Raw genomic sequence first — 137,157 nt, 5'->3', positions numbered from 1 at the left:
GCAGCCATAGCACTTAACCACTACGCCACCGCCACCAGGGTTTCCAGAATTTAAACATATGTAAGTAAATTGGGATGACCCCCCCTCCCCTAGTCTAGCCAAGAATTGATGAATTCATTCACAAAAATGCTAAAGAGTTTTGGTGTTTACTGGGTAGATAGCCTTTCAAAATGCCTAGATCTTATGTAAATGAATCAGAATGGCCTAATCTTGTCTTCTACCATGAGTCAACAATAGAGAGGGTGCGACAACATCAGGGTTCCCCAGCCCCTGGTCTCCAAGGTCATATAGCTCCAGCGAAGCTTTTTGAAAGAAGCTTTCCAACTAGGTGGAGACCCTTTTAAGACAAAAAGAAGATAAGAAAAATTACTGCTTTACTATAGTTATCAGAAATTGGGTGGATCCCAATCATAAAAGAACTGTGAACAAGCTCTCTGTTGTAGAGAAACTTTAAGAAGCAAAAAAAAAAGAAAGAAATCACAAGACACAACTGAATGGCCTGGGAAAACAACCCTGGCTAGACACTTCAAGATTATACACATATCAACGAATTGGTCAGTTGAGTAGAGACTTTGTGATTTCCAAAGCTAGTTGATAAAATCTTTAAAGACTAAAACTAGATTGGGAAAATATGGGAAATAGTAAAAGTTGAATGAAAACTTAGAATGTTTAAACAGATATTCTTTCAACAACAGTTACGTTTTATGGTATCCAAGCTTAAAATAATTTCTAAGACCTTTTAGGTAACTTACTGATGTTAAACTGATTTAATAGATATTTGTCATAATTTAAGCTTATATGCTTTTGCTTTTCATGCCACAAGAGAAAGGATATATATATATGTATGTGTGTGTGTGTGTATTTGGGTCTGCCAATGAGTGAGTTCATTTTTGCCATTTAAAGGCATGCACTATAAGAAGTATGTAACAAAGACAACATCTAAAAAGTTTATTAAAAAGAAATTTATTTGATATGGTCAAAAGTTTTATCTGTAAGCTAGAAATACCATACGATCCAGCAATCCCACTCCTAGGAATATATCCTAGAGAAATAAGAGTCGTCACATGAATAGACGTGTGCACACCCATGTTCATTACAGCATTGTTCACAAATAGCAAAAAGATGGAAAGACTTAGATGCTCATCAACAGATGAATGGATAAACAAACTATGGTACATACACACAATGGAGTATTATGCAGGGACAGAACAATGATGAATCTGCAAAGCATCTCATAACATGGATGAATCTGGAGGACATCATGCTGAGCAAAATAAGTCAGTCGCAAAAGGACAAATCTTGTATGAGATCACTACTGTAAAAACTCATGAAAAGGTTTACACACAAAAAGAAACAATCCTTGATGGTTACGAGGGAGGGGGAAGGTGGGGATGGGAAAACACTAAATAGACAATAGATAAGTGGTAACTTTGGTGAAGGGTAAGATAGTACACAATACTGGGGAAGCCAGCATAACTTGTACAAGGCAAGGTCATGGAAGCTCAATAGAAACATCCAAACTCCCTCAGGGATGGAATTGCTGGGTTGAGGGCAGTCCATGGTCTCAGGGAACATCTAACTCAACTGGCATATCATAGTTTTGGATTCTGCTAAGGCTTGCTTTATGACCTAATATGTGGTCTATTCTAGAGACTGTTCCACGTGCACTCGAAAAGAAAGTGTATTTCGCTGCTGTTGGGTGGAGTATTCTGTATATGTCTATGAGGTCAAGTTGGTTGATTGTGGCATTTAGATCTTCCATGTCTTTATCGAGCTTCTTTCTGGATGTTCTGCCCTTCACTGAAAGTGACTTGTTGAAGTCTCCTACAATAATTGTAGAGCTGTCTATCTCACTTTTCAATGCTGATAGAGTTTGTTTTATGTATTTTGCAGCCCTGTCATTGGGTGCATAAATATTTAATATGGTTATATCCTCCTGGTATATTGTCCCTTTAATCATTACATAGTGTCCCTTCTTATCCTTTGTGGTGGATTTAACTTTAAAGTCTACATTGCCAGAAATTAATATTGCCACTCCTGCTTTTTTTGGATTGTTGTGTGCTTGATATATTTTTTTCCATCCTTTGAGTTTTAGTTTGTTTGTGTCTCTAAGTCTAAGGTGTGTCTCTTGTACGCCGCATATAGACAGTTTTTTTTTATCCATTCAGCCACTCTCTGTCTCTTTATTAGTGCATTTAGTCCATTTACATTCAGCATAATTATGAATAGATATGAGTTTAGTCGTTTTGATGTCTTTTTTTGTGTGTTGTTGACAGTTTCTTTTTCCCACTTAATTTTTTGTGCTGAGTAGTTTATCTTAATATATTGTCTTTTCCTCTGATTGTTGTTGATTTTCTTTCTGCTGAGTCTCTATTTTTTTCTGGTGTTTTATTTTCATGAGTAGGATTGTTAATCTCTTTTGTGGTTACCTTAATGTTTACCCCTGTTTTTCTAAGTTTAAACCTAACTTTCATTTCTTTACATCACCTTGTCTTCCTCTCCATATGAAAGATCTATGACTACATTTCTTAGTCCCTCTTTATTGTTTTAATGTTGTCTTCTTTTACATAATGACATCTGTTTCCCTGTTTTTAGCATTTTTTTATCTTGATTTATTTTTGTGATTTCCCTATCTGAGTTGACATCTGGCTGCTCTGTCCTGTGTTCTAGTCTTGGGTTGATATCTGATATTATTGATTTTCTAACCAGAGAACTCCCTTTAGTATTTCTTGTAGTTTTAGTTTGGTTTTTACGAATTCCCTAAACTTCTGTTTATCTGGAAATGTCCTAATTTTGCCTTCATATTTGAGAGACATTTTTGCTGGATCTATGATTCATGGATGGCAATTTTTATCCTTCAATGCTTTATATAAGTTGTTCCATTGCCTTCTTGCCTGCATGGTTTCTGCCAAGTAGTTCGAGCTTATTCTTATTGTCTCTCCTTTGTAGGAGACTTTTCGTTTATCCCTAGCTGCTCTTAAAATTCTCTCTTAATCTTTGGTTTTGGTGAGTTTGATTATAATATGTCTTGGTGACTTCCTTTTAAGGTCTGCCTCATGTGGAGTTTGATGAGCATCTTGAATAGATATCTTCTTATCTTTCACAATATCAGGGAAGTTTTCTGCCAACAAATCTTCAACAATTCTCTTTGTATTTTCTGTTATCCCTTCCTGTTCTGGTACTCCAATCACTTGTAGGTTATTTCTCTTGATAGAGTCCCACATGATTCTTAGCATTGCTTCATTTTTTAAAATTCTTTTTATCTGCTTTTTCTTCAAATATATTGGTGCCAAGTGTTTTATCTTCAATCTCACAAATTCTGCCTTCCACTTCCACAATTCTGCTCCTCTGACTTTCTTTTGTCTAATTCTGTAATTTTATCATTAATCTTCTGAATTTCCGATTGCTCTCTATGGATTCTTGCAGCTTACTAAGTTTTTCATTATGTTCTTGAATAACCTTTTTAATTTCTTCAACTGCTTTATCTGTGTTTCTTGGCTGTTTTGCGTATTGCCTGATCTCCCTATTGATCTTGTTCCTGATTCCTTGAAGAGTTCTGTATATTAATCTTTTGTATTCTGCATCTGGTAATTCCAGGAAAACACCTTCATCCAGAAGATCCCTTGATTCTTTGTTTTGAGAGCTTGTTGAAGTGATCATGGCCTGCTTCTTTATGTGATTTGATACTGACTGTCGTCTCTGAGCCATCTATAAGTTATTGTATTAGTTTATTTTATGTTTGATTACTGTATTCTAGCTTCTTACTTTGTTTTGTTTTGATATGCCAAAATAGGCTGCTTGAGTGAGCTAGCTTGATTATTTTTGCCTTTGAAGCTCTGTCACCAGATGGCTAGAGCTGTTATCAGGTATATTAGCTTATGACTTTGTTCACTTTTCTTGTATGGATTCAGCTCAGATGTCCAGGTAGTTGGTCATCAAGTGTGTGGTACAGGCTCTGTCCTACAGTCTTAGAGGGGCAGGGGTGATTGGTGTAGGTACAGATATCTGGTTGCAGCAGGGGATCATGCTCTGAACAAGGCAGGGGGCTGACAACTGCCTCCCAAGTGCCTGTGAGGAAAGTGCGTCCCTGTTCCCCGGAATGCTCAGGTGGGTGGGTTCTGCAGACAGGCCATGGGATTTTGATTGTAAGGACTGGGAGGTACCAGTTATCCTTTGACCCTATTGCACGTGGCTGGGTGATGTGACTGGAGCCACCAGTCCTTAGCCCCCTGATGTGGGTACATGAGGACCCTGTTTAATAGGCAAAGCAGTGTCAAACATCAAACACCCACCTCTCCACCGCACAGCTGAAACAGTTGCAGTCTGCCAACGAGGGCCTATTCTCCTGAAATAGGCCCACACAGGTCCATGCAGGGGGGAAAGGTATTCAAAGCCCATGGACCCTTTATGCCTGGACAGGAGCTGCTTCTGTCTTGAGCTCTCCAGGTTGGTGGTGCTGGCAGATTATCTTTTCCCCACTTGTGAATTTATTCCTTCTCCAAGGCCGGGAGAATGGCTCAGAGTGCTCAGCAGGCCCTATCTCAGGCCCAGGGAAATGGACAGCCACTGAAGCTGGCTTGGGGTCTGGGGGCTGGGGGCGTGGTAAAATATACACAAGTACTTAGCTTTTGCCAAGAGCGCTGTTCTTCTCTGGCTCCAGAGGTGTTAGTAGGCTGTGCGGCTGGCTGTTTCTCCCTGTGGAAATTACAGCCAAAAGCTACCATCAGCCCTCTGCAGTCGCTCCCAGGAATGGTACCTTAGAGTTCCCAGTGATTCAGGTCCAGGAACTCCTCTCTGCTTCTGAGCCATCTCTTCCTCCCCCTGCCGCTCAGTCCTTTTTCTAACTTTGCCTTTGATGTTCAGGGCTCCTAGCTTGTCATAAATATAATCGTTTCACTTGTTTTTTTCGGGTCTTTGTTGTAAGAGGGATCTCTGGAAGCATCTGACTACTCTGTCATCTTGGGCATACCATAGTTTATAGAGAAAATCTTCTACATTCGACATCGGTGAGTAGTGACTGGGGCCGTAAAACCCTGTGAGCAGCCATCTAAAATACCCCCCTGGTCTCACCCCTTCAGGAGCAAGGGAGAATGAAGAAAACTAAAGACACAAGGGAAAGATTAGTCCAAAGGACTAATGGACCACAACGACCATGGCCTCCACCAGACTGAGTCCAGTACAACTAGATGGTGCCTGGGTACTACCAGTGACTGCCCTGATGGGGATCACAATAGAGGGTCCCAGACAGAGATGGAGAAAATGTAGAACAAAATTCAAACTCACAAAAAAAGACCAGACTTACTGGCCTGACAGAGACTGGAGAAACCCCAAGGGTATGGCCTCCGGGAACCCTGATAGCTCAGTAATGATGTCACTACTGAGGTTCACCCTTCAGCCAAAGATTGGACAGGCCCATAAAACAAAACGAGACTAAAGGGGCACACCACCCCAGGGGCAAGGACTAGGAGCCAAGAGGGAACAGGAAAGCTGGTAGTAGGGAACCCAAGGTTGAGAAGAGAGAGTGTTGACATGTTGTGGGGTTGTTAACCAATGTCATAAAACAATACGTGTACTAACTGTTCAATGTGAAACCAGTTGGTTCTGTAAACCTTCATCTAAAGTACAATTAAAAAAAAAAAGGTTTTACCTATCTGACTAAAGTTTAACGGTTTAATTTATGAGATTTTAGGAATTTTAATGTTAAAATATAAAACAAAGAATCGGATTTCTTGTTGTTAAAATAACAAAATTTTCTTCTATTTCTGAGTTGAAGGGTTGATTTAATCTTCTTGTAATCTGCATAGAAGACAAAGGTTCATTCTCTCATTAGAATAAGATTCCTGAGTTGAAAACCAAGCTACATGGCTTTAGGAAAAAAAGAAAAAAAGAAAAAAAAAAAGCTAAGGTTTTTACTTTAAGATCTTTGGTTAAATAACTTAAGTATTGTTTCATAGTGACCTATAAGAAACTCCTGACAACTCTGAACTTCATGGAAAGGCACAAAAAACTTTTATAAAGGAAAAGTACTAAAAAATTTTGTTTAATAAATTACATGGAACATGTCAAAATCAAGAGAAATATCTGATTCTCTGGGAGTTAAAATTTATGTTAGTATTTCCTTTTGTGTTTTTGCCTAATGTTAGACAGCAAATGCATAATATTATGTCATAATTTTCTTATTATTTCTTAATTGCTGACTTGGTCAAAACTTTATCAAAGCCAATGGTTTGATTGGGAAATTCACATCATTTACCCATGAAGTTTTTTTTTTTTTTTTTAATAATCAGGTATTTAGAGACTTGATAATCATGGTATATTCTTGGTATATCCTGGCTGTATGGTACTATGCCTCAAGATTATTATGTATTATATCTGAAGCTCTTTAAAAATACGGTTAATTGTTATATTTAGAAATATTTTTACCTTACTTTTTTTCTTTAACTGATTTTATTTGGCCTTTATGTTATGCTTACAATTAACTTCTATCAGGTACATCACTATAAGAGTGTTATTTTTATAAGTTAATCATGGCCATATTAAGTTTTGTCATCTGCAGTTAACGTCTTCTTTGCTGATTTGCTGAAAACGTTTGACCAAAATATCTCAACAAAAAGATGGACTATATTGAGCTTGCAAAAAAGACTGTGACTATATTGAATAAAATTTCCAGAACTCCTGTGCAGAAGCTGACGGGTTCACAAACTGTGACTGATCCAGAATCATGTGGAACAGAAATTAACTACATAAGACTGAGTAAACAAAAGGAAACTACTGGTTTTATGTGGGAATATTGCCAATGTTTTAAGGTCCCAATTTCTAGATATAAGAAACCATTTTCCTTTCTCCTAAATTATTTAACTAGTGGGTTTAGATATTGTAACTCGTAGACATTTTTCTCTCAGAAAAACAGTTTTGTGACACTTCTGCTTCTGAGAAAGTGACTGTTATATGTAGACAAAGGAGGGACAGCTTGCCCTCCAGAAGAATAGTCAGTATGTTTTAAACAGATTAACTAAAGACCTCCAACAGGAGAGGTCCATCCTATATCATCTTGTTAATCATGTGTTCTCTAATGAAAATCTCGTTGTCACATGTGAATTTTTCTATACCTTCTGTTTCCTGTAGACAAACTTTGTTTGTGGTGGATCCAACTATACTGGTTTTAAATGATCACTTTCCAAATGACAGTGAGTTTATGCAGACAATCTCTTGTTTAGACTCCTGGTAAATACATGGGCAACGCACTTCGAGAATGTTAAGATTACCTTTAGATATTCGTAGTAATAATACTAGTAAATATTGAAAAAAAAACAAAGACCCAAACCTGTTGCCATCGAGTCGATTCCGACTCATAGCGACCGTATAGGACAGAGTAGAACTGCCCCATAGGGTTAATTGCACACTGTAAAATGAGAGTCAAAAAGAAACCCATTGGTCTAACGCTAAGGGTATGGTTGGTAGCTTTAATTCCTAGTTATGGTATGGTTGAATTGGAGAAATTTTTAAGAAGTTTATCAATCATTATGGGACAAATAACAGATGAAGTTGCTAATGAGATAAAAACAGCAGAAATCTTTGATCTCATTAGCCAAGGTGACATGAGATAACAAAATAGCCTTAAGATTTTTTTATTAGTCCAAGAAAGTGTAGTCTGTGCTGTAGCAAATACCTCTTGTTGCATTTGGATAAATACTACAGAAGAAGCAGAACAGAATATACATAGAATTAGACAGCAAACTACTTAGTTACACACTGTAGTGTTACCAGAATAAAGTTCTTGCCTCTCACTGGTCAAGAATGAGCAGGTAAGGCAAGCAGAGTTTTCCACCCGATCAAGGCTTTATTGATGAGGCTTGCAAGTGGAGACAAGGAGGGCCTAAGCAATGCATACCTCTGTCTCACAGAACAAAAGACAGGCCTGGGTTTTTAAAAGTTCTTGGACAGGATAAAATTCTGTTTATTCATAGGCACAGGCAGGGATATGTTAACTATGGTGCACTTGCAGCAGCTTTCCAAGATGGCTCCTGTCCCGGAGGCCTTTGGGATTGGTAACAGGACTTATTTTGGGGGGGTCGTGCCTGCCCAGTCTCTTGGCTGCTGCTGCAGCCCCTCACTGCCCCTGGTGGAAGGTCACACAGCGGTCACAGGTAGATGTTCTGCACATGTCCTTGCGGCTGGTTTTCTCCAGCTGTTCCTAAAAGACAACTTTAAAGAAGTTTGAGGGCTATTTTCTGATATCTTGCTCCATCGTTCTGGAGAATGGCTTTGTTTCTGTGCCCTGGCCTATTTCTTGTTACTTTGTTTGCAGATTTGGGGGGCCCTCTGTTCCCTGTCTTAGTAGAACCCTTACAAACACTAGATTTATTTGGTTGGTTACCATTAGGAATAAGTACATGGGCTAGATCACTACTGAGGGATAGTAACATTCTTAGTCTGCATCCTGATAGTATTAGGCATAATAGAACTTATCTTCAATAGTCTTACACACCTAAAAGGGCAAAAGGAGGCCTCAGGCTAAAATGCTGATGTACATTGTGTCTGCTCACTATGGCAGTGCTATTGACATCGCTCTTACTTAAAATCCTGGTGAAGAACCAGGTGGTATCTGGTGGGAAACCAGCACCGTGAGTTTAAAGAGTCTACCATGGCTGCCATCTAAGGGCTTGGCTAAGTCCTGGTATTAATATCTCTATCTCCAATCAAAAGAAAAGAATGATTTAGGAGATAATATTGGAGCCATTGTTCCCAGTCCTTGAGCATAAAGTACGTGACCCATCTGGAAGTGGACTCACAAAGACTCATAAAGACACATCAACTGGGCCCTGAGGTATGAAGACAATCTGAAAAAAAAAAAACCAGAAACTTTTAGGGAGAAATATTCACATGAACTGGGCATAAAAGCCACTCTTTTTTTTTTTTTTTTTAATATTTAGTAAATAGTTATAAAACAACAAGAGGTCAGTAGCCACAATGAAAGGCCTAGGTCCAATATTTGCTCCTCCATGAAAATATGCCAAACAATTCTGAGCCAGGCTATAGTTCAAAATGGACGCTGGTCTTAAATGACCAATGTCGAAAAAGAAATGGAAGGAGTGAGACAGAGGCCCCGCAGTGCTGTGTTCTTTACCTGGTTTCCTTCTCTACAGTATTGTACTGAAAAAAGCATTTTCTTTTCTCCCCCACCGCTCCCCTCCCCCGCTTTGCATTTGAATACCGCTTTTGCTTAGAGGTTTTATATAAACCTCATTGCACGTGCATAGTATGATTAAGACTGTTGCTGACATAACTTGTGTGACCTACCTACTTGTAAGCCCCTTTAAAAGTAACTCACCCACCCACCCTTGGCAAGCAGTCCTGGCAGCAGCAGCTATGAATGACTCCATTTCCTTGTACAAGGAAATAAAGGTGCCTTTCCTGTTCTCCCACCTTGGTCTCTTCTTTATTGGCCAATATGAATCATGCTGAGCACGAACCTAGGGTTTCCACCCGGTAACATCTACACACGCATTTTCTTATTCTGTCTTCGATGAGCCTTTTCCAAAATACCCCTCATATCTCTGTTACAAGAATACAAGCATCTGTCACAAGCTCTTTTCTCGATAAAGAAGACTATAAAATGAAAGGGAGATAGAGAAAAGAATCAGGGTCTGATTCCGTTCTTTATTATACCTGTGTTCTTTTGTTCACAGTAGATTTCCCTTAGGGGGCCCTGTTATGGATTGAATTGTGTTCCCCAAAAATATGCGTTGTACATCCTAACCTCTATGCCATGGTTATAATCCCATTTGGGAATGGGTTGTCTTTGTTATGTTAATGAGTTAGGATTAGTGTAGGGTGCCTCTTAAATCAATCTCTTTTGAGATATAAAAGAGATTAAACAAGCAAGAGAAAGAAGCAGAAATGGTGGAACAGAGATCCCAAGCCACTTGAAGATTGCCCAGGAGCAGAAGCTCAGAAAAGACAAGGACCTTCCTCCAGATCTGAGAAAGGTTTGCCCTAGAGCCGGTGCTCTTAATTTGGACTTCTAGCCTTTTGAACTGTGAGAAAACAAATTTCTGTTTGTTAAAGCCACCACTTGTGATATTTCTGTTATAGCAGCGCTAGATAATTAAGACAGCCCCCATTTATTTTAGGATCCTCTACCCAATCATGCAACAAATGGTACATATTATTGAATAAACAGGGGAAATGCAAGAGGGGGAAAAAAAGGAGTTAACAATTTGTAATAGGAAAATAATAAGCCAGGTGGAAAGAACTGCGTTCCGTGAAGGAGATACCGGTAAAGTATTATGAGAGTCCAATGAGAAAAATGAAGCTCATGGAGGCGAACTAACCTGCCCAAGTTCACGCACCTTATAACTGTTAGAGCCAAGATTTATTCCTCTTACGTTTGATATCAGATAGGATAAATGGGGGCACTGGCACTGGGTTAGCATAAATGGAGGGATTCAAATGGAGCCAAACTGGCTGGGTTTGAATCCTGCTGTGCCATTTACTAGCTGAGTGACCACAAATTATTGTGCCTCAATTTCATCATCTGTTAAATGGGGATAATATTAGTATCTGCCTCTTAGGGCTGCTGTGAGGACTAAATGAGTTCATATTTACAAAGTCCTTACAAAAGTGCCTGGCTCATAGTAAGTATTAACTTTTGCACTCATCCCCCTCTCATAATTATTGGAACTTTATTTCTCACTGTGTATTCCTTCTTCATTTGATGCTTCCTGTGTTGTTCAATATTTTGCCCATAGAATCGTTCAATATTGCAACTCGATGCTTGAATTTTTTCTTCAGGTCTTTCAGCTTGAGAAACGCCAAGCGTGTTCTCCCCTTTTGGTTTTTTAACTCCAGGTTTTTGCACATAATCATACTTTACTGTGTCTTCTCAAGCTGCCCTTTGAAATCTTCTGTTCACTTCTTCCATTCACGTTAGCTACTCTGTGTTCAAGAGCAATACTGAACAAGGTAGGAAGCATCAAAAGAAGATGGAAGGATTACACAGAGTCACTATACCAAATAAGAATCGATCGACATTCAACCATTTCAGGAGGTAGCTTATGGTCAAGAGCCAGTGGTACTGAAGGAAGAAGTTCAAGCTGCACTGAAAGCATTGGTGAAAACAAGGCTCCAGGAATTGATGGAATACCAATTGAGATGTTTCAACAAATAGATGAAATGCTGGAAGCACTCACTTGTCTATGCCAAGAAATTTGGAAGACAGCTACTTGGCCAATTGACTGGAAGAGATCCATATTCGTGCACATTCCAAAGAAAGGTGATCCAAAAGAATGCGGAAATTATCTAAAAATATCATTAATATGACATGCAAGTGAAATTTTGTTGAAGATCATTCAAAAACGATTGCAGCAGTACATCGACAGGGAACTGCCAGAAATTCAAGCCAGATTCAAAAGTGTATATGAAATGAGGGATAATCATTGCTGATGCCAGATGGATCTTGGCTGAAAGCAGAGAATACCAGAAAGATGTTTACCTGTGTCTTATTGACTGTGCAAATGCATCTGACTGTGTGGGTTATAACAAATTATGGATAACATTGTGAAGAATGGGAATTCCAGAACACTTAATTGTGCTCATGTGGAACCTGCACATAGACCAAGAGGCAGTCATTTGAACAGAACAAGGGGATGCTAGTGGTTTAAAATCAGGAAAAATGTGCATCAGGGTTGTATCCTTTCCATACTTATTCAATCTATACGCTGAGCGATAATCCAAGAAGGTAGACTATGTGAAGAAGAACACAGCATCAAAATTGGAGGAAACCTCATTAACAACCTGCGATATGTGATGAATCTGTAAAACATTTCATAACATGGAGGAATCTGGAAGGCATTATGCTGAGTGAAATTAGTCAGTTGCAAAAGGACAAATATCGTATAAGGTCACTATTATAAGAACTTGAGAAATAGTTTAAACAGATATGAAAATATTTTTTTATGGTTACGAGAGGGGTGAAGGAGGGAGGGTGGGAGAGGGGTATTCACTAATTAGACAGCAGATAAGAAGCTACTTTAGGTGAGGGGAACGACAACACATAATACAGGAAAAGTCAGCACAACTCGACTAAACCAAAAGCAAAGAAGTTTCCTGAATAAACTGAATGTTTTGAGGGCCAGCGTAGCAGGAGCAGGGGTTTGGGGACCATGGTTTCAGGGGACATCTAAGTCAATTGGCATAATAAATCTATTAAGAAAACATTCTGCATCCCACTTTGGAGAGCAGCGTCTGGGGTCTTAAACACTAGCAAGCGGCCATCTAAGATGCATCAATTGGTCTCAACCTACCCGGACCAAAGGAGAATGAAGAACACCAAAGACACAAGGTAGTTATGAGCCCAAGAGACAGAAAGGGCCACATAAACCAGAAACTACATCAGCCTGAGACCAGAAGAACTAGATGGTGCCTGGCTACAACCGATGACTACCCTGACAGGGAACACAACAGAGAACCCCTGAGGGAGCAGGAGAGCAGTGGGATAAAGTGGGATGCAGGCCCCAAATTCTCGTAAAAAGACCAGGCTTAATGGTCTGAGACTGGAAGGACCCCGGTGGTCATGGTCCCCAGACCTTCTGTTGGCCCAGGACAGGAACCATTCCCAAAGCCAACTCTTCAGACAGGGATTGGACTGGACAATGGGATCTAGAGGGATGCTGGTGAGGAGTGAGCTTCTTGGATCAGGTGGACACTTAAGACTATGTTGCCATCTCCTGCCTGGAGGGGAGATGAGAGGGTGGAAGGGATTAGAAGCTGGCAAAATGGACATGAAAAGAGAGAGTGGAGGGAAGGAGCGGGCTGTCTCATTAGGGGGAGGGCAATTGGGAGTATGTAGCAAGGTGTGTATAAGTTTTTGTGTCAGAGACTGACTTGATTTGTAAACTTTCACTTAAAGCACAATAAAAATTAAAAAAAAAAACAAAACCCTGCGATATGTAGATGACACTTTTCTTGCTGAAAGTGAAGAGGACTCAAAGCAGTTACTGATGAAGATCAAAGACTAAAGCCTTCCGTATGGATTACACTTCAACATAAAGAAAACAAAAAAATCATCACAACGAGACCAATGAACAACATCATGATAAACGGAATAAATATTAAAGTTGTCAAGGGCTTCATTTTGCTTGGATCCACAATCAATGCCCACGGAAGTAGCAGTAAAGAAATCAAACTTATTGCATTGGGCAAATATGCTGCAAAAGACCACTTTAAAGCGTTAAAGAAAAAGATGTCACTTTGAGGACTACGGTGTGCCTGGCCCAAGCCACAGTGTTTTCAATCACCCCATAAGCATGTGAAAGCTGGACAGTGAATAAGGAAGACCGAAGAAGAATTGATGAATTTGACTTGTGGTGTTGGCGAAGAATATTGAATATGTCATGGACTGCTAGAAGAATGGACAAATCTGACTTGGAAGAAGTACAGCCAGAATGTTCCTTAGAAGGGTGGATGGCAAGACTTTGTCTCATGTGTTTTGGACATGTTGTCAAAGGAGACCAGTCCCTGGAGAAGGATATCATGCTTGGTAAAGTTAGTGAAGAAAAAGAAGACCCTCAATGACATAGACTGACACAGTGGCTGCAAACACAGCAATGATTATGAGAATGGTGCAGGACTGGGCAGTGTTTTGTTCTGTTGTACATAGGGTCTCTCTGAGTCAGAACCAACGCGGAGGCACCTAACAACCTCAGCATTTCTCACTTAACTATGAACTCTTCTAGGATAGGAAGCATGTCCATTTTATTTTCCTATCCCTAGCACCAATCCACCAGGCGTTCCTTGGAAACTCTATGGGGCAGTTCTACTCTGTGCTGTAAGGTCACTATGAGTAGAATGGGTTCGACAGCAACAGGTTTGGTTTGGTTTGATTTTAGCACCTAGCACCATGTCTGGCACATATGGGGCCCTCAACAAGCATTTGTTTTCTGAATGGCATTATTTAGCAGGCAGTTTAAATTCCATCTTTGAGCCTTGGAGAAGAGAGGTGGATGGAAAAATAGATGTTGAGTCCCACACAAACATTTAAGCCTGGCAATAGATAAGACTGTCAAGCAAGAAAGCACTGAGGGAAATGAAATAAACAAGGGGGAAAGACTGAGGGCAGGAGAGAGAAGGTGACAGAAAAAGAGCTTCGAAAGAAAAGGAGCTCAAGAAGGCCATGAAAAACGAGAGTTCAAGGGAATCAAGTTGAGTTCAGAGGAAAGGCTATCTCAATGGACTATGAAAATTTTGTGGTTAGGAAGCAGCAGACTCTGAGGTTAATTTTTTTTTTAAGTCTCAAAGGAAGGAAATGACAGGAATTGTGTAACAGTTTTCTAAAACTTTGCAAGCTTTCAAATGTGGGTCCCTATCTGCCTTCCCCAGAAAGTTGGGAGAGCTAAAGAACTTTTAAAAACACAGGGAAAAGGGGGGCCTGGGTCTCCCAACTGCTCAGGAAAATCATAATGAAGTCAAGTTATATCTTCACTCACAATAAAAAAAAAAGAGAGATAGAAAATTAAAACAAAACGTCCATTTTCACCCTTCATTATTTCTTAGGCTGCTACAGCAGGATTGATGATATTTCTGTCACATAGACAAAATTATCAGCACCAGGCTCTTATCTGAAATATTTCCCCCATTACACTTGAATTTTTAATTCACACTTGAATCTCAATAGGGTTCCACCACCCACGGAGACTGAATAACCGGTTTTCCAAGATTTTCCAGATAGAGTTCTGGTTATTAGGAAGGACCTGGGATTCCTACTCCTCCTTCAAAGAGAAGCAAGAGAATCATTACCAATATTTGAGGAAGGTGTTTTTGAGAATACCCAGTCATCACTTTTCGTTAAAAAAAAAAAATCTCGTTTTTAATTTGAGGAACGAAAACCCCTAAGTGGTCAAATGACCCCACAGGAATCCACCAAACAAGATGAAAATTCACTTTCACAACATACGGTTTTATGTTTTTTTTTTTCCCCACTGTTAACTGCAGAAAAATAAACCCTGACCAGTTGCTGGAGGAAATGAATCAAGTACTCTTTTTAGGAGGGTTTTCCATACTTAAGTAAACGAGACCCTGGTTAAGGCTCTACTACAATCTCTAACTCCTTAAGTAAGTCACTATCCACTTTGGGTCTCAAGTCTTCTCATCTGTAAAACAAGGAAATAACCGGTGCGTGTGTGTCTGTGTGGGATTTATCCCTTTTCTTCATACTATTTTCCTCGAGGAGATAAAGCTGTGAATTAATTGTTCAGATACGGAAACGAGAGCAGATAGTCCTGCCTCGAAGACAAGGGTGAGGGAAAGGAGTTCCGAAGGGCTCGGGAACCGGAGACCCCAGCACCCGCACGGCGAGCGCCACTCACTACCCTTCCCAAACCCTTAGTCGCAGCAGCAACAACAATATGGCGTCAGCGCGCAGACTCTCGCCCGCCCCCCTCTCCGCGACGCCGCACTGCGGCAGCCGGGGCGAGGCCGCACCCCATTGGCCGGATGCGATGAGGTCATCGTGGGGGCGGGGGGCGGGGGCGGCGCGGGGGCGGGGCTTTGAGGACGCACGCGCGTCGAGGCTCAGCTGCCCCGAGCCGCGGAGTCTCCGGGCTTCGTCTGCTGCGGCTGCTGTGGAGGCGGTGGGGCCGGCAGCGGGAGGTGAGCGGGGGCTGCAGGTACAGCGCAGGCTGAGCGGCCTCCGAGGGGCGGAGGAACTCCTTCTCATGACCTCCCTGCTTGTCAAAGGAATTAGCAGGAAATTTGGGTCTGTGAGAGGAAATGGCGTTCAGCCCCTCTTTGGGCACCTCTCCTGTGAGCGGAGAAACCGAAGGTTCACTTCCCTTTGGAGGACCTGAATGCCTTCCCCCATTTAAGGGGTAGGCGAAGGAACTGAATTTAGAGGACTTCTTAAGGCTCTCTCAATTTGGGGATTGCCCCGCTTTTATTCCCCACCCCAGGAGGTAGGTGTGTCAGGGCTCCAAGATTCCTGCTTTCTCACTGGGTAGGCAGGAAATGGAGCAGGTGAATACCGTGTTCGGAGGGGAGGACTGGGTGACAGTAATGAGATCCCTGAGGCAGGGTGCGGGGGCTGCTGTATTTGGACTCATTATGTAGAATTGGCGTTGCTTACCATTTTGTTTTGTGACCCCAGAACCGCATTGGCCTATCTAGTATTTGATTGGCTCCTTGGGATAGAGATGTCCTGGGGAGACCTGTAATCATTAAAGAACAGAGGGAAGGAGGGACCTCATTGGAGGCTATTGCTGGTCAGGCATAATTTTATGTGATTAAAGAGTGTGGAATCTGTCCTTTTTTTTTTTTTTTTTTTAGTTTTGTTTTTTGGGTGGGGCTAGTGACAGCTGTTTTGGAGGATCCAAGTATAGACAGTCTTGAAGTCAAGCTACATAATCTCTTGACAAGTTCATGCTTATATTTGAGTGTGTTGTCTTGCCACCTTCAACATCAAATGCACAAAGGTCTTGTCACTCAAATTCCTGAAAATATCTCCCAGCTTTCCAGAAGAGTGCATCTTCTTTTGATGCCAGTCTCACTTGATCAGTTCTGAATGTGAATGCCCTCATGACACTAAAATACCGTACGTTATGCTGAGTTTAGGTACTGTACAGACTGTGCCTTTCCTAGGCTGAGAAGAAATAATTGCCGTTTCAGGACCACTGATAGCGCCCATTTTCTTTTTTACCCAGCAACAGTAAGGCAGTCCTTAAAGGAAATCTTTATTGGCTGAAGCAGGACAGACTTGACAGATGGAGGAGTACAATTAATCTTGAAGGTGGGGATAAGAAACAGAAAGCTGCAGGGGTGGAAAGCTTATTCTCTGTGTCTTGGTAAAACTGCTTTGTCATTACCAATGTATTCCTGTTATGCTTAATTTGAAACTGAACTTAATATGAAGTTGGTTTTCATCTCTTTTTTTTTTTTTTTTTTTTGATAATGGTTATACATTTGAATTCCTTAGGGGGCAAAACTGTGTTTCCTGAGGCGTTTGGAAGATTAAACCCTTTAGTGTAGCCTTAGCTTTAGAGTAATGCTGGGGCTTTGGCTGTTAGAGAAGGGCATTGCCAGTAAAGGGTGGAAAACTAGTTACAGCAGAGACAACAGAGTCATCAAGGTCGGCGTCATCAAGGTATCTTACGTTTGTTTCCTGCACGAGCAAAAAAAAGATAGGGCATCGTGAATGTCCAGGGTATTTAAAGAGCTGTTTGGGATTCCCAGTTCCTGTCTTTAATCTGGATACATTCTCATGTATTGAGTTGTCCCGAAACATTGTCACTTGATCCTGATGTTGACTGCAAAAGAAGTGACTTTTCATCTTGCGCTCTGTGGAACGGGATTTAGTAACTGCCTATGCAATTTCTCCTTTCCGTCTTTCTAAGCAGGATATCAAAACAGTTGTTAAAGACCTGTCAGCGTGGGGTGGAAGAAATGAAAATGCAAAACAGAAGAACTTTGCTGGGGTGTTGTTTGCTTTTGGCCCACTTGGAAATTTCCAAGGTCATGTAATTTTCTTTTTGCCTTAGGTGGAGAGAAATCTAGGCGCTCTGTTGACTGGTACTTTCTGCCACCATGGGGGAACTTTTCCGGAGTGAGGAGATGACGCTGGCCCAGCTTTTTCTACAGTCAGAAGCTGCTTATTGTTGCGTCAGTGAATTAGGAGAACTTGGAAAGGTTCAGTTTCGTGATGTAAGTAGTTGTAGAACTGCTTCTTGATTACTGCTGAACTCATTTCTCTCGTCATGGTTAATTGCCTTATGATGAATGTTTTGTTTTTTTGAATTTTGATTGTGGTAAAAAGTACATTTAAAAATTTTTGCCTGTATAATTTAATGATATTGGTTACATTCATCATGTAGTGCAACCATTATCACTGTCCCTTTCCAAATTATTCCACCACCATTAATAGAAACTTAGTCCCTAAGCAATAACTCCTTCTCCCTCGCTCCCACCCCTGGGAACCACAAATAATCTTTGGTTTCTATGTATTTGCTTGTTTCATTTAAGTGAGATCATATAGTATTTTTCGTTTTGTGACTGACGTATTTCCCTCAGCATAATGTTTTCAAGGTTCATTCATGTTGTGGCATATATCAGGACTTCATTTCTCTTAATGGCTGAGTAACATTCAATTATATGAATATACCACATTTCGTTTGTCCATTCATTTGTGATGGACAGGTAGGTTGTTTCCACCATTTGGCTATTGTGAATAGTGCTGTAATGATCATTGGTATACAGGTGGATGTTCTGTTTATTTGTAAAAATAACATTATAGCACTGGCTTACTATTGGTAGAGCATACACTTTGAGTCATCTTTCTACTGGTGAGAATGTTTGTGTCACTCCTTCCATGCTTTTGCTAGCTCCCCCTTTGATAACAATCCTCTGCATTCTCAAGGTAATTGCTTGGGATGCAGTAGAGGACATCAAACTAACCTGTTCAAGGCTTTCATCTTGCCTTTGGGCTCCTTAACACTTCCCATAGCAGGATATTAAAAAAAAAAAAAAAAAAAAATTGGCTTAGCTCTTCCATAAAATAAGATGCGTTTATTGCAAAACCTGAGGCATCTAGCCACAGATATATTAGTATGTAAGTAATAGCTACAGATAGTATAGTATATAAGTAAGTGCGTACTGAATATTCATTATTTTGGAGCATTATACCGGACACTTGGAGAAGGTATCAGAAGAAAATGAATAGTCTAAAATATTATGTCCTATGGGGCTTACAATCTGATCAAGAAGGCACAATGTACATGCTGAAAGAAAGGGGAGTTTGCAATTCAGTAACCCATCGTCGGTCAGATCCCCCTATTATGCATTCTCAAAGCCCCATGTACCTCTTTTTCATCGCTGTCGTTGTAGCTGTAATTGTACATTCATCAGTGTGAGTCGTCGATTAAAGTCTTCTCCACTATGAAGAGGGGGATGGGTCTGTTTTTGCTTATATTGTATCATTAGTGCCTAGTACATATAAGGTAATCAATATTTGTTGGAATGAATGGATGAATGAAAAGAGGAGTGGCCAGAGAGGTGAGATTAATCAATATAGGCTTCTGCATTGGTAAACTTTCAGGAAGTTCTCAGTCTTTGAACTGAAATTGCACAAACAATAATTCAGTGATATGGCCTTATTCCTCCTCCTCTTTGAACCATTTTATACCACCTCTCTTCAAATGTTCTCATCCCTGACTCTGATTTGTTTTCTTATCTTTCTGAGGACTCATTTTGTTTTCCACTAGACTCTTATTTTCCCCACATAGGTGTGGGTGTTTCCCATGCTCTCTCTTTGGATAAGTTCCTCTACACCCACATCTTCCTTTATCATCTTTTTGGTGATTTCATCTACTCTGAAATCTTCCCTCTTTATTCACTGACTCCCCAAACTGCATCTCTGGCTTTGACCTCCCAAGCTCCATTCCTCTATTTACGGCTCTCTGAGATTATTGTCACCTGGTGATTCTCTCAAGCTCAGTATGTCTAAATCCCAACACTACCTTTTAACAACCTGTTTCCTCATCCTGACTTAACATGAGCTAATACATCAATGTTTTTCATTTTCTAGGCTTCAAACCTAAGTCACCCCTAACTTTGCAGTCTTTCATCTGGTCCTGTGGTGTCTCTCTTCTTAACACGTATTATATCTAGACTTCTTTCTTTTTACTTAGTATGTATTTGAGTCATACAAAAAAAAGTATAGGAATAATATAATGAACACCTATATTCTTACTCCCTACTTAAGAAATAAATATTCCACATAAAATTGAAGCTACCTATGTATCCTTCCTCCATGCCATTCCTCCCCTGAGATAACCTCTACGATGATTTTTGCCTTTATCATTTCCATGTTTTGCTTTGCTTTACTTTTGCTACATATGTATATATCACTAAATAATAATACATAGTGTAGTTTTATATGTTTTAAAACGTTATACATGGGATACTGTATGTATCCTTTACCACTGGATTTTTTTAAAATTCAACATTGTTTCTGAGATTTGACCATGTTGATACAGGTAGTTCTAATTCATTCATTTTAATTGCTATGTAGTTATTGTAAGAATATACATAGTTTATCCATCAGTTTTTCCTGCTAATGAACATTTAGGTTGATTCCAGTTCTTTGCTATTACGGTGTTGCAGTGAAGATTCTTGTACATGTCTCCTGGTATACTTAGGTGGTATTTTCTCTAAGGTAGTAGTTCCCAAACTTTTTGGTCTCAGGACCTTTTTACACTTTCAAAAATTATTGAGGCCCCTAAAGATCTTCTGTTTATGTGAGCTGTAGCTGTCGATATTTACTGTATTAAAAATTAAAACCAAGAAATGTTCAAAACGTTTATTTGTTAAATCGTTTTTAAATTACAGTAGTAAACCCACTACATGTTATAAATAACATTTTTATGAAAAATAGATATGTTTTCCAAAACAAAAAAATAAAGAGAAGAGTGGTATTATCTTTACATTTTTACAAATGTCTTCAATGTCTCTTTGAAGTAATAGCTGACAGATTCTCATATCTGCTTCTGTAATCAATCTTTTGTGATATTATATGTCGTAAGCCTCTAGAAAACTCCACTGTACACTTCATGAGAGAATGAGAGTGAACAAGGCAAATGATCTCTTGGCGTTATTATGAAATAGTTTTGATCTCACGGACCTGCTGTGTTCTAACGACATAACTGGCACTGTGTGCATCTTTAACTTTGTTAGATGTTGTCAAAGTATACTTAACAAGGAACATACCTGTTTAGGCTCCCGTCAGTGTTTGACGGTTCCTGTTGTTCTGCAGTGTGTCAACACTTCCATGCTGAGACTTAAAGAATTTTGCCAATCTAATGAGTGTGAAATGGTATCTTACTGTTTTAATTTGCCTCTCCTTGATTATTAGTGAAATTTGGCATTTTGTCTGTTTATTGGACATACGGGCTTCCCCTTCTATTAAATGCCTGTCCATGTCATCTGCCTGTTTGTCTACTGGGTTGCTTGTCTTTTGCTTGTTGACTTGTGTGATTTGTAAAAGTTCTTAATGTATTCTAGAAGCTAATCTTTTTCTAATCCTTTACTGATAACTTCTTCCAGGCTGTGACTTGCTTTTTCTCTTGGATTATGATATATCTTGACATTCATAAATTTTATTGTGTATTTTTTTGCTTACCAATATTTTCCTTTTTTCCAAAATTTATATTTTGAAAAATTTCAAGCCCAGATGTCCTTTATAGAGTCACCAATTGTTAACATTTTGCCCCTTTTGATATAATTTTTTTTACTGCATCGTTAGTAATTTATAGCCACTGTGACATTTCATCCCTAAATATTTCATACTTCAGCATGTATCACCTAAGAACAGAGATTTTTCTTCATAGGAAAGAAATTTAACGTTATTTAATACAGTTATCTAATATATAGTCACATTCTGATTTTTCCAGTTGTTCCAGTAGTGCCCGTTATAGCTGTTTGGTTGGTTGGTTTTTTTTCTTTTTTTTGAGGGGGGCAGGAAAGGGAGGCTGAGGGAAGGCATGAGAAAGGCAAAGTGGAATTATCAGTGAAGAACCAACGAAAGGAGTCTTGTGGAGTAGCCAAGGAGAAATCCAGCCCACTTCTCATGTTCTGCAAAAATACAGCTTTTGTTTGTTTAGTCTTTCACGAACGACATTGATATTTTGAGGAGTTCAGGTCAGTTGTTTTGCAGGTCACCCAATTTGGATTTGTCTGATAAATTCATCGTAATTGAATTTAGGTCGAACATTTTTGGCAAGAAGACTGCATACGTGATAGTGTCCTTTTCGATATGTTACAGCTGAAGGCACATGATGCCATTTGTCCTGTTATTGGTGATAATAAGTTTGATCACTTGATTAAGGTGTTGTTTGCTAGATTTCTCCATTGTAAAGGTATCTTTCCCCTTTGCAATTAATAAGTAACGTGGAGTGATACTTTGAGACTGTGTGAATATCTCATTTCCCAGTAGCTTTTTATCCAGTAGTTTTGACATCATTCAACTGAGCATTGCCTATATCAATTAATTATTCAGTAGGCAAGTGCTTGCAAAAATGATTTTCCAATTCTATTATTCTTTCTACATTTATTAGTTATCGTTTTTCTTTAATAAAGAATTTTTCCCTCCCCCATCCTATTTTCGTTTTCCTGAGACTCATGGGGAATCCATGGATATTTTTATTAAGTACGTTATAATCTTTTATTGTCGCCATTCTTTTTGATGTTTAAATTGTTCCGTATTTGGCCAGTGGACATATATACCATTTTAAATTTTAATGTAGGTAAATGTATCCATCTTTTCCTTAATGGCTGTGCTTTTTGTGTCTTATATAAGAAATCCTTCCTAGATGCTCTTTATCACCACTGCTATGTAAGATTGTGCTAGAAGTCCTAGCTAGAGCAATAAGGCAAGAAAAAGAAATAAAGGGCATCCAGATTGGTAATGAAGAAGTTAAACCGTCCCTATATGATACTGTACATAGAAAACCCAAAAGACTCCGTGAGACAACTATTGGAGCTAATAGAAAGATTCAGCAGAGTAGCAGATTACAAAATAAACATATAAAAATCAGTTGGATTCCTATACACCAGTAAAGAGAACAATGAAAAGGAAATCAGGAAAATACCATTTGTAATAGCCCCTAAAAAAGTAAAATACATAGAATAAATCTAACCAGGGATGTAAAAGACCTATACAAAGAAAACTACAAAACGCTACTGCAAGAAACCAAAAGAGATCTACATAAATGGGAAAACACAGCATGCTCACAGAGAGGTAGACTCGACATTGTGAAAATGACAATTTTACTCAAAGCAATTTACAAATACAATGCAGTCCCAATTCACATACCAACAACATTCTTTAAAGAGATGGAAAAACTAATCATTAACTTTAAATGGGAAGGGAAGAAGCCCTGGATAAGTAAAGGACTGTTGAAGAAGAAGAGTAAAGCAGGAGGACTCTCACTACCTGACTTCAGAACCTACTATCCAGCTACAGTAGTCGAAACAGCCTGGTACTGGTACAACGACAGATATATTGATCAATGGAACAGAATTGAGAACCCAGATGTAAATCCATCCACCTACAGTCACCTGATCTTCGACAAGGGCCCAAAGTTCATCAAATGGGGAAAAGACAGTCTTTTTAACAGATGATGTGGGCAAAACTGGATGTCCATCTGCAAAAAAATAAAACAAGACCCATACCTCACAAAAACTAATTCAAAATGGATCAAAGGTCTAAATATAAAGCCAAAAACTATAGAGTTCATAGAAGAAAAAATAGGATCAACGCCAGAAGTCCTAACAGCATTAACAGGATATAAACCATAACCAACAAAACATAAACTCCAGAAGACAAGCTAGATAAGTGGGATCGTCTAAAACTTAAGCACTTATGCACATTGAAAGACTTTACCAAAAGAAAAGAGAACCTACAGACTGAGAAAAAATTTTTGGCTATTACAAATCAGACAAAGGTCTAATCTCTAAATCTGCGAGAAAATCCAACACCTCTACGACAAAAAGACAAATAATCCAATTAAAAAATGGGGAGAGGAAATGAAGAGACACTTCACCAAAGAGGACATTCAAGTGACCAACAGACACATGAGGAAATGCTCAGGATCTCTAGCCATTAGGGAAATGCAAATCAAAACCACAATGAGATAGCATCTTACCCTGGCATTATTGGCACCAGTCAAAAAAATGGGAAATAGCAAATGTTGAAGAGGCTGCGGGGAGATCGGAACTCTTAGCACTGCTGGTGGGAATGCAAAATGATACAACCATTTTGGAAAACAATATGGCGCTTCCTTAGAAAGCCAGAAATAGAAATTCCATATGATCCAGCAGTCCCATTCCTTGGAATATATCCTAGAGAAATAAGAGTTGTCACACGAATAGACATATGCACACCCGTGTTCATTGCAGCATTGCTCACAATAGCAAAAAGATGGAAACAACCTAGATGCCCATCAATAGCTGAATGGATAAACTAACTGTGGTACATACACACAATGGAGTATTATGCAATGGTAAAGAACAATGATGAATCTTCGAAGCATCTCATTACATGGATGAATCTGGAGGGTATTATGCTGAGTGAAATAAGTCAATCACAAAAGGACAAATATCATATGAGACCACTACTGTAAAAACTCATGAAAAGGTTTACACGCAAAAAGAAACAATCTTTGATGGTTATGAGGGAGGTGAGGGGTAGAGATGGAAAAACACTAAATAGACAATAGGTAAGTGGTAATTTTGGTGAAGGGTAGGACAGTCCACAATACTGGGGAAGCCAGCACGACTTGTAAAAGGCAAGGTCACAAAAGCTCCATAGACACATCCAAACTCCCTGAGGGACCGAATTGCTGGCTGAGGGCTGTGGGAACCATGGTCTCAGGGAACATCTAGCTTAATCGGCATAATAGTTTATAAAGAAAATTTTCTACATTCTACTTTGATGAGTAGCATCTGGGGTCTTAAAAGTCTGCGAGTGGCTATCTAAGATGCCCCACTGGGCTCGCCCCTTCAGGAGCAAGGGAGAATGAAGAAAACTAAAGATACAAGGGAAAGATTAGTCCAAAGGAGTAATGGACCACATCTACCACAGCCTCCACCAGACTAAGTCCAATACAACTGGATGGTACCCGGCTACCACCACTGACTGCTCTGACAGGGATCACAATAGAGGGTTCTGGACAGAGCTGGAAAAAAATGTAGAGCAAAATTCTAACTCATAAAAAAAGGCCAGACTTACTGGCCTGACAGAGACTGGAGAAACCCCAAGAGCGTGGCCCCCAGACACCCTTTTAACTCAGTAATGAAGTCACTCCCGAGGTTCACCCTTCAGCCAAAGATTAGACAGGCCCATAAAACAAAAAGAGACTAAAGGGGCACACCAGCCCAGGGACAAGGACTAGGAGGCAGGAGGGAACAGGAAAGCTGGTAATAGGGAACCCAAGTTCAAGAAGGGAGAATGTTGAACTGTTGTGGGGTTGTTAACCAGTGTCATAAAAAAAAGTATACTATAATGAGAAACTAGTTTGCTCTGTAAACCTTCATCTAAAGTACAATTAAAAAAAAATGAAATCGCTTCCTCAAGATTATAAATATATTTTTCTACATTTGCTTATAAAATTAAAAAAAATTATTTTTCACACTTAAATTTAAATCTGCCTGGGATTTATTTTTGTAACAAGTGATGTAATTTATTTATTCCCCATATGAATAACCAGTTGTCCCAAAACAACTTTTTGAATAAATGTATTCTTTCTTCATAATTTATAATCCCATCTCTGTAAAACATTGAATTTGTACAAGTTGTCTCCAACTTATGACGTATTAGAGTTACGACCAACTGCGCTAACGATCATCCTTTGTTGGTTGGTACTTTTTATTAGTATGTGCAGCATGTTCAGTCTCAGATATTCAGTTTTAGGATTTACAGTTCAAAATACTTCTGGATTTATAAAGGTACTGATAATAAAAGGCAATAATAATGAAAACTAAAAAAAAAAAAAAAAATGAAGCATTCAGTTTACGTCAAAACTGACTTATGATGGCAGCGTCAGAACGTAACGCTGTCATGAGTCAGGGACTACCTGTAAATGTATAGGGGTCTGTTATGGATTCTCCTTTCTGGTCCATTAGCCTATTTGTTTATCCCAGTTCCCACTTGATGGCAATGGGTTTGGTGTTTTTGATTTGTACTAATACAATAGTAACTTAGTTGCCATAGCTTAATAATAAGGTTTGGTGTCTTATAGGGTAAGAGTTCCCTCACTTTGTTCATCAGAATTGTCTGGCTGTTCTAGCCCCTTTGCTCTTTCATATTAATATAGAATTGGACACATAACATTAATTTTTAGTCTTTTCTATTATTACTCTAAGAGCAGCCAATTTTCCTGGAGGGGTTCTTTTTTTTTTTTTTTAATTGAACTTTAGATGATGGTTTACAGAACAAACTGGTTTCTCATCAAAGAATACACACATTGTTGTATGACATTGGTTAACAACCTCATGACATGTCAGCACTCTCTTCTCAACCCTGGGTTCCCTGTTACCAGCTGTCCTGCTCACTCTTACCTTCCAGTCCTTGCCCCAGGGCTGGTGCCCTCTTTAGTCTTGTTTTGTTACATGGGACTGTTGAATCTTTGACTGAAGGGTGAATCTCAGGAGTGGCCTCATTACTGAGCTGAAAGGGTATCTGGGGGCCATACTCTCTGGATTTCTGCAGTCTCTGTCAGGCCAGCAAGTCTGGTCTTCCTTACTGAGTCGGAATTTTGTTCTACATTTTTTTCCAGCTCTGCCTGGGACCCTCTATTGTGGTACTTGTCAGAGCAGTCATTGGTGGTAGCCGGGCACCATCTCGTTGTACTGGACTCAGTGTGGTGGAGGCTGTGGTAGATGTGGTCCATTAGTCCTTTGGACTAATCTTTTCGGGAGGGGTTCTTAAGGAGGGGACTGTTGGCTCAGGCAGAAGGTGGGCCAAAGTTTGTAGACACAGGGAAGGAGAGAATCTTAAAGTGTGGTGAATCCAAAGTGTGGTTAACAAGCACTATGTTCAAGCAGTTCAGCTAATCATTTATGAGGCAAAGAATGGGAATTTGGAGGCTATCTGGCAGTGTCATAAGTAAACGAGACGTCAACCGTGGGTCCTATCTAAGTCATATGGAAGAAGGATTCTTTGCAGTAAGCTGTTTTCTGGAATTCAAAGTGTAGGGGGATTTCTTTAACCATTGTTGTGTTCCAGGATTACAGGGTTCCATAAAATTCAATATGGTCAATATTATTTGCATTATTATTCCATTCTAAATATTAAATTTTTTCGTTATGATCTCTTCTTTGAACCATGATTTAGAACTTTTTAAAATTACCAATTGTTGTTTGTTATTTTTTTATGTTGATTTCTAACTTAATTGCAGTGTAATCAGAGAACATGGGTGGTTATAGTATCAGATCTTTACCCGTTGAAACTTGCGTTATATGACCTGTTTTGTGGTCAGTTTTTAGAAATGAGTTCTTGAAGAAAGAATGAGATGCTGGGTTATTTATGTATGTGTGTGTGTCATGAATGTGTTAGATTAGGCTTGTTAATTGTGTTGTTCACATTTTTGTGTCCTTATTAATATTTGATCAACTTGATCAATCAGTAGTCAAAAAGATATTAAAATCTCCCACTACCTAGGTGTGGGGTAAGTAAAATACCTAGTAGTGGAATGCTCAGTCATGGCGTAGGGAGGAGTAGGCTTAACTTTATAAGAAACTGCCAACAGCTTTCAAAATCTTCTGCTTACTTTTAGTAGCATTTATCGCAACAGATTGTAACTATTGGTTTGTATCTGTCTCTCCTGTGTAACTGATAGTTCCTGAAAGCTAGGACATATCTTTGCATTTGCCCCAATGCCTACTACAGTGCCTGGCACATATTTTGATGCTCCATAAATGTTGAACAAGTAACCGTAGTTCTTTATTTGCATTACTTTTGTGAAATTTATGACATGCTGTTTTACTGGTTATGTTTATTTTTCTTCTCTACTAGATTGCAAGCTTCTTACTGTGTGGAACTTGTTTTATTCTTGTTTATATTTCTCAATGTCTGTCACATGGTTTTGAAAATTACTTGTGTGTCAACGAATGTCACCCTGAAGGTGAAGACCGTGGGACAGAAGAACAAGTTTGTCTTCTCTTTCTTCTGCTTGAGAAGAAGAAGAGAAAGAAAACCAGACAGAGTTTCTGTTACATCCATTGCCAAAATTTTAAGCGGTTTTGGGGGGTTGGGTCACTGGGACTTTTAGCCTGGGAGAAAACATTATGTACCACCATGCATTGCCTAGTTTGCCTCCTTTCCAATAATTGTTGCAGCAGTGGTTTTTATTTTTAGTTGGTGTGACTGGCCCCTATGGATCAGTAGGCAATTTGGTTAGTGTTGTATCCTACATGGACACGAAAATAGGTTTTCACTTTGCAGGATATGTTGTTTGCAAAACAGAGGGAATACATGCAGTATTTGAATGTTTGGCATTGTGTTCTTATTTTCCAGTTAAATCCAGATGTGAATGTTTTCCAGCGGAAATTTGTGAATGAAGTTAGAAGATGTGAAGAAATGGATCGAAAGCTTCGTATGTATATTTCAGTCTTGTATGATATTCCTGTAATGTGTCATTTGTCTTAGATGAGAGACGCTAGTCCTCTAAATAAATGAAGAAAGTACTATAAGAAATAAGAAAGGAGGGAAAATCTTGTGATCATACCGTTAGGATGAGTTTCTCGTATACAAGTAGAGTTTGTGGTTTTTGGGCTACGAAGTGCCTAGTGAAAACCTTGTTTGAGATGACAAGGCTGCAAGCTGAAATACTGTGGTGATTTTTTTCATGGGGAGGGCTTTATAGTAGGACTGTTTTAAAGAATTCTGAGAAGTAGGACCTGGACCACCATCAATTTTAGATGTTAGCTCAGCCGTCTTTTAGTTTGAGCTATTTATGAGGGGGAAACTAGTATTTATTAAGGGTCTTTTGAAGGCTAGTGTGTTCATATACCTTATTTCATTCATTCTCTGTAATATTCCTTCAAACTGGATGTTTCCTCATTTAGTAAATGAGGACACCAGAGATGAGAGAGGTGGAGGGACTTGCCCAAGAACATAAGCAGTTGTGATGGAATCAGTATATGAACTCAGGTTGTTCTCTCTGGCTCCAAAACCCATGATCTTGCCACTATACTGTGCCATCTTTTGGTTAGCTGGTAGATACGTCTGCACCTCGCCTCCCTCCCCTCAGAAAAAAGTCAATAGTTGTCACCTGAAACACTTTTCTGGTGTTTTGGAGAAGAAAGCCTTGTTCTGTATTTTGTTTTTCATTTTACTTAAAACTGACCCGATTGTTTCCAAATTTAACGAAACCTGTTTGATATGAAGTGTCAAATATCCTGTTGATTTGCATTCTTCTTCTTTAGTTCTGCGTTGCCAACAGTATATGTAGCCAGAACTATCATATTTTTAGGAAGCAGTTGTACAGGGTGGGCAGACAAAGTGAATAAGGGCCAGTTTTATGACCATAAGACACAAAGAAGGAAGTTGTGGGATGACCACCCTCTTTGGGGTAACTGCTTTAGAGAGCATGAGATAGTAGAAAGAGGACTGTGGAGAACAAGCTCTGCTTTTATGTAAAAATATTTTTCTGACGCTCTTCCTCAAATAATGGCAGCTCCAGGCATGTGCAGCATGCAGTCACATTTTGATTGTCATTTTAGGATTTGTTGAGAAAGAGATAAGAAAAGCTAACATCCCAATTATGGACACTGGCGAAAACCCAGAAGTGCCCTTCCCCCGGGATATGATTGACTTAGAGGTAAGCAGTTTTTCCTAGAGAACCAGATAAATTTCTTTCTAGTTATGTATAGGCATCACTTTCCCGAGTAGATAGAGTAGTTCTTGCTGGCCTTGTCACCCTTGTCTTTCGTTGTAAGTTTCTTATGGGTGGGATTGAAGTGAATTCCATTTTTAATAGTATCAAAAGGTATCTCCAACAGTGTCGTTTGCCACTAAATAAGTTTATGGTTTATTGAAACCTTATTGGATTAATGTCCATTTGTCTATCTTATTAATCTTATAGACGCTAAATGAACAGCCAATGGGCTTTTCCATAATTATCCAGTTGAAATCCCCTGAGAAATTTACCGAGTATATACTAGAATCTATAGACAAAGAAAAACTATTTTAAGCAAAAAATCTTCATAAATAAAATTTCCCTGGTAAAATCACAGTATCTGGTGTGTAGCTGTAAGATATCTTTCAACTGTCAGGATTGCAAGAGTTCTATAGTAGGAATTCATTAAATGTCTTTCAGAGCAAGCATATTGAGCTTAGTTTGAGTTAATAATTTGATTTTTTTTTTTCCTCTAGGCCAATTTTGAGAAGATTGAAAATGAACTGAAGGAAATCAACACCAATCAGGAAGCTCTGAAGAGAAACTTTCTGGAATTGACTGAATTAAAATTTATACTTCGAAAAACTCAACAGTTTTTTGATGAGGTCAGACTATTGTTTCTTTTAGTATTTGAGCCGCTGATATTCCACCTGTACAAGTGGGCCATATTTTTATTCCAGTAATTATTTTGATTTGTTAATTTAAAAGCAATACCATTTTTGCACCCTGCTTTAGTTGAAGAAATGTCAGATTATGTTCCATTTTTCATGCAGTGCATAGCCAACCATGGTTTTTGTATTTTTACATTTTCTGCAGTTTTTTGTCTCAAGATGGTGAAAGGAATCCTAATGTAATTGTATAAACATAGTTAATTGAGAGTTTTACATGTATATTTTAAGGTAAGTATTTGCTTAAGGTTAAAGTTGAAGAAACAAAATAAGTCTGGTTACTTGAAATTATAACAAATTTTAATCTCCAGACTTCTTGTCATCAAATTTTAATTTTATTCTCTATGCTTGCTTATCAGCCATTGAGCAAATTTTAAAGGGTATTTTCAAGAGTTTTTCATTGTGTTGTATGGAAGTATCGTTAGGATGCCTGTTTGAAACTCCTGGATTCTCACATAAACCCAGCTACGTTACCTTATAGGGGAAAAAGATTACATTCCTGATTTAAAAATGTGGATCAGTAAGTTGCCAATTAACCCCATGGAAGGCTTGGGAGCAAGGTTTTCAGAAGGCTACCCTCTCCTAATTAAACCTGGGAAAGATTGTAGCTTTCAGCCTGTGTTTTTTTATGATGGCCACCAGATTAGACGCTTGAGAGATTTCAGTGTGCCCTCCCATAAAGTTCTTTATTTCCTTTGTTGAATAGAAAGCTTGGCATTTTAGTTAGCATCTGATATGTTTCCAGTTTTACTTTAGATTTTTGTCTTTTGAGGAGAGACTAAGTTTCACTAGTTTTTCAGGCTGGAGTAGGAGTTCTCCAACCAGCAGCATCAGGCTCATCTGGGAAGTTATTAGAAATGCAAATTCCCAGGCCCAACCCCAGAACCAGAAACTTGAGTGCGGGGCCCAGGAATCTGTGTTTTAACAAGTCGATTTTGAGGCATGCTGTAGGTTGAGAATCACTGGGCTACAGCAGGGAAACCCTGGTGGCACAGTGGTTAAGAGTTCAGCTGCTGACCAAAAGGCCAGCAGTTCAAATCCACCATCTGCTCCTTGGAAACCCTGTGGGGCAGTTCTGCTCTGTCCTATAGGGTTGGAATTGACTCGATAGCAATGGATTTTTTTGGGGGGGGGGTTGGGGCTAGAGCAAGTCTGCTGAAGATGTGACATATTCCACAGTAACTAAGGATTTGACTTAGAGAAACCGCGCTAATTAAAAAGATCTTCTGGGCTGAGGAAAAGCTCATATGAATTTAATTGCCTGGTCCTCCCAAGAATCGGAATCTGGTTATCAATTGAGGTTTTGTGTGAATATTCAGCTGGCTCACTGAGTGGAGAATTTTTAGACTGGTGGTAACTTCTTTGAGTAGTCCCCAGTATCATTGCATTCGAGGCTGTGGGACAGTGTAATGAACTCTTTCCAAGTCTTTAAGGTCTTTTGCAACAGGCACGGCCACTTATGCCATATGGTTTTAGTGAACAAATAGTCTTGAATTCTAGTTTTCCCACTGCCTAACACTATGTGGAGCCCTGGTAGCACAGTGGTTAAGAGCTCGGCTGTGAACCAAAAGGTCAGCAGTTTGAATCCACTAGCGGCTCCTTGGAAACCCTTTGGGGTTCTACTCTGTCCTGTAGTGTCGCTGAGTTGGTATTGACTCAATGGCAATGGATTTGGGTTTGGTAAACAGTATGTTTATTTTCACTGAGCATTTAATGAGCACCCACTCTTTGTGAGGTACAAGATGAGTTAAGACATGGTCCCTCTGTTCATGGAATGTATCACTTAGTCATATCAGGAAATATCCCAGAACACAATGCCTCCATATGGTCATAGACGCATGGTTTTCTAAATGTGTCCGAGCTGTTGCCCACAGATCCCACGTAAACCTAGCCTCGAGGTCAAAGCCCAGCTGCTTTAAGCATCATTTGAGTCTTAATTCTCTTACCCCTTATTTTTCCCCCCTTGATGTAACCTTTAGTTCACTGCTGAGATATGTGAAAATGTCTTTCATAACATCCTGAGTTTAAGGGTTGGAGTGAGATTCCTAAACTCACTAATTCTGGGAGAAATTCTGAATAAAGATTGACAAATAGACTCCCTTAATAAGGGAAATAATTTAAACTATTAATTTTATAATTAAAAAAATACTAGAAATAAAGGGAACTGCTGAGAAAGATGACATAAAATTTTTCAAATCATTCAGTTACGGCTTTAAGAACTTTATTTTGTGATTAATAAGTCTGAACATGCCATCACGAGAAGCCAGGCTCTCAGTCTTCATGGCCTGTGTGTCCGTCTGTGATGGGTTGTTTTCCCCTCCTATTTATACAAAACATACTTAAAAAAAAAAAAAAATCTCTGGAAGTACTTGTGAGCAGGAGGCCTTAGCCATGTGAGGTTCTTCCTTTGCTTTCATCCTCAGCCCCACGTTGGTTCCTGGCATCTTCAGTAAAGTACAGGAAGTCCTCTGGTAGGAACCACTCTGCTTTCTGCCTCCAAGTGCACAGTCAGTGCTTTGTCTGCTCTTAGGTAGCTCGTAGTCTTGGCCAGCTCCCTTTCATCAGACCTTGCCCCGATGCTGCTGAACAGCAGTCTCAGGTGTCTTGGCTGTGACAAAAGACAAGGCCTTGCAGGGTAAGAGCATCTGTGCATGCGAGTGCACGCTCTCAGTAATGCAGAAGATAAGGAAACTCCAAATCACCCAGCTGGGGTTTTTCATGAGATTTTCTTCTATGCCTGAAATTGTAATGTTTGCAAATGGCCTAAAACACTACCAATTTTAAACCTCTTTTTTTTTAATTTGGTGAACACAGTCAATGATTCATAATAATGAATTAGCGGAGAATGCCAAATGAGAAAATGTTTCTTTCCACCTTTAGGCATAGGGGTTATGATTCGCAGGGTGTGTAAAAGGGGGAGAGTAAACATACACTGAATATTCTTATGATTTAAGATGATTACAAATTGGACTTAGCCATTTCTTATCCAGAGCATTTAAAATGACTTGTTAGTGATGACCCTTTTCTCAGTCTTCTTGCTTATGAAGAACTGTAAGAGCTGGAGAGATTTCTCTGCAGCTTTAGCATAAGCACCATGACATATGCGAACATAAAGAAGACTGGAAAAGTAATGGTTAATGGCATGCAGATCCTTGCTTTCCTTTCCTTTCCTTCTGAGTTTTCCATCCATCTGTTTTCTTTCTTTTTCTTTATCGTTTGTCATCGACTATGGAGTGTGGTGATGGGGCTTGGTGAATACCTTAAATGATGAAATGTCATTCCTTTCTCAATGTAGGTGAAATTAAAAGTGTTTGTTCTTGGTAATTGATGCAGCTTCAACTGGATGTGCTGCGTTATACATAAATGCTATAGAGACGGAGCTGCTGGAGGTTCTGCTTCTTCCCTTTTCACGGCATGGTTTTCAGTATTCTGATTGGGGAAAGAGGTAAACCAAAGGGCGTAGCAGGTAATTTTGCAAACATTTGCAGTGTTGTAATCAAGAACCGAGATTTTCAAGATTAGATTTAAATACTCCACCCATGGTTTTAGATATTGCTTTGAAGGTCCTCAGGGGATCTGGTCATCATAGTTTTCCATCAGGCACAATTATTTAAAAAAATTCTTTCTAAGATTTAGGTTTCTTAAGTGTGAAGTAGTGAAGTTAGTAATTAGAATGTTATTGCAAGTTGCTATTTAATTTTAATTCTGCTGCGTTTTTTTTTTTTTTTTTTCCCTAGAGAGTCCCAGATACGGTCTTTGGGTCAGTCTAGTTGCTGAACACTATTTCCTGTTCTATTAGTTGGCCCTTTGGGAGCACACGTGTTTGTATTGAGTCAGATCTTTAGGATTTCCTTAAGCCAGGTCCTGTGAATCATGCAGGGAAGTAGGGGAGAGTCCTCTAAGTAGTAATCAGTTTTGCTGGTTTTTGCCAAGAGACATTGCAAGAACAAGTTGAAATGTCGTAGTCATCTGGATCCTCAAAATAAGTTGCCTGTGGCTTTCAGTCAGCTGATTTGATTTCAAGCAGAAACAAAAAGAACCCCTTAATCTTCCATTTGGCAGCAAGTGGTAACCTGTGCCTCCCATTATCTTACAATAAGCATTTCCAATCTCAGGACAGTCTTTCTGTGCCTTTCTGCATACCCAGTGCCTGCCTGTCCTTTTTTTCTGTTTTTTATTCTGCTTCAGTAACTTATTTCCCAAAGCAGTTGCTTTCATTTTTTTAAGCCTTCAGACTTACCATCTGGCTTATACTTAGTCAGTCTTGTGTTACCTTATGGTCTTAGGACTTTATCACGTGAAGTTCCAATGTGGCATGTTTTGTTAGTGGGGTAGACAGGAGTGGAATCAACTTGAAATTTGGAATGAAAATGATAGAGAAAAATTACCTGACTTTTGTTTTGCTTTTGAAAAGGAGGATTGTTCTTATTTCTAGTCTTATGTTGCATGAGTAGTGTATCGATATTAAAGGTGGGTAGATCAGGCAGTAGAGATGTCAACTGGACTTTATTTTTAAGGGCAGTTTCTTCCTTCTGATGAGAGTAAAGGAAAAGGGTGGTAGGGTAAGTTGGCTAGAGAGAGGCTAGGAAATGTAGACCTACAGATGGGAAGGTCCCTATCCTCCTTCATTTCATTGTATAAATTGTCATGGTGGAAATCATTTTAAACCAAACCAATTAAACCAGTCCATGAGCTCTTTTGAGCTCTATATTGCTTTATTATCTGTTGCCTTTTCTTTACCTTACTTGATTTAGATTGTTGGCTTTGGCTATGTTCACAAGAATCCTTAAACTATAAAACCTAATGAGCTTTTTGATATTCCTACATTCTTTGCCTGCAAATAGGACATTGAGATACGTTTTTACTTTTTTTTCCCTTTATGGATAGAGTGGAGGCTCAGGCCTCCCGGGCTGTTGTGCTTCTTATCCTTTTGGGAAAAAAAAACACTCTTTAAATCACATGGATTGGAGTATTTAAATAAAGTAGCCATGCTGAAAGCTCTCCTATTCTGAATCTTTAAGTACATGGAAAGCCTAGATGTCTAGAGATGCCCCTTCCGTCTTTCTCCACACCAAACTGTGTTCAAGACAGTGATGGTGCCTTGCTTTCTTCCCTGGAAAGAGAGTCTCCATCTTTCACATTCCCACATGGGGCAATTTCCAGTTTGTAGCTCCCTGGAAATTAAATGTTGAGAATATCCGCAGAGCTGCCTTGTTTTTACCCAAAAGGGAGAGACACTTTAGCTTCCTATTCACTTGCAAAAGAAATTCTTGACACTTTCATAGCTCATCCAGGGAAACATAGGAAAGAGAGAAATGGCTTCCATCAAGTAACAGATTTATACATGTCACCACGTTTTAATGTTTTTTTCTTTGTTCATCATTTCTCTAACCATTTGCCCAGATGCTTTACTGGGACAATTATGTTTTCTTTGACTGTTGTTTCTTTTCCTTGTTTTCTGACCCCTATTCTTCTTTTTGTGGGCGTGTCTCCTCTTTCAGTGTTTTTTTTTTTCCCCATCTTTATTTTCTGAACTTATCTCCTGGTTCCTCGTTCCCTGCATGCCACTAACTATTTTCATTAGATATTAATTGATTTGTGAATTCAGGCTGAATTGCATCATCAGCAGATGGCGGATCCAGACCTGTTGGAAGAGTCCTCATCCCTCTTGGAGCCAAGTGAGATGGGAAGAGGCACACCTTTAAGACTTGGGTAAGTACCACTTCAGCCCTTCCCTACCCAGTGGGGTCATGTTCATCTTCGTTGTTCGAAAGAGGCTGGCGATTCCCTTGCTGAAATGACGCGCTGTCCTCTGAGCCTGTTGAGAAGTATTCTAAGTCAGTTTGGATTCAATTCCTCAGTCATTCTGTCCACCCTCTACTGGCTCCAGGAGTGCGATGAGGAATAAGACTTTGGTAGTCCTTTTGACATCATGATACATAGTCTCATGTGTATAGTCATTGCCTCTTTCCTTTCACTGCTCTTTGTCTTCTTAAAGCCACCTATCCCGTGATGTGGAACAGAGTTCCCAATCTGGCTCTTCTTCCCACAGCTTCGTGGCTGGTGTGATTAACCGGGAGCGCATCCCTACTTTTGAGCGCATGCTGTGGCGAGTGTGCCGGGGGAATGTGTTCCTGCGACAGGCTGAAATCGAGAACCCCCTGGAGGATCCTGTGACTGTAAGATAAGGAAATGGCATCAGGTGGAGTAGGTCTGGTAAAGGGAGCCCAGAGCAGTAACTCAGCATTGGTGCCACCTGATCTGACCCTCCTACAGAGTAGCCCTTAGATTTAGATTGATCTGAGAATTTGAAGGACTGCTCCTTTCCTCTAACTTCCGTCATATGTACACATCCAATGTATACATGACGTATGCACATACATTTCCAAGCTTCGTCTGTGTAGATATTATTTTGATTGGAAATACTTTTTTTTTTTTCCAATTATTTTAAACTTTAGCTTTATTTTTTGTTATTGATCTGGGACCCAAAGAAAATTAGCCTTTTATGAAAATTAACTTAAAGCAAGACATCTGGTTTCAAGTTTGGTAATATCTATCAGTAAAAGAGAGAAGGAGAGATTTCCTAAACTGCAATCTTTATAAGTTGATGAAATTTTAGTTGGTGGGGCTTTTTTGTCTACTTGTTTGTTGGGAGAATTAGAAATTTGGTTTAAATATATGTATTGTGCAAGATAGGATGATTGTTCTTCCTCACCCAGTGCTTTGGAAAGTAGAAACAGCGTAACATCTTGGATTTGACATAATGGGGCAGAGTTTAAAACATAAACCTAAGTAAGTATGGTTAAGTTCTGATTTGGAGGATTACAAGCAGAGATCACTAAATGTACTCCAGAAGTTTTACTTCACTTTTGTATTAGTATTATTTAGAAATCTGGAGGTGATTTTTCTGTTCTAAATTATCTCTTGGATTTCTTAGATTAGTATTCTTTGATCTACTTAAGAGAGAAAGTATTATGATACTCCTCAAATCGGGAGGGTTATGCGGCTAAAAATGATCCAGTTACGTGGCTTTTCTGCTCTATGCTGAGGAGCAGTGTGCTGATGCTGAAGTTCCAGTGAGTCCACTAACTTGGAGGAGCAGTTTTATAGTCTTACTGAAGGCTGTTCCTGGGTTGTGAAAACGTTGTAATCTGTAGTCACACCTAATGTGGAACTGTTCTCAGAATATTCTGCCAGGTTGCCTCTGGGCAAGAGAAAGATGTTTTTATCAACACATCAGGAAAGGACGTCTAGATATCTACAACAGAGCAGCTGTGTAGAGAATGTTCTCTGGCTTTTCCCTAGAGAATTTAGGGATTTAAGACTCCTGAGCCTTCCTTAGCTCTTACACATCTTATTTTCTTCACTCCTCGTCCCCTTGTTTTCCTTCTAAAGCTGCATTCTTTGTCTTATTATAAAAGCAATACATGTTCTATAGGTGTATCAGAGAATACAGAATCCAGAGACAATCCTGGTTAACACAGCATATATTATTTTTCTGACCTTACCTTCTAATCCTTGCTCAGACTCCAGGTGTAAACTTGGTATTGGAATGGCTTGCCTTCCTCCCTGTTCCATACGGTCAAAATTAGCACGAATCGTGAGATTTTGCATCAGCATCTGTAGTTCCTGGTAGTTATTCAGCCCCTTTTATCTGGGAATTTCTAAGCAGGTGAACAGACAGAAATGGCTTCCTTCTCTTTCCTCTTCTCTTATTTTTTTTTTTTTGTCATTCAGGCAATATAAGATTTAAAGTTGAATTGGTAAATAGTACTAAGAGGAACAGCCTCTTAGCTTCTGTGTCAAGCTCCTGGTTGAGTTGAAAAATAATTTTGTGAATTAGAGGTTACAGGACAAACATTCTTGTAGTGAAGCTTAAGATATGGAATGGGGTTTTGGTTGAAGTATAGAGTTTCCATATCATGGAAGGATTCCCATTGTTCCTTAATCATCAAAAAGTAAGTTATTTAAGAGGTTTTCATCTGAATTTAGATGTCTGAACTCTTGATTTTTGGTTTTGGGGCCCAGGGTGACTACGTGCACAAGTCCGTGTTTATCATTTTCTTCCAAGGCGATCAGTTGAAGAACAGAGTCAAGAAAATCTGTGAAGGGTAAGAGACACCTGCTTCTGCCCAAGAGGATACAGTCATGCCACTGAACTGTTAAATTTTAGAATAAAAAATAGTGAAACATAATCCTTTTTAGTTCACATTCACACGATGACTGTATCTTTTAATAACGTTAGGGCTATTTAAAACAATTAGAAATGGTCTAATTTCATTTTTAAAAAATATTATCAAAACTACAATTTCCTTTTCCTGTGAGAAATAATAAGATTCATGGTTTATAGATGCCCTGTTATGGTAGATCTACACGCCCAGCAGAGTGTTATGGACTCTGTGTTCTTAAATTTTTCTGAAATTCTGGCCATAAGATCTGTTTCCATGCCACTTTTTTCCAATAATTTATAATATAATTTGCTTTACTTTTTTTGTTTTGTTTTTAATATCAAGGGAATTTAATAGCTCCAGAGAATGTGAAAGTAGTTCAAAGTCTGTTTTTAGCCTCTTAATATAAACAATTTTTGTTGATTATCTTTTCAGTCTAAACTATTCCTCTTTTGGTTGTTTGAGTAAGTTAGGATTACTTTTAGAGATTGTTTGAATTGGATGGTTAAGAAACCTCAGTCTGCCTCAGTGGAAACAGAACAAACAATGGAAATAACAAGAATGCTGACACATTGTAAAAGATGTAACCAATGGTATGGGACAATTTGTGTAAAAATTGTTAAATGAGAACATAATTTGCTGTGTAAACTTTCACCTAAAACACAATAAAATATTATTTTAAAAAAGAAGAAAGAAAGAAACTTCAGTATTCCTCAGGCTGTGTCTGCACATTCCAGGTTCCGAGCCTCACTCTATCCCTGTCCTGAGACGCCACAGGAGAGGAAAGAAATGGCTTCTGGAGTTAATACCCGGATTGATGATCTCCAAATGGTACACACAGGGCTAGAGGGAGTTTGTTTTTGTGAAATAAAATAATAGCAAGCCATTTTCCTTCCTTGAAACACTAATAGTTAGTTTATCAGGCAGCCCAGGCTACCAAAACAAGAAATGTCCATGAGTAACATGTCCCCCTGGAAGCTGGGGAAAAGTCTCAGGGAGTGACTGTTAAAAATAGCATGAGTCATCTTCAAACGAGACAGGAATGCTATACGTCTGAAACTGTTGTTACGTAGAGTATTAATTCCCCTCCATCTCATGAGTCTGAGGTAAGTTTTACAATAAAAATAATAAGTATGCTTAGTTAAGGAAGACCAATAATACAGAATCACATATAAAGTAAGTTCTGCTCTGTTACGCACACACACTGACCCCAGAGGCAGCCGCTGTTAACAGCTTGGTGTATATGCTTCTGGTCATCTTAGATCTTAACTACACAGTTTAGCCAAAGAGTCCCGCTATGGCTCTTGTACCCAGAAAGAGAACGCATTACATTTTTAGCAAATCTCAGTGTGTGCAGCATACGTGCACAGTGGTTATCACAGGGTTTTGATGGAGGAGTCTTGGTTTATATACACATGGAAGGAAAAGGGCGGCAGGTTGGGACTTTGTTCCCTGTTGAAAGAATGAATGTATGACTGCCTCCTTGAAACATTTAAAAATATATTTAATCCCCAAGGCAATTCCTTCTAGCAGTGGCAACATTTCCACTTATGTAACTCCTATTTCAGTTCTCCCTTTGAGCCCCATTGTACATGACCCACTTACTTGACCTATTGCTGACTCCTTTGAGTTTTTTAAGATCTCCTGGTGGGTGATAGGCCATGTTAGAACATTCTGGGTTCTAGAGCTGTCTTATCATCTCCAGATTTATGGGTAGATTTAAAGTGCATGTGACATAGGGTAAATGACCAGAATTTGATATTTAAAAATCCAGCTTTGTAAACAAAACTTTAAAAGAGTATGCTGAGGAGTAGGATGTGAGGGGAGGGGATGGGGAAAGAGAAAAGCAAATAGAACATTGCTTGCAAATTTATCTAACATCTTTCCTAAAGAAGTTTTAATACTAATTGTGAAATACCAACGTAGAGAGAGAGGGTAGCTTTGCTCCTTTATTCTTAGGTGATACAAGCACTTCACCTGTGTGTCATGAGTGGTTACTACTTTGTTCTTTACTGACAAGTGCTTCAAGTGGAGAGGTATGCTTAAAATGGGCAAATATGGAGCTTTTTCCCTTCAGAGAGATAGACTCTAATGCAGAAATGTGATTGGTGGGTTGCTTGTCCAGTTCTTCTAATTGGAAGGAGGACTCTTAGCCTCCCCTTCTGCTATTGAAACCTTAAATAGTTGGCAGTAAACATGACATAGAAGGTAAGATGTCCTTGCCCCTTTCTCAGCCCTAGCCTTGATAATATGATTCCTCTGAGGAATATATACTAGTTTCCAAAGATCAAAAATTGAAACTTGTTTTTCCCCAAGAAATCTTAAGAGGGGTAAAGCCTGTCTGCTGCCTCCATGATGGCAGTGGTAGGTGGCAGTCTAGACTCCCTCTAAAGGCCCTGGATCCTCCTAGTCCCAGTTTCTTCTTTTACATGTCCCCCAGTAAGGCCTAGGTAGACAGTGTCTGCCTCTTTTCCCACCATCCCCTGATGCTGGCTTAGGTTCAGGATTTGTTGCCTTTGTCAGCTCCTGGGATTGTGGTGCTCATTCTTTGAGTCTGAGTTACAGGCTCGCTATGGAAACTCACTAGCTCTTTAATTATCCAAGTAAAAGCCAATGACCTACATTTGTTTTGCTGTTCCCTCTGGGTTGGTGGTAAGATTAAATATAGAAAGAAAAGCTAAAAACCATTCTGCCAGTTTCTCTTCGGCTTGAAGATAAATGAAAATCAGTATTAGTAACTAGAAACCTAACTCCTTGTGATTTGGCAAAAAAGAAGCCATTCTAGCCAGAAGAAGAAGAAAAAAAAAAAAAAAAACAGATACCCAGAAGGCTGTGCCTCTTTGCCGTGCATGTCCTGAGACCTAAGACTGGTGTTGGAGGGGTCCGTCCCTGGCTGTGCCTCTTTGCCGTGCATGTCCTGAGACCAAAGACTGGTGTTGGAGGGGTCCCTCCCTTGTTCCTTTGTCTCCGTAAAGGTTCTGAATCAAACAGAGGATCACCGCCAGAGGGTTCTGCAGGCAGCTGCTAAGAACATCCGAGTCTGGTTCATCAAGGTGCGGAAGATGAAGGCCATCTACCACACTCTGAACCTGTGCAACATAGATGTGACCCAGAAGTGCCTGATTGCGGAGGTGTGGTGCCCTGTCACAGACCTGGACTCCATCCAGTTTGCACTTAGAAGGGGCACGGTGAGTCCCTCACAGCTGGCAGGGCTCTTTGTGGCCGGGAAAAAAGGTTCTCATCGACAGTAACATTAATCAGTTTCATCTTTGTGGCAGTTTCACTTTCAGAGTTCTTTAACATATCCACCTGTATCCTGACAATACATTTTGTACAAAGCCCTAGAGTATTATCCTTATTTTACAAATGTGGAAGCTGCAGGTCAGAAATTAAATAACTTGGTCATATACCCATGATTCTTCAAGATAGCGCATGATCAGAACATAAATTTCCTGATTCACTCTCTGGACTACTTCTGTATAGAACCCAGACAGACCTCTTTAGTAGTTATTTAGAGTGACTGTCTGAGGCACTGACCTAGGGGCTGGAAGGGATAGACAGATGTAAAAAACATGCAGTCAAGCATCTTACAGCCTGTTAGGAGACGCTGACATGCATACAATACAAGACAATCTGTGCTAAGAGTGGTGTATGTGTGTGGAGGGAGGGTGCTAACTTTCCCAGCTAGGGTGATCAGAAAAGACTTCAGGAAGAAGGTGGCATTTGATCAGGACTTTGAAGAATGGATAGGATATTGATCAGTAATGACTAAAAAAAAAAAAAAATATTATGGTCAAAGGCAGGAAGTTCAGTGTAATGGTGGGTGGTTGGGCAAGAGCAGGAATTATAATGGGTTAGCTGAAAGAGTGGGAGGTAAACCTGGATAGGCAGATTTTTTAAACTACTTGTGAAGGGCTTTTAAATAACAGATAAGAGGATTTGAATTTTACTCCAGGGGAGATAGGCATAGAAAGTTATCAGGCAGTTAAAGGACATGATCTAGAGAGAGCTGTAAAAGAATAATCTGTTGATAGTGTCTAGGTTGGACTAGGGAATGGAGAGAGAGTCCATAGGTGAGGGTTAAGTTACGAGGTTGTTGTAGAAATGGAGTAGTAAGTCATAAAGACCCTTAGGGTAGGATTTGATAATGGGGGGAAAAAAAACCCAGTGGATTTGTGAGACATTCTGAAGGCAGAATCAACAGGTATACTTAGTTCCTAGCAAGGTGCAGGAGAAAGAATTTAAAGTTTTTTTCTGAGGCATCAAAGCTGAGTGGCTGGGGAAGTAATGATTCCATTAATGGAAATAAAAGTTCAGCAAGAGAAGCTTATTGATAAGGGAAAGTTTAGTTTCAATCACATTGGGGCGCTGGATGGAAATTCACATGGAAATGCCTAGCGGGCAGTGGGGCAGGATCTCAATAGCACAGAATGAGAGAAATGGGAGTCACGAGAGTGGAAGGGAGTGAGACCTCTGAGAGGGAGAAAATAAGGAAACTGAAGATAGACCCTTGGAGACCTGGTAGAGAAGGAAGAGCCAGCAAAGAGAGAAAAGGACTGGTTAATGAACCAAAGGGGAACGCCCAAAGAATTAAAACCTTCACCAAAGAAGAGGACGATATCTAGTGTCAGGGGCCTGCACAGGAGAGAGAAGACCTTTAGTTCTGGTGGTGAGCCCACCCACCTGTTGCCTTAGAGTCAATTCCGACTCATAGCAGCCCTGTAAGACAGAGTAGTACTGCCTCATAGGTTTTCCGTGGCTGTAAATCTTTACAGAAGCAGACTACCACATCTTTCTCCCACAGACCTGCTGGTACGTTTGAACTGCCAACCTTTTGGTTAGCAGCCAAGCGCTTAACCATGGTACCACCTGGCCTCCTTTTGGTGTTGAGCCAGGCACTTTGAATGAACATACTCAGCCAGACTACAAGAGATTAGGAGTTAAGAGAGGGTAGTGAAGAAGGAGAGACAGAGAATATACTTTGTTTTCTCCGTAGAAAGACGAGAGAAGGGTAATACTTCAAGAAAAGTAGATGAGGGTGTCTCCAGGGAAGGAGATTCTACCTTTTCTTTGGTTACATATTCTAGAGTTAAATTTTTTTCACAGTAAGGGTGGTCTTCTTGAGAATTTAAATCTTCCATTATACATCTTATACCTAGTCCTAGTTTCCCCAAAGGCTGGGGAAGATAACCAACAATTTTATTTTTTAGTTCATTTTGAGATAATTTACATAAAAGAAAAGGACATATTTTATGTGTATACTTTAATGAGTCTTGATAAACATGTTTACCTGTGTAACCACCACCACAATTAGAAGGATGACCTAATGTTGATACATGTGCTTCATGTTTCCCAGGAACACAGCGGTTCCACCGTGCCTTCCATTTTGAACAGGATGCAGACAAACCAGACTCCCCCAACCTATAACAAAACCAACAAGTTCACATATGGCTTTCAGAACATTGTAGATGCTTATGGAATTGGAACTTACCGAGAGATAAATCCAGGTAAAAAAGCTCAAATCTTTTCTGTTTTATTTTTAATGCCTTGCTTTAAACACTGTTGGACAATTGGCTTAAAGCTAAAGATGATGTCAGGACTTAATGTAATTCCATAAAGGGGTACCCATTTTGACATAAGGGCGGTACTCACTTAACACCAGTGCCGTCGAGTTGATTCCGACTCATAGCGACCCTATAGGAAGAGGTGGGAAATGAGCTCATTGGATTGGACTCTTTCAGGTACCCTCACAGCGGTAAAACACTTGCCCTTTCTCTAGCAAACCATTTGTAAGGGCTGCTTTAAGCAAAATGTCTTTTCTAAGATGTCTGATATATGACAATGCCTTCTTCCTGGTTTCTAGGTTGGAAAGAGATAATAGGATTCGTTTTCTGCAGGACCTGCCTTGCTGTGGGTTCTGGGGCTTCTCCCACTTCCTGGTAGCTTTGTCCAACTGGGAAGAAAACTGGCCTGCTCCAGGCGTAGCATCCCAGAGGTTAGAAAAAGGGAATCAAAGAACAAACCAAGCGGTTGCCAGGGCTAGCTAGAGACAAAGGGTTCATACCTTGTGCTTTTCCTTGTTTAAAATTTTAGCAGCAACTCAGGTTCCATGAGAGGTGCTTTGTGAGCTGTGTGGATCCTACCATGGAAGGTTATCCCTGACAGTCCACCAGCATGGCAGCTTGGGAATAAGTCACTTTACATCGATCTTAGGAATGGAGAGGATGTGATAACTGGGGAGTTGTTGCAGTTTTCTGTACTTTCTCTTTTTCCTTCTTTGGTTGTGTTATAGCTCCATATACCATCATCACTTTCCCTTTCCTATTTGCTGTGATGTTTGGAGACTTTGGCCATGGCGTTTTGATGACCCTTTTTGCTGTGTGGATGGTGTTAAGGGAGAGCCGGATCCTCTCCCAGAAGAACGAGAATGAGGTAATGTTTGTTAAATCTGCACTGGGCTTAAAATTGCTTAAGCAGTCATTATGAAAATTGTCGTCTGAAAGTCTTTTACCCGTGAATTTATCAAAGGGAATAGCAAAGCTGTGTTCATCTTAACATTAAAGAGGCCTTGTGCTGTGAAAGTCAGTTTCTGGTTAGCACTGTGTTTTGATCTTTACTTCAAGCTCTCTGACCCGTATGGTGTAAAGTGGTCTGAGAGGAGAGGACTGGTGTATTGTAAATAAAACTGTCACACATAAGCCGCTGCAAGTCCATCCTTGTTGACTTCTTCCTTCTGGTTCCCAGATGTTTAGCACTGTGTTCAGTGGCCGATACATTATTCTGTTGATGGGTGTTTTCTCCATCTATACTGGCCTCATCTACAATGACTGCTTTTCCAAGTCTCTTAATATCTTCGGATCGTCCTGGAGCGTCCGGCCGATGTTCATATCTAATTGGACGTAAGTTGCAGAAGAAACTAAAAGTCAAAGCTTATTCATTTCATGTTCAGCTCTGATTTTAAGACGAGTGGTGAACTAACACTTCTTCAAAAGGGGTTTGACAGTATCTCTGTTTCGGGAGAATTCAGAGTCTCTTTATTTACGCTCCACCTTGTGAGGTGCTTTGTGATTTGATCAGCAGTTTTTTTTTTATCAGGGAACTGAGACTATGATTTAAGCACTTTTTTTTTTTTTTGTAAATGAAAAGCAGATTCCCAGAATTTCCTACTTGGTTGTGTATGTGTGTTTAATGTTTTGTTTTTCTCACCTCTGGTAGCTTCTCGTTCTTGGCTGCTAGTCTCTCTGCTTTTATTGGAGAGACAAGATAGCTGTAGTTGTTTCTTTTGGGATCAATTTTTGGACCCCAGTGGCTTCCCTTTCTTAATAAAAAATGAATTTGACTTTCCTCCTAACATGGTAGGGAGGAGACACTTCGGGGGAACCCTGTTCTCCAGCTGGACCCAGCCGTCCCTGGAGTTTTTGGTGGACCATACCCTTTTGGCATCGATCCGGTAAGAGCACTTCTCTCCTACATCTGTAACCCCAAATTTGTTAACTCTGACCCTGAAGTGAGTGAATTAACATGAAGATAGGTACTTGGTTTTAGGTTGACATGTTTTCGGAAAACCTTGGTGGATTTGTCCAGAATACATGAAAGCTCCTTGGGGAACCAAACATTCCTTCCTGCACTACGTATTTCTGAGACACCTAATAATATTGACCCTGGGAAGACTTATTTTCAAGACTCCTTCCCAGTATGTAATTCATTTCTTAGTTTGGATTTTATTTTTAGCCAGATGTTTTAATAAAGCAGAAATAAGTTTTTCCTATGAATATCATATTTCTGTTCTTATCTTTACATATTTATGAATACTTATCCCAGAATATAATTTTTTTCAAATACTTAGGCAAATAAGGTATGATCAAATCTTTTGTATTATGTACTAAAAAAGAAAAGAAAAGGGAAAATTTTTAAAATAACCATTAGACAGTAGGGATCATAAAAATCCAAAGGAAAACCAGATTACTGTGGGCTGGGAAGATTAAGGCTTCTTGTAGAAAATGGGATTTAATCTGACGTTTAGAATTTTTTTTTAGATTGTTATAGTAGTTGATGCAAAGCATGTACAAAAATATAGAGATGGGAATGTACAAAGTTATTTTAAATATTACAGTAGCTAACGTTACTAAAATGCTTACACAGAGCCAGGCACTGTGCTGAGCCCTTGACGTATCTGATTTAATTCTGAAACAATTCTGTCACACAGATAAGAAAATTGAGTCTCAGAGAGTTTTGATAACATTTTACATGTTCATTTAACAATGTTTATTAAATCCCTATTGTCCATAAGGCCTGCTGGGGAAAAGTTTTCAGACATGGCTCCTACCCTCGAGTAGCTTGGAGTTTGATCATAGTAATATTACCTTACATTCATGTAGGTTTCTCTAGTTACAAGTTTGTTGTTTCGTTTTTTTTTACAGACTTCTCATTTGATGCCTCCAGGGTAGCTGTTGAGTTTGAGGTGTCTATGGACATGCAGGTGTGAATGTCCATTGGGCAGTGGAGTTGCAGAACTGAATTTCAGGAGAGACTGGGGCTGGAGAGGAGCAGTCACAAGTTGTCAGTCAGGATGAGTTCTCCATGGAGAGGCAGTTCAGAAAGAAAAGATACTTGGCTAGGTTGTGGAGGGTCTGGCTTATCAGGCTGCAGAGTTTGCACTTTAACCTAGAAATGACAGTGGGCCTTCAAGGGAGGTTTTGGCCCAGGGAAGTGTGTGGGTCAGAGTCATGATTTAGGGAAACTAATCTGGTGGCCAAGTGGAGGAAGAGAGAGCTGTCAGGAAAATATCACAGGCGTGCAGGCCTTAGGTGACAAGAGCTTACGGCAACTGATACTTAAAAATAGATGAACGACTGCACCACTGGGGTGCAGTCAGCAAAACACAGACTATGGGGAAATCTACAGGGTAAATGAGCCACCCAATTTGCTCAGATATTTTGTAAGGAATAAAAAGGAGAGATGGAAGAGGAACCTACAGAGGCTAAGAGCTGTATCAGCATTCACAACGTATGGACTTAATCTGGATCCTCGTTCAAATAGATAAATTAGTTTTTAAAAACTTTGGAGACGATCAGATAATTTTAAATATTGATTATATTCATGATGTTAAAGAATATTGTTAATATTTTTGGGTGTGTGATAACAGTGTTGAGCCATGTTTTTAAAATGAGCCCTTACCTTTTAGAGATCCATACTGAAGTATTTACAGGTAAAATGATATTTGGACTTTGCTTCAAAATAATATGGAGGTAGAGGGGGTTAGAAACTGGCAAAATGGTCACGAAAGGAGAGACTGGAAGGAGGGAGCCGGCTGACTCATTAGGGGGAGAGTAAGTCGGAGTATGTAGTAAGGTGTATATAAATTTATATGTGAGAGCCTGACTTGATTTGTAAACTTTCACTTAAAGCACAATAAAAATTATTAAAAAAAGAAATAATATGGAGATGGGAAGTGGGTGGGGGTATGATGAAACAAAATTGGCCATGAGTTGATAACTCAATAATAATTATCGAAACTGGATGATGGGTATATGAGAGTTTGTTACACCATTCTTCCTAATGAAGTTTATGCTTGGCATTTTCCATAATAAAAAAAACAACTACTTTTTAAGTGGATGAATAACGTTTTTCTACTTCAGACCCCTTTGCAGTACCTTTTTGTTTTCTTGTGTTGTGACAGATTTGGAACATTGCTACCAATAAACTGACCTTCCTGAATTCCTTCAAGATGAAGATGTCTGTTATCCTTGGTATTTTCCATATGATGTTTGGAGTCACCCTGAGCCTTTTCAACCATGTGTGAGTTGCTGTTTCTCTCTTAGGAATACTTGGTGTAGATAAGCTTTTAACTAAAGAAATCATAACATCTTTGGGGAGTGATTACTATTTCAGAACCCTGTTTCACGTTGTAGAAGTTATTTTATAAAACCTTGTGTTCTTCAGTGAGGCTTAATATTAGCCTCTTAATAATTAACAATTGCAGTGAAGATCTTTGAAAAAATTTTGAGCAATTTTCATCAAAATGAGTGCGTTATTTTTCTTCGACGTGTGACTCACATAAAATTATGAACTGTGTGTAAGAAGGTACGAGTCTTTCCAGTTCCTTTCTCCCGGTGAGGGTGGTACAGGGACGGTTCAAGGTCCCAAGGTTTGGCAGCGATAGTTAATCTGACAGTGTCTGTTGGCTCCAGTGCTTTTGACTGCTGCGTCTTAAAGGCATGAAGACAGACTTGGGGAAGCATTGGATAGAAAACTTTAGTACACCGTTCACGTTAGGAGTGGTCCTGTATCTGTTCAAGCTTAGCATTTTTTCTCTCTCTCTCAGCTATTTCAAGAAGCCCCTGAATATCTACTTTGGCTTTATTCCTGAAATAATTTTCATGACCTCCTTGTTTGGCTACTTGGTGATCCTCATCTTTTACAAGTGGACGGCCTATGATGCTCACACCTCGGAGAAGGCACCGAGCCTCCTGATCCATTTCATAAACATGTTTCTCTTCTCCTACTCCGACACTGGCAATGCGATGCTATACTCTGGGCAGGTGCGTCAGCCCAGAGGTGGGCTGTCCTAATTAGGTGGTTAGCCGAGTTCCAGAAGTCATGTGTGTCCCTGACCCCGAAAAAGCTGAGGAAAAAACTCTTTCTGGAGTGTTTGGTTTTCAGCCTGTGCTTCCCAAATCTAAACTTAGCCTATCCACCTTAGCTTGGGAGGGTCCTCTGTGATTTCTGTATCCCAGAAAGGTGAGAATTATAACTCCCCTCCTATCAGTCAGTTCCTGGGCTTTGCCAGAACATCTGCTAATTATTTTGAGCAACTAGATAATGTTATTCATGGGTTAATAAGAAAAAACGGTACCTGTTTTGGGGGAAATTGTGCTGGAGCTGGAAACCATATATTTGACTAATGGACTTTTTTTTTTTTTTTTAATTGTGCGTTAGGTGAAAGCTTCCAGCTCAGTTCTCACATGTACACATACTGTTTTGTGACATTAGTTGCAATCCTCATAATGTGACAGCACGCTCCTCCTTTCCCTCCCAGTTTCCCTGTGTCCATTCGAGCAGTTCCTGTCCCTTCCTGCCCTCTCATCCTGCTTTTGGACAGGAGCCGCCCATTTGGTCTTATGTATCTGATTGAACTAAGAAGCACACTCCTCATGTATATTATTTTTTGTTTTATAGTCCTGTCTGATTTTTGTCTGTAGAGTGAGCTTCGAGAATGGTTTCGGTTCTGGGTTAACAGCGTCCATGGGCAATAGTTTCAGGAGTTCCTCCAGTCTCTGTCAGACCATTAAAGTCTGGTCTTTCGATGTGAATTTGAGTTCTGCTCTACATTTTTCTCCTGCTCTGCCTGGGACTAATGAATTAATGAACTTTTATGTGATGTGTCTTATCCTTCTTTACAGAAAGGAATTCAGTGTTTCCTGGTTGTAGTTGCACTACTGTGTGTACCGTGGATGCTGCTGTTCAAACCACTGGTCCTTCGCCGTCAGTATTTGAGGAGGAAGCATCTGGTGGGTGTATTTTTGTTGCTGAAAACTACTAAACTTTTTTTTTTTTTTAAGATCAAGATAATTAAATTGATCTACCCATCGGAGGCTCTTAAGTGTACGCAAATCTGTATACCCTTATACTCCTAAAATGCGTTTGCACTGCGTACCCAAGTGTGAGCACTGGTCCCGTTGAGGTCAGAGAAACATGTATTTGCTGCGCAGACACCTGGATTCAGCTTTGAGTAGTTGGGGTAGAGACAACAAGTCACAAGTTTTTACCCTTCCTGGGTGTCATGCTGTGCTCAGCAAAACCCAGGCCTGTGCCTGTCTGGGTGCAGCATCAGCCAAAGCCAGGCCTCAGGAGCTGCAGGCAGGTGAACCTACTCATGTGGTTTGTCTGGGCAACCACAGGGCTGATGATGAAACATTTTCTTTTAAAATGAGACCATGATACTTTCACCAACCAAAACATCCAGGAAAAAGGCTTGGTTTAAAGCACATAAATTTTTTTTTTTTCTTTTTCAGAAGAAGCATATGCATATGTGTTTACTTAATGTATGTGTGCGTATGAGTTCTCTCCACACATACAGAGTTAAGTTGCCAAATGTTCAGTGTTGTGTGTGGTTTCTGGCTATCCAATAAGGCTTAGTTATTGCACTGTCTGGGAACACCTAGAAGATCTTATTGCATGACTCTCATACAGCTGTTAGCTTATTACCCCTGTTGGAGAGCAGCTGAGTTACAAGACCCTCCTTCTCCCTTTTCTGACCATTTTCATCCTTCCATGTACCCTCCATTTGTCTCCCCCCTTCGCTCCCTCTGTCTTTTGTTTTCTTCTCCCTTCCTCTTTTCTTCCATTCACTATCAGGAAGGGCAACCTGTGGAGGCCCAAGTCAGCCCAACCCCGAGCCAACAGGGACTAGAGGCAGCAGTGGCTGCAACAGTGAGTGAAATTCCAAGGAACAGATCATCACATTATGTTTAAAGAGGTGGCAAACAGTGCAGCAGCATTCTTTTTAACTGTGTGAGCACATGGGACATGTGTGCTCTCGGGAAGTATGCCCTCGTTACTCACTGAGACGATGACAGAAGAGATTTCCACCTCTTAAGCATAGATTCAGATGCTGCCTTTACCACTGGTCTGCTAAGTTTCTATTCAGATATGTAAGTACAGCCATGTTCCTGAAGACAAAGTGGCTGTTTTATCCTCTCGGAGTCCCATTATCTTAATCCGAGACGGCAGATATTGGACCCATCCTCTTTCACGTCTGTGTTTGTGATGATGTATTAGACGATTCTTCAGCATGGAAGTGAGAACATCTCTGTGATTCTTGCATTGCTTTCCCTGCACTTTAAGATCCTACTTCAGATTGATACTTTGACCTCTTGCCAGAGGAAGCTTAGTTGTGGCAAGTATTCTGGGAGAGCCTCGGAAGCCCTCATGTCCTCAGCTATTCCAAGGATACCTCCACTCTTCCATGTGTCTCGTTGTGTGTACTGCACGTCTGGTGTAACAACTAAAGCATCTTTTGTCTTGAGCTTTCCCTCTTTCACTACTACCTCATGACTCAAGTAACAGCACTTTGTACGTTAAGCTTTTGAATGTTTGTCCTTAAAAAAAAAAAAAAAACTCTTAACCAAAACCTTATCCTGTGCTAATATCCATAGCCCAGTATATTCTAGGTAATGAATCTATAAAATTTAAAAAATTTCAGCAGTAGTGATTACTTATGTACTTCTGTGTTCCAGCAGTATCATGCTCTTTTAAAGAAAACGAAATATTTAAATAGGTAAACATCTCCTTCATTAGGTGTTTCTGATCATTTTAAACTTGGAAAACTACTTGCAATCATTCTCCTAGAACTAGTATAAAAGGGCCAATATCTCAGGTCAGAAGATATTTAATGTTGCTGCTTAAAATTATTTTTACGTAGGGACTTACTCTCTCCTTCCCTACAAGGAAAAAAAAAAAAAAAAAACCATAAAGCACTTACTACTTATTCTTTGATGTTCTGTCTACATACTCTTCTTCCTCCGAGCCCAAGTATATATAAGGTGTGCTTCTAAGAAAGCGTGGATGCTTTTAAGTCGGCGTCCTCTTCTGTGATAATCTCCAAGTTGAAAGTCCCCACCCAGGCTGGAAGCCCACACCTTCACAGGGTCTCCTTAGCCCACATCTCTTTCTGGAGAGCAGCCTGAAGGTATAAGGATGGTCATTCCATAACAAGGGCCCTGGATTCTCAGCTCCAAAGGGCTGAGGATTTGAACACTGATCTGCTTTTCTTCTGTTCTGTGACCTCTTGATTGTCTGTAAGCAGTGTATATCAAAGTTTATTTATTTATTTATTTAATCTGCTGGTTGTCTCGCATCCCCCTTCCCGTACCGCTCATTCTTTGTGTTCAGAAGAGACACTTGTTAGTGTCAGGCTGGGAGGTTTCACCGGTCTGCTCCTCACGTTATCTGCTGGGTGGGGAAAGCTTTGGAAATGGCTTTCTGCTTTAGGAGACTTAAAGCCTGAGCCTGCCGCCTCTACCCTATAGCCCAGCCCAGGATGCACTGGAGTTCCTCCAGTCACCAGTGCCACTTAGCTGTACTTGGCAGTCTGTACCTTTTCAGGGTTGTCGGGTGTAACATGCGTGTGACCTGGAGACGTCTGAGGCTTCAGTGGTTCTCAAATCCAGCCACACATCAGAGTCACCTTGGGAACTTTTTTTTTTTTTCCCGTTTAGCGTGTTAAAACAGATAAGTGGAAGAAGAAATAAAAATAACACATAATTCTGTGGCCAGCAGTTCCAACTTGACATTAAAAATAAAATTAAAGCAAAGGTGTATTTGGTTACTAAAAGCCTCCCGTGCCCCACCAACTCTTTTCCTCAAGAGTCTTATTAGCAGCTGTTTTGTTTTTAACCTTCAAAATATTTTCTGCACATAACAGTGTTTATCTGTTTGTCATCTGTTGATATAAATGTGTATTTATGTGTATATGTGTGTTCACGTACACACATGCACACATATACATATAAATATTAGAAATTGTGTTTTAAACTGTAGTGCTCTTCTGCCCCTTGATTTATTAGCTTTTACAATTTAGTATATCTTGAGGATCTTTTCATTCTGATACATACAAAGCTACACTGTTCTTTTTTACGGCTGCATAACATTCCATAGAACATCCTGGTGAATGTACCAAAATTATGTAATCACTGTCTTGTTGATGAATGTGTTGGTTGTTCCTACCTCTTTGCTGTTGCAGATAGTGATACAGGGAACACACGTCACTGTAAAGTCTTCCAAGTATAATGTTCCTGGCAATGGGATTGCTGCGCCACAGGCTGCCTGCATTTTAAATTCTGCTAGACCCTCCCTAGTGATTATACAGTTTATACCTGGGAAAATATTTTTTTAAATACAAGTTTCCTGGGCCCCATCCCAGACCTACTAAATTTACAGCAGCTTCTAGGGGCAGTATTTGAGAATCTCCAAAACACAGTTTTCAAGGTGATTCTGATGCGCCCAGTTCTCCAGCAACATTTGAGAACAACTGTAGATGAAGTGGGAGAATTTGCCCAACGCTGAGATCTGAGCTGTTTGGTAAGTTTTGGTAAATGGTGCACACCAGGTGACGCCGAGAACTGGCAGCTCAGGGAAGCTGACCAAACCTGCTCACAAACATTGTTCTTGCAGCTGCCGGGAAGGCTGTTTTGCAGGAGAGCATTGCTCGAGCTCTTCCCTTGTGTGCCTCCCTGGCACATACAGAAACTGTATGAGGTGGTTCTGAGGGCTGTGCCTTCAGCTCTTTCACTCATGGCAGATTGACTCTAATTGGTGCCTGTTAGACTTAATCCCAAATTTACCTGTTTTTTGTGCCCAAAGAGTCCTTTTGCCTCAGTAAATTCAAGCTATTCCAAATCAAGTTTACTTTAAAGCTCTGCTTATGGACACCTGCTGAAAACTACCTGTGCGATGGAAAGGAGCAAACAGTGAATTCAGGGTCTGCCCACATGCCTATTAGAGTTGTTCTAACATTCCAGAATCTTCCATTTAAAGAAAAGAGCGTCTTTTTTTCTTGTTCTTTTTAGTATTCCTCTAGCTGCAAGCTAACATACATTGAGCTTTTTTTTCCTTCCCTGACCAGTGAAGTCCTTCGTTCCTGGGCAGAAACCCATTGTATTCCTGGGAGAGGTTGCTGGAACTCTTGGGCTCCTATTGAAATCTTATCAGACCAGGGTAGAATCACCATGTCATTTGGCACACCTCCCTCTTGCAAAGTCTAATCTTTGGTTCCAGAAGGACTTGGGCTGGTGCAGGCTCTATAGATAGAGCTACACTTATGAGAGTCTGTTCGTATTGAGTTTTCATTCAAGCAGGATTCTCAGTTAGCGTTAACTGAGGCGAGGCTGTTGTCTCTGTGCAGCAGACGGAACTGTGTATTTCCCCTGAAGCAGGAGGAGGTGGTAAACATAGGTTGGGGCTGGGGCTGGGACGGTGGTTGTTGGGGTGGGAACAGTGATTGGTTTTTACTTAGCTGTTTTGACGAGTAGTTTTTGTTGCTGTTATTAGAATTTATGCTTTCCTGAGCACTGTATTTACTAACCATCGCCCTTCCCCCACTTCACAGAATGTCACGTTAAAGCCCAGGCAAATTCTACTCTTTCTGTTCATCTGTGTAGGGAACTCTCAACTTTGGTGGGATCAGGGTGGGCAACGGACCGACAGAGGAGGATGCTGAGATTATTCAGCATGACCAGCTCTCCACCCATTCAGAGGACGCGGAAGAGGTAAGATCCAGTGGTGTGGGCCTTCTCTCCTTCCACCTCAGCCAGCCCTAGTCTTGAATACCTCAGAGGCCTCACTCCAGTCTTCTCCTTGAAAAATAAAAACTCTGACACTAATAATCAGCCTGCCTTCTTGACCTCTTGGGGCACCACGGCTTTTTCCATTGGGCCACTGCTCTAAACTCCAGGGCTGCCTCTAGAACCCACAGCAGTTTTGTTCTGTTGTTGCTTCTTCAGTTCCATGTCACGTGTAGTACTCTGCACGCAGACCTCAACGACCAGCTCTCCCCAGGACTCGGGCAGTGGAGGCCCCAGCATCCCAGTTCTTATTACCATAAACAGACCATTTATGAGAGCTGCTTCATCCCTTGCCCCTCTCAAGAACCGTTCTAATTATACAGCTATAATCCCTGGTGCTTTTGAAGTCCTAGCCCAGTGGTTCACTCTTGTTGCATATATTTTACTTAAGCTTTTTTTTTTTAAGTAAGCTATTTGCCTACTTTTTACAGCAAGAGTGAAAAATAGTAAAGCCAGGCTATACTTTTCTTAATATACCACCTCCAAGCTCGGTTTTTTAAAATCCAGTCTCCTTACCTGACCACTGGCAGCACAAAACCTTTGAATAGAACTTTTGAATCTCATCCATTTGTTATGTTCTTTTTAAAGCAGATAAGAGTTGAGACCCAGGTGACTGGACCTTTCAATCTGTCTGACCACTTTCATTATGTAGATGACTTTTTAACAAAGAAATTGCAAGGGTCGGGGGCCTTTTACAAATATATATCTTAATGCTTTATGTCGCTGCGGATCTCGCTGTCTGTGTATGCTGAGGAGTTCTTTCTCCAACATGTTAACCCCATGTTGCATTAACAGTCCTTCCCATGAAGCAATAACAGCCTTTTGCTTATGACTTGTAATTTTGTGTGTGGTGTGGCTTCCCACTAAGTGTAAATTTGTGTTTTCAAGCCTACCGAGGACGAAGTGGTAAGACGAAAGCCAGCTCTGCCTTCATGTTTATCTGGGCTTCTCTTCCCATCCTTGTGATCACTTTGCTGACCCTGTTGCACTGTGGGGCCCTACGTGACACTGTGTATCCTGCATCTCACTGGCCACTTGTAACCAGTGTGTGAGCCTGTGCTCTGAAAAAGCTCATCTCCATTAACTGCATCTCATGTCGGTCACCTCTGTCCTTGTGTCATTGACTCTGCTGATCTAATACCTCTGAGAATGGCTTTGAAAGGAGCCACAAGTAATGTCTGCATTGGCATTCTTGAAGTGACTCGCTTTGGGGGTTAAGTCCCATTGGCCTTGGCCATCCTCTCCTGTGATGTTGTGGTTGCTCTGCTACTGGGAGTAGCTGTGTTTCCTCCTACTCCTCTGAGTGTTTATGAGCAAAGCTCACCCTTCCTCCCAGTCTGAGATGCAGCCAGTCTCTTCCTGCTGCCCTCAGCAGCTTGATGCTCAGACCCTTGCTCGGGGTCAGCTGTACCTCCATGTGGCCCAGGCGTGGAAGGTAGACAGCTTTCAAAAGAAGGCTTTGCCTTTCAGATGCACCCCAGAAAAAACAATCCATCTGCATAACAGGAGCTCATATTACCAGCCACACAGAGAGAGTATAGTAGAGAGAGGAAAAAAGTTGGCCAAAATATTCGGGCCACATCTGGAACAGATGACCTTCTAGCCTAGCAGTAATTCATTTAGCAATACACAGGTTTTGGATTTGAGTTTTTTTAAGGCCTTGCTGCACTGTTTACATCTTCCCCCCAAATTTCTCTAAAATATCTAGACCCGAGAACTGCAACCTTCCCCTCCTGGCTCTCCTGGTCTAAGGGGGCAGTAGGATGGGAATGGGAAAACCTTTCTGTTCTGTGTGAAATCAGGGCTGGAGAGGTTCCTCTGCTAGCACTGAGGAGGCCCTGTGTTCCTCAGCTGCGCACAATCACTAGCTGAGCCACCTGAAAGGGCTGGTAGGAGTGTCCTCGTGTCAGCGAGGACTCCAGCTCCCTCCTGGTAACACCACCTCCATTGTGCTGCTTTGTAAATGTCTTTCTAGTGGAGCACCCATGCCATGGTCATGGTCAGAACGGGGTTGTTGTGTGCTAGCGTCCTCATTTGTAGCTACTTCCCAGGGAAGCTGAACATGCAAACAAGATGGACTGTAATTCAGTCTGCCCAGTTTCTGAGGGTTCAGCTTCTCTTGGCTTCGTAAGTAGTCATAACATTTTATCTTTTTCAGGCACACACAGTCTAGTTCTCTGCAGCCAAATTTAGATAACTGTGGCAGCTATCTAAAGATTTCAAACAAAACAGGTTTTTTTTTTAAAGTTCAGCCTACTTCTCGTAGAACTTCCCAGTTTTTCCCTGGCTGTGAAAACTTGTTTGCTTCGTACAGGGTGTTGCTCCAGCCCAGTGGAAGCAGCAGTCCCTCTCTATGGGGGGCACGCAGGCCAACTGCAAACCAGGCCAGTGTATTGTCTGCGAAATCTTTGCAGGCTGTAACCACTCAGCAAAGGTCAGCAGCGCCTCTCCCTGCCATCAGTTTCTTCTCATTCATCCCATGCACGTATTCATTCATCCCACCATCCGTTCATTCACTCCTCCCACCCATCCATTCACTCATCCACCCTCCATGTGCAAAGCACTATGTTTGGTGCTGCAGAAACTGAGAGAAAGAAAAAAAAACAAAAAACAATCCTACCCTTCAGTGACCTCCCAGACAAATTGAAGAGACAGCCCGGTGACAGGTGCTGTGCTAGAGGTGTGTCCAGGGTGCTGCCGGAGCACAGGGGAGGGTGCCTGACAAACCCTGGGGCGGGCTGGTGAAGAGGAGACCGGAAAAGGACTCCCTCCCAAAAGAAGGATGTTCCTAAGCTTAGTCTGGTCAAGCAGGAGTGTGTGGAGGGGAGATGGGAGGCAGACCCACCAGTATGTATACTGACCGACTGGTATATATAATTACTATAAAGGCACAGAGGCCTGTGGGTCCATTACATTTGGGGGATAAACAAGTATTCAGATTGGCTGGAGCACAGAGTCAGGAGTTGGGGGACAGTGAAAGGTGAGACTATTGGTTAGCAGATGTAAGCAATAGCAAGGTGTTGGAGCTGCAAGGAGCCATCAGAAGGTGGTGAAGCTGGAAGTGACCCGGTCACATGTACATTGCCAAAATACTCCTAGTGGCTGTGTTGTAGGGTATATTGGATTGGGGAAGGGGTACAGTCTCAAGACATGGAGACCAGTTAGTCTATGTGATTGAGGAAAGAGCTGGGGAGCCTGAAGAGAATGAAGGCATTTGCAGGGGGGGTTGCAAAGGAAGGGAACAGTGTGAGGTATTAAGGAGGTAAAAGCTAGAGGTTCTAGTGCCTTAATGGGTGTAGGGGGTGAGAGTGTGTGAAGATTCAAGATTGACTTCCAGGCTTAGGTGCCGGGGGGCAGTGGCAGTACGTCTTTGTTAGAGATGGGACATGGAATAGAAGCAGGTCTTGGTGGGGTCAGAGGAGAGCAATTAACTAGGTTAGTTTGGGTGGTGTTGAATTTGAAGCGCCTGTGGTGTGCCCAGGAGGAGATGTAGCACGGCCAGTTAGAAATAGGCAACGCAGAGTGGGCTCAACATGTGTATTTGAGAGTCACTCCTAGCAGTGGCCGTTGGAACCTGAGTGGTGATCTCCCAGGAAAGATGTAAGGGCTGAGGCTGGAGCTCCAGGAGACACCAGCATTTAAGGAAGACAAACCATGACAGACACTGGGAAGGAACATCCAGAGAAGCAGGAGGAAAACCAGGGGGGAGGCGTGCACCTCAAGAGGAAGGAAGAGACAACGGTGACAGATACTGCTGAGGCTCAGTGAGGACTGTAGACTGTCTGTTAGTTAACGACAGGGAGGTAAAGGTGACCTTGCTCAGATGGGCTGGTTTGTGGAGCAGAGAGGGTAGAAGCCAGGGTACAGGAGGGTAAGGAGTGGATGGCTGGTGAGGAAGCCAAGGTAGAGAGTGTAGACACGGAGTTCACAGAGATTCAAGGTCAGAGTCATAGCTGCCATAGATTGGGCACATAGTGAGTGGCAGACCCCTTCTCTGTGCCTGGCTGTATTTCTCATTTAATTCTCACCTCGGAGGTAGGTACCGTTACTCTCCCCATTGTGTAGATGAGACAGCTTGCTCAGAGTTACAAAGGTTAAGTTGGGAATGAGGGAGAGAAGAAAGTGAAGGTAATGCCTCAAAGGGAAGCTTCTTCCCTCCTCTCATTTCCTCTTTTTTAATGGGAGAAGCTTGAGGTAGAGTAAAATGCTGGAAGAGCCTGGTAGGATCAGCTGAGCAGCCAGTTTTCACTGAGCTCTTCACCGTAAAGGCTTCACTCCCTAGAGCTGGGGACTTTTCCTTCCTTGAGTAGAGACTTCGAGGTGGCAGCTAGCAGTGGTGGGAAAAGATTCTTAACAGCACTGTTGGGATTGAGGTTTTTCAGTGTAACTAGGAGATTTGAAGAGTCTATTCCAGGAGAAGAGTCAGAAGTACGCTGTGTGTGGATAGAGGCGAGGGAAAATGAGGTGTTGACCCAGAGATGGTGCATTGGAGCTGGCGCCTCTCTCCCCGGCCACACCCCTACAGCCCAGGCTGTCGTGGCCTCAGCGGTGCAGGCCCTTTCTCATGTCCTGCCCTTTTGGATTTCCCAAGGCATTTTTTTTGAGAGTCACGTGAGTCTTGAAAGAAACTGTGGTGGAAAATAGACTCTGCCCTTGGCCCTTTGAGGTCCTGACTGAGAAGGAGGGTTCAGGAGGATAGGGAGGCCAGCTGTGCCCACCCTGTGTGCACAAGCTTCCAGGATTCTGATCTAGCTCTGTGGGAAGGAGCCCCAAGGAATGGAGCCACCTGCTGTTCTTCAGTGGGCAATTGATTGTTCCACCCGGGATCTGGACCGTGACACCCCTGGAGAAGCACCTGGTGCTTCTATAGCTGCCGAGTTGCTTTCCATTCAGGCTAGTATTCACCCCTGACTCTGCTTGGAGCTGTCTTAAAAGCGAACTCCCGAGAGCTTATTCCTGCCCTACCCCTTTTCTCTGGAAATAATTGTTGGTGTTGAAAGGAATAAAGGGAGGGTGAGGAAAACAGAATCAGGAGATGCTGTATTTGACCTTAATGAAATATCCATGTAGGAAATTGTGAAACTTTTGCAAAAATTTCCTTGTCCAATCCTTTCAGAAGTCATAAAGAAAAAGGAGATGATGTTGCTCTCAAAAGCCTGTAAAAATAAAAAGTGGCCGTAGAGGTTTAGGGTTCCTCCAGGCACTTTCTAACCTGACGTCTGTCTCCTGAGGCGCAGTCTGGGTCAGTCCCTTCCCGCTTTCGATGGACTGTTCAGTGCAGGGGTGCTTCCTCGCCAGCACCCATAAGGTGGGAATCAGCTAGAGCAGGGTCCGCCAGCAAGTCCTTGTGGTACCAGGTCCAGACAGTCATTTTCTCTGCTGAGTGCTCTACCTCAGCAGGCAGTCCACAGCCTAACAGGGAGAAGAAACAAACGTGCTGAGAAAATCTAATCAAGATATAGTTCATTAAAATGAAGTATACTGAGGGAAGTGGGGGTGTCCAGGTTGGGGACTAATCCAGGCAGGATTCTGAGGAAGGCTGAAGTCACCTGAGTTGTACAGTGGGTGTTGAGTTCAGCACCGGTGCCCCTGGCCTCTGGGCCAGGAGAAGGGCGGTGGCCCACCTTTGCTCAGGCAGCTACTAACGGCAGCGCTCAGGCTCAGGCTCAGTGTGCTGAGGCTTCTAGCACATTCCCCGCCTCTCCTCTTATCTTCTCTCTGATTTCCTCCCACAACAGTTTGACTTTGGGGACACCATGGTCCACCAGGCCATCCACACCATCGAATACTGCCTGGGCTGCATCTCCAACACTGCCTCCTACCTGCGACTCTGGGCCCTCAGCCTTGCTCATGCACGTGAGTACAGTTCTCCCAGACCGAGAACCATGGGCATCCCCTTCTCCAGGATCAAATAGAGTGGAATTACATAAAAGTTCTGGAATTCTTCAAGCTCTTGAATCCAGGAAGCATGGTGTCTCAGATGAGGGGTCAGCACTTTCGCCAGGTTAGCTACCCATAGTGGTCCCACTAAGGGTGCAGGAAGCCAAGGTACAGAAAACCTTGCAAATGAGGCATGGCAGAGCCAAACACAAGGCGCAGAGCCAAACACAAGGCCCACAGCCGCCTCTTGCCAAGCTGATATTGTGTGTCTCCTTGTTCCCCAGAGCTGTCTGAGGTGCTTTGGACCATGGTGATCCACATCGGCCTGAGCGTGAAGAGCTTGGCAGGAGGTTTGGCGCTGTTCTTTATCTTCACCGCCTTTGCCACCCTGACTGTGGCCATCCTCCTGATCATGGAGGGCCTTTCAGCCTTCCTCCACGCACTACGGTTACACTGGTGAGCTGCGGGGGCAGGGCCGGGGGTGTGTCCTTAGCTACACTGAGAGGGTGGCTTCTGTTTAGGATCCCAGTCTCTTCACTGGGAAGGGAGGGGTGTCCAACCAGGCAGGAAGTGCTTGCTTTCTCATCACTGCCACCGAGGACCCCCTTAGTAGTGAACATCAGAAAAGCACGGCTCCCTTTGGAAGTGAGCTCGGCTCCTCACAGCCTCCAGGGAGAGGTCTCTGGCCGGTGTTGTCAGGTTACCTCTCCCTGCCTTGAGAATTCTCAGGGCTATTAATTGTGTTTTAAAAGAGCCTTCTGAGGTTTGGGCATTTTCATTTATTTGGGGGTTTGTTTTTTGGTTTTTCTTTTTGCCCTGGTGTGTAACTTTCTCCTGTCTTCAGAGTAATGAAAGCAGCTCTAAAAATAAATTCTGAGTCCATAAAAGTGCTAGAACACACTGCCCGCCAGCTATGCCGTCTTCGTTCTGCCTTGTGCCAGTGGTCTTTTGGCAAGGACCCCTGGAAGCTCTGTTGTGTGGTGAGGGAATTCCTGGTTCTGTAGTGTATAGCTCAGTACACTAAAGCAGCTTCTTCAGAAGGGCAGGTTTTGTGTGTGTGTTTGTTTGTTGTATTTAACATTGTAGCCCTTAAAAGGAGCCCTGGTGGTGCAGTGGTTAAGCACTTGGCTGCTAACCTTAAGGTTAGTGGTTCAAACCCACCAGTCACTTTGCAGGAGAGAGATGTGGCAGCCTGCTTCCAAAAAGATTTACAGCCTTGGGGGGTGTGCTGTCACATTATAGGGATTGCAGCTAGGGTCACATAACAATGTGTATATAAATTTTTGTATGAGAAATTAACTTGAGTTGTAAACGTTCACCTAAAGCACAATAAAGAAATGAAAAAAATTTATAGCCTTGGTTACCCTATGAGGCAGTTCTGCTCTGTCCTGTAGGGTCACTATGAGCTGGAATTGACTCAACAGCAGTGTGTTTTTCGGTAGCTCTCAATGGCCTTGCGTGGAGACAGCCCAGTCCCAGGGGGTGAGAGAGCTGGGTGACTCTGTGACTTCAGACTAGGGTTGCCAGATTTACCAAATAAAAATACAAGATGCCCAGTTAAATTTTAATTTCAGGTAAACAATGAATACTTTTTCAAGTACAAAATATGTCCCAAATGTTGTATGGGACATACTTAACACTAAAAACTGGGCCACCTGTATTTTATCTGGCACCCCTGCCTCAAACAGGTCATTCTTTGGGTCTCCATTTTCTCTTCTGTGTTGTGAGTCTTCCTCTTTTTGGGGTCTCTGGAAGCTCTGGACCCTCTTCCCAGGGAAATACACACACTCTTGCAAGCTTGGGAGATGGTAAACTCACTGGTCTCACCTTAGGAAGCCCTGGACTAGGTGATCTTTGTGGGATGAATCATCTGAAGGCCAGTAGAGGATTTTGAATATCTCCTTCTATTAGTTGCCCAAATCTGAAAGAAAATCCAGAGTCTCACTCTGGGAAAACTCATCCCCACTGGGCAAAAGTTGTCTTCCCCTTATCTTTGATTTTTCTCCTGGTTGGGTTACAGCTGAGCCACCTCAAAAACTCAGCTGTTTGTTATTCTAAATTACAGAGGGGAAAAGTGAGACAAGTAAGGGCGAGAACCTCTGGGACTTACTCTTCCCTGAAAAGCTCCTTTAGAAGAACCAGCCCTGCTGCCTGCGCCGTGGACACCCAACACTGCTTTCTCTGTCCTGGCTTTCCCCCTCCTCGCCCCCTTCCTCCCCACCAGTTCTTTTGTTTAATGTAGAGCCAGTGAGTTTAGGAGTGGTGCGTGCTTCAGCCTGCTGGCGTGCTATGCTCTTCTCAGCTTATCAGGTCCTCTCTCCCCAGCACACTTCCTCAGCCACTTGGTGTGAGGGAACGTCTGAGTAACCAGCCTGTGGTGACTCACTTTTTCTTGCCTTCTTGGCTTCCTTCCTCTCCTGCTCACTTCTCTGTCTCTGAGCCCCTGGGCTGAGGGAACAAGTTACCTCCCCATTTTCCTTCCAGCCCAAGAGGGTTACTTCCTCTCTGGACAAGAACTGTCAGGCAGATCCGTGAGCAAGGGACATGAGGACACAAGGGAAGTCACCTGGGCCTGGGCCTAATCTCCAGAGTTCAGGGCTTGCCCCATTGTACAAGTCCCGAGTGAGCTGAGGCAGTTTTGGATGTCATGTTTTCTTGCCAGAAGGATTACTTTTCCTTCAGGCTCACCTGTGGACTTCGAGTGAAGATGTCTTCATGAGTCCTCACGGGCCGAGGGAGAGATGAGTGACGGGAGAGCAGGCTTCAGGGTTGGACCCACCTGGCTCCCTGGCTCAGAATCTAGCTCTGCCGGCACAGAACCAGCCGAGCAAAGCACTTACCTCTCAGCCTCACTCTCTTGTTTGAAAAAAGAGGATAATATCCATGTGATAAAGTGTTTCTGATTAAATATTAAATAATGCACGTACCAAGTGTCTGCCATGCTGCGTGGGCACATCATAAATGGGTGTTGGAATGCCCTGGAGAGAGGGTACCTGGCTGTGGCCCCCTAGGAAGAAACTGCTTCTAGCCAGCGTGGAGAGAAGGGGAGAGCCCGTGCGGAGGCACGTGGTAGTGCTCAGTGTCCCTTGGATTTGCAGGGAACAGGCTTGCCATACATGCTGTACTGTTTTTTTTCCTGATAGTATAAGTAGTGAGTTTTTTTTTCTTCTAAGGGGAAAAAATGCGAAGCCCTCCTTGTGAAACTTCTAGAATCCAGTCGTTAGAGGGTGGCCACCTGTGGTATGTTGAGGCGACTCTACCCCAGCACTGAAAAAGCAGTGAATGAAATTGGTGCTTGTGCACCCCCTCCTGGCCAAGTGTGGGTGTGCTTCCCGGATTCTTGGGTCTTCTGACTAGAGCCAGGACTGCAGGAGGAGTTCTGAGCTGTGGCCATCTTGTGAGGGGTGGCAACAGCTGTCCTGCTGAAAATGGCTGCAGGAAATATTGCTGCTATTTTTCCTGGCATCCAGCCTGGGCATCTCCCTACCTCTCACTAGCCCTGGCGTGGAGCTGGGATTTCCTGGTTCTGATGCAAGGGCTGCCCCGTTACATGTGTCCTGGGTCTCTTCAGTGGGAACAAGAAGAAAATTATTTGATTTGACAGCAAATATAAACCACTAATCTGAGATTCATACAGAAGAGTCATAAGTAGGTGGATGAAATATTTGAAACTATAGGTTAATGTGCTAATCAGCTAATTCTGTCTTCTACTGAGTTGTGTCTTTCTTTTCCTCCCACCTACCATGTGAAGTGTGCTTGGCTTTCTTGGCTACCATATATTAGACAGGCTTGCTCTATTATAAGGGGCATGAGGCAGAGATGACAGTTTGTAGTTAGAGCTATAGGCACCAAACGGATTTAACACAGAAAGACTGTCATCCTGTAGCCTGCCTTCAAAGGAGCCCGGTCCCTGGTTATCTAGCAGATGTAGATGCGTGCAGGTGTGTACACGGGCACACTCACAGCCCTGTGGTTAAAGGGACAGAATTAGGGGCCAGTTTGCTATAGGGAATGCAGTGGTGCCACAGCATGACAGCGTGGGAGCGTGAAGGGAGTGGCTGCCCCAGAAAAAGTGAGAGCCCCTGAAACATAGTCCCAGGCTGACATCATCACCCTGCCATTTGGGCCACCTGACAGATGTGTGTTCCAGGCTCTGAACTGCTCAGAGAGAGGCAGAAAGGGCCAGAAAAGCCACTCAGCACAGACTCCTCTATCCAAAAGTGCCTCTTCTCCATCACAACCCCACCAGGAAGGGGAAGAGGCCCCAGAACTCCTTCCTCTATCACCCACTCAAGGAAATGAAGTTTCCTATTACGTGGGTATATTACGTGCCAGGAGCGGTCACTCTGTGGTCCCCAGTTAGTCCCTCTGGGTCACTGAACGGACATTTGCCAAGTGCTAGAGCTGGATGGGTGACAGAGAAACTCATCTGACTTCCTGAGGCTCCCTTCACAACTGCTGATGCATAGAGGTGTGTGACAGAGCCCCGGAGGCCCCCTGAGCAGACCAATGTAGCATGCCCCTGAGGAAGGCAGAACTCCCTGGTGGCCAGCAGGCCCTACTCCGCCCTGGCAGAGAACTTCGTGTTTGTACTCTCTTAGGAAGCACACACTTCCCTGGCTGGGGGAAGGAGAAGGTGGGGAAGATGACAGGGAAATGGCTTTCCAGCTTTGTACTTGGAGGTTGAGGGCATCTGGGAAGGAAAGTGAGGTCAGAGTGACCCCGAGATAGACCCACTGAGACTCTGACCTTGAGCAGCAGCTGGTGGGTGAGGTGTTATCAGGTGGGTGTCAGGAGACCTGCTTATCACCTTCCACAGTCCTGTGGGCAGAATGCCCTCATGGGAGGCACATGTCTCCCTTCTCTACTGGGACCCTGCTGTGTGCATGAGGCACACAGAGGGGTGCCATAAGAAGCGTGGTGATGCCATGGGCATCTGAAAAAAGAGCTTCCACTCAGCCAGGTTGGATTTAGAATTGTTTGTGTGATGGGTCACCCAGATGGTCAGGGTTCTGGATACCTCATTGGGATGGGGGTGGGGGAATCATGACTCACCACGGCTAGGATTTGCCCCTAGGTCATGGGCTGAGACCCTAAGGTGGCTTGTCCAGTGTCTAGGTCTATATTGTTGAATGAAAAGGAGACATGAAAATCTATATTTGATTGTTCAGAAATACCCATGCCATATAGGAACACAGTGTACTCAACGTGAAGAATTTAGACCCAATAGAAAACTGCCCCTGTCCCCCACCCTACTCCCCAGAGTGGCCTCGGTAGCTGGAACAGATAGAAGGACTTCTTAGGGGTGTTAGGACCTCAAGGTGGGGCAGAGGGGAGGGGGAAGGAATCAGGTCACAGTTTTGAATTGCTCTTGCCAGGAATACTATGAATAGCTTTATTTCGAAGCTCCCTCACACATGCCCTGTCCCACTCCCTTGTCCTGGACCCTGTTTTCCGTGGGTGAGGTCGGCCCAAGCACTAATGGAAACCTTCCAGGGCCTGAGAAGCTTTGGGACCTTGGCCCAGCCCTGGCGGAATGTGGGGTGGGGAGAAAGCAGCCTGTCCTTGCTCCCACACAAATTCTGCTGCTCCCCCCGGGGGTGGAACTGGCAGCTCTGCCACCCAGTGTACTCAGCCAGCAGCATGGGACTGAAGGGGCAGCTGAGGACCTCTTGGTACCACTGGTGGACAGGCCTCATGATCCATGGGCCCCAGGCCACTTCCCACCACCTTTAACTCCTCTCTTCTGGGCTTGAACTGTGGAAGCCCCTGCTGAGGGCCGAAGGGGACAAGGAGACTGAAGAGCTGACAGCTCCTGAAAGCTTTTGCCGTACATGGCCCATTACCTGAAGCCTGTCATAGCTCCACCCTGACTGTTCTTCGGGGGTTATGGTACCCCCAGGTCACACAGCACAAGTGGAAACTATTCTTCAGAGCAGCTTTCCTTGGCTTTTTCATCCCCTGAATCACGCATTTTTCTGCCCATATTTGGTGGCGTTTTGGTTGCTGGCGGCCCTCCAAGGTGCATGTGCAAGGGAAGCCCAGCCAAGCAGCTTCGCTCTCGCTCTGCTCATGGGAGTGAGGGCTTCTCCCTGCCCCTCAGCGTCCCAAAGGCCCCAAGGAGACTCCAGGCATGGATGCTGAACTGCCTGGGAAGGGAGTTAAGGTTCTATTTTTCCTTTTAGTCCCCAAGAGAAGAATTCTTTCTCTCATGTTTTTGTATTTGGAGAGTATTTTTTTCCATTGCTTTGAGAAGACTTCCCTTCCTAGCTCACCCCCCTGCCCCGCCCCCTTCGTAGGAATTTCCTCCACTAAATCGAGTCCACCAGTCACTTGCAGCCCCTCCTCCTCTCCCAGCCTTCCAGAAAAGAAACAACAAAAACACAATGGTGTTTGGCCAGTTTCCCCAGGGTCTCTCACGGTGGGCCAACACTCCAGGGCGGCCCTCAGAGGTCTGCTCTGTGAGCCACTGGCCAGAAAGGGGAGCTTGGGGAAGGTTTCTAGGTCAGCTGCAGATTAGGAGTATATTCCTAGGAAATTCTAGAAAAAAATCAGAGCAAAGGGATGAATATTCTTCATTATTATTAGAGATTTAAGCCAATTTAGCTTTTTTGCACATGGCCGGCTCCGGAGTGTATTGCATAAACACACCCTGCTCAGCAGGACAAAGCAAGAGCAGGACCTGAGGACAGACCAATTTATTCATACGTGCAACTCATGCTGGGGCCAGGTCCTCGGCTTAAAAAACCTGAGTCTGTGTGCCATGCGAAGTGGGCTGAAGGGAGGCTTAGGGTGAGGCGGGGCATCTTTCTGGCCCTGTTGTGAAGTCCCAGAAGGTTTCTGTGAAATGACTTTCCTCTTCCCTCTCCCCAGGGTCGAGTTCCAGAATAAATTCTACAGCGGGACCGGTTTCAAGTTCCTGCCCTTCTCCTTCGAGCACATTCGGGAAGGGAGGTTTGAGGAGTGAGCCCCTCATGGGGCTGGGGTGCCCCAGGCCGCCCTCCCTGCCACCACACTCCCTGCCTCCCCACGGCGATTAGTGGTGCTCCTGTTGCCTGCTGGTGGGATCCCTGGGCACCAGAGCATGTGTGTCATCCCTGACACCCTCTCCCAGCCGGCTGTGAGTCACTTAGAACCTGCTCTACCTGGGTATCCCTGCGCCACCCCTAGCTTTGTGTGTAGTGAGTTTCTAGAGAGAAGCTGGGCTTTGGCTGGCACTCAGCCACCCACTGGGCACCAGCTCTGTCTCCCCAGCCTTCAGCCAGCCAGAGAGACCCTTCTCCGTCCCCTAGTGGTACCCCATTTTGTGTGTTCACACTCATGTGAATTCTTTGCGTCAGAGTGCTTGTTAATCAGGCATTCAGCTGGACCCAGCCGGGCCATCATGGTGACTTCTCCCTGCCACCCCCAAAGTCCCAAGATATTCAGCACCACCTTCCTCCCCCCTCCTCACACTCATACTCTCTCCTCCTCCCTCCCAGCTTTCTCTGAGAGTGGCCCAAAACAGGTCCTGGATGGCTGCTTAGCACACAGTGCTCCCTCCCTTTGGTTGGCTGCTTTTTTTCTCTTGCTACCCCAGGCTTTGAACAGGCCCAGCTCACACGTGTGCTTTCTAGAGGGAGGATTCAGATTGATACTCTTTTCCTGATGGAGACCCTGAGACCCTCCTCACCCCCAATCATGATGTCTTAAGAGTACAGGGCTGCTGTCATCAGGGTGATCTCTCCGCAGCCTGCTCTGCCCACCAGTCCCCCTCTGTTGCGAGACTGGTGTCCTGGGCAGGGCAGGTCAGCATCATTGACAGCTGCTGGTTGGAGACGGCTAGCCAGGCCACCCTGCCCCAGGGGCCGGTGGTAAGCACCTGCAAGGGGTCCCTCCCCTGCCACCCCCATACTGGGGTGTTGAGCTTAGGCCCTTTAATCATGTGTTAGTGCAGCAGCCCTGGGCTGCTCTGACTAAATTGATCCCCACCGCCTTCAGTGACAGTTCCCAGAGTTTCCAGGCCGAGGTTCTTCCCTCCCTGCTCACTTGGCTCTTAAACGCAGGCTGAGCCGGCCTCGCTTCCCGTGCTCAGTGCTGAGGTGATGTCCCTGTGCTGTGACCTGACTCAGACCTTATGCAGAGCCCCATCCTCTCTTACCCCTGTGGTTTACTTGATGATCTTTCCCTGTTTACAGCGGGGTTTGAAGCAGATTCTTCGTCAGGGAACCCTGCTTAAGGTCCTTCTGTACAGACATTCCTGTGCTGAATAAAGTGTGTTTGACTCCACTGGGAAGGCTGCCCGTCTTTGTGCCCACAGCCCTCGACGTCAAACCGTCAGTGCCAACCTGCCCTGCCCAGGAATTGCTCCCACAACTTGGGGTCAGTGCAGAAGTGGCGAGGGCACTGGTGTCCCTAGAGCCCAGCGGGTACCCCACACCCTCCACCTCCCTTCTCCAACTTTCCTGCTTTTCATTCTGATCAAAGGCCACAGCTGTGGTGGCCCTGGCTAGGCAGTTAGTTTGTGAAATTCTCACCTTATCTCAAGTTTCGCAGGTGCCTTCCCACTCCCATGAGCCAAGGCAGCTTTGCAGATGCTACCCGTGGGGTGGGGGTGGGGGAAGGGAGGACCAGGCCATCTGCCCACCACCCCCTCCAGGGCTCAGTGGCCAGGCTATTTTGAGCCCTAATGCCTTTGGCTTTGGTGTAGAGTGGAGGCTCAGCGTGGATTCCTCAGGGCAGCTGGAGAATGTGAGATGCTGAGGTAGGCAGGAGTCTGGAGAGCCAGCTGATAGTTCAGGGAGGGCACCATCTCCCCTCCTAACTTCACTGTGTAAGCCACACGTTCTTTCTCAGTGCCCTCCCTCTTTATTCCTCCCTCCTGGGCCCTCCTGGGTGGGCTGTGCAGGAATGTGACAGGCAGGCTAGCAATTGCTCCTCTGGGAGGGCCCAGGAGGGCCAGGGTACCCTGTGCGTTTCATGTTTCTCATCCCCACTAGCCTCAAACCCTCAGACCTCTGCCCCCCCCCACCCTCCCACAGCGCCTCCTGCACTAGGATGCCTCCACCCCTAGGATCCTCAGAAAGTTTAGAGTGGAAATGCCAGTCAATGAGCACTTGTAGCCTCTGCTCTGTGATTGACTCGAATGGAATAGGACTGTGAGTCCAGAAATAAACACTAACATTTTTTGTTAATCAGTTTTAAACAAAGGGGCCAAGATAGTTCAATGGGGTAACAGTCTTTTCAACAAATGGTGCTGGTACAACTGGGTATCCACATAGAAAAGAATGAATTCAGACCCCTACCTCACACTATATTAAAAGAAAAAGTGGATCATAGACCTAAATGAAAGAGCTAAAACTCTTAGAGGAAGTCAGGAGTAAATCTTCATGACCTCAGGTTAGACAATGATTTCTTAGATATAACACCAAAAGCACAAGCCATAAAAGAGAATATAAAAGTTGGACTTCATCAAAATTAAAAATTTTTGTACTTCAAGGGACAGCATCAAGAAAGTAAAAAGACAACACGATTAATGTAATAGGTGTCACTGAATTGTACATGTAAAAAATGTGTTATGTATTTTTACCACCAAAAAAAAGTGAAAAAACAACTTACATACTGGGAGAAAATATTTGCAAATCATGTGTCTAATAAAAGATTTATATCTAGAATATGCATATTCATCGTCCAGCTTGAATGAATAAAGAAGACCAAAGAAGAATTGATGCATTTGAATTATGGTGTTGGTGAAGAATATTGGAATTACCATGGACTGCCAGAAGAACAAACAAATCTGCCTTGGAAGAAGTACAGCCAGAATGCTCCTTAGAACGGAGGATGGCAAGACTTCGTCTCACATACTTTGGACATGTTATCAGGAGGGACTGGTCCCTGGAGAAGGGACATCATGCTTGGTAAAGTAAAGGGTCAGTGAAAAAGAGGAAGACCCTAAACAAGATGATTGACTCAGTGGCTGCAACTGTGGACTCAGATATAGCAAGGATTGTGAGGATGGCGCAGGACCGGGCAGTGTTTCATTCTGTTGTGTGTAGGAGCGCTAAGATTCAGAACCGACTCGACAGCACCTAACAACGACATCTAGAATATATAAAGAGCTCTTATAACTCAATAATAAAAAGACAACTCAGTTTTAAAATCGGCAAAGAATTTGAATAGATATTTTTCCAAAGAAGATATATGAATAGCCAGTAAGCACATGAAAAGATGCTTACTATCAGTCATTAGGGAAATGCAGATCAAAATTACAATGAGCTACCACTTCACACTGACTGAAGTGGCTAAAATCTGAAAGACAGTTATAGTTGGTGAGAATGTGGGGAAACTGGAGCCCCATTCACTGCTGGTGGGAATGTAAAATGATGCAGCTGCTTTGGAAAGCAATCCGGCAGTTCCTTAAAATGTTAAACATAGAGCTACCGGAAACCAAACTGGTTGTGGCAGAGTTGACTCCGACTGGGCAGTCACATGCATTGCAGAGTAGAACTGCTCCCTAGGGTTTTTTGGCTATAATTTAACTGATCCATTGCTCCTGTTTTTGAGGGACCTGCCTCTACCCTTAGGATCCCTGGCGGCGCAGTGGTTAAGCACTTGGCTGCTAACAGAAAGGTCAGCAATTTGAACTCACCAGCCACTCTGGAGGAGAAGTGGCATCTGCTTCCGTAAAGATTTATACCCTCAGAAACCCTATGGGACAGTTCTTCTCTGTCCTAAGGGGTCGCTATGAGTCGGAATTGACTCAGCAGCAATGGGTTTGGTTTGGGGTTTGCCTCTACCGTTATCCCCTTCTTGTGGAATCCTGCATCTCGACATCTGAGTTTGTCTGTGCCTCTGTCATGAGGAACGCCCCTCATCTTGAGGTCCTGGAATCATTGTGAGAGAGGATGCTCAGCTGGGGGAGTGCCACCCTTCATAGAGATAGGGGGCAATTCCATCACCACTTTCAAGACCCCACCCTCTGTTCTCTTCTTCACTGGAGGCCCTGTGTGGGACTGTGCCTCCTTCTGTTCCTGGGTGGAGGGGCCATTGAAGCTTACAGCCTGCAGCAATCCTCATCCCCTCAGGTCCAGGAGTGACCTGCCTACCTCCCCAGCTCCTCTACCTCCCCAAGCCACGTCTAGGTGTGGGCTGCTCCCTGGTGGCCAGACAGGGAAGAACCACTCTGCCTCACAGGAAAGGGAGGATTGAGGTCCTAGCTGGGCTGTGAGAGGTCCTAGCTAGGTTGGCCCCAAGCAATTCTGGGGGTGTTCTGGGGTGCATAGGCAGAGAGGCTGGCCAGGAGCAATAGACGAGATGGGGAGCAGAGAGCCCAGCCAACTTGTTTCACACACAGTAATTGAGAACAGTAAGTTGTATACACATGGTAAAAGGATCAAACAGTACAAAAGACCCTATTACAAAAGTTACTCTTCCTCCCACCCCAGAATCCGTACAGGCAACCACTGTTTACATAGGTTAAAAAAAAAAAAACACAAGCAGAAGTATATTTCACTCACTAGTTTGACCTATTTTTTAAATTTAATACAGCCTGCAGAACATTCCAACTCAACACAAATATATCTTCCCCGCTCTTTTTTTTAGCAAATGTTTGACATTTGCTAGAGATGCGCTTTGATTTCTTCATCCAGCCCCTTACTGTCCTCAAAGAGTGCCCAGCCTGATGGGGAAGATGACAAATGGGTTTAGCTCCTGCCCCGGTGTACCCTTTTTCTCCCCTACCCCCACTGGCGTCCCCAACCTGCTACCCCTGCCAGCAACCCCCCTCTCACCACTCCAGATGAATTCAGACCCACAGAGAGGCACTCTGAGCCTGAAGGTAGACCCACAACCTAATCCCCCTACCCGTGTGTTCCCTGAGATCAGAAATCCTGGTAAAACTGATGGCCTAGGTGGAGGAGAAACTGACCAATCTCACCTGGAGGCGGACTGCGGTGGTGCTGGGGCCTGGGGGCCCACAGCTGCAAGCTATAGCCCCATAAGGGCACATCTCCCTGGGCGGCTTTGAAATTACTCCCTGGGAGAGACAGAACCTCCAGATTCTGGGAACAGGGTGGGAGCAGGGCCCACACCTCCAGCAAGAACTGCTTGGTGAGCTGGGACCAAGGTAGGGGGCACTGCAGCTGGGGTCCTTAGCTGCAGGCAGGTGGAGGAGGACCAGGGCAAGCTCAGTGGACTCCCATATTCTCTTTCAGTCCAGCCTCTGGATTCTCTGGACTAGACAACCCCCTTGTCACTCCTTCCCTATCCCCAAGCTTCTGTGTTAGATCTGGCAATCTGGAAAAATCTACACTTGCCTCCAGAAGGACTCAGAATCCTTTTAGGAAGGACAGTCTTTCTACAGACTGCTCCACCTAGACCCCTCACACAGCCCCCTCAGCCCCTCTGCTCACATGGGCAGCCTGAAAGTTGCCAGAACTCTGATCTGGGAGTTAGGAGTCCCAGGTTCTAGTCCCAGTGGTTATTGATCTTGTCCAAGTCCCTTCCTTAGTTTCCCAATCTGTAAAATGACCTGTTACTGCTTCCTTTAAGGATGAGAGGGACAGACCTTAACATGGTCCACCAGGCCCTGCCCACTCAGCCGAGGCTCACCACCCATCCCTCCAGCCTTGTGACCTTTTAGTTCCTCAAATCCGCTAAGCTCTTTACCTTCCAGGGGTTCATATATGCATTTTCTCTGCCTGGAATCCTTTTCTCCTCCTTCCTCTCCTAGCCTAATCATCCTTAGGACTAATCATCCTTTAAGTTTCAGCTTAAATATCACTTCATTTTGGAAGCCTCAGGCTGGTACCTTTGTACTTCTTCACAGTATCACAAGTATAGAGCAGAATTTTATAAAAAGTATTTGGTTTCTAAGTCTGCCCCAGATAGGGATAGTGGGGACCTTGTATCCCGTTTATCAGTTGCCCGGTAGCTATGGCAGGACCTGGTACAAAATAAACTCCAAATAAATATTTATTGGATGGTTGCGTAGATGGAAAGCGATTTGCATGTGAAAGCGCGTTATACCGGAAGGCGTTTTGTGAAGGACAGTGGGTCCCACCCGGCTGTGGTTTGATTGTTACTGGGGTCACGTGCTCTCCGGCCTCCTGCGGTCAGAAGACACACCGGGCGCGCAGCCTGGGACCCGGAAGCCGGTCTCCCCGCGGCTGACCTTTCAGGGCCACGTGGCCTGAAGCCTGCAGCTGATTGGACAAGGGCCGTCCCGCCCCCTGGTCCCGAGCCCCGAGCTGGTCTCCGACCCGACCCGCGACAGGCTGAGACCGCCGGGCCATGGAGGAGGTGACAGTGGTTGCGGCTCTGGGCTTCCTGCTCCTGGCCGGGGCGGGGGGCTCGGCCGGGGACGAGGCCCGGGAGGCGGCGGCCGTGCAGGCCCTCCTGGCTCGGCTGCTGGGGCCCCGGCCGGCGGCTGACTTCTCGGTGTCGGTGGAGCGCTCCCTGGCGGCCGAGTCCGGCCTGGACACCTACCGCCTGAGCGGCGGCGGCGCCGGGGCGCGTGTGCGAGTGGCCGGCTCCACCGGCGTGGCCGCCGCGGCGGGGCTGCACCGCTACCTGCGCGACTTCTGCGGCTGCCACGTGGCCTGGTCCGGCTCCCAGCTGCGCCTACCGCGGCCGCTGCCTGCCGTGCCGGAGGAGCTGACCGAGGCCACGCCCAACAGGTACCGGGTCCCGGCCCCGGTCTCCCGGACCGCTCCGCAGCCTAGGTGCTCCCCTGGTGCAGCTGCCTCCCGCTGCCAGCCCCGGGGCCCCCAGCCAGTAGCCGAAGTCCCGCCCCGCATCAGCACTAGGCTGGTCGCTACAGAAACGAGTAAGACTGGCAAGGAAACGCTGGGTTTTGGAGTACAAGAACTGGCTTCAACTCTCAGCTTTCCCTCCTGCAAGCTGTGTGTCCTTGAGCAAGTCACTTGGCCTCTTGGAACCTCAGTTGGCTCATCTGAGAAACGGAAATAATGAAATCCACCATGCAGTGTGGGCTGTGAGGAGTTGCGGGACGATGGGGGTAGAATTTGTGGTGCATAATTGGTGATCAGCACATTTTATTCCCTTCCTTCCAGCACCCTACCGGTGAAGACATTTACTGAGGAACCACGCCCACCCTCACAGGCTTCTGTTCTAGCACTTGCCACACTGTGTGGAGGTGATCCCTCTCCCCATTAGACTGTGTGGGAGGAAGCCCCCTTCCAGACAGGGACCACCTTGGCCATATAGCATTTATCACAGTGCATGGCACAGAGTAGGGGCTCTGGAAGAGTCGAATGAAAATAGAAGAGGCTCACATAAACATCTATGATGCTAGAGGGCCCTGAAGGAGCGCTGGGGCAGGAGGGCAGGTACCTCAGAATCTCAGGTAGGAGTAGTTCCACCTGGGGTGGATCCCAGAGTAAAGCAGAGGAGGGGCCATATTTGGAATCTCACCTCACTAGGCTAGACATTGGTCAGGGCTCATTCCAGGGCCTCCCTCTGGGCTTTTCCAGGACTCTGCCCCCTCAGGGTGGAGGGCATCCTATCTGGCGTCAGGGACACACCCCATCTCATGCCCCTGCCCGCAGGTACCGCTATTACCAGAACGTGTGCACACAAAGCTACTCCTTCGTGTGGTGGGACTGGGCCCGCTGGGAGCGGGAGATCGACTGGATGGCGCTGAACGGCATCAACCTGGCGCTGGCTTGGAGCGGCCAAGAGGCCATCTGGCAGCGGGTGTGTGCCCACTTGGCCCCTCCGCTCTCCTGCCCACTGCACCAGCTTGCCGGCTGCAGGGGCCACCCCATATATCCCCACCTGCCCTGGGCCAACATAGTGTCAGTTACACAGAATAAGGGCTCAAGAAGCATTTGTGCGGTACATGATGGCTCCAGCCCTCTGGATACAGGCTTCCGCTCCTGAGACAAATATGTATTGAGCACTTACTGTGTGCTAGACCCCAGTCCCCTAATATATAGAGTTTATGAAGCTGAGGTTCCTCTGCCTCCCTACACCCCACATCCAGTTAGTCATCTGACCCTATGGATCCTACAGCATTACCAGCTCTTGATCTGCCTCATCCTGGCCATCCTTATTCACTGCCTCAGTTCAGGCTCTTTCCCCTGTCCCTGGATTCCCTCAGCAGCCTCAGGACAGGGCTGCTGGCATGCCAATTTTTATCAGACTGTTGTTTCTGAAGTGCAGGTCTGGTAGTGACCTTCTGCTGTGAAGCCTCACTCAGTAGCTCTCCTTTACCTTCAGGCTGGGCCCAGGCGGGCCACTTGGCAGCCTCTGTGACCTTGGCCCTAAAGTCCTCCCTGGGCTCTGGCTGTGCGGGGGACTGTTTAAGCTCCCCAAAGAGCTATTATCACCCATCTATCTGGACAATCTTACTCTACAAAGCCTTCTGATACTCCCTCTCCGGTTTGGGGAAAGCCCCAATGTGTCCCACCACCTCACTTACATGACGAGTGTGACACATTAGTGAACTCACCTGTTCACAGGTCTCCTGGATTGCAAGCTCCTTGTAGTCAGGGCTTACTTTCTGTGTGTCTTTGTAGCCCTAGTACCCAGCAGAGAATAGATGAGTGAACATTTGTTGAATGAATGAATGACTTGGTGAGTAGGGATGAACGTATTGCTATGTTTGCGTTTCACCTCTCCTCAGGTGTACCTGGCTTTGGGCCTGACTCAGTCAGAGATCGACGAGTACTTCACTGGTCCCGCCTTCCTGGCCTGGGGTCGCATGGGCAACCTGCACAGCTGGGGTGGGCCCCTGCCCCGCTCCTGGCACCTCAAGCAGCTTTACCTACAGGTAAGAGGACGGGGAAGGGAAAGGGCAGAAGAGGGAACAGGACAGTCATGAGTCTGCCTGGCCTCAGGGTTCTTAACTGGACCATGGCTGCTCTGTGGCCCTGGGTGCTAGAGGGGCCTCCAGCTGTCAGACCAGCAGTGCCCCTCACCAGCGCTCCCTCCCACCCTCCCAGCATCGAATCCTGGACCGGATGCGCTCATTCGGCATGATCCCGGTGCTGCCTGCATTCGCAGGGCACGTCCCCAAGGCTGTCACCAGGTAAGGTCCCTCTCACCCCCACCCAGCTCAGAGAGGGAAATTTTTGCCCTGAGGTACATAATTTATAGAAAAATGTAAGCTCTGGAATTAGGCCTAGGTTTAATTCCTGGCCCTGCTACTGGCTAGCTGTGTGACCTTGGACAGACTACGTGACTGTGCCTCAGTTTTCACACATATAAAATGGGGATCCTTACCTACTTTGCTGCAAGGGCTTGAAATTATATACACGTACATTCGCCTAAGGCATCCTGGCGTTCAACAGTTAAGTGCTCAGCTGCTAACTGAAAAGTTGGAGGTTTCAACCCGTCCAGCAGCTCCTCAGGAGAAAGATCTGGCAATCTGTTCCCGTAAAGATTACAACCTAGAAAACCCTATGGAGTAGTTCTGCTCTGTCACATGGGGCCACGACGAGCAACAGCTAGGCGGCACTGAACAACAATTCATTGACCTGGCAGCTCTTATTAGCAGTAGGGAGGTACTCTGGTGGCCTCTGTCCCTCCTCTCTCTCTACTACCCACCCATCCTACCTCTGGCTGGGAAAATTCTTCGAGGCCCAACGGAGGCCTCCCCTCCTTCAGGAAGCCTTCCCAGCACCCCAGTGTTGGTCACCACTTCCTTCAGGCCCCCAAGCACCTTGTTCCCACCACTCTCAGAGCACTTAGCACAGCTTGTGGCCTCACTTGCTACCCTTTGCCTCCCCCGCTGGGCTGCAAGAGCCTCATTCATCCATTAAGTGGATGTTTTGTTGCACTAGGGCTCCTAGACCAAGCTCTGTGCTGGGCCCTGAGGAAGTAGTGACTAAGGTGCACCGAATTCCTGCCCCCGATGGGACACATTGGCAGAGGGTGACAATACAGTGATCAGGGTATGCATAGATGTGGGCCCACCCTTGACATCTCCTCTGTCAGGGCCATTCCTCCTGGAGAAGAGGGGTCAGAAAGACCCAGAGCAGAGCAGGGTTGAGCCAGGTCTTGAAACATGAGTGTTGCTTATTTAGGCCACATACCAAAATAGGTGCAGCTTACTTGTTGACGAGGAATAAGCAGGTAGATAAACAGAGAGTGGGGAGGAGAGGCCTCCAGGCACAGTACACAGCATGTGCAAAGGCTTAGAGGCCTGAGACCAAGATGTGGTCCAGGAACTGTAGGTCAGTAAGTCAGTGAGGCTGGCGAGGGGGTTATGGGCCAAGATGAGCACATGTCAGCCTTCAGTAAATGTCTGGGCTGTCACCCCCCACTAGGGTGTTCCCTCAGGTCAATGTCACCCAGATGGGCAGCTGGGGACACTTCAACTGCTCCTACTCCTGCTCCTTCCTCCTGGCTCCAGGGGACCCAATGTTCCCCATCATTGGGAGCCTCTTCCTGCGGGAGCTGACCACAGAGTTTGGCACGGACCACATCTACGGGGCTGACACTTTCAACGAGATGCAGCCCCCCTCCTCAGAGCCCTCCTACCTCGCCGCGGCCACTGCTGCTGTCTATGAGGCCATGATCACAGGTATGGCGCTGGGGACGGGGGGAAAGGAAACTCATGGGATCATCAGGGAGATGGGGTGGCAAAGGTCAGTGGGGATGAGAGGAGGGACTGGGAATAAAAGACCTCACTGTGACACCCAGCACTTTACAGTTTTCAAAGCACTTGTACACACACATCGTCTCATTTAAGCACATGGTGGCTGAAGAGTGCGAACTCTAGAGCCAAATCACCCGGGCACAGAGCCTGGCACTGAGTTACCACCTACCTTCTCAGTATGTCAGTTGCTTCATCTCTAAAATGGGGCTACCTTGTAGGTAAAATGATGCCTGGCCCAGAGTAAACACTAAGTGTTGGCTATCGAAAATATTTTATTTGGTGTTGACCTGGGTGCTGAGGTAGATAATGCAGGCCAGAGGTTAGAGGGTGTGCTCAAAACTAGTAGGTAATGGGAGCCCAGTGCTCCTTCCTGCCACTTACATCCAAGGGACAGAGGTGGTCAGGTCAGGAGTGGCTTCCTGGAAAGGTCTCTGTGTCAGCCAGGCAGGGAGCAGATTAGCTCAGGCTCCCTGGAGCGACCTTATCCACCACCAGCAGGTCAGATATGCAAATTCTTAGGCACTTGCTAGACTTGCAGAATCAGAGTGTCTGGTGCTAGAGCCCAGGAATCCGTGTTTTATCAAGACCTCTGGGTAACTCTGATGCTCCATAAAGTTTGATAAACGCTATCAAAAGAGGCCTGGTGGTGCAATACTTAAGCACTAAATTGCTAACTGAAAGTTGGAGGTTCAAACCTACCCAGTGTCTCCACTGGAGAAAGACCCGGCAATCTGCTCCTGTAAAGATTACAGCCTAGAAAACCCTATAGGGCAATTCTACTCTGTCACTTGGGGTCGCTAGGAGTCAAAATCAATTCGACAGCACCCAAGAACAACAAAATTCTGGAGCTCCCAGCAGGGGGGAGGAGAGGATATGTGTGATGGAATGCCCTGTTGGGGGGCAGGGGGAGAGAGTGTGAGTAGATAGAACAAATCCCTACTTTTTATATCTCTGTTCAGTTCTGACACTAGCCACCCACATATCACTTCTTTCTCTGACCCCTGCCACTCAGAGCAAGGTCAGCTCCCACACGTTAAAAGGACACGGTACTTGAGACTGATAGGCAGGTGCCAGCCACAAATTCGGCTTCTGACCTACTGACTACAAATTCAGGATTTTCCCCACTCCCCCTTCAGGATGCCAGGAGCAAGCTCGGGAGGCACCCCTGGGCTCCCTCACTTCTGACCTGCTGGCTCCCACTAGTCCTTTGGGTTTGATAATTCCCTGGAACAACTCACAGAATTTACGGAAAGTGCTGTACTTAGAGTTTACAGTTTTATTACAGCAAAAATGGATACAAGTGAAGAGACGCATAGGGCGAGGTCTGGGAGGGTTCCCAACTCAGATCTTCCATGTGTCAGAAAGTGATGCACTACCCTCCCAGGTGGCTTTCATCAACCAGGAAACCATGGAGCTTCCAAGTCCAGAGCTTTTATCTGGAAGTCTCATTACGTAATGCAAATTCCAACCCCTCTCCCCGATATCACTAGGTGGTCATCAGGTCTTTCTGGTATGGCCAGCCCTAACCGTAGAGTCACCTCATTCCCTCATCTATCCTGTTAGTTAGGTGTAGTCTGGAGTCCTTATTGAAGACACACAAACTGCAAGATTTTTAAAAGAGATTATCTCTTAGAAACTGAGGACAAAGACCAAATTCTTTGGGTAAAGTTAAATTCTAAACCCCACAGAGTGCCTTGTGGTAGAAAGAACTATTTATCTTATCTGAAGAATGGGGGGAATGTTCCCCAGCCCTCTCTCCTCTCATCACCCCTCTTCTCTGGTCCCCCTTCCCCCCACAGTGGACCCTGACGCTGTGTGGCTGCTCCAAGGCTGGCTCTTCCAGCACCAGCCCCAGTTCTGGGGGCCTGCCCAGGTCGGGGCTGTGCTGGGGGCTGTTCCTCGTGGCCACCTCCTGGTTCTCGACCTGTTTGCTGAGACCCAGCCTGTGTACATCCGCACAGCCTCCTTCCAGGGCCAGCCCTTCATCTGGTGCATGCTGCATAACTTCGGGGGCAACCATGGCCTGTTCGGGACCCTGGAGACTGTGAACCAAGGCCCTGCAGCCGCTCGCCTCTTCCCCAACTCCACCATGGTGGGCACAGGCATGGCCCCTGAGGGCATTGGCCAGAACGAAGTGGTTTATGCCCTGATGGCTGAGCTGGGCTGGCGGAAGGACCCAGTACCAGATTTGGGGGCCTGGGTGGCCAGCTTTGCTGCCCGGCGGTATGGGGGCATCCACCAGGATGCAGAGACAGCATGGAGGCTCCTGCTCAGGAGTGTCTACAACTGCTCCGGCGAGTCCTGCAGTGGGCACAATCGCAGCCCGCTGGTCAAGCGGCCATCTCTACAGATGAATACCACTGTCTGGTACAACCGATCAGATGTATTTGAGGCCTGGCGGCTGCTGCTAGCAACTACTCCAGCCCTGGCTGCCAGCCCGGCCTTCCGCTATGATCTGCTGGACGTGACTCGCCAGGCAGCCCAGGAGCTGGTCAGCTTTTACTACGGAGAGGTGAGGACCGCCTACCTCAACAAGGAGCTGGTTCACTTGTTGAGGGCTGGAGGTGTCCTGGCCTACGAGCTTCTGCCAGCACTAGACGAGGTGCTGGCTAGTGACAGCCGCTTCCTGCTGGGCAGCTGGCTGGAGCAGGCCAGGGTGGCAGCGGTCAGTGAGGCCGAGGCCCATTTCTTTGAGCAGAACAGCCGCTACCAGCTGACCCTTTGGGGACCAGTGGGTAACATCCTAGACTATGCCAACAAGCAGCTGGCAGGACTGGTGTCTGACTACTATACCCCCCGCTGGCAGCTCTTTGTGGGGGCGTTGGTTGAGAGCCTGGTCCAGGATGTCCCCTTCCAACAGCGTCAGTTTGACGAGAATGTCTTCCAGCTGGAGCAGGCCTTCGTCCTTAACACGCGGAGGTATCCCACCCAACCAAAAGGTGACACTGTGGACTTGGCTAAGAGGCTGTTTCTCAAATATTACCCCCGGTGGGTGGCTGGCTCCTTGTGACAGGTTAACCACACTTGGGTCATGTCCTCCCCAAACTCCAGGCCAGAGCAGGTTCCTGGGGCCTGGAGCTGGACAAGCGTCACCAGAGGTTCCCAGGCCTAAGAGAAGGAGCCCAAGGCCTGCTGGTAGGGTCAGGTATGGGGGAGTCTAAAGGGAGGTGAGCCACCTTCCACCATCATTCTAAATTTGGGGTCAAAGTACAGTTTTCTATGAAATCAATAAACTGATGAATCAGCCCTGGCCTGTCTGTCAGAATGAGTGGGTCATTACCATGATGCCTGGGAGGACTCAGCTTCAGCATGGACCCAGGTGTGGGGCTGGTCTGCCTACCACCATCACTAGCCTCAACTTCCCCAGTTTTAATACTAACCCCTGACCTTTGGATTGAGCATCCCCTTCCAAAGCATTTACTTTTGCCCCCCCCCCAACCCCACCCCATGGCAAACTCTGGAAACTACGCAGGCATGCCTAGGGGACCATCAGCCCTGGGTACTACTTAGTGTTCAGATGGGGCCCATACCAGCTTGCAAAGGGAAAACCCCTTCTCCCTCTGACTAGTCACAAAGGCAGGTCAGGTGGGTGTTCCAAGCAGGCGCCTCATCTCTGCCTTGACCCAGAGCAGGGTGGGGAGCTGGCCAGAGACCCGCTGGCCGCTCAGCCTTGAGATTGCAGAATAGACACAACAAGGGATGGGGGTGCTGGCAGGCGGGGGCCGGGTGGAGCAGGTGATATCCAGCTCTTAGGCTGGAGCCTGTGGCATTGGGTGTCTCCACAATCATCTTCCCATGGATCGGACTGTGGTGCTCATCACCGGCTGCTCCTCGGGGATCGGCCTCCACCTGGCCCTGCGGCTGGCGTCCGACCCATCCCAGAGTTTCAAAGGTATATGAGGAGATGGGGATGCAGAGAAGGCAGCAGCCTATGGTCCCAGCAGGCTGAGGGAGGAGCAAGCAGGGAATTCAGATCCTCTACCTCTCCCGAACTTCCAGTGTATGCCACGATGAGGGACTTGAAGGCTCAGGGCCCGCTATGGGAAGCAGCCCAGGCCCGCAGATGCCCTTCTGGCTCCCTGGAGATACTGCAGTTGGACGTGAGGGACTCAGATTCTGTGGCCGCTGCTCGGGCACGAGTGACCGAGGGCCGTGTGGATGTGCTGGGTGAGCCTTCCCGCAACACGTGCTGGAGCCTTCCCGGCCCTCTGTCCATACCTGGATGCCCCGAAGACTAGGGAACCCGAGGGGCTTGGCGAGGGCTGAGGGATGTGGGTGAAGAGGGTGGGCCGGGTCTCTATCCCCACAGTGTGTAACGCGGGCCGGGGCCTGGTCGGGCCGCTGGAGGCACACGTGACCGGCGCCATGAGCTCCGTGTTGGACGTGAACGTGGCGGGGACAGTGCGGACGCTGCAGGCCTTCCTGCCCGACATGAAGCAGCGCCGCTCTGGGCGTGTGTTGGTGACCGGGAGCATGGGAGGTTTGATGGGTGAGTGGCCCAGGGCTGGGCCAGGGGCGCGAAAGAGGCAGAGCCTAAGACAGGGTTCAAGTACCTGTAGCCAGCTCTGCCGGCGAAGCATGTGGCGGAAACAGAAGCGCGCGAAGCCTAGGGAGACAAGTGGGGTGCTGCTGCAGCCGTCGCGCGTATCCGCACCAGGACACGCCTCAACAACCTCATCTCGCCTCCAAGGGCTGCCCTTCAACGCCGTTTACTGTGCCAGCAAGTTTGCACTCGAAGGTTTATGCGAGAGTCTGGCGGTTCTGCTGCCATCCTTCGGGGTCCAGTAAGTCACCACCCCCTCCTCAACCCCAACCGTGGGAGCCCTGGCACCCCATCTGTTGGAGCCATTCTCCCTGGCCCCTCCTTGCCCCACTCATATTTGTGGTATGCCAGTCACTGTGCTGGGCACATGGCATGCGTTAGTTCATTTCTGGTGCCCACTTTGCTGATGAGGTATTGTTCTTGGGAAGCTTAGGCCCAGAGGAGGTAGGTGATTGGCCCAAGGTCACACAGCTGTAAGTGGCTCTTTCGAATTCTGATGTCAGAGTCTCTCACACCCGCAAGTGGACGTGGGAGCGCTTTTCGGGCAGGAAACCGCTTGTACAAATGCTCGGGTAGTCCTGAGCGCCCGCCGCCCGCCTGCAGACCTCTCCCGTCCCCATTCCCAGCCCACCGCGCTGCTCGGGGCTCGGGGCTCGGGGCTCGGGGCTCGGGGCTCGGGGCTCGGGGCTCGGGGCTCGGGGCTCGGGGCTCGGGGCTCGGGGCTCGGGGCTCGGGGCTCGGGATTTGGCCAGCGTCGCACCCGCGCCCACCCACCGCTCTCGGCCCGCAGCGTGAGCCTCATCGAGTGTGGCCCGGTGCACACCGCCTTCCAGGAGAAGCTGGAGGGCGGCCTGGGCGGAGCGCTAGACAGCGCGGACACCAAGACCCGCGACCACTTCTTCTGCTACCAGCGCCACTGCGAGCGGGTCTTCCGCGAGGCGGCGCAGGACCCAGAGGAGGTGACAGAGGTAGGCGCCGGGCGGGGCTCCGGGAGCGGGGGTGGCCGCTGGTGCCGGCCCCGCCTGCGCCAGCGCACCTTCTCGTGCCACCACAGGTCTTCCTCAAGGCACTGCGCGCTCCGCAGCCCGCACTGCGCTACTTTAGCACCGAGCATTTCCTGCCCCTGGTGCGCTTGCGCTTCGACGACCCCAGCGGCTGCAGTTACGTGGCCGCCATGCGCCGCGCGGTGTTCGAGGACAAGTCTGCGGAGCGCCCCGACGGCGCCGCAGCGAAGCCCGGGGCCGCAGATCTGGGGGGCTGTGAGCTTAGCGCCCCTGCTGCTGCCCAGCAATAAAGGATTCGTCCTCATTCTCCAGAGCCTTCCTTTGAGTCCCCTGGGGCTGTGCGGTCCGGGGTGGGGGCAATGGTGAGGGCCCCGGCTGCACTGCACTTGCCCAACCAGTGGCTGGCTCGGGGCTTCCGACGGCGCGGGCGGCGAGTGGGTGATCAGGACAGGTCAAGTTAGTCTTACGCTACCTACACGCAAACCGGGGGCCAGAGAGCCGAAGGAGCTATCCTAGGTTTACGCCACAAGTCCACGACATAGATGGGACACAAGCTGACACCTGGATACCCAAAGGGCATCTGCAGCATTAAGAATAAGACGAACCCAGATGGGAGGAGTCAGGTTGTATCCTTGTGTCCCATTAGCCATGGACCTGAGTCGAGATTCCTATGTTCTCTGAGCCTGTTTTCTTACTGTGAAATGGGTATAATAATACCTATCATATGGATTGTTGTTAATTGCTGTCAAGTCTATTCTGACTCATGGAAACACCGTATGTGTCAGACTAGAACTGCACCCCACAGGGTTTTTAAGACTGATCCTTCAGCAGCAGATTCCCAGACCTGTCTTCCAAGGTGTCCTCTGGGTGGGTTTGATGTGTTGTTGTTGTGTGCCTCAAGTTGATTCATAGGACCCTTTAGGACAAAGTAGAACTGCCCCATAGGGTTTCCTAGGCTGTAAGCTTTATGGGAGCAGATCGCCAGGTCTTTTCTCCCTCAGAACTGGTGGATTCCAACCACTGAGATTTTGGTTAGCAGCCAAATGCTTTAGCCATTGCACCACCATGTGGTAAGGATTAATCGAGATGCCTGAAAGTGCCTGTACAGAGATAGTAGTAGTAGTACCACTACTGGTATTCTAGTGTTATTATATTCCCATTCCAAAGCCAGATGTGTGAAGAACAGGGCTAAATGAATCCAAGAGAGACGGCCCCACTTCCTCTTCCCCCACCCTACCTCCAGACAAAACTCAGCAGGAGAGACCCCCACTAGCCCCAAGCTGCCTCCCACTTCAGAGTTGGGCTGTGGCTGCAGACCTGGCTAATCTGATCAATGGTCTGTCCACCTTCCTGGGCCCAGTGGAGGGGGCCAGGGTGACAGAAGTCACTGAATTGGGTTGCAAGGTTGTGGAGACAGCCTCCTTCTGCCTTCCTGGGAGGTCTGATACCAAGGAAGGGGTGGAAAACAGAGGCTAAGTTATGAGGTTGCAAGCAAAGGATAGGGGCAAGGCTCCCTACTAGGAGATGGTACTGAGATAAGGAACAGGCTTTGGGGGGTTGTGGTCTGAAAGAAAGGAAAGGGTGAGGGGGGAATGGCTGCACAAGGCTTGGGAATCGGGCCTAGAGAGGAACAGACTGGGGTTCTTGGAGCTGTGTGTTGGACACTGAAGAAAGGAGGCACTGCATTCTGACCTCCCTCTGCCTCCACATAAGGGTCTTCTCTGGGTCTGTTGCACCGTCTGCCACCTCAGCTCTTGGGGAAAGGGCAGGTAGGGGCCTCACAGCCACCCTGCCCTTGCCTGCCTCCTCACCCTGCTGGCCCAGATGGATCTGCTGCCCCTGCTGCACTCAGGAAGGCCACATTAAGGGAAGGGAGCCAAGGCAATATGAGCCTCTGAGACATGGGACCTGTTTCTCAGAGCCTAGCTTCTCTTCCCTAGGCTGCTCCTTTGCACCTCAGTGTCAGTGTGTGTGTGTGTGTGTGTGTGTGTTCAAGCCTACAAGGTCACCCCTGGAGGGGGGGTAGGGGATCGTCAAGGTGAAGTGAACCCTCTCTCTTCCCTTAATAACCTCATGCAGTGCCATGTATATGCTAACGAGCTCCCATCTGAAAAAAAAAACTACATATCTCCAACCCCATTTTTACCCACAAACTCAAGGCTCGTGTCTTCAACTGCCTACTCATCATTTCCACTTGATGTCTAATAAACTTAATGTGTCCAAACAGCAATTCATGAGTCCAAAAAGCTTGCTGTCCTCCTTGACTCCTCTCTCTCTCTCTCTCTCTCTCACACACACACACCCCTCATTTAATCCGTCAGCAAATACTGCCGACTCTACTTCAAACTTCAAAGCATATTCAGAAACCATACACTATCATCTCTCTTTGGATTATTGCAGTAGCCTCCTAACTGGTTTCCCTGATTCCATCCTTGCCCACCAAGAGTAAAATATCCACAGATGGCCAGAATGATTTTTTTAAGAATGAAAGTCTGATCATTTCATGCCTCTGCTCAAAGCATTTCTTGTAGCTTTCCATCTCAGTTAAATCTAAGGTCTTCTCATGGTCTCCAAGACCTTTGACCTGACCTCTGCTTCCTCTCCAACCTCATCTCCCACTACTTCCCATATTGGTCATCTGATCTAACCCACTGGCTTCCTGCCTCAGAGCCTTGGCACTTGCTGTTCCCTCTGTCTGGTTCACTTTTCCCCAGGTCTCTGATTCTAACTCTTCCTCAGGGTCTTTGCTATTTTCCTGGACCGTTGTATCTAAAATAGAATTCCCTCCTCTCCAGGATAGTCGCCTTACCCTGCTTTATTCCTTTTCATAGCACTTATCTCCACTGATATGGTTTATTTATTGACTGTAACCTAATCCCCTACCCCTCGACACACAGGAATGTAAACTACAGGAGGGCAAGGACATCGGTTTGTTCAGTGGTCTCTCAGTTTTGTGCCTACATAGGGGGCACTAAATACACATTTACGAATAAATGTGACTGTGTGTGGGCATATGAGATGTCACTCCCTGACTGCCCTTGCTGCTTGCTTCTTCAAATTCGGTCCTCTGTTTAAAACCCAGCTTAAGAACTCTCCTGCAAGAAGCCTGCCCCATTAAGTCCTTTGTGGCTCTACATCTCTTTGATCCTTGACTCCAAGGGCAGAGCCAGGTTTTGTGGGGCCAGAGGTTTATACACCTTTCAGGGCCTCTTTAGGAAAAATAATACAAAAAACAAACAGAAAATTAAGTATAAAAGTGAGTATTTATTTAGTTCAGGATAATAAACACAGCATTTTATTAGAGTCTTGGAGGTTGGTTTCCCTTTCTTCTGATATTTCTGGGCAATTTACCTGAAATGTTTCTTGATGGCAACCTGGCTAGCCCTCCCCTCCGAGAGGACTACCACTAACCGTTCCAGCATTTGGTAGCCTTAAGGTAAATCCGTCACCACTTGACACGGTTTTGGCCTTTCAGGTCCTTTCTCATGCCCACTGAGACTGTCCTCTGGAAGCTCTACTGAGCTCACATGCAGACCTCTCCCCCTTAACTCTCCCGCAAACGGGCATATTACTGTATCTGGGTGGTGCGCAGAGCAGGCCACGGGAGTCGGGAGACCTGGCCTCTGTCATTACCACCCCTTTATGTTCCTTGAAAATACAAGGCCTGTTTATCCATCTGTGAAATGGGGGCTTGCACAACTGTTCTGTGGCCTTCCACACGAGGATCCTCGGACTGGGAGGGCACCAGGCGGGCTTCGGTGACGCCAAGCCCCGGGTCAGGCGCAACCCTAAGACATCCACCTTCGTCCTCGGAATTTATTAAGCCGGCTGTTAGTTTTGGCTTTGCAGTTGCCTCCTGGGTGACCCGAAGGCCATCCGTCAATGGGTCTTCAAACTCGCCTTGCCCTCCGAGTGGCTTGGACCTCGAAACCAAAGATTGACCTATTCCCTACGACTCGAAGATAGTAGGTTCGGGTTTTTTTTTTTTTTGGCTACTCCGGGGGGCTCAGCCCCGCCCCGTCGGCGGACGCACCCCACCTCACGTGAAAGCACGCGAGAATCTCGCTCCGTACCAAGGTTGAGAGGCTTGAGCTTTCTCGGCTTCCGTAGCTCGGAGTCGCGTTTCCCAAGCCAGCGGTCCCGGGTCGCTGCTAATTAGGGTAGGTTCCGCAGCCCTACAGGCGGAGCCAGGGTCCGGAGCCTTCAGTGAGTAGGGGCCGAATCTGAGCAACCCCCTTTACCTCCCTCACCCGATCCCTTGAAGACCCGGGTGCAGCTTAGCAAGAGGGCACAGGATTCCTGGATCCCCAGACCTATGACTCAGGGGCTCATCCCCGGTTTCCCACTCTCAGCATTTCGATTCAGTTCAGCGAATTCACCGCTCTGTCTGAGAGATGCGGAAACTGACTCAGAAAGTAGCCCCGAGGCGCGGTCTGCCAAGCCCTCTCCCCCTCGCCTAGGTTCCTGAAGTCAGCACCGAGTCCCTGTGCCTGACCCAGGTCCCCTCCTCATAGTCCAAGGTCCGTGCAGGCCTCGGCCTCAGCCTCATTCCCCTCAGTCACCCTCGTCTCGTCTTCCTAACTCTCGCAGGCTGGGGCAGCATGGCTGTGTTCCGATCGGGACTTCTAGTGCTGACGACGCCTCTGAGCTCCCTGACCCCTCGCCTGGTGCCCATCCTAACCTCAGCAGCCCAGCTGGTGAATCACACGCTCTATGTCCATCTGCAGCCTGGCCTGAGCCTGGAAGGCCCTGTTCAGCCTGAGTCCAGCCCTGTGCAGGCCACGTTTGAGGTCCTCGATCTCATCACGCACCTCTACGCAGGCGCCGATGTCCACAGGCACCTGGACGTCCGAGTCCTGCTGTCCAATATCCGAGCCAAGAGTGCCTTTCTGCCTCCCCAGTTCAGCTCAGTCCAGAACCTGGCCCGCCCGCCAGAAGTGGTACTGACTGACTTCCAGACGCTGGATGGCGGCCAGTACAACCCAGTCAAGCAACAGCTAGAGCGCTATGCCACCAGCCTTTACAGCTGTTGTCCGCAACTGGCTTCGGTGCTGCTGTACCCCGAGTATGGGTCTACGGAGGTATCCGTGGAGCCCCAGGATGCCCCCTCATCCTCTACCATCAAGCCAGCCTCCCCTGTGGCCAGGTCTCCAAAGCAGCCGGTGCGTGGCTACCACCGTGGAGCCGTGGGTGGCACGTTTGACCGCTTGCACAATGCCCACAAGGTGCTCCTCAGCGTCTCATGCATCCTGGCCCAGGAGCGACTTGTGGTAGGAGTAGCAGACAAAGACTTGTTGAAGAGTGAGTGAGAGAGACCCTGGATTAAGGCAGTGGAGGACCCCAGATCTTTTTGCCCCTTCTTCTTATGCCAAGATTGAGGAAGGGTGGGACCATCCATTAATTCACACCTCTTCCAAATGTGAAGTGCCTGGCACTCAGTTGGTGCTAAGGAAATTTTGTTAAATGAATAAATGCAGCTTTCTTAATTTGTGGGCCAATCACCACTTTATCATGATTCCCCCAGTGTGGAGCCAGGGAATCTACATTTTGATAAGGGCTCCAGGAAAGGAACCTTAAAGTTTGGCACCTTGGGATAAATAGATGTTGTAGGTAGTAGTGCTAGAGGCAATAAGAGGGCCTTAGGGATGGTGTTGGATCTCGTAATTCTCCATCTGACTCTGGTGCCCACTTGCACTGCTGTTTCTCTGGAGTAGTTTTCTGGTGGCTTATTCTGTGGGTACAGGCTGGTCCTTCCAGCAACTGTTGTGCTTGCCTGCCTCCTCCCTTGCAGCCGCTTGCCCACAGACCACTTCCCAGCTTAGCTCTTTCTTCCCACCACTCCCTGTAGAGATACAGTGCCAAGGGGTACTCTTTCCCAATTTGTCCCACACTCTTTTCCCCAGTGAAAAGATCTCACTGTTTTTCCGGCTTCTTCTCCAGGCAAGTTGCTCCCTGAGCTGCTCCAACCCTATGAAGTACGTGTGGAACATCTGAGTGAGTTCCTGGTGGACGTCAAGCCCTCCTTGACTTTTGATCTCATCCCCCTGCTGGACCCCTACGGGCCCGCTGGCTCTGACCCCTCCCTGGAGTTCCTGGTGGTCAGCGAGGAGACCTACCGTGGGGGGATGGCCGTCAACCGCTTCCGCCTTGAGAATGTAACCCCTGAGGGAGACTGGCAGAGGGAGTGGATGGGGATGGGGACAGCCATTATGGGAGGCTGTTGGAAATACTGTGGCCTCAGAAAACGGAAGAGAAGGCTCTGGGTGATGGGAAGAGGCAGGGGGGAACTGGCCCCAGAATGCCTTATGAATTGGAGGAGGAGCCCGAGGCGTAGTGTATGGGGGAGGATAAGGGGCAGGTTGGGTGTCAGGGTTTGCCGTTCTTCATCTCACCCCTCCTTCCCTCTCTGCACCTCTTCCCCTTTACCTCAGGACCTAGAGGAGCTTGCCTTGTACCAGATCCAGCTGTTGAAGGACCCAAAACACATGGAAAATGAAGAGGATAAAGTCAGCTCCTCCAGCTTCCGCCACCAAATGCTTGGAAACCTGCTGCGGCCACCATATGTAGGCCCCTTCACCCCACTTAAGTGGGCTGGACATGCTGGAGGATGGAGACTGAGGGTTTCCCCTAAGCATGAGCCAGAGGGCCCTGGTAACTGAGTTCCTTCTCTCTTGTCTACCCCTAGGAGAGGCCAGAGCTTCCCCCAAATCTCTATGTGATTGGGTTGACAGGCATTAGTGGCTCCGGGAAGAGCTCAGTAGCTCATCGGCTGAAGGGCCTGGGGGCATATATCATCGACAGTGATCACCTGGGCCATCGGGCCTATGCCCCGGGTGGCCCTGCCTACCAGCCGGTGGTGGAAGCCTTCGGACCAGGTAATAACTGAGGAAGGCTGGAGGTGGCCTGGAGTGAGAAGATGGCCTGGCCTCCTTACTCAGGTCTCTATCTTTGTCGTCCAGATATTCTCCATAAAGATGGCATCATCAACAGGAAGATCCTAGGCAGCCGGGTGTTTGGGAACAAGGTAAACAAACACCTGTCTAGGAGCTCCTCAGCTGCTGCTAGACCCAGGGATTGGGATCCAGTGGTTCTCTCTGGTCTGGCCCAGAATACTGATTTCTACTCATCTGCTCCCAGCAACCACCTCCCTCCAACTGGCTTCATTTCTGAGGGAAGGTAACCTCTGCCTGCTCTCTGTCTCTCACCCCAGAAGCAGCTGAAGATACTCACAGACATTATGTGGCCAATTATCGCAAAGATGGCCCAAGAGGAGATGAACCTGGCCGTGACTGAGGGTGAGTAGCAAGGATGATGAGAGCAGCCAAGGGGGACAGTTAGGCAGATTCTGGGGGCTTCCCCAGCCCACACTAGACATCCATGTTTCTGTGGGACTATGTCTCCTGGGCTCTTCAACTGGTAGCAGGTGCCAGGGTGCTGCTGGCAGCGACTGGGGTCTTCCTGCAGGAAAGCATGTGTGCGTGATTGATGCCGCCATGCTGCTTGAAGCCGGCTGGCAGAACATGGTCCATGAGGTGTGGACCATTATCATCCCTGAGACTGAGGTATCTGGACCCCACCCCCACCCCACCCTAATTGCAGACTGCATCCTGCACTGAGCTGGCTGCTGAGCTTGGCATCCTTCCTGACCAATGCCTTGTCTGTGCCCAGGCTGTCCGGCGCATCGTGGAGCGCGATGGCCTGAGTGAAGCTGCGGCACAAAGCCGGCTGCAGAGCCAGATGAGTGGGCAGCAGCTTGTGGACCAGAGCCACGTGGTGCTGAGCACACTGTGGGAGCCACAGGTTACCCAGCGCCTGGTTGGTGCCCAGGGAATGGCTATGTTGTAGGGAGGGAGTCTCCAAGTGGGTGGGTGCCTGCCTGACCGTGTCCTCTTTACGTCCTTCCAACATTCTGACCTGTTCAAAGGTGGAGAAAGCCTGGAACCTCTTGCAAAAGCGCATTCCCAAGATGCCATCAGGCCCATGAGTGACCATGAGTTCTCTGTGGGGTCAGATTGGCCCCTGGAGCTGACAAGAGACCCAGTGGTGAGAGGAGTGAGGGCCTCAATGCTTGCCCTGGCTCGGACCTAGGGGGCTGGAAGCTGAGCTGGGCAGGGCTGGGCCTACTCAGCCTGCTCGTATGTGGCCAGCACTGAGGATGTGGCTTATGGAAGAGCCGGCCCCTATGCCGTTCCATCCCCACTCTGGTTCAGGTGTGTCTTGTGATATCCACAGCTGATGGGCCAGGGCAATCACTGGAACTTTTAACAGAATTAAAGATGAATGTTTCCAGGTGAATGTGTTGTGTCTGCTTCCTGCTCCGATACCTGTGGGTATCTCTGGAACCCTTGAGTTGCAAGTGTGGGGCTCAGGCATGAGCTGGAAGCCGGAGAGTGCAGTGGTTAAGAGCATGGGCTTTGGAGCTAGCCAAACTGAGGTCAGCCCTGGCCTACCACTGACTAGCAGTGTGCTTTTGGATACGTCACAGACTTATCTAGGGACCTTAGTTTCCTTACCTGTAAAGTAGGATAAATTGGCTCACAGGGTCTTTGCAAGGAACAAGTATACTGCCAGACTGGCCTGGGTGTTGGGAGATCATCCCTAAACAAGCCAGACGGCATCTCTGCCCTCACAGAGCTTGCAGCCTGGTGGGGTCTGCCGCGGGGAAGCTCTGCCAGTTCTAGATCGGCCAGGCCTGCGGTCCCGGAGTCCGGGCTGTCAGGTGCCTGTGGGACAGCAGGAGAAACGCTCCCTAGGAGCCGGCTGGGCCGCGTAGCGCGTGTGCGCACAACTGTGCGACACTATTCCGACTCTTTGGAGAGGACCCCATTTCACAGGGTGTGCTTTATGTCGCCGCCATTCCAGTGCTCCTAACCCAAGGGAGAGAGCGGACGGACGAGGAAGACGCCCCTCAAACTAGCTTTTAGTCCAAGCTCCGGGCTTGGCGCACTTGGCTGGCTGTATTTTAAAACCCTGGGGTTGCGCGTGCGCGGTACTTGGCCCCCCGCCCTCTGCCTCTTGACTGCGGATTGGTGGGTTTGGCTCACGTGAGGGGCACCGCCCTCTTCCTCGCGGCAGGGGGCCCGCCCACTGGCTGGTTTCCGGTTCGGTGGGTTCAAGATGACGGAGCCGGTAGCCTCTCCCGAAGACCCCTGGGTCAAGGCAAGCCCCGTGGGCGCGAACGCCGGCGAGGGGAGGGCGGGTCGGGCTCGTGCACGTAGGGGGTTCGGAAGACGAGGGGATTCCCTCCTCTTCCCCAAGTCTCCCCCCTGCTCCGGGACCCGGGGCTACAGAGAAGACAGCTCGCGCCCCGCGCTTGCTAAGGTGGGGAAACAAATGAGGTGTGTGTGCGCCCGTGTGAGAGAAGGGGGAGTCTGGGGATGGGGTGAGGAGAGGGGCGGCTCCCACGGCTTATCTCATGTCGGCTCTTGGCGGGGATCACTCCGCTGACCCTACGCCCCAGGTGTGTGTGTGTGTGCGCGCTCACACAGTGAATTGGACCGCCTTCCCCCAGGGGCAGGGGTCTGATGGGCTTCTTCCTTGCTTGGTGTCTCAGGTGGAGTATGCCTACAGCGACAACAGCCTGGATCCAGGTGAGTGCCTCCCCACCTCCATCCCCCACCCGTCTCAGCTCAAAGTGACACTCTCCCTTCAGCCCTATAGACCTTGCCAGCCACACCTGAGCACAGTCCACAGTGCTGGCTTGAAACAGCGAGGGAGGAGCAGAAGGACGGGGCAGGAAGCAACGAAGAGTGACACCCAGTTCCCTTTGCTCTGGGGCAGGGAAGTGATGGAAATAGTGACAGCTGGTCACTCTCTAAGGAGCCCTGGTGGCTTAGTGGTTGAAGCAATAGACTGCTAATGGAAGGGTCAGTGGTTCAAAACCACTAGTGGCTGCACGGAAGAAAGATCTGGCAGTCTGCTTCCTAGAAGTTTACAGCCTAGGAAATTCTATAGGGTCGCTCTGGGTTGGAATCGACTCAATGGCAGTGGGTTTGATTTGTTTTGGGGTCATTTTCTCACTCTCATCTTGTCCAGATGCCCTGTTAAGAGCCGGGGTGTCACTGCAGGCCTATGGAGCAGAGTACACGTTAGGAACAGCAACATTGCAGGGTGGTATGGTGGGAAGTGAGTGGCCTGGGGTTGAAGGGTAGAGGTCAGCATTTAAGGATCAAGAAGCTATTGTGCCCAAGGATATCTGAGGGTTTGGAAGTGTTCCCCACCCTAACCCCTTAGTGATTGGGACCTCTCTTTTCCAGGGCTTTTTGTAGAAGGCACTCGCAAGGGGAGTGTAGTATCCAGAGCTAATAGCATCGGTTCTACCAGTGCCTCTTCAGTCCCCAACACAGGTAGGCAGCACCATCCCCCTACTTGGGGGAACTAAGATATGCCATCATTTTAGTATCTTTCCTAGACAGGGAAGCCCCTACCATCCATGTGCGGGTACTGGAGCCCTACTGCCAGACATAGAGTTTCACCATCTTTCACCTTATCTAGGATATTAGGTTCTTCTGCACATCTGCCATCTCTGGGCACCAGGTTCCTCTCCTTCCCAACTGGGTAAATGTGGGGTAGCTGGGTCCTGCCGGGCCCCAGGATGACCTCTCCTTGCCCCCAACTCTGAGCATAGATGACGAGGACAGTGATTACCACCAGGAGTCCTACAAGGAGTCCTACAAGGACCGGCGGCGGCGAGCACACACTCAGGCCGAGCAAAAGAGGAGAGATGCCATCAAGGTGAGTGGGGAGGCCTGCAGTGCATGCAGCCCGGGGCAGGAGGGCCCTACAGATTGCAGATTTGTTCTGCCCGGGCCCTATCAGACAGTCCCAGGCCGACTTGGGGTCAGCTGATCCAGTCCCTGAACTTGAACACCTTCCTCCTCCCAGCCTCCCTTTCCCACCCCTTTGAGCTTGTGAGCATGGAACTTGGTGTTAGGGAAGCTTAGCTTTGTGCCAGTTTGCCTTAACCTCTGAGGATTAAGGAATCTCTGTTTCCTGTTCTCTCCACAGAGGGGCTATGACGACCTTCAGACCATTGTCCCCACCTGCCAGCAACAGGACTTCTCCATTGGCTCCCAAAAGCTCAGCAAAGCCATCGTTCTACAAAAGAGTATGGCGCTGGAGAGCACTGGAGGGGGTGGGAGTATCAGGGAGTGTAGAGAAGCTGGTGCCTTCTACCTACTCAGCTCGGCCCTGGTGTGGTGGATGGAATGGAATGGCTGGGGGGAAGGGGAAACAAAACCAGTGTTGTCCCCCGGGCTGAGACTTCTGTGCCCACCCCCTCTTCCCACTCCCAGCCATTGACTACATCCAGTTTCTGCACAAAGAGAAGAAAAAGCAGGAGGAGGAGGTGTCCACGCTACGCAAGGATGTCACGGCCTTGAAGATCATGAAAGTGTAAGGGGGCGTTGAACCAGAGGAACCAGAGCTTCTGAGGGGACTTTGAGTGAGACTTCACTTCACACCCTCCCTTTGTCCAAAGGCCACATCAAGAACTACAATATAGATAATACTCTGGCTCCCTGAGGTAGCCCTGTCACTTAGAGGCAGGTCCCTGTCCCCAGCTGTCCCATACACGTAGCAGACACTCACAAAATGCCTGTTGGATATATGAAGGTTGAGGAGAGAGGGTCACCGTTTCTAACCCAGTATCTAGCTGGTGTTGAATACACCCGAAAGCCTTCCGGGGCTCCTGGGGAGGTACATGGGGTAACCCACCATTCTTGCTGCACTGGTTGAGCTGCTGCAGCACCTCATCCCTGGCCTGCTCACTTTCAGGAACTATGAGCAGATTGTGAAGGCGCATCAGGACAACCCCCATGAGGGGGAGGACCAGGTCTCTGACCAGGTCAAGTTCAACGTATTTCAAGGCATCATGGACTCCCTGTTCCAGTCCTTCAATGCCTCCATCTCTGTGGCCAGCTTTCAGGAGCTGTCAGCCTGTGTCTTCAGTTGGATTGAGGAGCACTGTAAGCCTCAGGTATGGGGCAGTGATGGTCACAGAGGTGGAGGTCCTGGGGTTGTCCCCCTACCTTTAGGTAGAGTGGCCCAAGCCATCATTTGTTCAGAAAAGCATGGTAGCAGCTTTTAGATTTCCTGAGGGTGTTTCTGGATCTTTCAGCACTCTTTGTCTTCTCTTTTTTTTGTTGTCTAGCCCAGATCTTCCTGTTTTGGTTTTATTTGGCAGGTATGATTTCAGCATGCACTTAGTGCAGTGCAAGGCCCAGCTCTCACTTGGCCTTTGTATAGCCCCCATTATTGCTGCCTCGTTAGCCATCCGTCAGCTCTTCAGTGTGTAAGCCTGAGCACCTGCAGCAGAATTACTTTAGTTTTTTGGAAATGTGGATTCCCAGGTCCACTAGAACAGTGTATCCAGAGGCTTATTATTATTAATTATTGTTGTTGCCATTATTTGTAATGGGAAGTTGTATCAACAGTATTCTAGGTCTTCTGCTTTTCAGGTCTGGTTGCTTTTTTCTGAGGCTTGAACTTGCAGTTGATCTTCTTGCTTTCTTTGATCGTTTCCCAACATTTTTATTGTGAAACATTTTAAACATACTGCAACATATGAGGGAATTTTACAATGAATGCTCATATACCCACCATCTAAGTCCTACTATTAACATTTTACTGTATTTGCTTTATCACATATCTGTCCCTGTCATTTTCTCCATCCTGTTCTGGGGGCATTTCACAGTAAACTTCTCAGAGCTCCTTTTAATGCACTCTCAAGAGAACACCTGGTTGAGATGGGTACTACCCAAGACCGCTCTTTGCCCTCTGCCTGAGGGTCTGTCTCTTCCTCTGCTGTCCCGCCCAGACCTTACGAGAGATCGTGATTGGCGTCCTGCACCAGCTGAAAAACCAGCTTTACTGACTGGCTCTTGGAAGCCTTCAGAACAGCCAACAAGAGGCCCCTGAGTCTCCTACTTGGCCATGGAGCTGGTAAGCCTACGAGATTGGACTGCGACGCCTCACACCAGTCAGCTGGTTTCTACTTGGTGTTTGGTTCTTTCACCCCCACCTCACCCTCAGTGGGCTGGGGTTTTTGTGTTGTGAAAGCTTCTGATTAATTTATTATATTGACTGTAAAACTCAAATCTACCTAGTCTCCCCCTCCCTTTGACCCCCCCACCTCACAGAAGTCCTTAGGATGGGGGTCTGCTCTAGGTACCCCAAAGAGCCCCTGGCCTCTCAACCCTTTCTCCAAGTCTCAGATTTCTGCTTATGAGCTACATCTATTTGGACTACTATTTACCTCTGTTTTGGGTCTCTTGGGTAGCATTTAGCCCAAGCTGGGCCATTTTAGCAAAAGTAGTTGGATGGGAGAAAAAGAGGAAGAGAAAAAACTTCCATAGCCATGAAGGGCAAAAGGCAGCCTCATACCGAGGCTAGGGCTGCTTGACCAGTCCAAGGTCACCAGGGCTTTTCCAGCCACCCCAGCGCAGGGCTACCAGGGTCCTGCCCTCACCTCATACCCCATCTTCTCTCCCTTCTTCCCCTGTTCTGGGCCGTAGCGGGAAGCAGCCTCTCCCTGTTCCCACAGGCGGTAGCACTTTATAGCAAACGCAAGTGTGACACAGCACAACGTATTTACATTTTTTATTTTTGCTAAACCACAATGCAATTTTGCTAAAGTTACAATTTTGGAAAATTAGCTGGGCCTCAAGACCATTCCCAGCTGCTCATGAAGTTTGTCTGGGTCTCCACTTTCTCTCAGCACTGCCTGCATTTCTCCCAGGACTTGGGGGTGGAGTGATGGCATTCAGAATAAACTCTAAAGGCCTCCTGGGGTGCACAAGCCCAGGAAAGTCCTGGGTGAGGCATAAGCTCCTCAAATGCTGGTGTATAGTAGCCTCTCCAGACCCCCACCCCTAAGTACCCACCCTGCCTCTTCAGCTCTGATGTCTGGGAGATTTGACTATCCAGAGGAAATTAAATATTTTTATATCAAACTATATAACAATAAATATTGCCAAATGCTTTCCTTCAGCATTGCTCCAGATCTAAGCTCGAGAGAATTGCAAGTATTCAATGAAATGAACGTGATCATCACTCAGGAATACAGCCCTCTGTCCCTCCACTCGGTACTTTGGTTTATGCCCCTCTCCCGCTGCTCTGCTCAGAGGCAGAAAGCAGCAGGAACTGCAACAAAAAAGCCAACCTCAACAAGGCAGCCAGTCCAGGCCCTCTGTTCCCATCCCCTAGTCCTGCCAGAGGGCCTCTCAGGGGTCTGGGAGCTTGACGTTGTGATCCTCATCTGTCTCTATCCCAACTTCCTCCTGTGGGCAGGGAGACAAGTGAATGTGACCTCTCTGGGCGAAAACCAAAGAGAGCAGGGGAGGGGGAGAGTCCCACTTACGAAGAACTGCTTCTTGCTCTTGGGGTATCCTTCAAGGATTGCATCACACAACTCTGTTGCCTGACAAGAACAGAAAACAAGCCCTTTCAGATGGCCAGTACTGGGAACTGCCTGGCAGATGCATGGTAGTAAGCAGCAATTTCCCCAGTAACTGCTGTTTTCCAAAAGCTCTTCCCGCCTGCCTTGGCACTCCAGCACACTTACCATCCGCTTCCGCTTCCTCCACTCCTTACAGTACTTCTGCCTCTCTCTGTAAACCTAGACAGAAGGCATAGGTTCCTCTAAGCCCCAGCTGGGGGTCAACCCTCGTCTTCACCTGGGATCTGCACAAGCAGCCCTCCAGCCTTCCACCCCTACTGCTCTGGCCAGCTCACCTGCTCTTTCTCTTCTGGAGTTACATGGTTGGTGGCCGCCTTAATGTTCTTCAGTCTCTCTGTGTAGCCAGCACATTCCTTCTTTAACTCTTGGATTTCTTTCTGCATCTCCGATGTGGTCATGGCACTAGTTAACTCTTTCAGCTCTGAAACCACACCTCCCTGGGGTTACAGCTACCCCCATGGGAGGGGCTCTGGCCTTCCCAGTGAGCGCTCCCTGAGGTGGGAGACCAGGCCTCTGCCTTACTCTGGAATCTACGTTCTGGAGATGCTCGGGAAAATAAGGTTACATAGGGCTTACGGAATTACCTGTTTATTCTCTTTTCCTTTCCCCTTCCATCTACAAGTGGTAGTGGGGTGTGTGGTTGAGCAGATGTAGCAATAGCCAGCGAAAGTGCAGGAGTAAAGGGAAATGTGGGAACAGGACACTGACAGGCCTGGTACAGAACCCAAATGCATGTCTTGCCTATTTGATTTCAATGTATTGCCTAAGGCAGCCCAGCAAAGGGATCTGAGCAGCAACAAGATTAACTGCAGTCAACAAAGCATACACTCAGTAACTCCTGAGCTCAGGACGACCTGCTGTTAGGGGTACTTTCCAGGGCTCCAGTCCTACCAGCCTCCATGTGGCGGCAGCTCTGCTGCAGGCTCTGCACCTTAGCAGTGAGGGCAACGATCTTGGCATCCAGGCCTTGGAGGTCAGCATCACTCACCATGTCAAACTGGTCCTGCCAGAGACAAGTGGGGCTGATGTGAGGTGCAAAGATGGGAACCCACGTCTGGGAAGGCAAGATTTGCAATATCTGGTACTCTCCAAAAAATCACTCGCAGGGCTGAAGGAGTTAAGGAACCTTCTCCCCAAAGTGGTGAAACCTAAATTGTGGCTTTCAGTAGGAAGACTCGGGACAGAAGAGGCATCGAGGATGCCTCTGTGCTCCCAAGAAGAGGTAATACTAAGAGTCGATTCAACCAATGTCGGGTTCTCACATGGGTGATAACCTGCGCAGGTTTTCCTCACCTGATCTGCAAAATATATCTTCTGCTTGCCATACGTCTTCTCTTTGATCTTGCCTTGTTGGGCCAACTGTTCCAGCGCCTTCACCACAGTCTGGCAGAGGGGAGGGGGCGGGACAATCAGAGAAGTGCCTTTGGGCCCGAGTGGGGGGGATTTCACCAAATGATCGGAAGCGCCCGACAAGCCGGCAAGCTCGTGGCAGCTCCAAAGGGCAGGGCTCCAGCCTGATTCGAGGTGTCCCGGGGGCGGGGGTCCCTCACCGCCTTGCCAAGTCCGTGTTCCCGCTGCAGGTTCCCGAACACGTCCTGGGCGCTGTAGGGACGGTTCTGCTCTTGCAGGTATTTCAGGAGGAGCACGGGGGCTATGGAGAGGGAGGAGGCGGGACAGGGAGTCATTCGATAGAACCTCCTCACCGCTCCCCTCCCAAGTTTTCTCCGTGCTGGCACCCCCGTTACCTCCCGCCGCAGCTTCAGCCCTGCCCTTGCTCATGGCCTCTCCCGCCACCAAACCCTAGAAGCCGGACGTGGTAGTCGCTCGGGGCAACGGCTTCTTCCGGGGCGGGGGACGCGAGCGGTGATTGGCTGGAGGGGAAGCCCTTTCCCGGAAGCTGCAGAGACGCACGTTCCTCTCAGCCCGGAGCGCGGGCGTTGGGGCCCGACCTCCAGCCTCCGGGCAGCTGCGGGCCGGGTGGGCCGCACGGCTTCGACCTTCTGCCTTCTTCCCCGCCGGCAGGAAGGCTGCGGTGAAGAGCGGCCTGAAGTTTCGAGCCCCGGTTGAGTCGCGTACTCGTGTCCTTGAGCTAGGCCCAGTGTTTGAACGGAAACTTTAGGGATCTACTCCCGCAGTGGACAAGCAGCTTGCTTAAGGTCACAGGGCTGATTACTCACAGCGACGTGTCCAGTGCCGTTTTCGTCAGTTTCATTATTTGTAAAACAGAAACAATAAGGGGGTGGTTGTGAAAACTTTAATAGCGTCAGCGCCAGAGGAAGAGCGTTACACAGTCCGTGCCCGTTACGGAGCTTCACCCACAGGGGGTGCTCAACACACGCTGTGGTTCGATCGCCAAGGTTCGGTTCGCTTGGAGGGGGCTATTCCTAAGCCGCAAAGACTGTAGAGAAGCTTCCTGTGGGTCTGGTCAAGCTCACGACAGCACCTGCCAGGTGCTTTCCACTCCTGCCCACAGTGGCCAGTGGGACAGAGCCTGAAATAAGTATTTCTAGTTTCTGAGGTCAGCTGAAGGCCGAAGAGCAGCTGTCCCTGCAGCTTAATCCAGTGGAGGAGGAGCGCGGTGCTTTTTAAAGGCTTATGCTACCTAAAATCTCACTAGCGCCTAAAATGTACTTCTCACGTTTAGGAGACAGTATTATTAAGAATTAGAAATGAGGGAACTGCAGCCTAGGTTCCTCTCATGCTGCGCTCTCCGGGGGAAGCGAAGTGGCCTCATACTATGGTGACTGTTAAGTCTCACAGGAAAAACAGGGACGGGCACGTGCTTCTCTCTTCTGAGGCTGTCACCTCTTCAAATTAACGAGATCTCAGATTAATACAAGACTTCTCAAGGGTAGGACACCATTCAATACTAAGTCTCTTAAAGCCTGGTTCTCATACAAGATTTATTCCCCAGCACTCGCCCGCCCGCCCACCCGTCCCCAATTCACAGTGGAGGACTAAGGAGATTCAGAGCAGGATCCCCCAGGTATGAGAAACAGCTCCCACAGATTTTGTTCTCCTTGCTTTCCTCCCCTCCTCTTCACAATTCCCAAGGCCCGAAGCTACACACACTCATGCACACAAAATCCCATTCCTTTCTCACACCTCCCATTTTTTCCACATCAGAGCCCACCTGTAAGACATCTGGGCTCTGAGAGGTGCCCCAAGTATGTTTGAGAACCCTAAACCAGGGGGTGCCGTTACCCCTACCCTTCACACAAAGGCAAGCAACTGCGTAACAGGCACCTACTTCTCCGTTCTGTTAACTATTTTCATTTTCTGGCCTCTGTACCCTTCCAGCAACCAAGAGCAAACATGTTTGCACACCCCCACTTGCAGCACATGAAAATGGGCTCTGTCCAACATCCCTCACCCAGGTATGGGGGTGCTGGGGGAGTGGTCCCTGAGGATTGGCAAAGGGTTAATGCAGCAGGAAAGAGGAAAGAAGAGTTTGGCTTGAGCTCTGATTGGGAGCCAGAAGGCTGTGGGCTGGCACAGACTTAGAATTAGCTTTTCTGGGTTTTGTCTCACATGATTTTACTAGGAGCAGCAGGACAGACGCCCCTTGGAGGGGTCTCTGCTGATTATAGACACATTTTTGCCAACTGGGCTCATCCTTAAAGGAGGCCCTGCCAAGACAGGAAGCAGCTGAAAATAAAAGCAGTAGAGTTAAGAACAGCTGGTGCAAGAGAACTGGTGGCTCCTGGTATGAATGCCACTGGGCCATTTGTAAAGTGCTACTCTGTCGTCCTCCACGGAGTTATTACTTCTCCACAGGAGGAGCAGGGGAAGGAGCAGGAACAGAGAAATGGGTATGGTATTGCTTTGCTCATTGCTCAGGCTGATGGTCAGATGGAGCCAGGGGTTAACAGCACCAAAGACAAGCAGGCAGCTCCAGGGGCTTCGATGAGACCAGAAGGTGCAGAAGCACTCCTTGACCCTCCTGGCCTACTGACCCCCATGGCCCAAGGGGATGCAGAAGAGGCCCGTCCCCCCATCGTGTTCACATTTAAGTTTCACAAGCATTATTCTGGAGGACTGGAGGTCAGGCCTCCAGAAATGAGGATGGGCTGAAGAGGCGGGGGAGCGGCAGGCCTCCTGTGCAGAACCAAAGGACAAGCTTGCTTAGGAAAAAACCCAAACCAAATCATGATTTCACAGAAGAGAATGACAATGTAACTCTTCCAGCTGCTGCCTGACTTTGGAGGCTCTAGGAAGGTGATGAACGGAAGGAAGGAAGGAATGGGCTCTTCTCTCAGTGAGGGCCCCCAAGCACCCATACCTGGAAGGAAACAGTAGCACCCCTCAAAGGGGAACCAATACCCCTGACTACTTTGTTCCCCAGAAGTACCACCCTGTTGGAGAAAGGCCTCCCTTGGGGACCACACTCTCAGGTCAGTGACCGAGCTCACACAGTATCCAGCTGGTAGCAGGGGAGTATCCTCTCTAAGCAGGCCTCTGAGCATCAGCCAGGCCACTCAGCGTACAAATATAATTCAGGGGACGGGACCTGGGTTCTTCCCTTGCCCCTTCACCTAAAATGGGACGGGGTGAGGAAAAAAACCTAAACCACAGTGCCCCCCCAAAAGGAGTTTCTGCCTCAGTGGCTCCTGGAACTGGCAGGGTCCAGCTGATTCAGCTCCGACTGGTCAAGAAGTTCAAAGTCATCCCCCTCAGCATCTGTGTCCAGGTCTGAACTGGGGGCCCGGAGGAAGCCTCTTGTTGCTCTTCGGGGAGCAGGGCCTGAGGGGCCTGGCTGGGAGGCCCCTGACAGGGCCAGCTGGATCATGCCCTGGGACACCAGGCTGGCAAGGTTGCTGGTGAGGTTGGATCCTGCAGGCAGGGCCCCGAGCAGAAGCCCCGGCAGTGCAGCCTCATCGTGACTGGCAGGAGGGGCCTGGGGCTCCTCGGCCCCTGGTGGGGAACGGTACATCAAGCTGGGCATCCCAATGCTGGTGTCGTCTTCGTCATCAAGGCCAGGATGATCCACGTTAATGGAAGGGAAGTCTGGAAGGTCTCTGGCAAAGGATTCCTCTGGATCACTGTGACCATCTAGGTCTGGGAGAATATAGAAATGTCTGAGACAGGGCAGCTGTGCCCCAGCCGAACAAAGACTCAGCCCCACATAACCATGTTTTCCCCACTACAGATTTCTCTGGGTGAAGCAAACCCTGTAGGACTGGTCAGCTTTTCCCCTCCATTTACAGATGGCTGTGATCTTTACTGGCCAGAGAACTCCCCTCCCTTCCTCCACTATGCTACCTGTGAGGTGAGAACACCAGGCTATTAAGGACTGAGGGCTTCAAGGAAAACAGCAGTGCCACCCTGGCTGTAGTCGCTCCACTAAGGCTACTCCGCCACCTGATCCACAGCTCAGAAAACAGGACAAGCAGGGGCACCAGTATCCCGTTCACCAGCCTGGGGACGCAGAGAGGCAACAGCCAGATCCATTATCAACTCAGGTCCAAGGTCCCTCACCTTCAGAGCCTTCTGTTAGAGGTGTCTGGCCCCTGGAAAGATTGAATGTGCCGTTGTCTGTACAGGAGACCTCTGCATCCGAGTGCTCAGAGTCTGTGATGGCCAATTCCCTGGCAACAGTAGAATCATCCAGCTTAGGAAAAGAGAAGACCGACAAGCCTGAGGAGATGATGTCATTCGGAACCAGGTGCAGTCCCCAGGTACAGCTTTACTAATACAGCTGGTCCTAAAGGCTGCCCCCAGACCATCAGTGTAACCAGGTGGGCATGGGGACTTCAGTCAAAACCTTGACCCCTTTGGAAGACTGGTCCAAAGGCCTTATGGACCACAACTACCACAACCTCCACCAGACTGAGTCCAGCCCAACTAGATGGTGCCCAGCTACTGCCACCGACTTCTCTGACAGGGATCACAATACAGGGGCTCGGACAGAGCTGGAAAAAAGTGTAGAACAAAATTCTAACTCACAAGACCAGACTTACTGGTCTGACAGAGATTGGAGAAACCCCAAGAGTATGGTCCCCGAACACCCTTTTAACTCAGTATTGAAGTCACTCCTGAGGTTCACCCTTCAGCCAAAGATTAGACAGGCCTGTAAAACGATGAGACTAAATGGGCACACTAGCCCAGGGGCAAGGAAGAGAAGGCAGGAGAGGACAGGAGAGCTGGTAATGGGGAACCCACAGTTGAGGAGTGTTGAAATGTCATGGGGTTGGTAACCAATATCACAAAACAATATATGTATTAATTGTTGAATGAGAAACTAATTTGTTGTGAAAACCTTTATCTAAAGCACAATAAGAAAAAAAAAAAATCTTGACCCCTTTTAAGCTGCTCCCCTAAGGAAACACCCTTATTCATCCTTCCTGGAGCACAGGAAGGAAAGCAGTCTTGGGAATCAACTAGCCACTTTTTCAAGCAAATAAATGGTCCAGAGAATACTTTCCTCAGGTGGCCAGGAGGATCCACACACTGTCCAGACCTAAGGTTGACCTGGGTTTTTTACAAGATGATCATACCAGCTCCAAAGGTTCTACCATTATGTTGGGGTTAAAAGGAGGCATGGGAAAGAATCTGATGGTCACCGCGCTCAGATTAAGATCTAGGTACAAAGTTCCAATTTAACACTAGCTTCTCTCCCTGTTACTGCTCTTAGAGCCAAAGGGTGTCTGTCTAGAGGCTTGGAGAGCCTATCATGAGCTTGAAACCTGGTTCTACCAAAATATAAGTGCCAGATGGTTCACAGGGAGCTAAAGAAAGCTGGCCGGTAAAGCAGCTCCCCGACCCAAGATACCTGAGGACAGAAGGCAGCAAGTTCCTCCTCGCTGTCACTGTGGTTGTCCATGGCATGTTCCGGGTGTAGAGCTCTGCGGCGCACTATGTGGAAAGAGCAGAAGACAGTGACACCTTTCGGGGGGGGGGGGGGCTCCCTGTGAACATCAAAAAACTAGGACATAAAAGGAAGAACCACTCTCAATATGGCCTAAGCCTACATAACAACAATGCCTGAGGGTGGCTGGGATTGCTGAGCCTAAGTGCCAAAATGGGGTGATAACATAGGAGAGAAAGATCTCTCTTCTAACATCCCTCCCTCCACCAACCCCCACACATTTTGTTCTGGTCAAATGATCAACTACCAGGCTTGCCAACAACTCTCAGGATCTGCTAAAGGCAGCCCCAATGTCAATGTGTAAGTACACACTATCACAGGGAGGGCACAGGGAGATGCCCCACCTTGGTTAAATCAGGCTTTGGAGGGCTGATACTATTCAGCTGGCTGACCCAGGGGAAGCTGGGTCTTGGTGGCCACATGCAGATCTCTCTGAAGGCCAGGGCTTAATGAAACACCCAACCTGATAAGACCACAGAAGAGAGGAAAAAGTTCGCACCACTGCCCTTCATGTGCTGGATCGCTCTCAGCCAAGGACAATTCTGCTCTCTGAGCTAGCAGTTTCTAATCACCTTCGGAAAGCAGTTTTCAGTAGTGAGAAGAGGCCAGGCTTAGAAACTCTGCCATTTACTATGTAAGCCTCAATTTCCTCAACTGTAAAAAGCAGATAACACCACCCACTTCTCACGCTTTTGTAAACGTTAAATAAGACTATGTAGAGCAGCCAGTTCAGTGCTGGGCACATGGAAAGTGCTTCAGACATAGCAGCTGGCACTAGGGAGTCTTTACTATCTGCCTTTTATTTGACTTGGACAACTTTTCTCAGATTTGCTTCAAGTCAAAGAGTAGAATTCCAAACAGGAAAAATTGGTACACCTACATAGGTTTCCCTGGAATAGAGTATCACTTTCACCTACAACCCCCCCACTCCCACCCCACTTCTACTTTCGAGGACCTACCCACTATGTTAGACATACACCTTCTCCTTCTCTTCTCCAACTTACCCAAGTGGAAGTCAGCCTTCCCATGGCACTTACATTGTCTTTCTCTCTGCCTGGACATCATGTAGCCACGGACACTGAAGTCCAGCCGCTGCAGAGCTGGCTTTAGCCGCACATACACTCGATCCCATAGTCGGTGATACACAGCAAGAGGCCACATCATGACAGTGACAACTGAGAGGAGGTGGAAATAGTGGCAAAATGGAGAAGGGGTTGCATGAAGCAATCCTAACTGTCCCTTTGTTGTGTCTCCTTAGGACTTGGACACTTAGTTGTAAGCTCTCTGCTTAATTCTGCTTCCCCAGTCTTCCCTGCTATGCTGGGGGGTTTGTGAGGGCAGGGACTTCTGCAGCCACCCAGAGGCCCTAGTACGGGGCTCTGCGATGCAGAGGCAGGCAGGATAAGCTGCTGACAGGCCGAGAACAAACCCAGGCAGTATAGTCAGCTGCAAATGGGTGTCACTGACCCATTAATGAAGCCAAATGGTAAAAATGCCTCAGAAACTACACAAGGAATCATGTGAGGTCCTGATACATCGCTGCTACTCAGTTCTTCCAGCCCCAGCTTAGCAGTGCATATGCCAACAGGAAGTAACTAAACTTATAAAAATGTGCTTCGGGGGGGAAGAGAGTGCTCCAGAGGAAAACAGAACCTAGCAGAGGATCCCCTAAGAGTTACGTTCTGTTGTTATATAATACGCTGACTCTAAAAATTCCCTCCTCAGATAGGGACTGTCAGTCCTTTTTAGTTGCCAGTACAGCATATGCTAGTGGACCCTCATTACCAACTTGGTAAGAAAAGGACTTTGTACATGTGAAGCCTGGGCCAGGTAAGAAGAAAGATATTTCATGCCATTAAACAGGTCATACAAATATTATGAAAAGGTCATTTCCTGGAGAACCAAAATCTCAAAGCCCTCTCCCTAGCCCCAGAGCTAGCTGTGGCTGGAAAGGCCATGGGGAGGGTACAGGTCTTAGGCGGAGTATACGCCGTACTTACGCATTAAGTAGGACAACAGGAGCCCAGGGATGTAGCGGCCCAAGATGGCCAGTGAGGTCAGAATCCCACAGCTCAGCAAGCAGAACTGGGGGAGTCAGGAAATAGTATTAAGTTTCTGCCACACGAGACAGATCTGGGGTGGGGTTGGGGGATAGGTGGAGATCTGATGGAAATGATTCTTTATGATTTACAAGTCAAGTGTGGACATGTCAGAATGACAGATGTAGCCACTTCACATCCAATGTTGATTCTGTTTCAGGGGAAAGAAGAAGGTCCATTTCTATTCAAACTCCTTTTATGTGGCTAACCACATAAGGCTTCACCTTTCATGCCGGGAAATTGGTTTGAATAGGACTTAGCCAAAAATTCTCTCCAAAAGCAGGTGCTGGTTTTTGTTAAAGGCAAAGTAAAAATAAAAATAAACCAGCAACCTACCACATGTTCAATATGACACAATGCACACAAGCAGGCTTTTTTTTCCATCTTGGGGCAGGAAGATGGCCACATCGAGTGGCAAGCACACCAAACAATGAGTCATCAAGCCCTTGCCTTAGTCCTAGTGGCTGGTCAGAAGCCCCCTCCTACCACTTCCTTTTGTCTCTATAAAGACTGCAGCCTTTTCTTTCTAGAATGAGGATATGTAATAAAGGAGCTGTTTCAGTCTAGCATGAACTAAACTGAGAGGCTGGAGATGAAAGTGAAAAAGGGAAGAGTCTTACCTTGCCTGGGTTTTGCTTTTTGAAAAGCAAAAGATTCCTTATGAAAATGGTCCCACTAACCCAGACTTCAGCTACATGGTGGCAGAGCTCGGGCACGCTGAGCAACCGAGGGTGCACAAAGCCCCAGCTACGGGAGAGAGAAGGGGGAGCTGTGAAAGGAGGGTGCTGAGGGCCCCCCATCTTGCTGCGTAGGCAGCTAATGCTTCCGGGTTTAAATAGGGGACTGGGGCGTTCCAGGTCCTTTGGAGGTGAAGCATGACTTTCTTCTTGGCTCACCAGGTTGAAACTTGAATTTAGGGACTAGAAGGGCAAACTTGTTCTGACAACTCCACCCAATGAGCAAGCACCCTAATCCACATGTATAAACCTGCCACCAGCACTGAGGCCCTTTGTGCTTAGAAACATCTTCTTCCCTGTACTGGGACCATTGTAATTCACTGTGATTACAATCCAGGGATAAAAGTAAAGCACAGTCGGACACCACTGCTGCTGAGGGGGAGGAGGCAGCGGTGGGTGTGCCCCTCAGAGAGAAAATAAATAAAACAAAACCAAAATCAACCAGAGCAGAGAAAAATTTCTTGAATTAAATATACAGGGTGAATGAGCTGAGAAATGAATGCGGGAGCTGTTAAGACACAGAGGAGTCTTTCGCTTGCTAATGCCAGGAACCAATGTGTTTTCTGACCAGGAACTTTAAATAGCCGGAGGTCACAGAAAACACTAAATGACCTGGTATTAAAGCCAGGAAACAAATGAAGTTAGTTGCCTCTAAGTTTTCACACTGCCCTGGCATGTCAAGTTATGAGGCTTCTTCTTCAGAAACTTCTCTCGTAAAGATCAAAGGACAACAGCCATCTCAACATACAGATGCCTGAACTTTAGGATTTGTTGAAATGATTATGTGGAATAGGCGAGGCCTAAAGTTCACAGCTTACACTGTGTGTCCAGAACATGGGGTTAACAACGTAACCAACATATTACAACAAAAGAACCATTTAAGCAACAAAAAGGGATTTAATTAGTGTTCCATACCTCTCATTGTCTAACGCGTCGGGTCTTGGCACTACAATATTAAAACAAACACCAGCATTAGTTGGTAGGGAAAACTAAACATGAAAATGTTAGGCTGTTGGTCTGACGACTCAAGTTTTAATAGGTTTGGGGAAAAGAAAACAGTAGTAGCCAATACAGAGGAGACACCACATTATACTGCAAGAGTTAGGGAGCTGTACACAAGGGAATGATGGCTTATGCCTGCTCATTTCTCTAGGGAGGTATCTGAATGGACCACTCTCCTCCTTCTAATCATTTCAGCTGAAAGCCAAAGTGTACAAGAAGGAAAATGGTTCATCCCACCTCTTGAGTACATCTGGGCTGCTCATACATGTCAATGTGTACTGGGCTACCAAGGTAACTACCTGAACCCCAGGAATCTGCCTGCTCTTTTGAAGAGACCCGTTATCTACCCTGAATGATGTGAAGTCTTTTGACATTTACCAGCCACAAGACAGGCTGGCAGACTATATGATTCCTTGAAATCCCTGTGCAAAAAAGGATAGGAATCCATTTAAAAGCTGTAAACTCTGGTTTCAATATCCTACCAACACTTCAAAATTAACATGTATAAAACCTACATCAATTTTCCTCTTTCATCTCTACCCGAATCAACTCCCCTGTCTGACTTTGCCTATACTTGCTAATTGTAATGCCATTCTCCCACTATCCTAGCCTGGAAATCTGAAAGTCAGCTTTTATTCGTTATTCTTCTAACCCCATATCCAACTATTCATCAGTCTTGTTATATCTTCCTTTCTCACAGCTTTTCAAACCAGCTATCATTTATTTTCAGGAAATTTCTCTATTTCTCACATATACACTGCCATAGTCTCCTGACAGGACTTCCTCCTTCCCCTTTTTGCTCCTCCATGTGGTCCCACAAAATGATGCAATGTTAATCCTTAAATTATCATCTCAGCATCTGGCTCTAATTTTTAAAAAATCTTCAGTGACCACCCATTACCTATAATATAAAGTCTGTACTTCTTAACCTAACTTTAAAGCCTTATAAAAATCTAATTCCAACATATTTTCAGTTTTATTTCCTAGCACTCCCTTTAATGAACTCTTCACTTGAGTCAAAATGATCAGTTCTCTGCTCACAGATGAGGCTCTGCAGCTTCTGGTTCCTTAGCCTAATCAAGCTACAGGCCCCTCTAGGAAAACTCACACTTTTCTCTCCACCTGCAATGCTTGTGGTAGAGCCCCAGATACATGACAAATATACTGATCACATACTGCACTGTGACATCTCTGGTATTGTTCTGTGACTGTCATTCGACTTTTCATATGTTTAGGTATTATCACCCAGAAACAATGTATTATCTTTGAGAAAAAGAACCATATCTTAGAGTACTTTATATAAGTCATAACATTTAGCTTAATGCTTTGCACACAGGCAATTTTTAAAAATTCTTAAGAGGTAAACTGATACTGTCTCAGTAGATGTAATACTTTATAAAAGTATATATAATTCAACGAAGAGAATTATAAAAATCAAACAAGTTTGAGGTCCTTATGCCTAGATCAATTCAGAGGTAAGAATAATGGAGCTGGTACATGCAGATTTCTTGAGCTGAGTAATAATGGGAAGTGTGGAATCCAGCTCTAAGAAACTGCAAGGCCTTCAAGTGTCTACAAAAGCAAATAATTGAGACATCAAAAGATGTTCCCCACCTCCACACATCCCCTCGAAAGCCCCCAAAACTCAAAGTAAAAATTACAAACAAGGCCATTTCAGATCATTCTAAATGCTACCAAGCTCACCTGTTATTTCAGGCCAGATTTTGTTCTTCCATTGATCTATACACACAATAATCATCAAGCTGAATGCAAGCAAAAACACAAGACGAAGAGATGTCAGTGCAAAGAACCTACAGAGAACGGAAAGAGAAGAAAAATTATTATGTAATTAAGCTAATTTCAAAAAAGACCATACATGTACTACAGGCCCTGTGTAAGACAGACTGGAGTTCTAGTTTTTTGGTTCTGACACTAGTTATATCACCTTGGGGAAATGCCTTAACCTTTCCAGACCTCAGCTATTTTACCTGTGGGGCAGAGAGAAGAATCTGCTTTTGTAAAGGCAGAGGACTAAACTAAGTAACCTCTTAAACTCTTCCAACTTTAAAGCCTGTGATTCTATGATTTTGGAGAAACTCATCCTTGATAAGTTGTTATGATGAAAGCAAACATCCTTCTACAAAATTAGACCTTAGTGTATGGCAACAAACTGACACAGCTACATTAGAGCGCGTTCAGCTCAACTAGAGATCCTTTTAGAACTGCTCAAAAGAGGGTAAGGATGATGGAGGGTTGATTATAAATGATAACTCTGGAATGACCGCTTCTCAACTCAACACTTAATCTGATGATTTGATGTAATCACTGAACAACAACACTAAGTATAATCCCTACTACATTAAAAGAATATTTAGTATCTGTGTGTATATATGAATACATATACACGCACAGGGTTTAGCAGAGGGACTCTGAATTCATGTTAATTGTACAAATTTTTAAAATAACATTTTGTAAACAAGACAAAGGATGAGGGATGGGGGGAAACAAGAACTCAGAAATGCAGTCACCAGTGACATCCATATTCCAATTTTTCCACGCCACCACTTAAGGAAACTGTAATTATATATGAGATTAAAGAATGAAAGCAGCATAACAGAAGTAAACCTCTGGAGCTCCCCCAGGCCATTAATCTTCTCTCTAAAGCCAGTTCTTCGTCCATACAAACAAGCAAATTTAACAAGGCCGAGGATAACGGCTCTGGAGTATCTTGCTCCCTGGAGCTGCTGCTTCCATCCATGTCCCAGCTGCAGCAAGAGGTGCAACTGCGGTTTTCCCCAGAGTACCTGAAAGGGCTCTCTAGGGAGGTGATCCAGACGGTCTGCAATCTCCCCTTCCCAAAGCATGATTACTAGCACAAATATAAACCTGAGGGAGGAAAAGCGTATTAGGATCTCCGAAGAAAGGGTGGTCTTCCAAAAATAGCGGCAATAAAAAAACTGTTCCTCCAAGACCTGGACTAAAACTCTCAGTGCTCAAAAACTATGCCTCAGCTCAATTCAACAAATATTTACTGAACAGCTATTATATGCAGAGGCCTTGTGGTAGGTGGCCCAGTTTCAGAAAAGCATAAGACAAGAACCTTACTCTCAAGTGTATTTATTTATGTGTGTGTGTATTTACAATATGAGAAGGTGATAATAACAAAGAAAAGGACACCTGAACTGGGATTTGAAAGATAATGGTAAGAACACAGGACAAAAGGGTGAGGAGAAGAAGGAGAGGACATTCAGACAGGAAGAAAAGGAAGTTACCTTGATATATTTAATGAACTACCTGCAGTTCGATAGAACTGAAACATAAAGAACAGAAGCAGGGAGTGCAGATGGGGAGAGCAGCAGGAGTCAGATCAGGAAGGGCTTTTTAGGAGACTCAGTATTGGGATTTCATCTTACAGATGAAGCTGAGCCAGTAAAGTTTTAAGAAGGATGTATTTTCTAAGTCACGAAGGCTAAAACTGAGCATTTTCTGGAGCAAGATTATCCTGGCACATAAATCAATTTTAGGCTCAGATATAAGTGAGTACTGTTTAGTATCCTTTTCTTGAACAAGCTGTTACAGGAGCGTCAAAGGAAGAAGTTTTTCTGTATATGGTACAAAATAGCATTTCTTGGGAAAACAGCTTCTTCCAAATAGATAAAAACTTAATTAATGGCAAGATCACCTCAAAGCACTAGAGTTGACACCTCCAAGGTAACTAAGCAATTAATACTAATGTTCCCTCAGGAATTTATCAAATATAAAAGAAGATAGATAAATGTGTCCTCCTCTTTTCCTTCCAGCTCTCAATACTAAATTCCTAAATAAAAAAGGGATTTCAATTGGTGTGTTCTGGATACACAAAAGTCACACCATACTTGTCATTTTATGGAAGTAATCTGGAAGCCCACCTGTAAAAAAACAAAACAAAACTCTGCTGCAACTATGTGCAAGGATAAGACATAATTGAAGATAAAGTACTTTAGAGATTAGTATAAGTAAAGAATAGAAGAAAAATAAGGGAGGATTCCTCTATATTAGTTTACTCCTGCAATATCTACTCATCCAAGCCAAGAAACACACAAGCAGATGTAACAATGTAGAAGTCTGATAAGACAACGTGCAAAACCTTTTTCAGCAACCATAATCAGCAAGAGAATTTTCCAACTGAGCAAAAACAACTACAAGCACAGTCAACTCTGCTTATGTACACGTGAATTATTAAATTTGGGCACTGTCAGAGCCCAGTACTCCTCCTACCCATAGTAAGCTCAGGATCTACTTTTTTCTCTTAATAATCTTTTTTTTTTCCTTATGATTTCTAAAGGTAAGCATGTTTATTAGAGAAAGTTTAGAAAATGTGAATAGCAATTAAAGATGAAAATTGAAATGACATCAGTATACAACTATCTATGAAATGAAGTTCCTAAGTGGTGCAAAGGGTTCAGCGCTCAGATGCAAGGTTGGCAGTTCAAATCCACCCAGAGGCACCTTGAAAGAAAAGCCTGGCAATCTACTTCCAAAAGGTCAGAGCCACTGAAAACCATACGTGCGATTTTACTCTGAAACAAATGGGGTCACCATGAATAAGAATTGACTCCACAACAACGGTTCTTTTTCTTTTTTTAATTTATGAAATAGTCTTGCAAAAAAAAAAATTCTTTTTAACCTGACTCTGACCAAGCCTCTAGACCCAACTACCAATTTACAGGAAACAGAGTATAGGGGAACATGTTAAACCACGGGATGCAATCAGCAAAATCCAGTCTGTGGGAAACTTCACAGGACAAACTGGTTTCTTCAACAAATAAATTGCGAGGGGGGAAAAGATGGAAAGGGAACCTGCAGAGCAAAACAGATGTTTAAAAAGCAGAGCCATCAGTTGCAAAATGTGGACTTCAGTTGGATCCTGACCCAAATAAACTAAAAACATAGTATTTGAGAAAATTGGAAATTTGAACACTGACTGGGATCATTAATTTTTTACATGTGAAAATGGCAGTGATGTATTTTTACAAAGCATTTTTCAGAAATAATATATTGAAATATTTACAGATTAAATGATTGTACATCCAGAATTTGCCATAAAATAATAAAGGAGGAGGTGGAAAAAGAGTTGGGGTTTAGAAGAAACAAAATTCGGCATGAGTTGAAATTTTTTAAAGCCAGATACATGATGGCACATATTTCTCTGTCTACTTATGTGCACGTTTTAAACTTCTATAATAAGTTTTAAAAATGACCCATCATCCATACACATAAACCAAAAAATGAACGGGGTATTTTTTTTTTTAATTCACATCCTGTAATAGGCACCATGGAAGTATATGGTTTAGAAACCTCCTTCTTCACTTAATACATAGACCAGAAAAACATCAAAAAATTTTAAAATGATTGCACCATACATATATACAATTAATATTTTAAACCTTTCCCTAATTGGACTTTTAAGATGTTTGCAATTCTTCATGTACTAAAAAAAAAAAAATTTAATAAAGCAAAGCTTAAATACACATCACTGAGCATACATCTCTGTCCTTTCCTATGATTACCTGCTGTAAATGGAATTACAGGGCCAAAGAGTTATTGACTTTATTTTTTAAGCTTTGTTCGGATATAATGCACACAGCATAAAACCAACCCTTTAAAAATATCTAAATCAGTCATCTTCAGTATATTTACAGACTTGTGCAACCATCACCACTACTTAATTTTAAAACATTTTCACCACTTCAAAAAGAGATCCATACTTATTAGTAATCACTCCACATTCCCTTCAACCCCTGGGTAGGTATTAACTATTTAAGTATCTTAATGTATGTTGCCAAACTGCTCTCCAGAAAGGCTGCCCAATTTATGATCCTATCAGCAGTAGAGAAAAATTCAATTTTCCCATCTCTCCCAGAACTACATATTATTGTTTTTAAAATTTAATAAGCAGAAATTTGTAACTCACTGCCATTTACATTTGATTTTTGTTTATTACTAGTGAGAGTGAAATTTTATATATCCACTGATTGATTATTTTGTATATTTTCATTTTGTAAACTGTCCGTCCCCTTTGTCAGGGGCTAAAATGCAATTAACTTATCAGTGTAAATAAGATTTCCCTTGCAATATCAATCTAGTATCCAGAAAGATCATAAAAAATTTCAGGACCAACTATAACCATTTTAAAGTTAACTGTATCATCAATCCTATTTGTACATGTAAATTAGAGTTTGCCATAATCATGAACAAAGTAATGACCACATGTCTATTTTTAATCAAAGAAGATACTATGTCTGATTCCTTTGTTATTACAGAGTAAGTTTGTCTCTGTGACGCTTCAGAACAAGAATTCTATCCTATAGGGACAGAAAGCCCATTATTGTACAGAACTGTCTGGTAAACGAGGCAAACCTAAAAACCCACTGCCATCGAGTCAATTCTGACTTATGGTGATCCTACAGGGCAGAGGAGAACCACCCCATTGGGTTTCCAAGGCTGTAATCTTTATGAAAGTAGACTGCCACAGCTTCCCCCCAGTGAGCGGCTGGTGAGTTCGAACCGCCAATCTTTTGGTTAGCAGCCAAGCACTTTAACCACTGTGCCATCGGAGCTTCTTGTTAATGAGCCAGCCACTGGTAAATTAGAAGGATAAAATTAACCCAATCTGCATCACGTTGCCATAGTTGTTGCTTGTACAAAACCAGAAACAAAACCAGCTAGTTGCTAATGACCTACCGTGAGAAATTAAGAAAGCACCCAATCTTACAATTAGGACTGCTAAAAACTGAAGGCGAAAGAGGCAAATTCATACTTGGGAGTTTTCCTGGCTACCAAAAGCAACAAAAAGAAACCTCCAAAGACTATTATCAGAAATATTTTCTCAATAGATTTAATCTGAAATTTGATATGTAGAGTTTTTAAAAAAAAAAAAAAAAGAACAAATGCCTCTACTTACATGGGCCCTCCTCATTACCTATTGCTTTTTTTTTTTTTTTTTTTTTACTTAAATTCTAACCTTTGAATCAGAACTGCTGTGTATGCTTAATCACTTTTCCAGTTTTTATTTATTTTTTGGTGAGGGAGATAAACACCTTTTTTTTTTTTCATTAGTGAAAACACAGATCTGATAATAGCTTCTAGAATTTTAACATGGTTAACTCAGACTAAACCCATTGCCATTGAGTCGATTCTGACACATAGCAACCCTACAGGACAGAGCAGAACTGCCCCATAGGGGTTCCAAGCAGCAGCTGATGGATTCAAACTGCTGACCTTTTGGATAGCAGCAGTAGCTCTTAACCACTGTGCCACCAGAGCTTCTCACTCAGACTAACCAAAGAAACCAAACCCACTGTCGCTGAGTCGACAACTCTTAGTGACCCTATAGGACAGAGCAGAACTGCCCCATAGGGTTTCCAACCAGGGGCTGATGGATTCAAACTGCTGACCTTTTGGTTAGCAGCTGTAGCACTTAACCACTACACCACCAGGGTTTCCTGACTCAGACTACTGACTATAAAAGCAGGCCCAACAGAGATCTCAACAGAGAAATCAGCTTGTGGATTGCTCTGAATCAATATTCCCAATTCAGAGGTCACCTAGAATCATAGAATGTTAAAAACTGGAAAGGATCTCAGCAGGGTATACACTTGATAGAATGGGGTGGGCTTGGAGCTCACACCCATTTCCAGGGTTCCTTCACCCTCCCCTTGTCTCCCACATTATGAGACAAACCAAAAAGTTAATGGAACCAGTTATTTTCTAATCCTGTCAGAATACACTCTTGTTGACTCAGATATTCTCCCAAATCACTCATTTACAGATGAGGCTGAGGCTAATGAAAATACAAGCTATTGGAAGGGAAGACCTGACATCTCTGTTGTTATCCTTGACATAGTAACAGTTCAGTAATCAGAAGCAATCTAAGCTGGAAGATCTCTGCTTTGGTCATCATGCCTTCTCTGGAATCTGAAAAAAAAGTGAAAGCCTTGAAATATTATAGTGGCAAGGTATCTACATCTATCTCCATTTTTTATTATTTCCTTTTTTTAAGATGTTAAGAAGGCACATTCACAAGTATAGAACATTGAAAGTTACCTGAATTCTGAAGATTTTTTTTGGTACTCCTATCTAGTGCTCTGGAGCCCTGGTGGTGCAGTGGTTGAAAGCTCAGCTCCGAATCAAAAGGTCGGCAGTTCAAATCCACCAGCTGCTCCTTGGAAACCCTATGGGGCAGTTCTACTCTGTCCTATAGGGTTGCTATGAATCAAAACCGACTCGACAGCAACGGGTTTGATTTTTTGGTTTCATATAGTCTTCTAACCTCAAAATGTATAAAATACCCCAGTTAATGTTGTACATTATTCAAAACAAAAAATGAAAGAAAAACAAAATATTTCAGATTTGATTTCTGACTTGATTCTCCTCTCCTTCCCAAGCATTTAAGTCTGAGCATTTAACTCTTCAGCATTCCTAAGTGAAAGGTCAACATTCGTATTCATTCAATATGACACTACTGGAATGTGAACTCTAACTTTCATTTTAAACCTCAAACTACCTTCCAAGGAATTTCTTTTCCCAAAACAAACAATTCTGTGAACTCCAATGCCAGACTACCCTAACCTCTGCAGCCTTACCACTCTCTCAGCCATTCTGTACCCTCCTCAGTTATGAGTTCTCTCCATAAATGGCTTCCTTCCTATGGCATACCCAACGGTTCTTCTCAGTCTCAAGAGTTACACCCTCATTTTGCTCTCTCTCTCTCCACCTACTTAGAGTGTGATCAGAACGTAACAAGAGGGTGTTCTGGATACACAGCAGGCAAGCTACCAGGAAATACCAGAGATAAAGACCAATCACAACAATGTTTTAAAAGACCCAGAGTACAAAAAGGGGTCCTGAGTGAGATTCTAAACATAGTATAGTAGTAAACTTAAGTAAACACTGTCAGGTGCCAGCAAATTAAAGGTAGCTGTAACTTTTAAAGATGCTTCCCAGTCAGAGCAGCTCCTTACAGACCTCAACTCCACATTCTGCTTCAGAAACCTCTCTCAGGCAACAGGCATTTGTGAAGCAACAACACTCATGCTACCAATTTATTTGTATTAACAAATCCTTGGTTTTAAATTCATTTAAACCCTGATAAAGTCTTTATACATTAACTAGCCACACTTTCATGCAACTTGTTTAATGAGGACCAACTTGTTTTCTTCCTAGGAGTACCAAATTCACTGTGGGAAACTAAGTTTTGACTAGATGGGCTGGGGTTAGGGGTTGTGATGGGACGTGGCAGGAAAGGACGAGAAGGTCATTTTGGAAAATGCTCCTGAATGAGGTGCTACAGTGAAAGGTTTTTGACAGAGAGCAACGGGAGGGAACGAGACACCTGGGAGTCAAGGAAGAAGCACTACCAGAAAATAAGGGAAGAATGCAGTAGGCAAAGTTTATCGTCAAATTTGCTAAAAACCCTGAAAATGGCAAACACCAGAGATTTCTGTGACACCCTTAACCTGGGACGCCTTCAAATTGGGAGAGGATTAACTTCATAGTGGAACATTTTGTCTTTCTGTCAATGAACTTAGAATTATTTCTTCTGCTCCAGATCACTGAAAATCTTTTCAGGCAAAGGGTAACAACTGTTTTGGTTTTAAAAGCAAGACTTTTAAGAGAAAAGCTAATTTTAGCCAAAAACCAAAACCTAAAAACACATACTTCATTGCGTCTCAGGATTATCCAAGATAGCGAGGTAGAGGCTCTCCTACAATCAGTTCCCTTTGAGTTTGATCAATAATACTTCCTCACTTATGAACAAATTCGAACTATGCTTGGCAGATCCAATGAAGACCTAAGTCCACTTCCAGGTGATCACAAGCAAGTGAGAGGAACAGCAGTTCCATTTCACACATACACATTGTCCAAGCATATTTATAGTGCCACTTGTCCAGCTCAGGAAAACGCACAATTAGCCATCCTTAATTTCCTTGCCTATAAACCGTAGCTAAGGATGTCTAATTCCTCGGAACAGGGAGGAACTGCAATCTTAAATGGCTTTGAAACGGGTGAAAGCTCACAATCACTATTTCACAACTATTCTGTAAAAAGCTTATACTTTCCTTTCAAGTTACAGCTTTGGAGGCTCTGACTGACACTCAGACTTCACAGACTTTCTTGACTGGGCGAGATAATACCCAACACGCTAATTCAGATCGCCCGAGTTTGCTTTATTATCCCACCAACGGGTATTTTTTCAAGACCTCATTCCTCACGTCTTTACCAACCCCTCTGGAGACACTCTTCAAAACCACTTGAGCAGAGATGAGAAGGGAGCCCAGGGTGTTACAGGGGCACAGGTTTCCCTCACTGAAGAGGCGCCCTCGTGCACTGCCAGCGGCTCAAGATGGTACCAGAACCTCCTGCCAGATGTGCGAAAGAGAGGAGGCAGCTGGTAGGTCCAGGGGAGAATTGGGGTGCCGAAGCCCGGCGGCGGGTTACGGTGGAAGGAGGTGATGCAAAATCAGGCAGATACAGAAAAAAGCCAGTGCAGCTAAAAAAAAAAAGCGAGAGAGAGAGCCCGAGAAAAACCTGATGAATTCGTGACTCGGAGGGTTTCCGAGCGTCCAGTTCTCTCACCAGAAAGCCGCGTTCAGCCCCAGGCACCACAGGGCGCTCCTAGCTGGCCGCTCCCACACCAAGGCTGCCTGCACCCGGTTCAGCAGAGGCTCGTAAGGCCCCAACACCTCCACCAGGGCCCGCTGCGCCGCCTCAACCAGCTGCTCCCGCTCCCGCTCCCAGGAGCCTGACACAGCACGGCGGCCCCTAAAAGTCGGCCCGGAAGATGGGCCAGGGGCCGCGGCCACCCCCTCAGGCTCAGCCATCCCCTGCCGGCAGCCACAACATCCGGGGCCACGGCCGTAGAGTCACAATAACACCAACTACGCAGATGCAAGATTCGGCGGGGGAGGCCGCTTCCTTCCACAGCGCGCCTGCGCACGGGCTCAGCTACGCGTCTACTAGAGTAAAGAAAGGAAGAACGCTGAATTACGCCCAGGGGCCCAGCGTTCTGCGCCCAGCCCGAGCCGCGCATGCGTTGTTAGGTGTCCAGCGGTCGGCTCTGACTCCTAGCGACCCGTGTACAACAGAACGACGTATGGCCCGGTCCTGCGCCATCACTGTCGTTCCTATGTTTAAGCCCATTGTTGCGGCCGCTATGTCAATCCATCTCCTTTGAAGGTCTTCCCCTTTTTGGCTGACCCTCTACCAAGTAGGATGTGCTTCCTTCTCCAGGAACTGGTCCCTCCTGATAACGTGCCCAAAGTAGTAAGACGACGTCTGCCATACCCCCTTCTAAGGAGCATTCTGGATATACTTCTTTCAAGACAAATTTGTTTTCGCAGTCCATGGTATATTCAATATTCTTCCCCAATACATAATTCACAGGCATCAATTCTCCCTCAATCTTCTTTAGTCATTGTCCAGCTTCTGCATGCATATGAGGTGATTGAAAATACCATGACTTAGGTCAGGTCCACCTTAGTCCTCAAGGGGACATCTTTGCTTTTTTAACACTTTAAAGAGGTCTTTTGCAGCAGATTTGCCCGATGCAATACATCATTTGATTTCTTGACTGCTGCTTCCTTGGGTGTTGATTGTGGATCCAAGTAAAATGAAATTCTTGACAACTTCAACATTTTCTCCATTTACCATGATGCTGTTTATTTGGTCCACTTGTGAGGATTTTTGTAATCCATACCGAAGGCTGTAGTCACTGTGTGTGTCAACTTGGCTAGGCCATGATTCCCAGTATTGTGTGGTTGTTCTCCATTTTGTGACCTGATGTAGTTATCCTCCATTTTATGTGTTGTAAATCCTAATCTTTATATGTTAATGAGGCAGGATTAGTTTGGGGTATATCTTTAATCACACCCTTACTCAAGTCACTCTCTTACTCAAGTCAAACCCTTACTCTGATATAGGGGAAGCTTCCTTGGAGGTGTGACCTGCATCCAGTATATACACAGATGCTCTGGCAAGGCTCTTCCTTGCTTTGGACCCTACATCCGGCTCATCATCATCTGACCTATGTTTCTTGGGACTCGAGCCTGTCATCTGACCTGCCGATTTTAGGATTCGTCAGTTTCCACAGCCCAGTGAGCCAATAGCCCACTGTCTGACCTGCTGGTTATCCGTTCCTCAGCCCCTGCAACCATGTGAGTCAGGAGTAGCCTCCAGCCCAACACCTGACCCATGGATTTGGGACTTGCCAGCCTCCACAACTGCATGAGCCATTTCCTCCAGATAAATCTCTATGTATGTATATATATATATAAGCTTCCCTGGTTTTGCTTTTCTAGAGAACAGAGCCTAACACAATCAGTAAGTGCTTCAAGTTTCCTTAACTTTCAGCAAGTAAGGTTGTGTCACCTGTATAACACAGGTGTTAATGAGTCTTCCTCTAATCCTGATGCCTCGTTCTTCTTTGTATAGTCCAGCATCTCAAATTATTTGCTCAGGATACAGATTGAATAAGTATGGAAAGGGTACAACCCTGACCCACATCTCTCCTGATTTGAAACCATGCAGTAACCCCTTGTTCTGTTCCAGTGACTGCCTCTCGGTCTAAGTACAGGTTCCTCATGGGCACAATTAAGTGTTCTGGAATTCCCACACAGTTACGTGTTCTGGAATTCCCATTCTTCACAATGGTCATCCATAATTTTTTATGATTCACACAGTTGAATGCCTTTGCATAGTCAATAAAACACAGGTAAACATCTTTCTGGTATTCTCTGCTTTCAACCAAGATCCATCTGATATCAGGAATTATATCCCTCATTCCACATCATCTTCTGAATCGGCTTGAATTTCTGGCAATTACCTATTGATGTACCGCTGCAAGTCTTTTTGAACTGTTTTCAGCAAAATTTTACTTATGTGTGATATTAATGATATTGTTTGATAATTTCTGCATTCTATTGGATCACCTTTCTTTGGAATGGGCACAAATATGGATCGCTTCCAGTCAGTTGGCCAGGTAGCTGTCTTCCAAATTCCTTGGCATAGACAAGTGAGAGCTTCCAGTGTTTCATCCGTTTGTTGAAACATCTCAATTGGTGTTCCATCAATTCCTGGAGCCTTGTTTTTCACCAATGCCTCCAGTGAAGCTAGGACTTCTTCCTTCAGTTCCATCAGTTCTTGATCATATGCTACCTCTTGAAATGGTTGCACGTTGACCAATTCTTTTTGGTACAGTGACTTTGTGTATTCCCTCCATCGTCTCTGGGTGCTTCCTGCGTCATTCAGTTTTTTGCCCACAGAATCCTTCGATATTGCAACTCAAGGCTTGAATTTTTTCTTCAGTTCTTTCAGCTTGAGAAATGCTGAGCATGTTCTTCCTTTTTGTTTTTTAGCTCCAGGTCTTTGCACATGTCGTTATAATACTTTACTTTGTCTTCTCAAGCTGTCCTTTGAAATCATCTGTTCAGCTCTTTTACTTCATCATTTTTCCATTTGCTTTAGCTACTCTATGTTCAAGAGCAAGTTTCAGAGTCTCTCCTGACATCCATATCCATTTTGGTCTTTTCTTTCTTTCCTGTCTTTTTAATGACCTTTTGCTTTCTTCATGTATGATGCTCCAGATGTCTTTCTACAACTCATCTGGTCTTTGATCAAATCTATTCTTGAGATGGTCTCTAAATTCAGGTGGGATATACTCAAGGTTTTACTTTGGCTTTCGTGGATTTGTTTTAATTTTCTTCAGCTTCGTCTTGAACTTACACATAAGCAGTTGGTGGTCTGCTCCACAGTTGGCCCCTGGCCTTGTTCTGACTGATGCTATTGAGCTTCCCCATCATCTCTTTCCACAGATGTTGTCTATTTGATTTCTGTGTATTCCATCCAGTGAGGTCCCTGTATATAGTGGCCCTTTACATCGCTGAAAAAAAGGTATTTTCAATGAGTAGGTCATTGGTCTTGCAAAATTCTATCATTCGATCTCCAGCATCGTTTCTATCACCAAGAACGTATTTCCCACCACTCCTCTGTCAGTTTGTGGACTGTGGTAGCTTGTGTGTTGCTGTGCTGCTGGAAGCTATGCCAACTGTATTTCAAATACCAGCAGGATCTCGCATGGTGGACAGGTGTCAGCAGAGCTTCCAGACTAAGACAGACTAGGAAGAAAAACCTAGGTATCTACTTCTGAAGAAACTAGCCAGTGAAAGCCTTAAGAAGAGCAGCAGAACGTTGTCTGGTATAGTGCCTGAAGATGAGCCCCTCAGGTTGGAAGGCGCACTAAGTAAGACTGGGGAAGAGCTGCCTTGTCAAAGTAGAATTGACCTTAATGCCCTGCCTGGAGTAAAGCTTTCAGGACCTTCATTTGCTGATGTGGCACAACTCAAAACGAGAAGAAACAGCTGCAAACAGACATGGAATGTAGGAAGTCTGAATTTAGGCAAATTGGAAGTTGTCAAAAATGAAATGGAACGTTTGAAGATGGATATTCTAGGCATCCTAGGCATTAAAAAAAAAGGCATTAGTGAGCTGAAATTGGTACTTGGAATCAATCATATGGCCTACTATGCAGAGTGACAAATTCAAGAGTAACGGTCTGCATTAAAACCAAACCCACTGCAGTCGCTTCCGACTCAGAGCAATCTGCACTACTGAAGACGAAAGAATAATAAAGCACCATCTTCACGTCTCAGTTCTCATGGGAAGAGTTCATGGGGGGGCGGGGCAATTTGGGCGCATGCGTCGTGCGGCGACCGGGCTGGCGAGCGGCTTTGTTGCCGACCGCGGCGCCATATACAACGGCAGCGGCGCCTGATGTGGCGCCACCGTATGCGGCGTCGCGCGCGGCTTTGTTGCTGAAGAGCGCGGCGCTTTGGCGAAGCAGAGCGCCTCTGTCGCCGACGAGCGCGGGTCCTTTGCGGATCAGAGCGGCGTTGTGGCCGGCGGCAGCGGCTTCAGCGCAGGAATCTGAGGAGCGATGCCGAGGGAAATTATCACCCTACAGTTGGGCCAGTGCGGCAATCAGAGTGAGCGAACCTCCAGCCCCGCCACTAGGCAGGGCCCTTAGATTCTATGGGATCTCGCTGTGGGGTCCTAGATTCCATCTATCCTTTCCAGTTCGTAGTTCTCCGAAAGGCGGGACACTCCTGACTCAGTGTCCAGTTGCCCAACCCCGAGAGGCCCTCTCTAGCCCAGTCGGTGGAGGGCAGACCTCACAGCCCCTAGCTCAGACAGCAGCGAGCTTTGAGGGTTGACTTCCTATCCCTGGACCCAGTTCCCCAGCTTCTAATTGGAACCCGCCCGGACCTAAATATCGTCTTTCGCCCCCTTTCCCCCTGCCCCCAGTTGGGTTCGAGTTCTGGAAACAGCTGTGCGCCGAACATGGTATCAGCCCCGAGGGCATCGTGGAGGAGTTCGCCACCGAAGGCACTGACCGAAAGGACGTCTTTTTCTACCAGGTGCCCCCAGCGACTTGGCCAGGGCTGGCGGGGGCCCAGGGGCCCTAAAAGGAAGGGCAGCGGCCTGGTCCTGGAAGCCTGCTGAGCAGAGGGGCCAGGGCTGCTGATTTGAGGAGGGAGGGTGGGCAGGAGCCAGAGTTGGGAGGTGTAGGACTGGGCAGGCCCCCGCTGATTGGGCCGGTCCTGGACTCCCCTTGACAGGCAGACGATGAGCACTACATCCCCAGGGCGGTGCTGCTGGACCTGGAGCCCCGGGTGATCCACTCCATCCTCAACTCCCCCTATGCCAAGCTCTACAACCCTGAGAACATCTACCTGTCGGAGCACGGTGGAGGAGCCGGCAACAACTGGGCCAGCGGATTCTCCCAGGTCATTTGTTATTCTCTAGGGCTCACAAGTAGCCCTGGTGGCACAGTAGTTAAGCTCTTGGCTCCTCACTGAAAGATTGGTGGTTGGAATCCACCGGCAGCTCCGTGGGAGAAAGTTGTGGTTCTGTAAAGATTACAGCCTTGGAAACCCTATGGGACAACTCTGCTCTGTCATACAGGGTCGCTATAAGTCGGAGTCAGCTGGACGGCAACGGGTTTAGCAGAGCCCATGACTCCCAGCCTCTGTGGGGACAGGCCCTATGACTTCCCAGAGGGAGATTACACTAGATCGTGAGTGCTGGAGGGAGAGATGACTGAGGGGAGTTCTGTTTTGTAAATTAACTGGGTAATATAGTTAAGAGCCTACTCTAGCTAGTGCTGTGGCATTCTAAGAGCTTTACATATATTAACTTATTTAAACGTCCCAACAACCCCATAAGGTAGGTGCTGCAGGTCCGTTGTCTACCTGCCTTTTCAGAATCCAGAAAACTCTGAAACCAAAAGATCATTTCATGGCTCATTTAGCAGCAAAACCAAATCTTAATGGAGATGAAGGTATTTGTAGTTTCTATCCAGCTTACTGTGAATACTCATACCTTTCACTGCAGAAATGTTAATATCTTTGATTAATTTGCCTCCGACTCCCACTGGAAACTTTACTTAATGTGCATTAGATGTACTGTATTACCTTTCTAAAATTTGAAATACTCTGAACTCCACTGGCCCCAAGAACCTTAGATAAGAGACTGTGGATCTGTATTGTCAGCAGCATTTTACAGATGAGGAAACTGAGGTATCGAACAATTAACTGCCCAGAGTCACTCATGAAATAGAAATAGAGCCCCTGAAACTATTTCCAAGACAGTCTTTAAACCTTAAACCAAAAATATCCTCTGAAGTCTTCCTAAAACCAAACAATAGTTTAATTGGTAAAAAATGTCTACTCATAAAAAGACCAGATTTAATGGTCTGACTGAGACCAGAGGGACCCCAGAGGTCATGGTCCCCAGACCTTCTGTTAGCCCAAGACAGGAACCATTCCCAAAGCCAACTCTTCAGACAGGGATTGTACTGGACTATAGAATAGAAAATCATACTGGTGAAGAGTGAGCTTCTTGGATTAAGTAGACACATGAGGCTATCTGGGCAGCTCCTGTCTGGAGGGGAGATGAGAAGGCAGAGGGGGACAGAAGTTGACTGAATGGACACAGGGAATACAGGGTGGAGAGAAGGAATGTGCTGACTCATTAGGGGGAGAGCAACTAGGAGTACATAGTAAGGTGTATGTAAAATTTTGTATAAGAGACTGACTTGATTTGTGAATTATCACTTAATGCACAATAAAATTAAAAAAAAAAAAAAAGATACCCAGATGACAGACTGAGTCTTGGCCTGAAGAGAGGGAGAAAGGTATTCTAACAAGAGCCCATACTGTTTTTGTTCCCTCCCAAATCCCAGGTCAAGACGAACTTAAAAAACTGAGTATAAGGACTGCCAACCTCGGCCGACTCCAGACTCATTCAGCAAACATTTATTTATGTACTTCATCACCTATGAAGTACTCTTGCCAAAAATGTTTAATGCTATCCAATCAAGCCTTTAGACCTAACTTCCAGCTTATAGTAAATATTGGGGATAGAAGAACAAGTTAAACATCACCATGAGGAAACAAACAAATACAGAATGTACGACCTTATGTAGAATGACTAGCCTCCTTTTTCAAAAAGTAAATGCTATTAGAAAAGGAAGAGGTGGACTTTTCTACATTAAAAAAGACTTAAAAGACAGAAGAACTAATGCAGTACAGGAGCCTTGATTGGCTTCTAGTTCATTTAAAAAAAAAAGTATAAGGTATTCTGAGAACAATTGTAAAAATTTTAATTTAGACTGGCTATAAAGTTTATTAGAGAATTAGTGTTAATTTTGTTCAGTGTGATATAGGCATTATGGTTATATAAAAGAATTGTCCAATTTTTTGGTGGTATGCACTGAAATATTTAGTGATGAAGTATCATAATATCTGTAGTTTACTTTAATATGGTTCAGGCAAAAGAAATGTTTATCTATGCATGTAAATATGCATACATAAAGAAGAAAAGATATGGCAAAATGCTAAAAATTGTAAAAATTACATGGTGGACATATCAATGTTCATTACACTATTCTTTCTAGTTTTGTTTGAAAATTTTCATGATTAAAAAAAATTTTTTGAGCATCTACCATGTGCCACGGAGCCCTGGTGGGACAGTGGTGAAGAGCTACAGCTGCTAACCAAATGGTTGGCAGTTTAAATCCACCATCCGCTCCTTGGAAATCCTATGGGGCAGTTCTGCTCTGTCCTGTAGCATTGCTATGAGTCGAAATTCACTGGACAGCAATGGGTTTGGTTTTTTGGTTTAAAAAAAAAAAAAAGTCTGCCTTGAGCTTGGGCTCTTTTAAGATCTACCTGTATGGGATCAAATTGACAACAGAAACTTCAAAAATTAGATAAGAAACATAGGGGGCAGTGAGTTTATGTTAATGGGGGAGGAACAACTCAGAAGGATGACAGTGGTTGTACAACACAAAGAATTTAATCAACGTCACTGAATTGTACATGTAGAAACTGTTAAATTGGTGCATGTTCTGCTGTTTGTATTCTTAACAACAACCAACAACAAAAATAGCAATAAAGCTCATATATGAACCCAGGCAGTCTGGATGTAGAGTGCCTCCTCTGACATCACTACACTGCACTGCCTCTTTGTGCAAATGGGAAGCAAGGCAGCTGTGTTCCAGAAAAAGACTTTTAGGTGCTATATGGAGAATAAAGGGTGGCTGTTCTGAAATCAGCATTCTTGTCCCTTGGTCCCATCGCACTCTGACTCTCCCCATGTCTATACAGGGAGAGAAGATCCATGAGGACATTTTTGACATCATAGACCGGGAGGCAGATGGCAGTGACAGTCTAGAGGTGAGTATCCCAGGAGCACTCATGGGAGCCAACATAGAGAAGGCTGGCAACACCCTTTAGAAGCCACCTTTAGGCACAGGGCCCACCCATGAATCCTTTGCACTGGTTAGAAGCCACAAGGCCTTGTTGGAGACAGGGCAGAGTCTCCTAAGCTTTATGGGACGGGGGGAGGAGGAGGGAAGGTAGAAGTCCAAGAGCTATAGAATGTACCAAGTTTGATACATGGATACTGACTGCCCCTTCCCCACGCAGGGCTTTGTTCTGTGTCACTCCATTGCTGGGGGAACAGGCTCTGGCCTGGGCTCCTACCTCTTAGAACGACTCAATGACAGGTGAGTCTGTGTTTGGGGGTCTGGGAGGAGACAGGGCCTCCAACCTGGTTTCCCTAGTGTTTGGGAGGCCCTCCAGATACACCTTTCCCTTTGCTGGGGCAGGAAAGGGCTCTTCTGCTCCTTCCTATAGTACGGAAAGTGAAGTAACAATGACAAGAGTGGTCACACTCTCAGTGATTGGAGCCAGAGCCTAGACTCTAGGTTCTAGGTGAAGATCCAGGGAGTGTGGCCAAGTTTGAAGGTGGACCCATAGATCCTAAGATGTCTCTGCTCTTCCACCTTAGGGGTTGCAGACTTCCAAAGATCAAGTCTCTCATTTCTACTCATCTCATGACCCCACCCTAACTTTCCCATTCAGATTTAGCTGCTTCCAGACAGTTGCTGGGGAGTCTCATGTTTACCAAGCTTCCAGTCTGTTGTCCTGACCCTCTTCTCCCAACCCTCGCCAGGTACCCCAAAAAGCTGGTGCAGACGTACTCAGTGTTTCCTAATCAGGATGAGATGAGCGACGTGGTGGTGCAGCCCTACAACTCACTGCTCACGCTCAAGAGGCTGACCCAGAACGCAGACTGTGTGGTGAACCTGGATTCTACCTTTCCCCACTCCCATCCCACCCCACCCCTGTCTTTTTCATCATTTTCATTCATTTAAAAAGTCCATTTGGAGCAACCTGTGCAAGTCCTTTTTTTTTTTTATGGGTCTTTTTGGCCATAAGGCTCAGGGGAAATTAAGTTTCAGAGCCCAGGCTCAGGCAGAGCTCCTGTTCCTCCTTACTCCATAAATCAAATCTGCCACCCTCACCTGTCCCCCAGGTGGTGCTGGACAACACGGCCCTGATCTGCCACCCTCTCCTGTCCCCCAGGTGGTGCTGGACAACATGGCCCTGATCTGCCACCCTCTCCTATCCCCCAGGTGGTGCTGGACAACACAGCCCTGAACCGGATCGCCACAGACCGTCTGCACATCCAGAACCCGTCCTTCTCCCAGATCAACCAGCTGGTGAGCCCCCACTCCTCTACACTGGGACCCTCACTGCTGGAAGGCCATCTGGGAAGGGAAGGCCCCCCCTACCCCAGCTGAGGCCCATGACATGGCACCCCTGTCCCCAGGTGTCCACCATCATGTCGGCCAGCACCACCACCCTGCGCTATCCCGGCTACATGAACAATGACCTCATTGGCCTCATTGCCTCACTCATCCCCACACCGAGGCTGCACTTCCTCATGACTGGCTACACCCCCCTCACCACGGACCAGTCGGTAAGAGCAGCCCTCAGTGCCCAGGCTGGACTGGCCGCGGGCCCAGAAAGCTCGGGTCTGAGGGACTGGTACAGAGCATGTGGCTTTCTGGCCGGCTGGTTCTCCATCTGCCCTCTGCCTTTGGCTGTGCAGGGGCCTGGGCTCTACAGGGGTCTGCTCAGACTCCTGCACGTGGGCATGACTTGGCTGAGCTGAGGAGGGCTAAGATTCCAGATCCTACAGCAGAGGCTTAGTGTAGACCTGGCTCTAAAGACACTCCCTGGAGGGACTGACCTGCCAGAGCGTGATGGAGGACATGTGTTCACTATTCTTCTCTCTTTCTCTGGATGTGTCTGGACTGTAACCTCTATGCTGGCCTGGTCCCTGTTACCCACTGTCCCTCAGGTGGCCAGCGTGAGGAAGACCACGGTCCTGGATGTTATGAGGCGGCTGCTACAGCCCAAGAACGTGATGGTGTCTACCGGCCGGGACCGCCAGACCAACCACTGCTACATCGCCATCCTCAACATCATCCAGGGAGAGGTGGACCCCACCCAGGTAGGTGAGGCTCCTTCGTTCTACCCCTGAACCAGCAGGGGTAGAGGAGAGGCTACCACCACCACTCCTGTGCCCACCCCAGGTCCACAAGAGCCTGCAGAGGATCCGGGAACGCAAGTTGGCCAACTTCATCCCCTGGGGCCCAGCCAGCATCCAGGTGGCTCTGTCTAGGAAGTCTCCATACCTGCCCTCGGCCCACCGGGTCAGTGGGCTCATGATGGCCAACCACACCAGTATCTCCTCGGTGAGTCTCACAGCTTGCACCTAAATTTTTTGTCCCCTAATCAGTTTCTTAATTGTGCTTCACCTGTCCACATCCGTGCTGCCCCTGCTTCTGGCTTTTGACTTCTGGGTTAGCCTGGCCTTGATTCCCTGGCCCTCTGGGCCATATTAAAATTCCGTGTGACCCCTGCTTTCTGCACACCCCAAGCTCTTTGAGCGGACCTGTCGCCAGTACGACAAGCTGCGGAAGCGGGAGGCCTTCCTGGAGCAGTTCCGCAAGGAGGACATCTTCAAGGAGAACTTTGACGAGCTGGACACATCCAGGGAGGTTGTGCAGGAGCTCATTGATGAGTACCATGCGGCCACGCGGCCAGACTACATCTCCTGGGGCACCCAGGAGCAGTGATCCTCTAGACAGTGACCCTCATCTGCCTTACTGGTTGGCCCAGGCCCCGCCTGACTGACCACACCTTCAGAGCACAGATCAGGGACTTCCCACTTCTCCGTATACACACATACAGTCACTCTCTGTTGGCCTGGAGACACATTTCCTTTTCCTCTTATGAGACATTTTAATAAAGTACTAGCTATATAAATCAAGTCGCTGGTCTCTTTGGAGTCTTTGGAAACCAGAAAAGGGTGATGCCCATTGTTTCTCCCCCACTTCCAGCATCTTCAGCTCTGGGCAAACAGCCTCCCCTTGCCTTTGCTTCTCCTCCTTAGTTTTGGAGAACACAGGTGAGGTTGACCCACCTGTGAAATTCATTTTCAGGGTATATAAAGGCCCACAGATAGGACCTCGCCTGCTGTCTGACACAGGAGGTCTGGGCCCAGGCTCCTCTACCCCTGGCTGTACCTCTCACTGTACCCCTCACTGTAGCCCTCAGTGTTCCAGCTGAGCATTCCACCAGTGTCATGTTCCCACATTAGAGAACCCTTTTGAGCATCACAGCAGCAGGCCTGAGGCCACCGCCCTGCCTGCCACTAGGCCCTGGGCAAGCAATGGAGTCAGGCCAAGCACATTTAAGCCTCTTGCAGGTGTGGCATGCGGGAGAGCCAGTCCAGGAGAGCCACTGGATCAGGCACCTGGAGCCTAAGAAAATCAAGTCAGGAGACCAGACCCAAAGCTTAGCCTGTAAGCAGGGCCAAACTGGGACCCACAGGTCAGGTGTTATAATTGTATTCACAGAGGTCGCCAGTTATTTCAGGCCAGTGCCTTCCACTTCGGGAAGTAGTAAATACATAGAGGCCTAAATCTTCAGCATCGAAAGGGCAAAGCAGGTTGTCCTTCCACTGTGGCAGGATGTAAGGGCCCTATTAGGCTCTTATACACCCAAAGGTGAGGGTTATAGTATTGATAGCTAACGTGAGCATGCATACACTGCTCAGTACGTTACCTACATTATTCTATTTAACCCTCATGGCAATGCTATGAAGTAGTAGATAATCACATTTTTTAAAGGCAGAAACAGATCAAGAGTGGTCAATTTACCAATTCACCCAGCTAGTAAATGACAGAGCTGGCTCAAACTCTGGTTTGACTGACTGGCATCTGTGTTCCTAACACTGCACTATCCTGCCTTCTGTGATACCTTACGGGGCTGTGTAGGATCGACCCATTCCTAGCTCTCTGGTTGTTAGAGGATATGGGAACTTTGAACACCTGTGCAGATAGGGCAGGTTCAGTGTGGGAGGGGGGACAGTCAGCCTCGGCTGGCTTCAGGGATACCTGCGAAGTATCCTCATCACCTAGGCCAAGGTAGTTGGTGGCTTGTAGCTGCCCTCTCCTTACTCTCACCACCCAGAGGGTCAGCCCCAGTGGGATCAGAGGGACTAGGGCTGTTGGACCTCACCATGAAGCTGAAACACCAACCCAAAAAAGCTTCTGCAGCTCCTTACCAAAGCTGAAGAGGGCACACACCCTGATTAAATATACCACGGAACTTTGGGCCAGTTAAGCACCCACTCCCCTTTTACCTTAGAAAGCACACTTGTTCACTCTTGAGCCTGTTTACCCTTATTAAAGCTCTGGGTGTGGACAGAGTAAGCAGTTCACAAGTTAGACCCTTATGAACAGAGGGGACCTTTGCAGGACTTATGGGCAAAGAACAGGCAGTCAGAAGCTGCCCTTGGGCTGTCTGAGGGGTGGCAGAGAGGCCAGAAGCCTGTGCCTGTCAGTCGTTAGGGTCTACAGGGGCCTGACTCGGGAGAGCCAGCCTAGTGTTAACTAGCTGCCTGCTCTCCTAATAGGGAGGAAGGTGACTTCAGTGCAAACCAGGGTCCACCTGGTCCCTTCTTAGCTGGGCCTCCAACTACTGGGTACCATCCTCGGTCTCCCGCTTTACTGCCCCTACCCTGGATTTCCAGCCTTTGATCACATGGGACATCTGCATGCGTGGCTGGTGTTGAGTGGGGGAGCACGAGCTGCCTGCTGTGGCAGATGTGAGTGGCCGGCTGCCCTACGGGCCACAAGCAGTCCCAAGGCCCATTCTTGCAGGATCCGGTTAGATGGAGGTGGAGGCCCCAACAAAAAAACCAAAAAACAAACCCGTTGCTGTCAAGTTCATTCTGACTCACAGTGACCCTATAGGACAGAGTAGAACTGACCCAAGTGTTTCCAAGGAGTGGCTGGTAGATTTGAACTGCCGGCTTTTGGTTAGCAGCCAAGCTCTTAACCACTGCACCACCACTCAAGGAACCCCAGGAGCAAGGAAATACCCAGGGTAGTCCAGGGTAAAAGTCTAGATAGCACTACAGTCCCGAGGAAGAATACTGCCAAGCCAGAGGGGTGACTATGCTGCACAGGTGGTCCTCCTGGGACCCTCAAAAATACCTCCTTTCTCTGACTGCTCAGCAACAGGCCTTATAAACGCAGATGAGCACTTCAATGCCACTTCTGAGCCAGGATCCTCCCCCAAGGCTATTTCCAGTTCACCCATCACCCTACACCCGGCCAGCCCCTCCCTGTTCTCAGCCAGCGGCAAACTCCAAAGCGTGTCAACTGGAGGGCAGCGAGGAGGCCAGGTGGAAAGGGAGGGAGGCCTCTGGGAATCAGGGCGGCAGGTGGTGCTGCTGGTGAGAAGTCTGTGATGTGAGAAGCCGCAAGCCGCAGAAGTAACTGTACCCTGTGAGAGACACAGGCTGCTGAGGAAAAGTCGGGAAAACAATGCTCCAGTCGGGATCTTCTTCTTTACTAAACAAATAAGAAAAAATTAGCCAGTCGAAGGTAACGTATCTAGAGCAGTCCGAGTGATGTGACCCCAGGACCCCTCAAACGTGCAGGGACAGAGATCTAGCAGCACAAGGCACATAGCCAAGAATAGAATTTGGTGTAAACAAACAAACCTGAAACTTTGCAAAGTGGGTTGAGATGAGGTGGTGAAGAGAGAGTGAGCACAAATGGTGGACAGGGAGGGCAGACTGAGCACAGACGCTGGACAAAAAATTGGTGGGTCAGTCTACTGAGCCGTATCCGCGGTCTCTGCCAGTCACAGGCATCCCAGGTCTCCCTGGAAATTGGCGCTCTGCAGTGGAGAGAGCGTCAGTTCAAATGCAACATACACAGAAAACAATCTGGCGCTTCCTCGAGGAATTTCCAAAGATTGCCAGGGCTTTCTTTCTAGTCTGTCTTGAAATGTATTAGGCATCATACATCACACAAGCCTCCAGTGACAGATGGGTGGTGGGTGCCCTCGAGGTGCGTTGCCTGAATCAAACTGGGTCTCCTGCATGGAAGGAGAGAATCCTACCACCACGGACCTCACATGAACTTATAGACCAACACAAATTACAAGGAGAAAGGAGAGGGCTACTAGGGACTTTAAAATAAAGGCAATTAGGATGAGTACTCTCACCTTCATAAAGAAAGACGAGAGAAAAATCACAAAAAGCAGTAAGGAGTTATTTGGCTAGGGGGCAAACATAAAAGAAAAGATTGAATTTTGTTCAGTATATTCCATTTAAGAAGAGAGAAACAATACATTCTAGAAATATTCCATCAAAAATAATTTTAAATGTTTTAAGTTATGGGACCTAGAGAGATAAGCCTACTTATCTGGAAAATTCATATATCTACATGGAAAATCTATTTCCCCAACTGTGCTGATAAAAATGAACAGGGTAAAACAATGCCCGGCTACTGCTTTTCCACTGCAAGAGGCAGCGACCTTCCTTGGGACTACCTGGCACCCTGTTCATGCTCTCCTGGCAATTACCCCACTATATTGTCATTAAGGGCTTATTTCCTGCCTTTCCCCCTGGCCCATGCCTTTCTCTTGGGCTGGGACAGTGCCTTTTGTCTCCATATCCCTGATATCTACCCTAGGTCCTGGCACACTGTAAGCTGTTCAAGGAACATTTGTTACATAAATGAAAAAAGGCTGTCAAGGCCATAACTTCCACTCCCTGCCTTTTGTGTAACAAGAAGACATTAAAAGTCTTGTCACACAACCAATTAATAGTGTATCCCCAGGACAAATTCATATGTTCACCATATTGGCCTAAAGATATTGTGACTCTAATACGACACAGCTTTCGAAGAGAGAAAAAGGGAGAAAAGATATAATTTCTGCAACTAGAAATACATTTTTAAAAATTCCTTTATGCATGATATAAGTAAGGATATCCCAAAAATCTTAGCATGGAATAGCTTACAGTATCAGGAACCTAACAGTTTGATGTAGCTGAATGTCTGATATTTGATACTTTGGAAATTTTCCTAATGGATACATTATATGAGGTGCTATTAGCAAGTGAATGGAAGCACACTAGTGACTACAAATATTTTACTTCCTACCAGATCAAATAATAGTCATGAATCATGAATTGGATCTGTGGACAACTACATCAAAACAAAATATCAGCAGAAGGTAGGGCAGTTCCAAGACCCGACCTGCAAAGTCTGTTGGGAAAAGGGGCCAGTCAGAACTGGCATGGATGGAAGGTCAACCACAGGGTGAAAAAAAGTTGCCAGCTGCATACACTTTTCTAAGGCAATTTGGTAGTGGCTTACTGTGCTCAAGGGGCTGTGCCCCCTGCAGGAGATGGCCAGGGGAGGTGGGAAGGAGTAAGAAAGATATTCAGGGACCGCCAACCTACATCTGGGCCAATAAGGAAATAATGAGTCAAATAGCTCTAAATCTTGTCCAACGACTTGAAAATGATCTTTCTTCCTTTTCCTAGCCTACAGTTCACCCTGAGGATTCTATGGCCCATCCTTCCTTGGCATTCTGCCCCTGAACCACAGAGAGCTGTTCCCCCAAACTTCTTTGCGCTTAGATTCCAGGGCTCGAAATAGTTCTACCCTGAGAACCATGTGCCCAGAGCCCAAGGACCACGATGAATAACAGAGGGCACTGGCCACAGGGATGGTATAAAAAAATGCTAGGTGCCCTCAAGGTTCATAAAAAAGGATGAAGTAGAGATGAACAAAATAGGGTTTAAGTCAAGGGGCTAAAGAGTGTGTGGTGCAATGGATCGCTTTTGTGTAGCCTTTCTTGCCATGGTCTTGTAACTTCCACCCAAGCGATTAGTTGGGACTATGCAAATAAGGTAATTGCGGCCCCCCAAGGGGATTGGTCAGTTTTGCCAACCTGCTAGGCTTAAAAGACAGCCAGCTCCAGAGCAGGAAGAGGCTCTCCCCACCACAAGGAAGAAGGGCCAAGAATAGAGCATGTTCTTTGGACCTGGGGTCCCTGCATTGAGAAGTTCCTGGGACCAGGAGACTGAGAGAGAGAGCTGTGACTCTGAAGATGGCGAGAAGTGGTAGCAGAGACATGGTGGCAGGAGAGATTGGCAGGAGACAGTGCAGTGGGCTTCCCAGCCCACTGAGCAATAAAGCTGAGTGCCTTCAGATTAGGCTTACTGGTGGAGTGGGTTTCCTCTGGGCATATATTAGCAGAGCTAAAAGAGCTTTGTAACACTTGCCAGAGCAGAGCAGAGGCTGAGGGCCAGAGAGAGGCATGCCTGCAGGCATGAATGAGAAGATGTCATCCTGATGGAAGAACTGTATCCTGAGTTCCTGAACCTGAATTGTAACCTGTTATTAGGTGCCATCGAGTCAGTTAAAAACACTGCCTGGTCCTGCACCATCCTCACAATCATTGCTATGCTTGAGCCCATTGTTGCAGCCACTGTGTCAATCCATCTCGTTTAGGGTCTCCCTCTTTTTCACTGACCCTCTACTTTACCAAGCATGATATCCCTTCTCCAGGAACTGATTCCGCCTGATAACACATCCAAAGTATGTGAGCCATAGTCTTGCCATCCTCACTTCTAAGGAGCATTCTGGTTGTACTTCTTCCAAGACAGATTTGTTCATTCTTTTGGCAGTCCATGGTCTATTCAGTATTCTTCACCAACACCACAATTCAAAGGTGTCAGTTCATCTTCGGTCTTCCTTATTCATTGTCCAGGTTTCGCATGCATGGGAACCTGTTACTTCCCTAATAAATCCCATAATTGTGAGTACTGTCTGTGAGTTCTGTGTAGCCATTGCAATAAATTGTCGAACTTAGCAGAGAAGTAAAGAGTGTTGTGGGAGGGACAGTTGGTGTCAGAATTGGTAAAGATGGCAGAGAGAGGAGGCATGTCTGACTTCTGCCTCTCAGGAATCAGCCTTTGTCTTGATTCTTCTTCCCCCTTGTGAAACTAGAGGTCAGAGGCCTCCACCACGTCATTTTTACGGAGGGCCAGACTATTCTGTTTCTAAGACATAACCATAGGCAGTACACCTCAAGAGTGTTCTCCATTCAGGGCTGGGGGACAACTTTAAACTGAAGCTTAGTGTGGCCCATGAAAATCCTCATAACCTGGCCCCCTCACAGATTGTACTCTGAATTACATCTGAGAATATTCTGTCCCTTCCGTTGTCCACTTGTGTTCAGGTACTTCACCGCAGCGACTGTTCTATTCCTGCCTGTTATGTTCCTTTGCCTGTCACTCATCTGTCAGTCTGTTGTACTGTGGTGGCTTGCATGTTGCTGTGATGCTGGAAGCTATGCCACGGGTATTTCAAATATCAGCAGAGTCACCCGTGGTAGACAGATTTCGGCAAAGCTTCCAGGCTAAGGACAGACTGGAAGGAAAAGTCTGGTGATCTACCTCTGAAAATTAGCCAATGATAACAGTAGGATCACAACAGGATATTGTCCGATATAGTGCTGGAAGATGAGACCGCCTAGGTTGGAAGGCACTCAAAATACACAGTGGTCACAAAAATGA

At 45.9% G+C, this 137,157-nt stretch overlaps 8 protein-coding genes and 1 long non-coding RNA gene across 29 annotated transcripts; 6 read left to right on the top strand and 3 right to left on the bottom strand.

Moving 5' to 3' along the window:
• Positions 1–15,539: 15,539 nt before the first annotated feature.
• ATP6V0A1 (ATPase H+ transporting V0 subunit a1) lies at positions 15,540–68,768 on the top strand. Of its 7 annotated transcripts, none has more exons than XM_023553706.2 (22): positions 15,540–15,648; positions 17,529–17,691; positions 28,058–28,136; positions 29,266–29,363; positions 29,918–30,046; positions 35,718–35,821; positions 36,162–36,288; positions 38,138–38,220; positions 39,015–39,108; positions 41,253–41,465; positions 43,634–43,784; positions 44,570–44,709; positions 45,022–45,176; positions 45,637–45,727; positions 45,809–45,970; positions 47,957–48,075; positions 48,602–48,818; positions 49,680–49,787; positions 54,438–54,545; positions 60,359–60,476; positions 60,785–60,956; positions 67,374–68,768. In XM_023553706.2, exons 2-22 carry the CDS (start codon positions 17,575–17,577, stop codon positions 67,465–67,467), a joined length of 2,679 nt encoding a protein of 892 aa, XP_023409474.1. In that variant the 5' UTR covers positions 15,540–15,648; positions 17,529–17,574; the 3' UTR covers positions 67,468–68,768. The 7 variants fall into 7 exon arrangements, with proteins under 7 accessions (XP_023409474.1, XP_023409476.1, XP_064127126.1 ...); XM_023553708.2 differs by lacking the exon at positions 15,540–15,648 and adding an exon at positions 15,655–15,950 and having other exon boundaries at positions 35,739–35,821; XM_064271056.1 differs by lacking the exons at positions 15,540–15,648; positions 45,809–45,970 and adding exons at positions 15,655–15,950; positions 50,635–50,709.
• Positions 68,769–73,710: 4,942 nt separating this feature from the next.
• On the top strand, positions 73,711–81,348 carry NAGLU (N-acetyl-alpha-glucosaminidase). 5 transcript variants are annotated; one of them, XM_064271058.1, is made up of 8 exons: positions 73,711–74,155; positions 75,047–75,194; positions 76,126–76,272; positions 76,445–76,530; positions 77,771–78,027; positions 79,902–80,614; positions 80,909–81,041; positions 81,154–81,348. In XM_064271058.1, the coding sequence occupies exons 1-8, from the start codon at positions 73,770–73,772 to the stop codon at positions 81,261–81,263; spliced, it is 1,980 nt and encodes a 659-aa protein (XP_064127128.1). In that variant the 5' UTR covers positions 73,711–73,769; the 3' UTR covers positions 81,264–81,348. The 5 variants fall into 5 exon arrangements, with proteins under 5 accessions (XP_064127128.1, XP_023409478.1, XP_023409477.1 ...); XM_023553710.2 differs by having other exon boundaries at positions 73,712–74,155; positions 79,902–81,021; XM_023553709.2 differs by having other exon boundaries at positions 73,712–74,155; positions 79,902–81,041.
• Positions 81,349–81,470: 122 nt separating this feature from the next.
• Positions 81,471–84,111, top strand: HSD17B1 (hydroxysteroid 17-beta dehydrogenase 1). 3 transcript variants are annotated; one of them, XM_003414481.3, is made up of 6 exons: positions 81,471–81,994; positions 82,102–82,269; positions 82,412–82,591; positions 82,793–82,886; positions 83,436–83,613; positions 83,700–84,111. In XM_003414481.3, the coding sequence occupies exons 1-6, from the start codon at positions 81,898–81,900 to the stop codon at positions 83,937–83,939; spliced, it is 957 nt and encodes a 318-aa protein (XP_003414529.2). In that variant the 5' UTR covers positions 81,471–81,897; the 3' UTR covers positions 83,940–84,111. The 3 variants fall into 3 exon arrangements, with proteins under 3 accessions (XP_003414529.2, XP_064127130.1, XP_064127131.1); XM_064271060.1 differs by having other exon boundaries at positions 82,412–82,886; positions 83,700–84,109; XM_064271061.1 differs by lacking the exon at positions 82,412–82,591 and having other exon boundaries at positions 83,700–83,954.
• Positions 84,112–87,732: 3,621 nt separating this feature from the next.
• Positions 87,733–92,301, top strand: COASY (Coenzyme A synthase). 3 transcript variants are annotated; one of them, XM_010594471.3, is made up of 10 exons: positions 87,733–87,855; positions 88,240–88,950; positions 89,590–89,804; positions 90,081–90,212; positions 90,335–90,524; positions 90,609–90,673; positions 90,860–90,944; positions 91,114–91,211; positions 91,318–91,464; positions 91,574–92,301. In XM_010594471.3, the coding sequence occupies exons 2-10, from the start codon at positions 88,251–88,253 to the stop codon at positions 91,631–91,633; spliced, it is 1,692 nt and encodes a 563-aa protein (XP_010592773.1). In that variant the 5' UTR covers positions 87,733–87,855; positions 88,240–88,250; the 3' UTR covers positions 91,634–92,301. The 3 variants fall into 3 exon arrangements, 2 of the variants coding, with proteins under 2 accessions (XP_010592773.1, XP_023409482.1); XR_010318343.1 differs by lacking the exon at positions 91,574–92,301 and having other exon boundaries at positions 91,070–91,211; positions 91,318–91,429; XM_023553714.2 differs by lacking the exons at positions 91,114–91,211; positions 91,574–92,301 and having other exon boundaries at positions 91,249–91,338.
• Positions 92,302–92,712: 411 nt separating this feature from the next.
• MLX (MAX dimerization protein MLX) lies at positions 92,713–96,746 on the top strand. Of its 2 annotated transcripts, none has more exons than XM_003414245.4 (8): positions 92,713–92,808; positions 93,203–93,239; positions 93,906–93,995; positions 94,277–94,383; positions 94,657–94,756; positions 94,944–95,043; positions 95,425–95,626; positions 96,467–96,746. In XM_003414245.4, the coding sequence occupies exons 1-8, from the start codon at positions 92,767–92,769 to the stop codon at positions 96,521–96,523; spliced, it is 735 nt and encodes a 244-aa protein (XP_003414293.1). In that variant the 5' UTR covers positions 92,713–92,766; the 3' UTR covers positions 96,524–96,746. The 2 variants fall into 2 exon arrangements, with proteins under 2 accessions (XP_003414293.1, XP_003414292.1); XM_003414244.4 differs by having other exon boundaries at positions 92,752–92,970.
• Positions 96,747–97,233: 487 nt separating this feature from the next.
• On the bottom strand, positions 97,234–100,235 carry PSMC3IP (PSMC3 interacting protein). Of its 6 annotated transcripts, XM_003414247.4 has the most exons (8): positions 99,853–100,235; positions 99,658–99,758; positions 99,401–99,490; positions 98,999–99,110; positions 98,383–98,528; positions 98,213–98,266; positions 98,009–98,068; positions 97,234–97,928 (listed from the first exon to the last, which is right to left on the bottom strand). In XM_003414247.4, the coding sequence occupies exons 1-8, from the start codon at positions 99,884–99,886 to the stop codon at positions 97,872–97,874; spliced, it is 654 nt and encodes a 217-aa protein (XP_003414295.1). In that variant the 5' UTR covers positions 99,887–100,235; the 3' UTR covers positions 97,234–97,871. The 6 variants fall into 6 exon arrangements, with proteins under 6 accessions (XP_003414295.1, XP_023409484.1, XP_064127135.1 ...); XM_023553716.2 differs by having other exon boundaries at positions 99,401–100,235; XM_064271065.1 differs by having other exon boundaries at positions 97,234–98,266.
• Positions 100,236–100,347: 112 nt separating this feature from the next.
• RETREG3 (reticulophagy regulator family member 3) lies at positions 100,348–119,759 on the bottom strand. Its single transcript, XM_003414248.4, has 9 exons — positions 119,431–119,759; positions 110,518–110,624; positions 108,727–108,757; positions 107,695–107,821; positions 106,976–107,060; positions 106,013–106,150; positions 104,880–104,962; positions 103,586–103,718; positions 100,348–103,165 (listed from the first exon to the last, which is right to left on the bottom strand). The coding sequence occupies exons 1-9, from the start codon at positions 119,673–119,675 to the stop codon at positions 102,708–102,710; spliced, it is 1,407 nt and encodes a 468-aa protein (XP_003414296.1). The 5' UTR covers positions 119,676–119,759; the 3' UTR covers positions 100,348–102,707.
• Positions 115,782–119,424, bottom strand: LOC135228085 (uncharacterized). The gene is made up of 2 exons (XR_010318344.1): positions 116,899–119,424; positions 115,782–116,769 (listed from the first exon to the last, which is right to left on the bottom strand). It is a non-coding gene; the product is annotated as an uncharacterized LOC135228085 (long non-coding RNA).
• Positions 119,760–123,608: 3,849 nt separating the features above from the next.
• On the top strand, positions 123,609–130,536 carry LOC100672249 (tubulin gamma-1 chain). Its single transcript, XM_064271055.1, has 11 exons — positions 123,609–123,833; positions 124,153–124,265; positions 124,467–124,634; positions 127,518–127,586; positions 127,839–127,918; positions 128,368–128,494; positions 128,831–128,917; positions 129,028–129,177; positions 129,562–129,714; positions 129,797–129,958; positions 130,145–130,536. The coding sequence occupies exons 1-11, from the start codon at positions 123,785–123,787 to the stop codon at positions 130,340–130,342; spliced, it is 1,356 nt and encodes a 451-aa protein (XP_064127125.1). The 5' UTR covers positions 123,609–123,784; the 3' UTR covers positions 130,343–130,536.
• Positions 130,537–137,157: the final 6,621 nt, after the last annotated feature.

This window comes from Loxodonta africana, chromosome 18 (genome assembly GCF_030014295.1).
Source record: "Loxodonta africana isolate mLoxAfr1 chromosome 18, mLoxAfr1.hap2, whole genome shotgun sequence".
Taxonomy (NCBI): Eukaryota; Metazoa; Chordata; class Mammalia; order Proboscidea; family Elephantidae; genus Loxodonta; species Loxodonta africana.
This window is presented reverse-complemented; position numbering and strand designations above follow the sequence as displayed.

What these genes read in the sequence shown, in the direction of transcription:
- ATP6V0A1 (XM_023553706.2), top strand. Translation starts at nt 17,575, where the DNA reads ATGGGGGAACTTTTCCGGAGTGAGGAGATGACGCTGGCCCAGCTTTTT. An exon ending in GGGATATGATTGACTTAGAG is followed by an intron (nt 29,364 to 29,917) that starts GTAAGCAGTTTT and finishes TTTTTCCTCTAG; the next exon opens with GCCAATTTTGAGAAGATTGA. An exon ending in TTGCACTTAGAAGGGGCACG is followed by an intron (nt 41,466 to 43,633) that starts GTGAGTCCCTCA and finishes CATGTTTCCCAG; the next exon opens with GAACACAGCGGTTCCACCGT.
- NAGLU (XM_023553709.2), top strand. Translation starts at nt 73,770, where the DNA reads ATGGAGGAGGTGACAGTGGTTGCGGCTCTGGGCTTCCTGCTCCTGGCC. An exon ending in AAGAGGCCATCTGGCAGCGG is followed by an intron (nt 75,195 to 76,125) that starts GTGTGTGCCCAC and finishes ACCTCTCCTCAG; the next exon opens with GTGTACCTGGCTTTGGGCCT. An exon ending in GTCCCCAAGGCTGTCACCAG is followed by an intron (nt 76,531 to 77,770) that starts GTAAGGTCCCTC and finishes ACCCCCCACTAG; the next exon opens with GGTGTTCCCTCAGGTCAATG.
- HSD17B1 (XM_064271060.1), top strand. Translation starts at nt 81,898, where the DNA reads ATGGATCGGACTGTGGTGCTCATCACCGGCTGCTCCTCGGGGATCGGC. An exon ending in GGGCCGTGTGGATGTGCTGG is followed by an intron (nt 82,270 to 82,411) that starts GTGAGCCTTCCC and finishes CTATCCCCACAG; the next exon opens with TGTGTAACGCGGGCCGGGGC. An exon ending in CTGCCATCCTTCGGGGTCCA is followed by an intron (nt 82,887 to 83,435) that starts GTAAGTCACCAC and finishes CTCGGCCCGCAG; the next exon opens with CGTGAGCCTCATCGAGTGTG.
- COASY (XM_010594471.3), top strand. Translation starts at nt 88,251, where the DNA reads ATGGCTGTGTTCCGATCGGGACTTCTAGTGCTGACGACGCCTCTGAGC. An exon ending in AGACAAAGACTTGTTGAAGA is followed by an intron (nt 88,951 to 89,589) that starts GTGAGTGAGAGA and finishes CTTCTTCTCCAG; the next exon opens with GCAAGTTGCTCCCTGAGCTG. An exon ending in GAACCTGGCCGTGACTGAGG is followed by an intron (nt 90,945 to 91,113) that starts GTGAGTAGCAAG and finishes GTCTTCCTGCAG; the next exon opens with GAAAGCATGTGTGCGTGATT.
- MLX (XM_003414244.4), top strand. Translation starts at nt 92,767, where the DNA reads ATGACGGAGCCGGTAGCCTCTCCCGAAGACCCCTGGGTCAAGGCAAGC. An exon ending in CGACAACAGCCTGGATCCAG is followed by an intron (nt 93,240 to 93,905) that starts GTGAGTGCCTCC and finishes TCTCTTTTCCAG; the next exon opens with GGCTTTTTGTAGAAGGCACT. An exon ending in CTCTTCAGTCCCCAACACAG is followed by an intron (nt 93,996 to 94,276) that starts GTAGGCAGCACC and finishes CTCTGAGCATAG; the next exon opens with ATGACGAGGACAGTGATTAC.
- PSMC3IP (XM_064271063.1), bottom strand. Translation starts at nt 99,886, where the DNA reads ATGAGCAAGGGCAGGGCTGAAGCTGCGGCGGGAGGTAACGGGGGTGCC. An exon ending in AGATATATTTTGCAGATCAG is followed by an intron (nt 99,111 to 99,400) that starts GTGAGGAAAACC and finishes TGTCTCTGGCAG; the next exon opens with GACCAGTTTGACATGGTGAG. An exon ending in CTGCCGCCACATGGAGGCTG is followed by an intron (nt 98,529 to 98,998) that starts GTAGGACTGGAG and finishes GTGTGGTTTCAG; the next exon opens with AGCTGAAAGAGTTAACTAGT.
- RETREG3 (XM_003414248.4), bottom strand. Translation starts at nt 119,675, where the DNA reads ATGGCTGAGCCTGAGGGGGTGGCCGCGGCCCCTGGCCCATCTTCCGGG. An exon ending in AATCTGGCCTGAAATAACAG is followed by an intron (nt 108,758 to 110,517) that starts GTGAGCTTGGTA and finishes TTAATATTGTAG; the next exon opens with TGCCAAGACCCGACGCGTTA. An exon ending in TTGCTGCCTTCTGTCCTCAG is followed by an intron (nt 103,719 to 104,879) that starts GTATCTTGGGTC and finishes TCTTTTCCTAAG; the next exon opens with CTGGATGATTCTACTGTTGC.
- LOC100672249 (XM_064271055.1), top strand. Translation starts at nt 123,785, where the DNA reads ATGCCGAGGGAAATTATCACCCTACAGTTGGGCCAGTGCGGCAATCAG. An exon ending in ATGGCAGTGACAGTCTAGAG is followed by an intron (nt 127,587 to 127,838) that starts GTGAGTATCCCA and finishes TTCCCCACGCAG; the next exon opens with GGCTTTGTTCTGTGTCACTC. An exon ending in CCCTCACCACGGACCAGTCG is followed by an intron (nt 129,178 to 129,561) that starts GTAAGAGCAGCC and finishes ACTGTCCCTCAG; the next exon opens with GTGGCCAGCGTGAGGAAGAC.